At 42.1% G+C, this 127,918-nt stretch overlaps 3 protein-coding genes across 3 annotated transcripts; all 3 read left to right on the top strand.

Annotated features, from left to right (window-relative positions):
• Positions 1–26,405: 26,405 nt before the first annotated feature.
• Positions 26,406–48,603, top strand: LOC117509985 (protein shortage in chiasmata 1 ortholog). The gene is given in 26 exon segments (XM_034169593.1): positions 26,406–26,419; positions 26,860–27,050; positions 27,213–27,375; positions 27,569–27,674; positions 27,764–27,905; positions 27,989–28,090; positions 28,299–28,428; positions 29,328–29,422; positions 30,006–30,230; positions 30,406–30,918; positions 31,626–31,847; positions 32,374–32,568; positions 34,196–34,288; positions 34,386–34,567; positions 34,761–34,833; positions 37,649–37,712; positions 37,799–37,974; positions 38,054–38,150; positions 41,168–41,279; positions 43,400–43,521; positions 43,608–43,695; positions 45,937–46,068; positions 46,263–46,412; positions 47,627–48,307; positions 48,309–48,387; positions 48,477–48,603. Coding segments are annotated over 26 exon segments (4,233 nt in total). The 3' UTR covers positions 48,563–48,603.
• Positions 48,604–52,107: 3,504 nt separating this feature from the next.
• On the top strand, positions 52,108–76,239 carry LOC117509986 (protein shortage in chiasmata 1 ortholog-like). Its single transcript, XM_034169594.1, has 26 exons — positions 52,108–52,194; positions 52,543–52,634; positions 54,246–54,436; positions 54,599–54,761; positions 54,952–55,057; positions 55,147–55,288; positions 55,372–55,473; positions 55,682–55,811; positions 56,704–56,798; positions 57,382–57,606; positions 57,940–58,300; positions 58,998–59,218; positions 59,740–59,934; positions 61,559–61,651; positions 61,748–61,927; positions 62,116–62,190; positions 64,999–65,062; positions 65,149–65,324; positions 65,403–65,499; positions 68,517–68,628; positions 70,751–70,872; positions 70,959–71,046; positions 73,286–73,417; positions 73,613–73,762; positions 74,976–75,735; positions 75,825–76,239. Exons 1-26 carry the CDS (start codon positions 52,108–52,110, stop codon positions 75,908–75,910), a joined length of 4,245 nt encoding a protein of 1,414 aa, XP_034025485.1. The 3' UTR covers positions 75,911–76,239.
• Positions 76,240–90,377: 14,138 nt separating this feature from the next.
• tal2 (T-cell acute lymphocytic leukemia 2) lies at positions 90,378–90,729 on the top strand. The gene has a single exon (XM_034170929.1). The coding sequence runs from the start codon at positions 90,382–90,384 to the stop codon at positions 90,718–90,720; it is 339 nt and encodes a 112-aa protein (XP_034026820.1). The 5' UTR covers positions 90,378–90,381; the 3' UTR covers positions 90,721–90,729.
• The last annotated feature ends 37,189 nt before the right edge of the window (positions 90,730–127,918 follow it).

Here is a 127,918-nt window from a genome sequence, read left to right on the forward strand (position 1 = left end):
GTTATACATCAGTAATCGTTGCATGAGTGATTCCTTTCCTATATATACTATACTTTATACTACAATACAACCACCACCAACTTACATGTAGAGTACAGCATAGGTGTAGGAAGGTATTTTGAATTGGGGGGGGGGGGGTGAGTAAGAAGTGCATGCTCTAGGCATGTCCCTTTTAGGAAAGGGGGTTTGGGGGCATCCTCCCCCAGAAAATTTATAAATTGAAGTACTAAATAATACAATTTACTGCAATCTGGGGCAACAAAGGCATTTTTACTGGACTTCACATTTCACTTTTTATCAAGGATGGTTTCCAATATAACCTTGAGTCCCACATTTCATATTTATTTATCAAGGTTCTCCCTAGTTGCCTCACTGGGAGAGCTCTGCTGGCCTTCTATGAATAAGACAAGCTGCCTGCCTGAAATGTTCAGCATACATAATATAGGCCTACTACAATAATCAGACCACTAGATAAAAATGTCCTTGTGTTTGATGCTTAGTACGACTAATGACCAATTTGTCTTATGAAATTAGTAAGTACTTGCAAGAACTGCTGTAATAAATGTCACAACACATCTACAACTAGGAGCATTGGATTCCGTGGCCCTGAAAATGGTAATTTAGCTGTCAAAATGAAAGCTCTCGGTTATTTAGAAGCTGAGATATTGACAAAAACCTTTTTCACGGCAGCCATATTGTAAAATCCAAGATGGCGACCATATAGGACTTGGGGCAAATGGAAACATTGTTTTTCTGATTGCTTATACTATAAGGTTTCCAAAAATGTATAGTTTTCATACACTCCACAAAAATCCAACGAAAGTTAAAATCCAAACATAGTGAACCTGACTATTACTTTAAATTGAGAGTCATTCTCTAAGTTGATTAGCAACACAAATTCAATCAATCAATCAACTTTTTTCTTATATAGCGCCAAATCACAACAAACAGTTGCCCCAAGGCGCTCCATATTGTAAGGCAAGGCCATACAATAATTATGAAAAACCCCAACGGTCAAAACGACCCCCTATGAGCAAGCACTTGGCCACAGTGGGAAGGAAAAACTCCCTTTTAACAGGAAGAAACCTCCAGCAGAACCAGGCTCAGGGAGGGGCAGTCTTCTGCTGAGACTGGTTGGGGCTGAGGGAAAAAAACAGGAAAAAGACATGCCGTGAAGGGGGGCAGAGATCGATCACTAATGATTAAATGCAGAGTGATGCATACGGAGCAAAAGAGAAAGAAACAAATTGGTAATAAAAGAAATCCTTGATGTTACTTGTAGCTTGTAGTGAGATAGACAACTGTCTCCATCTTGTGGCCTTTTTGTGTATTGCAGTTTCAAAAGTTCAACCTTTGTATCCAGTCATCCAGTCATTTCTTGCTTTATATGATGAATTGTATCACACAAGTAATGATATATTATTTATAGTATAGCCTACAGTATTTCTATAACAAATGTTTTTATATAATTTCTATTTCTAAATTTAAGTAACAAGGCTGAATGAAATGACGGTTTATTATGTCTAAAAAGTAATGTGACCTACTGTCAATAGATCGTACTTTTGATAAGCCTATGATAACTGTATTTCGGGAGAACTTTTCATAATGCTTCTTATAGTGTTAAAATGTATGTGTCTCCTGGTGCACAATGATCGGTTAAGGGACCAAAAAAAAAAAAAAAAAAAACACACTGTCACAGCAGGCTTAATTTTTTTCCCCTTCGATACCTGGTGGTGGCCTGGTCTTGGTTAAAAATGCCCGGCCTGAAAAATTTCCCCAGTCCAGCCCTGGCTGTACACCAGTAACAACTTTGGGATTTAAACATTGCTCAAATGGTGATTTTCCTATTTCACTGAGCTCATGACCCTCTGACCACACCATCACCACACCACTGTATATATACATTAAGTATATACTGCCTGAGTTTGTTGTTGCCAGAGAAACAGAGGAACTCTTCAACTTGCAAGAAGTACTTACACTCCATAAGTATTTAGACAGTAATGTTGCAGCCTTGATGATGGGCAAGCGAGCAGCTAGAGAAAGAGACCAAGCGGTTGTACTGAGTGTACAGAGTTGTAATAAAGTTGTTCTTTTCTGAAGACGCATCCTTTTTCTCCTGGAGACTCACACACACGTTGCAGCTTAGGCCATAAATTGGACAGATCTACAACAGCTGTTTATAGGCAGACAAATGTAGATGCTTCACTTGCTAAAATGTTACATGATATTAATCTGACAGATTTATGGAGAATTCTGAATCCATCAGTTTGAGATTTTACATTTTACCCATTCACCTCTTGCTTGCCTCTACTGGTGGTTGGCTCTCACTGCGGTATTGTATCACTTCCTGTTCCGGAGCACAGCGGTGTTTTTCTGTATCTGTTAGCTGTTTAATCTGCGCAGTTAGATTGATCTAGTTATCTAGATTACGATTTGTTTCCCAGTGTAATCTTTACGTGCCTTAACTAAAGCACTCCTTCTGCTGAATCACCTCTAAATTATTTACACATTATTCACTTTGCGTGTTTTTAGGAATCCGCTAGCTTAGCGTAGCTACTAGCTCTTAGCCGATTTAGCATGGCGGCTTCTCCTGTCTCTCCCGCACTTTTCTGCTCTGGGTGTGAAATGTTTAGTTATTCCTCGGCCTCCTTTAGCAGTAATGGTACTTGTAATAAGTGTAGCTTATTCGTAGCTTTGGAGGCCAGGCTGGGCGAATTGGAGACTCGGCTCCGCACCGTGGAAAATTCTACAGCTAGCAAGGCCCCTGTAGTCGGTGCGGACCAAGGTAGCTTAGCCGCCGTTAGTTCCCCCCTGGCAAATCCCGAGCAGCCGGGAAAGCAGGCCGACTGGGTGACTGTGAGGAGGAAGCGTAGCCCTAAACAGAAGCCCCGTGTACACCGCCAACCCGTTCACATCTCTAACCGTTTTTTCCCACTCGACGACACACCCGCCGAGGATCAAACTCTGGTTATTGGCGACTCTGTTTTGAGAAATGTGAAGTTAGCGACACCAGCAACCATAGTCAATTGTCTTCCGGGGGCCAGAGCAGGCGACATTGAAGGAAATTTGAAACTGCTGGCTAAGGCTAAGCGTAAATTTGGTAAGATTGTAATTCACGTCGGCAGTAATGACACCCGGTTACGGCAATCGGAGGTCACTAAAATTAACATTAAATCGGTGTGTAACTTTGCAAAAACAATGTCGGACTCTGTAGTTTTCTCTGGGCCCCTCCCCAATCGGACCGGGAGTGACATGTTTAGCCGCATGTTCTCCTTGAATTGCTGGCTGTCTGAGTGGTGTCCAAAAAATGAGGTGGGCTTCATAGATAATTGGCAAAGCTTCTGGGGAAAACCTGGTCTTGTTAGGAGAGACGGCATCCATCCCACTTTGGATGGAGCAGCTCTCATTTCTAGAAATCTGGCCAATTTTCTTAAATCCTCCAAACCGTGACTATCCAGGGTTGGGACCAGGAAGCAGAGTTGTAGTCTTACACACCTCTCTGCAGCTTCTCTCCCCCTGCCATCCCCTCATTACCCATCCCCGTAGAGACGGTGCCTGCTCCCAGACTACCAATAACCAGCAAAAATCTATTTAAGCATAAAAATTCAAAAAGAAAAATAATATAGCACCTTCAACTGCACCACAGACTAAAACAGTTAAATGTGGTCTATTAAACATTAGGTCTCTCTCTTCTAAGTCCCTGTTGGTAAATGATATAATAATTGATCAACATATTGATTTATTCTGCCTAACAGAAACCTGGTTACAGCAGGATGAATATGTTAGTTTAAATGAGTCAACACCCCCGAGTCACACTAACTGTCAGAATGCTCGTAGCACGGGCCGGGGTGGAGGATTAGCATCAATCTTCCATTCCAGCTTATTAATTAATCCAAAACCCAGACAGAGCTTTAATTCATTTGAAAGCTTGTCTCTTAGTCTTGTCCATCCAAATTGGAAGTCCCAAAAACCAGTTTATTTGTTATTATCTATCGTCCACCTGGTCGTTACTGTGAGTTTCTCTGTGAATTTTCAGACCTTTTGTCTGACTTAGTGCTTAGCTCAGATAAGATAATTATAGTGGGCGATTTTAACATCCACACAGATGCTGAGAATGACAGCCTCAACACTGCATTTAATCTATTATTAGACTCTATTGGCTTTGCTCAAAAAGTAAATGAGTCCACCCACCACTTTAATCATATCTTAGATCTTGTTCTGACTTATGGTATGGAAATAGAAGACTTAACAGTATTCCCTGAAAACTCCCTTCTGTCTGATCATTTCTTAATAACATTTACATTTACTCTGATGGACTACCCAGCAGTGGGGAATAAGTTTCATTACACTAGAAGTCTTTCAGAAAGCGCTGTAACTAGGTTTAAGGATATGATTCCTTCTTTATGTTCTCTAATGCCATATACCAACACAGTGCAGAGTAGCTACCTAAACTCTGTAAGGGAGATAGAGTATCTCGTCAATAGTTTTACATCCTCATTGAAGACAACTTTGGATGCTGTAGCTCCTCTGAAAAAGAGAGCTTTAAATCAGAAGTGTCTGACCTCCGTGGTATAACTCACAAACTCGTAGCTTAAAGCAGATAACCCGTAAGTTGGAGAGGAAATGGCGTCTCACTAATTTAGAAGATCTTCACTTAGCCTGGAAAAAGAGTCTGTTGCTCTATAAAAAAGCCCTCCGTAAAGCTAGGACATCTTTCTACTCATCACTAATTGAAGAAAATAAGAACAACCCCAGGTTTCTTTTCAGCACTGTAGCCAGGCTGACAAAGAGTCAGAGCTCTATTGAGCTGAGTATTCCATTAACTTTAACTAGTAATGACTTCATGACTTTCTTTGCTAACAAAATTTTAACTATTAGAGAAAAAATTACTCATAACCATCCCAAAGACGTATCGTTATCTTTGGCTGCTTTCAGTGATGCCGGTATTTGGTTAGACTCTTTCTCTCCGATTGTTCTGTCTGAGTTATTCTCATTAGTTACTTCATCCAAACCATCAACATGTTTATTAGACCCCATTCCTACCAGGCTGCTCAAGGAAGCCCTACCATTATTTAATGCTTCAATCTTAAATATGATCAATCTATCTTTGTTAGTTGGCTATGTACCACAGGCTTTTAAGGTGGCAGTAATTAAACCATTACTTAAAAAGCCATCACTTGACCCAGCTATCTTAGCTAATTATAGGCCAATCTCCAACCTTCCTTTTCTCTCAAAAATTCTTGAAAGGGTAGTTGTAAAACAGCTAACTGATCATCTGCAGAGGAATGGTCTATTTGAAGAGTTTCAGTCAGGTTTTAGAATTCATCATAGTACAGAAACAGCATTAGTGAAGGTTACAAATGATCTTCTTATGGCCTCGGACAGTGGACTCATCTCTGTGCTTGTTCTGTTAGACCTCAGTGCTGCTTTTGATACTGTTGACCATAAAATTTTATTACAGAGATTAGAGCATGCCATAGGTATTAAAGGCACTGCGCTGCGGTGGTTTGAATCATATTTGTCTAATAGATTACAATTTGTTCATGTAAATGGGGAATCTTCTTCACAGACTAAAGTTAATTATGGAGTTCCACAAGGTTCTGTGCTAGGACCAATTTTATTTACTTTATACATGCTTCCCTTAGGCAGTATTATTAGACGGTATTGCTTAAATTTTCATTGTTACGCAGATGATACCCAGCTTATCTATCCATGAAGCCAGAGGACACACACCAATTAGCTAAACTGCAGGATTGTCTTACAGACATAAAGACATGGATGACCTCTAATTTCCTGCTTTTAAACTCAGATAAAACTGAAGTTATTGTACTTGGCCCCACAAATCTTAGAAACATGGTGTCTAACCAGATCCTTACTCTGGATGGCATTACCCTGACCTCTAGTAATACTGTGAGAAATCTTGGAGTCATTTTTGATCAGGATATGTCATTCAAAGCGCATATTAAACAAATATGTAGGACTGCTTTTTTGCATTTACGCAATATCTCTAAAATCAGAAAGGTCTTGTCTCAGAGTGATGCTGAGAAACTAATTCATGCATTTATTTCCTCTAGGCTGGACTATTGTAATTCATTATTATCAGGTTGTCCTAAAAGTTCCCTAAAAAGCCTTCAGTTAATTCAAAATGCTGCAGCTAGAGTACTGACGGGGACTAGAAGGAGAGAGCATATCTCACCCATATTGGCCTCTCTTCATTGGCTTCCTGTTAATTCTAGAATAGAATTTAAAATTCTTCTTCTTACTTATAAGGTTTTGAATAATCAGGTCCCATCTTATCTTAGGGACCTCGTAGTACCATATCACCCCAATAGAGCGCTTCGCTCTCAGACTGCAGGCTTACTTGTAGTTCCTAGGGTTTGTAAGAGTAGAATGGGAGGCAGAGCCTTCAGCTTTCAGGCTCCTCTCCTGTGGAACCAGCTCCCAATTCAGATCAGGGAGACAGACACCCTCTCTACTTTTAAGATTAGGCTTAAAACTTTCCTTTTTGCTAAAGCTTATAGTTAGGGCTGGATCAGGTGACCCTGAACCATCCCTTAATTATGCTGCTATAGATGTAGACTGCTGGGGGGTTCCCATGATGCACTGTTTCTTTCTCTTTTTGCTCTGTATGCACCACTCTGCATTTAATCATTAGTGATCGATCTCTGCTCCCCTCCACAGCATGTCTTTTTCTTGGTTCTCTCCCTCAGCCCCAACCAGTCCCAGCAGAAGACTGCCCCTCCCTGAGCCTGGTTCTGCTGGAGGTTTCTTCCTGTTAAAAGGGAGTTTTTCCTTCCCACTGTAGCCAAGTGCTTGCTCACAGGGGGTCGTTTTGACCGTTGGGGTTTTACATAATTATTGTATGGCCTTGCCTTACAATATAAAGCGCCTTGGGGCAACTGTTTGTTGTGATTTGGCGCTATATAAAAAAATTGATTGATTGATTGATTGATTTTACTCTAACCCACACAATTCGTACTCGTCAATAGATTTTTTTCTCATACCTCCGCAAATCATAGGACAAATGACTGCGTGTAATATAGGATCTATCCATATTAGTGATCATGTCCCAGTCTATTTAGAACTGATTATGAATAAAACCACAGTAGACAAACGATGGTGGTGATTCCCATCATACCTACTTAATGATAAAGAATTTAAAAAGAAAATGGAGGCGGAGATAACGCTATTCTTTGAAATGAATGATAATAGTGAAACAAATTCTAAATTTCTTTGGGAAGCTGCAAAGGCCTGTATTAGAGGATGCACCATTTCATATGCGTCACACTGGAGGAAATCATTGTTACTGAAGCTAAATGAACTGGAGGCAGATTTAAAAAGGCCAGAACAGCTCACAAATCTAATCCAGCTAGAACAAACCTTATTAAGATACAAACTATCAAAGCAGCACTAAATTCACTTTTGAACAAGAAGGCCTCCAGATCAGTCTTTTATCAAAGGCAACGTCTGTACAAATATGGGAACAAATCTTATTAAACCAGAAACAAAATTGTAATACAATAGCAGGAATTAGAGACTCAGGAGGGCAGAGACACGTTGACTGGAAAAGCATTATTTCAGTGTTTGTATCATTCTACAAATCTGACAATAGCAGCACTAAAGATGCACTTGAAGTGAGAAGTGAAGGACAGAGCAGCTGCCCTGGTTGGATATGATTTAGAGCTGTGACCCCTACAATGTGTCTTTGCAGCTAAACCAGTTAATACAAGTTAATATAGTTAATACATAATGCTAAAATAACTGGAATACATGACTTCTGGATTTCCAAAGAAGTGCCCACATTGGATGGTTGCCATAAGGAAGTGCTGTGAATACTACCTTTGGAAAAACTGATTTACACCCTTCATGATAACATCAGGGGCTTTGTTAACACATGGCAACCACTTCTGGAGAAAGTGGATCCAGATGGACTGAACTTGCAATATGCAATATGGGCATCAGAATGCCAGCCTGGTTGTGTGTGTGTGTGAATTATGTATATACGTATATATATATATATATACTTACAATATACTAATATGATATGAATATGAATGTATGAATGATATGAATGTATTTGCAATCTTTAAAATTGCAAATAGTTGTTATTAATGCAGCCTTCCATTTTACATTTTCTTACAACATATATGGCTGGTGGCACTTTAAAAGTTCAGTTCAGGTCAGGGCACATAACCTGACCTGAAGTAAACTGAATTTTAAAAGATCATGTCAGGGCAGATCAGGTTATGTGCTCTGTCCTGAACTTTTAAAATTCAGGTCAGCGCACATAACCTGATCTGCCCTGAGCTGAATTTTAAAAGTTATCCACCACACCTTTTCTCTCCCACAAGTGCAGCCTTGGCACCGGACTCCACCACCCTCCCCAACACCCAGTCCATGCAAGCTTTGAAAACAGGAGGACTTAGAACACATCCTTGACAAACACCAAAATTGACTGGGAACCTGTCGAGGTACTGCCTCCATCATGCACAGCATCCACATTACCTGTATATAGGCTGGTTATGATGTCGGGCAACTTACTGGAATCCCACAAATTCTCAGGATGTCCCACAAAGTATGTGTATTAGCCAAATCAGGTACTTTGTCAAGAAAGGCTGAAAAGAAGCACTGCCAATATTTATGCTTGCCTTTAAGGAGCATCAGTGTGCATGTAGTTGATGATTTACTGATTGGGCATGAGACCAGATCACCCTGGACACTACCCATCAAGTAGATTAGAATTGGATCCTCTCAAGAATGGCCTTAGCAAGTACACTGCCTAGCACGGTGAGGAGTCCAATGCCCCTGCAGTTGTTGCAAGCCAGGCGATCACTCTTCCCTTTCCATAGAAGGAAAATAAGTCCTTTCTTCTGGTCTGTTGGCATCATTAGACAACCACTGCTTATAATGTCGAGAGAACAACAGCATCTCCTCCCACCCGATCTGTCTTACACAGCTACTCAAAGTCGCTGGTCCAACTGAATGGTTCAGCCAACTGAGCGGTTCACAGTCATTTGTTATGCCCACGCTGTCAGTTGCCATGACTGCAGTGGAACGAGGTGTAGGCTTGGAAGAAGGCAGCATTTCCATTCCTTTAGCAAGCCGAGGGTCACTACAACACAGGCGGTATATCACCTGTTTCCAGAGTCCTCATAGCCTACCCTTAGAACCGTTAGCCTACTCTGTACATCTTGGAATAGCCACCAAGCCGTGCAGTTCAACTTGTCTGGTTACTGTTTGGAATGCCTCCTGGGATAAAACTCATCCTGTTAACAGTAAAGACACCAGTGTAATCCACGGTGGCTTAGTGGTTAGCACTGTTGCTTCACAGCAAGAAGGTCATGGATCGATTCCCACCTGTGGCCTTTCTGTGGGGAGTTTGCATGCTCTCCTCATGTTTGAGTGGGTTCCCCCAGGTGCTCCGGCTTCCGCCCACATCCAAAGACATGCAGGTTAGGTGAATAAGAAACTTTATAATTGTCCAGGTCTTCCTCTATTGATCTCAATGGGACTAACCTGGTTAAAAAAAGGTTAAATATTTAAAAAAAAATCCCTGGTAGCTTTCAGGGTTGCAAAAGCATTCTAAGTCTGAACTAGAGCACGGCGCTCATACAGCGCAAACCTACGCCAACACTAGTTTCCAATTCTATGAAAATTTTACCTTGGAAACAATTTTCAAGGTCAAAGTCCTGTTATAAGTGACTTTTCATAAGCTAAATTACATGTGATCAAATGTCTGGAGTGTGTATTTAGTTCATGCACTTGAATCAAAGTTTTTTGTGGTGTTGTCAGGTTTGTTTGTTTTTTCTTCAACGTTTTGGTTTCTGTATTCTTTTTCAGATAATTTTCATATAACATTTGTTATCTCTGCTGTGCACAATTTGTCATTGCTTTTTGGCAGTTGGTTTGTGACTGAAAACTGGAAGACAGACAAATAACCTTAAAATTGGAACCTCCATCCAATTTTGGTGATGTAGGTAAATCCATAACAGAAAAATGAGAGTGACTGAGGCACTTTTGATTGTGATATAATACAAAATGTACACCAAATGGGCTTTTCCATATTAAATTCCACAATCCCGATCATATCCAGATCAAGCTTTGTCAGGCGATAGTGAGTGCCAGTCTGCACCTGACTTTCAAATATGAGCATGATTGGGGCACATTTATTTAAGATATAATGTAAAATATACATTAAATGGGGTTTTCAATGTTAAATTTAAATGGCCACAAAATCTGTAATGGGATCAGATCCAGATCAGACTTTGTCATAAAGGATACTATCCTACATAATGCTCTCAAATATGAAATAAATTTGATTTTTTTTTTTTTTTTTTTTTGACAATTAGGAATTTTTGAAAATTCGTTCAATGTTTTCAATGTTAAATATAGGGATTTTTCCAGTTTTCCGGGTCTGATCTTGAAATCCAGCCAGGTTAAGACTGGGACACTGAACAGATGGCAGGCTGCCAGACTTCAGCTAAACTAAACTTCTGTAGGTACAGCTTAGACCCCAGCAGTGGTGGACAGTTCTGCTAATCTGCTAACTGCTAATTATTGAAACTAACATTTTCATTAGCGGATTAGCTTTCCAGGTAACTTAGAAAACCATCACTGTATCACTTAACTTCCAATAAATTTAGTTCCAATAACTTTTAGACTGCTAACATATTTTTGCAGGTATAGAGCTCTATCCTCTGCAGACAGAGAAGAGCTGACTACCAGAGAGAAAGGAAGAGGAAGGAAAGAAAAAAAGAGATCATTTCTCTTCACACTATACAAACCTGTGGGTCATTTCACTGGAGTCTTGCACAGGCGGACAGTTTTGACTTATGGTTATAATTTTAAACAAACTAATTGTGGACAAGTTATTGAAATTAACATCATGTCTGTTGTTTTACAAAGTGAAAATATCAGCTATATGTTTTAGTTTTCAAGTAATGCACTAATTTTGAAGTAGTGCACTAATTTTGAAGGTTTTAGTGCTTAGACACACATGTCGCATTGCATTATGGGTACATTAGTTTCCTGACACCAGTGGTTGGCTGGTCAGTATAACACACAGTTACCAGTAGATGACAGTGTTCATGGCAGTGTGAGCAGCCACATATTTGCTAAAAGTGATGAAGGACTTAAAGAATTTTCTGTTTTCAAATTGCCTTTTTTTTTTACAATTGAAAAAAATGACATATTTACAGATTTATTTGTAAAACCCACCACACGTTTCAGTAACTGTGTGTTATACCCATACCAGCCAACCACTGACATCAGGAAACTAATAACCATAACTGTAACCATAAGTCAAAGCTGTCTGCCTGTGCAACACTCCAGTGAAATGACCAGCAGGTCTGTATGGTGTGAAGAGAAATTATCTTTTTTCTCTCTCTCTTTCCTTTCTGTCTGATCACCAGGTCTCTTTTGCTGAGAGAAGGCTGATGTGAGAGAGAAGCGCTGACTCCTCATTGTTGTGTCAGTATCTGCCATGTACTGAAGTCATTACTGAAAGTTATCGGTTTAGCTTTTATCTGTAACTTCCGCTAAACTTTTTAGGGATTTATTGGTTTAGCTTTATAAAAGTTCACTTTTCAGTTAGCAAATTAACGGTTGTCAAAGCTAACTTTTTGGTTAGCTGTGCCCACCACTGAACCCCGGTGATACTAATACTGTAAAATTCCTGTGTGTAAAGGATTGCTCCAGAGGCAGTTCATCTTTTATGGCTTTTACTCGTTGTAACTCGACACACTAAACAGCACAGCACACTCGCACACAATGATGAAGCACCTCGCGTGTTTCACCGTAACTTTCCCTCGATTACCGTACATGACACAGTACATGCACAGGCACATCTGTTACCATACATGACATCTCCCCCTTCAAAATGGATTATTCCCCTTAAAACAAACAACCCGTTGCTTACTTGTATTTGGAACAAATCCCTTACATTTACTGTAAATCATTTAAAATCGATATTAACCCATTTATATACCTTCTGTTACAAATTCAACTCAGCAAGAACTTGGATCAGCATTCACAACAATAATGCCATTTCAATACAAATTTTTTCTTTTTTTTCTCACATTCCACATTCTCTCTTTTTTTCCACACATTTCACATTCTACTTTTTCTCTTTTTTTTTTTTTTTTAAACCCCCCCCCCAAAGGCCATAGGTTCGGTCTACAGATCAAGCCTGTTGACTGGTTTGCACACCCGTCCAGATCTGGTCACAGTCTGACCGGGCATGAGGCTTGCAGGTGGAGCCACACACTGACTGGTGGAAACTGTCTCTGTCATGTCAGAGTGTGTGTCTGTCTCTGTATTCTCGCTGGTTGCTGGTCGGGAAGACTGGGAAACCGACTCAGGTTGAAGGTGGCGGCGATTCCGCCGAAGCTCAGCTCCCTGCTGTGTCTTGATGATGACTGATCTCGGAGTGGTGCTTTCTCCCGAAACCACTACTGACCGTGACCATGATTTCTCATGGTCCAACTTGGACCTCACCACATCGCCTGGCTGCAGGACAGGTAAGGGTCGGGCTCCATGGCGGCGATTGTAGTAGTAGGCCTGCTTGGCCTTCTCTCGGTCATCCTTCTCCTTCACTGCTGCTCTGCTCGGCCACTGTGGTTGAAGATTCTTCTCCAGGATAGGGAGCATTGTCCTGATTGTTCTCCCCATTAACAGCTCTGCAGGGCTGTAGCCGGTTGAGGAGCATGGATTGGACCTGTAGATCATCACGGCCAGCACTGGATCCGCTTATTTGAGGATCTTCTTGGCTGTTTGCACGGCCCTCTCTGCATGCCCATTGCCCTGTGGGTGATGTGAGCTGGACGTGCAGTGTCTGAAGTCAAATTGCTTCACAAACTCCTGAAACTCAGCACTAGAAAACGGCGGCCCATTATCAGTCACTACTTTGTCTGGGATGCCAAACCTGGCAAAGACTGCCTTCAACTTAAGTATTGCATGTGTACTGGTTGTGGATGGCAGGTGCAGTATTTATATGAATCTAGAGTAATAGTCTGAGACAACCAGGTAGTTCTGGTGATCATACTCACATAAATCCATTGCGATTCTCTTCCACGGACGACCTGGAAGTGGTGTAGAGATGAGTGGCTCTTTTTGTTGTGTTCTCTTCTGTTCAAAGCACACCTGGCAAGATGACACTAGGCCGCTTATCTCTGTAGCGAGACCGGGCCACCACTCTGATGAGTAGGCTCTTTCCCTACATTTAGTCAGTCCTTGGTGCCCCTCGTGAATTTTCTGGAGAATCTCTTTTCTCATCAGCTGCGGGACCACGATCCTGCTTCCCCTGAGGACCAGGCCATCGTGCTCTGACAGTTCTGCTTTGACCTGCATGTACTGTCTTATACCCACAGGCACCTTGCAGCTGTGTTCCGGCCATCCTGCCCGTATGAACTTGATGAGTGACTGCAGTTCAGCATCATCTGCAGTTGCCATCTTGATCTCATCCATCTTGTTCTGACTAGCAGGGATTGCCCCCACTATACTAGCAACATAGATTGCCACATCACTCTGAGTGTCCAGCTCAGTACATGTGGACAGTGGGCTACGTGAGAGAGTGTCTGCGACGATCAGAGTTTTCCCAGGAGCATACTCTGCCACGGGGCTGAATCTCATCAGCCTCATTAGAAGACGCTGACACCGCAAAGGTACATTGTCCAGGCTGCAGCTGTTTATGAGCTGTAGACAGGTTGGGGATGTACCTTCCGAGGTAATTCACCATGCCCAGGATCCTCTTCAGTTCTGGCACGTTCGTTGGTGGTGGCAGCTGTTGTATAGCCTCAATTTTGTCTGGGTCGGGCCGAATTCCATCCTTGTCAATGAGATGCCCGAGGAAGCGCAACTGGTGCTGTCTGATGGAACACTTGTCATGGTTGAGCTTCAACCCAGCTATCTCGATGCGCTGCATGACCTTCTCCAGACGCTGGTCGTGTTCACTCACTGTGACCCCGTAGACGAGCACATCGTCCATGAAGATCTCCACTCCTTCAAGCCCTCCCCATTGTCTCCATCATCTTCCTCTGAAAAATCTCAGGAGCGCTGGTTATCCCGAACGGCAGCCTCTTAAAGTGGAATCTGCCGAACGGGGTGATAAAGGTCGTGAGCTTGCAACTGTCTGGGTGTAGTGGGATTTGGAAGAACCCACTGGCTGCATCGAGCGTCGAGAAGACAGTGGCAACACTCAGCTATAATTTCGTCTGTGGTAGGTAAGATGTACTGTTCTCTCTTAACTGCTTCGTTCAGTCTTTTGAGGTCTACACAGATACGCGCTTTACCTGTGCTTTTCTTTAAGACTGGCACCATGGATGCACACCAGTCGGTAGGCTGCGTTACCCTCTCGATGATGCCGTTCCTCTCCATCCGCTCAAGTTCCTCTTTGACTTTCTGGAGCATGGGAATTGGCACGCGCCTGGCTGCGTGAACGGCGTACAGTTGAGCATTGTCTTTCAGCTGTATTCTTACAGGTTCAGTCTTAAGAGTACCATGCTCACCAAATGCCTGCAGGTGTCCCGTGTTGCACACCGCTTCCTCCACTCTCTTCACCAGGTTCATCTTCACAGACAGTGACCTGCTGAGGAGGTTGCTGACTGTGCAGCCACGAACGATGTATGCTGTGAGTGGGTGTCTCTTTCCTTTGTAAGCCACAGTGCTCTGGAACTGTCCTATGCACTGCAACTCACCTCCTGGGCTATCCAATTGGATGTCTGCAGGCTCAAGTGGTGTTTTGAGTCTGAGTGAGTGGTAGGTTTCCTCACAGATGATGTTCACGGCGGCCCCCGTGTCGATCTTGAACTCAGCTGGAGTGGAGCCTACGCGCATTTTGACTGTCCATTGCTCTGATGATCCCACAACTGCTTTGCTCACTGCCCCAAGGAAATACGACGGTTGCTGCTGCTGCTGCTGCTCTGTGACCTCAATTACAGCCCTCCTTCTCTTGCACACTCTGCTCCAATGCCCCACTTTGTTACACGAGTTGCATGTGGATTCCCGCGCAGGGCAGTTCTCGTCTCCGCTATGATGCATTTTCGCGCACTTTCCACATTTGCCATCTCCGTTATGTCCGCTATTCCCTCTTTTTTGCTTTCTTCGGAATTTCACGTTTTTGTTGAATTTGTTATTCACTTCATGCACGAGTCCAGTTTCTGCACCTTGCATGCTAACATGTGAGGCGACCTCCTCAGACTGTCTAACGGTTTCGACCGCCACTGCTAGGGTCAGTTGTTGCTTTAGCTGAAGCTGTTTTGAGACATCCTTGTCCAGTATTCCAATGACAATTCAGTCGCGAATGTTCTCTTCCCTGCTCGCGCCGAAATCACAGTGTTCTGCCAGTTCATACAAAGCTTTAATAAAAGTTTCTGCTTTTTCACCAGGTCTTTGAACGCGTTGGTGGAAATAGGCCCGCTCGTGAATTACATTCCTGTGCGGCACAAAGTACTCGTCAAACTTAGCCAGCACACAATCGAAGTCCTCGTCATCTTCATTTTCCCCAAACGTGAACGAACGAAACACGTTCTCAGCCTGGCTTCCCATAGCATAGATCAGGCTGCTCACCTGCACGGCGCCATCTTCATTGCTAAGTTTGGTAGCAGTTCTGAATCTCACAAAACGTTGCTTCCAGTCGGGCCACTCGGCAGGTTTGTCAAATGAGAAGTTTACCGGGGGGTTGAATTTCGCCATGACTCTCTGGTTTGCACTTCTGACACCATGTAAAGGATTGCTCCAGAGGCAGTTCGTCTTTTATGGCTTTTACTCGGTGTAACTCGACACACTAAACAGCACAGCACACTCGCACACAATGATGAAGCACCTCGCATGTTTCACTGTAACTTTCCCTCGATTACCGTACATGACACTGTGAAGATTCAGTCTTTACATTTATTGTTTATTACAGTTTGGGGTAAAAGGTGGATTTGATAATATTACACAAATCTGTGGAAGTTGCAAGAGAACGCTGTATACCCACAGTACCAGATGCAAGAGCTACTTTTCCCCTTCTTCCATCATCCTGATAAATGGGTGATCACTATCATATGTTATAGTTGTTGCTTCTTGAGATAGTTACGAAACACATTTGTTAATACTGTACGTGTACTGCATGTGACTCCCATTACTGCCGTGTGAACTAGCACACAAATGTATAACCTACATATCCTGTCTGTCTGTTATATAATAGCTATGTTGTCTGCATTCTGTCTGTATTGGTTGAGAAGTACCAATGCCTTGAGCCAAATTCCTTGAACGTGTTATCCTGCAGCACTGATTGTGATTCCTCAAAACCTGAAAGCGATGCTGCAGTGATCTCCCAACAAATGTTGAAACTCAATGTAAAACACATTTCTTACAAGTGTGATTGAACTGTTTTTCCCAATATTTACAATCTGAGAGTGAAATCAGTACAGCAGCGAAGCAATTTTTTTTGTCACACAGCAACACCGCCCCCATGTGGTGAACTACACAGATATTTTTTTTTCCTAATTTGTAACCAATAAATAGATAAAGTCAGCAACATTCGTGATTGTTTTTTTCTTTGTCAGTTTTATGCATAATTTTTCCACATGATTTAATTGCCCAACAGAGCATGCTGTTTTACCAGGTGTGAGTTTCGATCCCATGATGCTGCCTAAAGTTATGATTAGGGAAAGGAACTATCAATGGCAAACCATCAGAGTGGCATGAAGGGAAGAAACACTGTGAACTGTTTTTTTTTTTTTTTTTTTTTGTAAAGATTCATGTCTGGATGGTGTCAGATCTGACACTTTCCGAGGGTCCAGACTTTAAACTTGGTTTGAAATGAAAATGTAGGATGGTGATAAGACATCAATAAGATGTGTATCAACCTGTGTTTTGATGCACAAACACGTTGCAAACACTTATCAGACACTTCAACCCTGACAGAAAAAAGAAAACTCACTGCCCGAAGTGCATGGCAGCGTACCTGACAGAGCACACCCATATGGAAAAGATATACATAAATTTTATAAAGTTTGTATCTGTTCTATCTGGAACTTGTAAGTAATGCATGTGACAGTCAAACCAGATATAAGATCCTTAGTAAATTTGTACAATATGTGACTGATATAAACTGGGAACTTAAAAGAACAATATATGACAGTAATTCCACAGACAGAATCCTTAGTAGATATGCGTAATATCAAACTGAGACTTATAAGCACAACACGTCAAATATAACGTTTATTACTGGAACTGATGTAACTTCTTGTAAGTTTTTTTCTATTTCTTTTCCATATGGGACACCATGGTGCATTTCTATTTAGCTCCAGACTGAAGAGATCTTATACCTTTTAAAGTGCTGTACGCAGCAGTGCTTGTTGCTGCCATTCACTCAGAAATTTGCATGAGGTAAACCTCCCACCTTCCCTGCATGCATTCATACACAGCTGCAACAGCTGTTAATGCCACCTGTTTCCTCGCCAGAAAACCTCCCACTTCTGTGTGTCCCCTTTTAACAGTGGGGCAGGAAGCACTTGGTGCACTTGTGTCTTAAAGATGATGCTAAGTACAACTGCAAATGGTTGAAGTTATATTATGCGCACAACAGAGTCATAGACTGTATATATACTGGGCAGAGCCTGTGTGAAACCCACTGGTTTTCTATGGAGACCCAGAATGTCTGAAATGACCCCCTTTTCTGGGCATTGCCATGTTGAAAGCCCCACCCACACTGATTTACAATGAACTCATTAATGCATAAAGGGGTGGAGCGTGGGTGGCTCCGTGTGTGATGAAAAAAAAGCCTGAACACGCCCCTTTGTCTGAGTTCAAACCAGCAGCTAACAGCTAACCTCTTTCTTGGAGACTGGATGGCGGTTCTCATAACAGTTTACTTTGGTGTGGACAGTAAAAGTTATCTGACGCATATTTCCTCAGTAATTGTGCATTAAGTGGACTAAGTTGGTTCCACTCCTCCAGCCAATGCAAAGGAGTCGGTATCGGGTTATTTAGTCACGTGACTTTTAGTCAGGATTCTGACATTTTGCTGACTGGCTGAGACACGCTGGTCTCTGATTGGCTGCAGCCTTTGTTTACAACCTAGCACTGGTACCACAGTCTCTGGAGGAGTGGAACCAACTTACATTTTCGGCGGTTACGCCACAGCCAATCACAGAGCGTGGCGTGATAGCCAATAATGGCCAACGTATCAGATGGACCAATCACAGCCATGTTTTCAAAAACACGCTACCAGTCTCTTTGTATAAGAGACTGTGGTACCAGTGCTATAAGTGGACCTACTGACAGCTGCTAAAAGTGCTAACACCATTAGCATACTATATTAAATAAGATAAGAGTTTCACTCAGCGCCAATATTGCAGCAGGGACAGCTTCACCATACAACAAGCCATATTATTCAAGGTTTTTGTAATAAAATACTCCAAACAGACACAGATGCACGTTGCTCCGTTTCGGTGGGAGACTATGAGAGGAGGAGTCCATTTGCCCTATTGAGATATCCCATAATCCCTTGCACCAGAGAGCTGCTCTGGTCTAAACAACATAGAGAATCCATATGACGACAATTGTAAATGAACATTACGAGGTCTGTCAATAAAGTATAGGTCCTTTTTATTTTTTTCAAAAACTATATGGATTTCATTCATATGTTTTTACGTCAGACATGCTTGAACCCTCGTGCGCATGCGTAAGTTTTTCCACGCCTGTCGGTGACGTCATTCGCCTGTGAGCACTCCTTGTGGGAGGAGTCGTCCAGCCACTCGTCGGAATTCCTTTGTCTGAGACGTTGCTGAGAGACTGGCGCTTTGTTTGATCAAAATTTTTTCTAGACCTGTGAGACACATCGAAGTGGACACGGTTCGAAAAATTAAGCTGGCTCTATTGACCCAGGACGTCGTGAGAGAACAGAGAAGTTTCAGAAGAAGTCGGTTTCAGCATTTTATCCGGATATTCCACTGTTAAAGGAGATTTTTTTTAATGAAAGATGTGCGGACGGATTGCAGCGTCGGCTCGCAGCCGCTGCGACGCTCTGCCACAGGAAAAACACCTCTGTTGGAAGCCTTAAGGACAAGTTGGAACATGTCCAGCTGTTAAACAATTTCTCATATACTCACTCCACTGAAAGCCATCAAAAGCCGCCTGGATTTTACAAATGGTTATCAACACAGAGGTGTTTTTCCTGTGCCGCCGCACCGCGCCGGCTGCGTCCCGACGCGCGGACCCGTCCGCACGTCTTTCATTAAAAAAAATCTCCTTTAACAGTGGAATATAGTTTTTGAAAAAAATAAAAAGGACCTATACTTTATTGACAGCCCTCGTATACTACCAAAATGTACATTTTATGCTTTTCATCACGTTAATAAGAGGCTGCATGCATGAGACCCTGAAAACTTGCTAAAACAAATATTCCAAATAGTCATGTCTGCTACGTTTAATCTGCGTTGTTATTTCTACCTGGTTCTTTTATTTAAGATTCTGCCCCTTACCAAAAACCAAACCATTGCATTCCTCATTTTGAGTTTATTCAAGGTCCCATTAGAAACCAGGCCTGGGACCCTCACAGACAGTGTCCATCTTGTGAAAAGGCCCCTAAAATGAGTCATACAACACTTTTATACCTTGTGGGTGTTAACATGGGTGTGGTTTAGTCTCACATTTCTAATGTTACTGGCTCTCACCAACAGGGGGAGATCCCCTTGTGTCTGAAACTTGGACACATGATAAAGTAAAACTTAACTTATATTTCTCAGAACTTCCAAACAAATAACACAAATAGTTGCTAGCTAACATAAAATAAAGAATTAGCACAGATATTATCTAACAGCGTGGAATTTAATAAACGCAAACTGAATTTCAGGCATCCGATATATATTACTCTGGAACAAACAGAACAAATTGTGTTGTAAAGGACAATAAGCAGGACGTTAAAGAGCAAACTTCACTTTCCCCCAGAATGACATGAACAGGAAGCGATCGCAGCTCACAGCAGCTCCCACTGAAAATAACGGAGAAACAACCTGAGCTTCTAGCATGTTTACATAAATCAAACACAATAACAACATCTATAAACCCAAATAATATATTCACAAGACTTTTAGGCACAATATACAAATGTTTTTTTGTTGTGATGTTAATGCTGTTGTCTGTGTTTAGCGGTTAAAGTACAACCTGATTAGATTATCTCAGTGCAGTTCTCAATGTTAATGACGTCTTGCAGCACAGCAACTTCTCCAAAGTTTTGAGGGATTTTGCAGGATTTGACAATCGCTGTCACTCAAAGCAACCATGCCCTTAATTATACAGAAATTTATTCACTAAAACATCTTAAACTAAGAAGTAAAAAAAAAAAAAAAAATCGCCCTCCTGTATAGTTGTCATGGAGACGGAAACTATCTATAGAAACCAAAACCACTTTTTTTGTACCAGGCTGAAAACGTTTATTTCTGCTCTAAGGTGCGCCGTTTAAAGTGAGCTTCTATGGGAATTTGCTCTATTTTGAGCCAGCCTCAACGGCCAGCCAAGGAACATCAAGAAAAATGGCTTCGAAATATTTTTGTCCATTCGGCTGCTCCCGTTTTGTGTTTGGGGTCGCCACAGCGGATACAGCCAGATCTGCATCGGTAGTTGGCACAAGTTTTACACTGGATGCCCTCCTGACGCAGCTCCAGTTTTACCTGGATAAACACACACAGCCGCTGGTGTTCCAAAGAGGTCTCCCATCCAAGTACTAACCAGGTCCTGCACTGCTTAGCTTCTGAGATCTAAAAGGATCAGGCTGACACAGAGCAGACTGGCTGCAAGAAAAACAGTTTCCAAAAAATAGGGTCAAAATGTGAGCTCCAGTGTTGCCGTCTGGTCATGGCTAAGAAGTAAGCTTAATTCACCCACTTTGTTTGGTTGAGGTTTTGCGCTGCTTAAACAGTGGAAAGGAGTTAGACACACCCCAAAAGCATTTCTGCCACCTGTTGTAGACCATGTACTATTAATTGGTCTGTGTCACTGTTTTTGCCTGGAAGGGAGGTCTGCAGAGTGTGATTTCCTTAATATTGGCATATAATTTGCATATTGTGTGAGTTGTCTGGCTTCCTGATCCCAGAAGTAGAATAAAAGGTAGAAGACCATTCACATAATGCTGCATCTGTGTCCAATTCATTTTTCTTATTAGTTTTTTCTTCCCATTTTTCAAGAGTTTATTCATTCTCTCTTCCCTTTGGTCCTGGAAGGACAGTATGCATTTATCCCTTGATTTCTTAACTGATATTCGATTTGACTGCAACACAAAACAGCATTTCAAAATGTATTTGTGTTAGAAAGCACATTGGGGTTCACCTTTTTTAAGGGTTCTCTGTGGGATTTACCCATATAACAGCGATAAGACAACACTTTGTAGCAGGACATATTCCAAACTCTGAGTGGTGCAGTATATGTGTGCCGTCTGATTCACCCTCCGGAGCAGAAGGTGGCAGTAATGTGCCATTAAGGCGGACGCTACCAGTCGTAAAACAAGAGGAATATGACTAAGCAAAGCTAAGCTAACAAAAATATCATTATGTAAGACGTACTTCTCCCTGTTCAAATGTTTTTTTTTTCTATATTGTCTTTACATTTCATTATTTAAAATAAGAAGCAATCATTTTTATACATTAAGTAAAAAATTTTAACTGGCAAATTTAAGATAGCAGCATGTTTGAAAGTAGCTTATCATGCTAATATTGGTGTGAGTTATAGCTGTAAATGTTGGGGTTATTCATTTAAGAATTCATTCTGGTAAAGTTGCTGATAGCCTACTAAAGATAAATGTAATCTGGAACCTAATCCCAGCACCAAAATTTAAAGTATTTTAATGTCAATTTGAACATGAAGGCAAGAGAAATGAAAAAATCTTGCATTTTGTGATGCATCAAACATCAATGTACGCTGGAGAAATTTACAAATTAACACGATGGTTCTGATTTCTCTTTAAAATACTATTAATAAACCAAAAAATTCTGTGCACCCACAGAAGACATGTAAATGTCTGGTCACAGGTGACCAATGAGAGTTTTAAGTTCGATATAAATTTCAGTATTTAACATTTCCATGCTGTTATGTTTCTTTGTGTCCTGATAAGTTAACCCGATCACACGTAATCTATTACTGTCCATGTCTGGTGATAATTTACACTTATTTTAAATTTAGTTGACTTAATGATCTGTTTAGTCTATGGCATTAGAGACTCAATGGTATTTAGTGATATTTATTAAAGATAATGAACTTTTAAGCAAACAAGAGCAATGTTGGTAATAACTTTTTTTTTTATCTCTGTTCATCATAGGGCAGAAACTACCAACAGTGACCCCATGAAAAAAATTTCAGCAGTCAGATATAAAGCTTTGGACTATGTCTTTGAGGTGAGATAGTGTTGTATGAGTTGAAAATGTAACAATACTACTGTGTTGGCCTGTTTTTGACTTTTTGCCTTTCTGTTTTTATTTTAGACCACCACCAGTCTCAAAGTAATGAGGAATTTATTGGCACTGCCAGCACCTTACCTCACTAGTGATGGTGACCTTTACCCCCATAGTGGATACCTGCCTGAGGTCACCTATAGGACTCCATGGAACAGAGGTACACACGAAGAGTAATAGAGCTCAACAAGGCTAACACAGTGTTTTGACAACAAAATTTGACAGTGAAGCACTACTGTATGTGCTTATGTATTTCTGTCACTCACTCCCATGCATTTATAAGCTTTCACATGTGACTGAGATCAAATAAGACACTACACTGGCACTCGGAAGACCTCTGGCAACACACCTCTGGCAACCTTTGCCAAGGAGGTAATATTTTCACTGTGCCTGGTTGTCTATTGGTTGGTGTGTTTATTAGTACAATTCAAAAATTACTGAATAGATTTTCTTGAAGCTTGGTGGAAGGGTGGGCTTTGGACCAGGAAAAAATTGTTAGCCGTTGAAGTGGATCAACCCCTTTAAAAAAGAGAAGTTTCAAGAAAATCAGTAATTTTTGTGTAATCCTGCTAACCAACCAACCAACCAACCAACAGACAATCAGACAAAGCATAACCTACTTGGTGTAGGTAACAAAAGAAAGTAGAAGTATACAAACAGGGCATCTATTACACTCAAGTCACTTATCTTCAACTGCTTGCTCCAATTAAGGGTCACGGGGGACTGGAGCCTATCGCAGCAGTAATAGCGCGTGAGGCTCGGTACACCCTGGACAGGACGCCAGTCTGTCACAGGGCCAAACATAGACAAGCAAACATAGGTATGACATAAAGTATGCTGTTATAGTTGAGTTAAATAAAGAGTGAGTGGCCACTCTTGCTTTCCTAGTGCATTTTGGATTGAATCTTAGCTCTTTAACTGGGATGGTAATCCCTGACACAAGAACCCATTATAACTTTAATATTGACTAAACTAGTAGACAACAAGACATTTATTTTGTCCAGGAGATAGCCAGAGCTTTTAGATTTGAGCTCTGATTAGTTGTGGCATACTCCCTAAATATTATTTGTTTGTTTTAAATGTTAGTTTCTCTACTTGCGTAATGATTTATAATAATAATTTATAATTTATTAATTTATATAGCACCAAACCACTAACTAATCGCCTCAAGGTGCTTCACAAACATCATTTAAAAGCCCTCACAGTATGTGGGTACCCACGATGGTCCCTGGACAAAGTGCAGAAGTCCCAGAAAACAAAGAGACCAGATAGACAGGAGACAGAGACAAGAAGGAGAGGAGTGTCTCTCCCTTATTTAGCAGGAGTAGGGGAAAAACTACAGAGGATCTTCAGACAGCACAAAATCCCAGTTTACTTTAAACCGGTTAACACCTTGAGACAGAAATTAGTTCACCCTAAGGACAGGATCCCTAGTTACAAACAGAACAATGTAGTGTATTCTATCAGATGTCAGGATAACTGTAATGAACACTACATAGGTGAGACTAAGCAACTTTTACATAAAAGGCTATACCAGCACTGCAGAGAGGTCGCTAGTGGACCTCAGTCTGCAGTTCATCTCCACCTGAAAGACACTAACCACACGTTTGAGGACAAGGAAGTTAAAATCTTAGCCAGAGAGAAGAAATGGTTTGAGAGAGGTGTCAAGGAAGCATTCTTTGTAAAACAGTTGAAACCCAGCCTTAACCGGGGAGGGGGTCTCAGACACGCTTTGTCCCCTGTTTACAATGGGGTACTCAAGTCAAAGCAGTTTCAGTCTTTTGTTCATGGTAATACGATACGATACGATACACTTTATTGTCCCCTCAGGGAAATTTGTCTTGGACTCATGCTAGGTGCCTTACAAGAAAAGAGAAAACAAACGATACAGATAAAAACACAACCACATGAGTGAGTCATTCACGTCATTCACGTCATCAGGAGAGTCGTCAAGGGAGCCATCAGGTAAGGCTTCCGTCCCATCATTAGGAGGGACAGCTGCCCTGTCATTAGGAGGGTGCTAACTAGAGCACTATAGGTGCTAATTAGAGCTATTGTTTAGTCACTAGCCTGTAGCAGTCGGCCTCTCGGTAGGAGGGGTCTGCTTAGGTTAAAAACTCCAGCTTTTGTTGGCTTCTGTTTTATTCTTCTCTACAAGAGTCAAGACAGAAGTCAGACTACCAGAGCAAGAATTTTAGCTGAGGAAGTTTCTGCGATTTGAAGCGAAACGTCCTCACGTCAAGCAACCCAGTGCAGTCGAAGATTCAAGCTTATCTACTATCATTTAAAAGCAGAATAAAATGAAATAAGATTAAAACACAATTAAAAAAAATTAAACATAAATAAGTAAAAGAAGTAAAATAGATCAAAGGAATAAAAAGACACACATTCATGTAAAATACTAATGATAAAACAGGGAGAACAAGTCTGTTTTCAGCCTGGCTTTAAAAGTCTCCACAGAGTCCGACTGTTGTATCTGCGCAGGCAGATCATTCCACAGAGCTGGGGCGTGATGATAGAAAGCTCTGTAACCTGCTGACTTTTTCTTCACCCTAGGGACACACAACCCTGTGAATGCAGAGCCATAGCCGGCACATAGGGCTCAACCAGGCCAGCCAGATAGGGGGGCGCCAGTCCGTGAACAAATTTATAGGCCAATAGTAATACATTAAAATCCGATCTCAAAGAGACCAGAAGCCAGTGAAGGGATGCCAGAACTGGCGTAATATGGTCAAACCTTCTGCTTCGTGTCAGAAGTCTGGCAGCAGTTGAAGACCCCTGATGCTGGACTGTGGTATACCAGAAAACAAAGCATTACAGTAGTCCAATCTAGAAGAAACAAAACCATGAATCAGAGTCTCAGCATCAGCCATAGACAAGATGGGACAAATCTTTGCTATATTTCTTAGATGGAAGAAAGCAGTCCTCATAATGTCCCTAATGTGGAGGTCAAAGGACAACGTAGGATCAAAAATTACCCCAAGGTTCCTCACTTTGTCAGTATGATGTATAACACATGAACCTAGGCTAAGTGCTAGCTGATCAAATTGATCCATCATTTCAGTCTTATCAGAGTTCAAAAGTAGAAAGTTGCTAGACATCCAACTTCTCACTGCTGCGAGACAGTCCTCTAAAGATTTTATGTGGATAGGATTTCCAGCAGCTATCGGCATATACAACAGTGTCCTCAGCATAGCAATGAAAAGCAACCCCAAAACGCCGCAAAATGTTCCCAAGGGGTGCCATATACAGGGAAAAAAAGCAGGGGACCCAGAACAGATCCCTGCAGAACCCCGAACTTCATGCCCCTAAAATCAGAGGTAGTGTCATTGCACAAAACGCAGTGGGAATGACCAGACAGATAAGACGTCAACCACGCAAGAGCAGTTCCAGTAATCCCAAAACAGTTTTCTAGCCTATGAAGTAGAATATGATGATCAATGGTGTCAAACGCAGCACTGAGATCCAGCAACACCAATATTGTAGTAGTATCCGAGTCCATTGCTCGCAGAAGATCATTAACTACTTTAATAAGTGCTGTTTCTGTGGAGTGATGTTTTCTAAAAGCAGACTGCTGTGGCTCAGAAAGATCATTCTCAGTAAGATAGTCCACGAGCTACCGTGAAACCACCTTTTCCAGAATTTTAGAGCAGAATGATAGATTTGATATCAGCCTATAATTTTTCAATACACCAGGATCAAGATTAGATTTCTTGAGTAGTGGTTTAACCACTGCGGATTTAAAACAATTTGGAACAGATCCAGAGTTTAGTGAAAGGTTAACAATTTCCAGCACAGTCGGCCCAAGAGTGGGCCACAGGTCCTTAAACAATTTTGTTTGTACAGGATCAAATAAACAAGTTGTGCTTTTAGTAGACATCACGAGTTTCATCAGCACACCTAGTGAAATACTATTAAATTCCGTGAATCTAGATAGCACCTCAGTGGTAGCCCCCACCTCAATAGCTGGATACAATGACTGGACCAAAGTATGCTGAGATGTGCTCACTTGTTCTGCAAAAAAGATTACATTTATTTTTTGTTTCAGTGTCAGTGTGCATACATACAGTACATGGTGGTTGCTGTAAGATATACACATTATTTTTTTCTACAACCATAAAAAACAATTGTTTTTTCTTTAGGTAAACATAAACCCTTTAGCTCACACATAACTTTAACTGTGATGTGACTGTTGACCAAATTAAAGATTTGTTCATGTTGCTGTCTTATCCATTTGACAGGAAATGTGATCTCTTCTTGCAACCTTCTTGTCAGTAGTTCTGTCCTTGATGACCTCAAAGTAACAAAACAACTGTTTACTTCACTAGAAAGGTGCCACCACTTTTTAAAAAGGCATTGCAACTGTTTCATTGTGTAGCATTTCCCTACAACTGCAATAAAATGGCTCATTCTTTTTTACGTATTCTAGCTTTCACATCACTCTGAATCAGCTCAGAGGGGACCTCGATGTGATCCCCAGTTCTAATCCGAACTCACCAAATTATCTCAACCAGGATGAGTATTATTATCTGTTAAAAGAGTCAGAGAACAGAGATCCCTGTCAGGAAACATTTTTCAAGTTGACACCGGAAGAGATGCGCCCCCAAAATGAGAAAAAGGGTAACAGTTAATCAGTCTTTTTCTAATTTTATTTAATTGTTGGTCACATCTCATTTTAGCATCCCTACATGCAATTGTTTGGAAGAATGACAATGGATATTTCTCTGATTATACTGAGAAAAGAAGTCTTGTTTTGTAAAAATCTACTTCATTCTTTCAAAGACCTCCTCCTCCCAGAAGAGATTATGGTCGTTGATCACCTTCCACAGTTTAGGACACACTTGCCCACACTGAAGGCTAAACTGTCCAGGCTGAGGACACTTCCTGTGGCTGACCCTCTACAGAACTCTTTGGGAAACTTTGTCTCCAAGGACAGCATATTCAGGTGAAAATGTGTATATCCACAGCTATTGTATGGGGAAGCAATTGAAAAAAAGTAATATGGAAAAATCTTCCTGTGTCATAATGGGGTCAATAGTGTTGGCTGCAGGGTGGAAACGGCACATTACCACACAGGTTTGAGTGAGCCATGCACTTTTTTCCATAACATCACACACTGTTGGATTAAACTGTTTCAGGCACTGTGCATCTTACAAAAAACCTCCCAGCGTGTGCAGTGGTGAAATTCAGGCCTGTGCAGACATTAACGAGGAGTATGTTAAAGAGCCACTCCTGAGCGAAGAGGTAATGAAGACGTAAGAGCAAAGTGCTAAATGGTCTAGTTACGTACATGTAGTATAACGTTCTTTAACCCCTGGTGGTTTTCTCTGCAGTCTCTTCTGTTACCTGTTGTAATGGACACTCTGAAAGAAAACCGAGAAATTTACACCACCTTTTCAAGTATTTGTTCTCATCTGAATGTTGCTTCTGAACTATTAGATGAGCAAATTTCAGTAATAGAAGTACTACAGAAAGGTGGGGGTATTACAGTGTTTTTATGAGACTCAGATCAGAGAATTGTACATCACAGAAAAGCAAAATCTTGTAATTTCTTTCAGTTACTCTTTCAGTGTCGGCATATATTTCCAAATATGACAGACCAAAGGAGATCAACCAAGAATTCCTAATAAATGGAGCACAAATAGACTTTGATTTTTCAGGTAACACAACACAATATAATTAAATTATCACTATCTGTCACTGAGAAATTGAAAATACTGTATAATGTATATCTAAATTTTATTTATGCACTTCTTAATTTTCAAATCAAAAATGCCTGGATCTTGACATGTAGATGGGAGTCAACCTGTGCAGACATTTTGCTGAGGGCTCTCTGGATGTAGTGTTTTAACTTAATCTTTCTTAAAGAACACATGTTGCTTCCAACTGAGATGGAGCTGGACCTGACTTTGAGCTCGACTCCTGAGAACAGTCCAACGCATTGGTGTGTGTCCACCCGCGAACTTCCTGAGGAACAACTAACACCACTCGGAAAACTGTGAGTGACAATTATCAAACAGAACATTAATTATTTAATGCACAAGAAAGTTTAAATTCTATACACCAAACTACTCTCCCACAGGGGGTGAGGGTGTGTGTGTGTGTGGGGGGGGGGTTGAGATGTGTATAGCACTTGCCACACAACTTGCCACTACTCACCACAAACTCGTCACACAACACCACATGGTTGCTGGCATTTGCCAGGGTTTGGTGAATGTTTTGGTCAAGTTCAAAACACTCTCCACTCAACTATACTTGTCACGCTATAAAGCGCTATATAAATGCAGTCCATTTACCATTTAAAAATCTTTGATAAAAGTTGGGCCTGGAATTGGAACTCTTAAATATTGTAGGATATCTTAAAAAGGTCGTTTTAAACTTTCTGTTTGTGAGATAATGCATGAAATTGAAACTGGCTTTCACCAAACATGGTGAAAAGGTTGGACATGTCCAGTAATAGTTACATTTGTGGGTTAAGCTGATTTGTGTGCACCACAGAGACACCATCTAAGTTTACATTTGTGGAACATAAACTAAAAAGAAATGAGAGAAATTTTACAGCAAGGAAATGTTTTTCAATAATCAATGATTTCTATGGCAACACAAGGCTTTAACCGTCATCTGGAATTAGCCACATCAGTTACACACTGAGCGTCACACAGTTCGCATTCTGATCGTTTCTTTCTCTCTCTCAATGGTTAATCCACTTTGTAAGATGTTGTAGAACAAATGATCTTATACGAAGAAGCTGTCATTTTTTCTAAATATTTTTTGTATTGTGATATGTGTGACCCACTTTCAATTTTGCACTAGAGGAGACCTCTTCTGTGCAGTTACAAAAGGATTTACGGTATGCTGTTCATTTATTTATTTAAATTTTTAATTATTATCTTGCAGGTCTTTGATGTCAGAGAAAGTTCAAAAGGAGATGGAGCTGGCTCTTTGGATGGCAGAGAAGCATCCATCATTTATACTGCATTTTATCTTGGCTGGTAAATTCAGGTTTTCATCTTGGCAGTGGAAACAACTTAGTCATTCATTAATAGGATTTGTCATAAAGTGAGGTGAAAGCTTCAACATCTTCACATACTGATGGTTAAAAGATCTGAAAAGTGTAAATGAAAGATCCATCACTTTTTGGATTATTTTCTGAATTTTCCACCTGTCATTCATCACATAATTGACTGATGTTGTGACTCATACACTCAGCAAGGTGTCATACTGTAAATTGTAAAATAACAATCATTGATATAAACATAACGCACAATAAATCTGAAGAGAAAAATCAGTCAGAATTTCTATTAAATATTAGTGTACTGTGCGTTTTTCACAAATTACTGTATGGGATGCTGAGGTTTGTGTATTACAATAGTCATGGATATTTTGCATAGATATTTTTTGGAAGAAATAAGTCTTACTTGTTAATTAGTATTTTCAGCTTTTTATTGCAAATATTGTCAGTTCTGTCTCTTTGATCTGTTTTTGTATTCACCATAGAATTTGTATGTCATGTGCACTTAGTCTGCACATGAAGTTTAGTATTATGAATGTCACCTTTTGTTTTTGTTTCTCCAGAGCCTCAAATATGTGAACCAGTATTTGACTTCCAGCTTCTGTCAGATGCTTTGAAACTGATGAAGGTGGAGAAACAAAGCTTTGCCAACACTGATGATAACCTGCAGTTGCAGATGGATGTTGGTATCATCTGTGAGTTTACAGAGAGCATCAATTTTGAGTGTCCCTCCACTAAAGAGGACAATGCGGAAGACTTCTGTAAAATATCACTCCACTATAATCACTGTGAGTATGGTTGAGGCTACTTTTCATTTATTCATTTCCCTTGCAAGATAATAACAGATGCATTTGCTTAAAGGGTGACATTTTCTTGCAAAAGTAATAATAATTAAGTTTGAGGTTGTTACAGCAGACATCTTACTTGCGTGTCCCTCTTTTTTTTCTTCTGCTTATTTCTCAGCCAGTGGTCTGGAGGAGAAATCCATGATGAGTCACACACACAGACTTCAGCTACCTCATCTGGAAAATTCTGGCTCTTCTACTTCTCATGCTGAAGTTGCGCCATGCAATACCCCTCTGCGAGAAATAGCTAATATTTCTCACGATGTCTTCCTGCCAGACAATGTTACCATTAACAACCACCTAGACAAAAAATCTGTGCTTTCTGAACCTGTTATCACCACCACTAAAGCTGAAGCGACAGAAAAGTTCTCAGAAGTTACAGCTGCATCACCTCATTTTAAGAACACCTTGAGGCACATGAGTCGAGATGACCTTCAATTACAACAGCCTGTTTCCATTTCTAATCAGAGTTCCCCCTCAATAATGAAAGTCAGTGACAGATACAGAGACCTCCAGGTTTTCAGTATTCTTCCAGAGAGGGACTTGGACCCTCTGTCATCCTTCATGATGTTGAGATCCCAGCATACAGCGCCTGTCACTGGAACACCCCAAGGCTCTGACACTAATGCAGGTAGACTGTGAAGCTGAATTTCATAAACACTTGTGTTACACCTTTTCATTGTCTTTCTGGAATATATTAGGAATTTGTACATAAGTACATGCTGCAAAAATGGTTCACTTTGATAGAAGTAGATGTAAGACGTATATAGGCTCTAAGACTTGTTGGTGCCTGTGCTTATCTCTTGAGTCCGTTGTATGAAGCGTATGAGCATCTATGATTGCACCTGGACAGGATATGCCAGTTCAACTCAGGCTAGTTCCCCTTCCAAAGCCGGTACCAGTTTATAGCTGGTTGGATAAAGACAATGGAGATTAAGTGTTGTGTCCAAGGACACACAAAGGTAGTTTATATCTCCTACCCGCTACTGGCTCACTTTCACAGCCAGTTTTTCTTGGGCTAAGTCAGATGGTGTATGCATGAGTATTTCCATCTGTCAGCTGTGATGCAGCATGCGTCCTTGAGCATGATCCAGTTTGCACTTCTCTCAATGTTGAGGACCCCAGAGACTGGAAAAGGCCAAGTGGATTTCCACGTTTCACCTGGCTGCAGCAGACACATGATTACTTGCAAGTGGTGGGATGGACTTGTGGTCTGCCTCATTGCTGCCAATCAGGACACAGGGCAGTTCTGTTATGTGGTGGAGAGAGGACACCAGCACATACCTCCACCCTTAACCGGAATTTATTACGTCCACTGTATGTCTCTTGTGTTTACAGCACCAAAGATGAAAGAACAAACACCAGTACAGTCTGAGCTGCAGTCTCCTCTGGAGCAGAGGATGCACAGACCAGATAAGAACCCAGCCTGTATGAGCGCATCTGTCTCAAGAAGTGCATCCAGGGAGCAGACAGCAGATGGTCACTTCATCAGTCTTCCTGTCAATCAGAACACCCCTCAGGACTTACAGGGGAGCAGAGTTGTACAGGTCCAAGCTTCAGGTATCACACATTCACAGCAAAATCAACATTCCACACTGCATGAAAAGGGGTGTCTAAAAACACTAAGTCTGAGGGACTTTCAACTTGGTACACAGCAAATTATTTGGTTCTTACAAAGATAAAAAGAAAAACTTTAGATTTAGAAGTGTTAGATGATTTATCTTGTTTTAAGGGTTAATTTCATATTTTAAGTGTTCGACATGCTTATTTCTAGATTTAACAGTCTTAATTTAAGACACTTGTCAAGTGTCCATGCAGCAAGATGATTTCCCTCAGATAAATGTTTTTATCGTGTTTTTAACAGCTCTTTGTTGCAGTGCAACCACAACAAAAAACACACAAGGTAACCTGCATAGAGTCTATTTCAGCCATCCAAAAGAGACAGTTCTTTAAGAGTACTTACTGATAGTCCTGTTAACTTCACTTTTTCTACCACAAACCACATAAAAGCCTGGTTGTCTTTGATGGCGTAAAGTGCAGATTATGCAGTACACATGGTATTGGAACTCATCCGTCTCCTTTGCAGATAGCCAGCAGCATGCCTTCTGTGAGCTGCTGACCTTTGCTCAGCCGCATCTGTGCTCTGCCAGACAACTGGGACTTAACTTCTCAGGTTTGGATGACTTCAGCTGCCTGGCTCTGGACCAAACCCACTTCCTCCTCAAACAGCAGGAGAAGGCAGTCTACAGGACACAAACACAGAGCACAGAGCTCCTCAGAGGTGAGACATACCTGAAATGCATTTATAGCAGTTTGGTCTGGCACATGTTAAACTGTGTGTATATCTTAAAAAAAGGCATAATATTTTAGAATATTGTAGGATTTAGGGGTGTTTATGAGCAGAAATGGAATATAGAATTCATGGCAGCTTGTTCATTCATGTATAATTACCAGAAATAAGAATTGATGTGGTTTCATAAACTTAAAATGAGCCCTTCGTATCTACATGGGAACAGGCCCCCTAGTGGAGGCCGCCACATTGCACTGCCATTTTGAAAAAGAAACCCAAAAGAGCTATACTTACTCCACCTTTCCCATTCTGCAGCATGGCTGGAAGACTGATGACAAAAGAAGAGTAATTGGTCATTATTCCTCCTTCCACTCTTTATTGCTTGCTAGTGCAGGCCAACAAGATTGAGAACCTTATTTTTGTGAAACGGATCATTATACACATTGTTTATCACAAGAGCAGAAAAGGGTGCATGAATCCCCATCACCAAAGATGTGAAGGGAAACAAAATTGTGACTGGTAACAGCATAATATCATCCCCAACCCTGCCACTAGATGCGTATCATCATACACACTGTAGCTTTAAGATTGAGACATATCGATTGAGACATATCGTTCATATCGTTTCCCTCCAGTGACTTATGTCATTTTAACATAAATAAATTAATAAACCTAATGTGAAGCATATTTGTCAATCAAATTGGTTCTTTGCAATGTGCATTCAAAATACATTTTGGGGTGGGGGTGTCTATAGGTTAAAGAAGTGGGCTTCATCCTTGGTTCAGACAGGAAGATTGTTAATGTGCCCTTGAGCAATGTCCTTAATCCTCAACTTGTTCCTGGTGTGTATTTGGGATTTTTCCTTGGCAGCACCTTGATGTTGGTGTATGAGTGTGAGCGTGAGAAGATGTCATGAATGTAATTAGAATAATTTAATTACACTCTAAAGTCGACAGATAGACCGTTTAAAATTCACACATTCCAAATATAATTGAAAATGGTCCATACTAGGTGTAGATCAGGTAGCTGAGTGGATAAGGAGCTGGTCTGCCAATGTATACACTTGGGTTTGAATCTCACTCATGCTACCTGTCTGTGACAAGACACTTAATCTACATTGTCTCAGTCTAACCAGCTGTAAATGGGTACCTGCTTTATCTGGGGAAGTAACTGGCAACTCGTCCATGGGGAGTCATTGACTGTCATCCACTTGACGCCATGGAATCTGCAGGTAAACACTGGCACCAATGAGCCTTGAGGCCTATATAGGATTTACTTCTCATACTTGGTCAATTTGTGGCCCATTGTACTGGTGCTTAGCTGTAGTTCCTATAGTGTGATGACTCCACCTGCAAGTGATGTTAGTCCATGGTAGGTTATTTTCTAGCTGAGGCTGGTACTTGTTTACAACCGGGTGGACTGGGACGATACAGATGAAATGTCTTCTCCAAAGACACAGACAGTTGTCTTCAAGTGCACATAGCTACAATTGAATCCCCATCTACAAGTTGGTAGCTCAGCTCGCTATTCCACTTATCCACTTGTTCTGCAACCATATATGATAGTACAAATATATAAGATCAAACTAAATTCAGTTGTCTTTCATCAATCTATGCAGATCAGGAACTCCTGTTCAACCAGGTGACTATGATTCATTTGCTGGTGACAGTCAAAGAGCTTCTGCTCAGGTGTTCCCTCATTACTGCTGTGGGTCAGTAGATATGTGACCAATCATAATACTTTTCCAATTATATGACAATACGGCACCATATTCCCATATTTACAAGTTTGTCTTCTCTTTCCACTAGAGTTCCTGACAAAGGCAGCAGAGACGTGCACCAAGCAGACTCTGCAGCAGCTGATGAAGAGGCTGCAGATCATCCTCTACCTCAGTCACAGGAACCAGGAGCCCAACTTCAAACTGCTGGAGCTGCAGCAGCAGCTGGCCTCATGGTTACACAACATCAAAGCACCAAACACAACAGGAAAAGTCAGTGTAAACAACAAGAGCACAACTACACTCATACTGCACAGTGAAATGTAGTAGACTCATTTTATTCTCCAGATTGATCATTATTGTCATGATTGCACCATTTCGGCCAATATTTCTATGTTAATCTAATAATGTGTTTTACTATTGTTGCCACTGTTATTGTGTTAATGCAATATGTTTTACTATATAGATTCTTGTCATATTAACAGTTGAATGTGATGATGCCAGATCCATAATCATTGAAGCACTGAGTCAAGTGACTGGTGAGCACTTTAAGCAACCCCGTTTCATTTGTATGATGTTTTAGGTTAATCGTTTTTACAGGTAATGTTGGCTGGAATTTACATAAAATACATCCTGCTGTGAATTTTGGTAGTTCCATTGTCAGACATGCTGGTGTATGAATGTTTACAAATCCACATGGAACAATGCTCTTTGTTATTGCTACACAGTGAATCAAACACAATGGTTTTAAGAAGAGGAGTCACAGCAAATTTGGAAATTTGAAAAGAGCCAATTAGTTGCATGCTTTTTTAGCACATAATGTCTAAAAAACAAGGTAAAAGACAGTCTAGCAATCAAGATGGTGTGTCCACATCATCCTGGCTTAAGGAGATGATGGGTGGATAGTTGATGTAGAAGCAACAAAAACAAGTTGCCTTATATAGTGGCCCAAATTAGCATAAGAGCTTCTGGAGTGGTAGGAAACAACTGAGACGGAATTACTTTTCACAATTAATGATTTGACAAAGTGAATCAAAAGCATAAACTTATTAGAGTATAAATGAAACCTCAGTTTTGGAAAAAAGTGTTCACACATACATCGGTGTCATAACGTAAAAAAATCTACAATTAAAATGCACCCAGGAGGTGGGGGTACTCTCTGGAGCAAAGGGGAATGAAAATCAGTAGAAACCAGCAAGACTGAGTACATGTGTAGAAATGAGAGGGAGCACTGTAGAATTTTGTGGTTGCAACGAGCAGAGGAGGTGAAGGTTGATAGTTATAGTGTAATAGAGAGGAGAAGAAGAGTGCAGGCAGGGTGAAGTGGCTGGGGAAGAGTGGCAGGACTGATTTGTGATTGAAGGGTATCTGCAAGAGTGGGAGGACAGTTTACGAGACGCGGTGAGACTGGAGTGCCTTAATTGAAAGAGTGGCGACATGACAAGGCTGAAAAAAAATGGTCACGTGACTCATGCTGACATCTTGGTTCCAAAATAGCGTTCACTGTTGATCTGTCTGCATGTAAATCCAGCTATTGTATTTATTGCTGAAAATGCAGAGTTGTTGTGCATTTGGAGGCACAAATAGACACAGCAAGGGCTTCAAGATGTACAGATTCCCTTCAGATCCGAACATAAGAAACATTTGGGAAAATGAAGTCAGCTCTGTAGGATGGAAGCCAACATCGTCAAAGTTTTGAGAGGTAAATTTATTGTTCAGTCCCATGTACAGTAAAGCTCAACTAAACCATCATCGTATAAACCGGATATTTGCAGTCACCGGACAAAATAAAGTCCCAATGTTTTTGTATTGTTTTCCAAGTAATAAACACCGTATATTACAGATTTTGTATAACGGATTTTTCACTCACATCGGATAAAATGTCCCATCCGATTGCAATGTATTTCCATTAAAAACCCTGAGCAGTCTGGACGTGCACAGTAACAGAGGTAAAAAATTAAAGTTCAGCTCTCTGACACTTGCCGATTTGAGGAAAGTGGGACCAGAGTCATTTCCCTGATTAAAAGCCTGACCATTTAGTTTTTTTCAAACCGTCCTCAGACTCGGAGCCGCAGCCTGACGTGCACCTGTTAAATCAGACACAAAAGGCTGTGATTTGACACTTTTATGCTTCGTCTGCCATCATATTATAACAGTTTTTGCAGTGTGTGCTCTGATTACAAATGGATCAGAAGAGTTCACATATTTACAGCACAAAGTCGGTAAAAGATTAAACTGTACAGCTTACCTTTGATTTGGAGGTGATGATTTTAGAAAGAAAAGCTTGTTGGGGGTCAAATTAGTCCATAATAAAGCATAATCCAGAGACAGAGAACTTTAAAACTGTCACTCACGTCATTGCATGACATGGAATTACAGAGCTACAGAAGTACAAATCCGACTTTAAATTAATTAAATAAACCATCATGAATTGTAAATTTATGTAAATTTGATAGCTTAAGTATTTTTATATTAATTTTGATAGTACCTGTACCTGGATGTGTTGCTGTATGTGGTTACATGATTTTAAAAAAATGTTGAAAACATAAAAGGTTCATTCAGTAGTTCAGCACAGTTGGAACCAAAATAGCGCCATGTTCTGAGTTGATGCCACTCTCTCAATTAAGCCACTCTAGGTGAGACCAGATGTGTCGTTGTCAGGACGGGTGGCTGCCCGGCACCCGGAGCAGCTGGACCCCCAAAACATACTCCCAGACTTGGCTTAGTTGTAAGAGTAAACATGGTCTTTATTCCAGGCTGTGGTACGGTACACACGTGGCCAGTCAGCAGAGCGGAGGTACAATTGGGATCAGGTAAAAACGCAGTCATATTCAGGCAGGGATCAATGGCACGAGCAGACACAGACATAAGAGATGAGGCAAGAGGAGAATGGAGCAAAGCATGGTACACGGCAAGGCAAAAATCAAGGCTGAAAACAAGAGGCTGGAATGTGTACAAAGATGACAAACTGGCAGGGGAGTGATGGCTGGGAGGTGTTTAAAGAAGGCAGGTGTTAACTAGGGGCACATGAGGAACAATCTAGAAAGAGGGATGTGGCTGGTGGACAAAAGTTATACATGGGGCAAGATAGTGAGAAAGGGAGTGCACAAAGTGGAGTGATGTATGATATAAAGATGTTTGAAGAGTTGCCATGAGTGTCAGTGTATGACAACACAAAGCAGACAGAATCAAAGTGCGAGACAGAGCTCAGAGCTGGAGATGGATGAAGATGATGTGATTTTTTTTCCTTTCAAGTGATGAGGGTAGAATTAGCTTGATATTCATTTTTAAAATATAAATCTATTGTTCCATGTTCCTAAAGACCGTAACTGTATTCTTTTACCATTGATACAGCTGTAACTGCAGTTTCTCCTGAAGATGCTAAAACTAAAGTGAACGGTGCCTGTATGATTAACAGGTGTGTTTGTAATGTAACATAGTCCTCATGAATCATACTGAGTGTTGTTATATCATGACACTACACTAAGAAGTGTGTTTTTACAGAATACACGACAGCATGTGTGTGGTGGTCTATGATCAGCATATCGGAGCAGACTTCCCCTGGCAGTCTTTCTCACTGGTGGTGGAATACGATCATCCAGGCCAGTCTCCGTGGGTCACAGTCTGCCGAGAGAGGAGCATCAGTCACCTCACCTTCCACACTGTCCTCCAACACACTGGTCAGCTGTCATCAAATACACAGTCACAGACCTGTGGAGGAAATGTGTGGGATAATGTGTCCCTTTTTTGTCCTCAAAGAGAAAGACTCTTGCTTGGGGGACAATGTGCCGTACATCTTGTGTGTGACGGAGGGGCTTCTCAACTGTCCTTTGCTGCTACAGACGTTGGAGTCAGTGTAAGTGTTCATGTGCGCACAGGATTGCATGTTGACATGTTGCATATTGGCATGATGGCATCGTAAATGTAATATCGTCACTGTGCTGAGTGCAAATTGTTTCCAGCTTAGCAAAACATGAATTAGACTGACAAAATATAACTCAGATACAATCCTACATGTAAAACCTGTCCTCCTGGGTGTTTCCTATCCAGGATTCAACACGGTTTGGTGGATCCAGTCACTAGCCCATGCTTCCTGAACTGACCTGACCTACACAGGCTCTGAGCACCATTAGTGCTGTTTCTGTCCAGGAAGCCCTCCCTCCCTGTTTTTGAGTTGCCCGTCCTTCGCAGTTTACTTCCCCAGCCAGGGCTGGTACCCACTTACAGCTGGGTGGACTGAGACCATACAGATGTAGTGTCTTGTTCAAGGACACAATCAAGTAGTGTGACCTGGAATTGAACCCAGGTCTACTTATTGGCAGTCCAACTCTTATCCCCATAAGCTATCAGTGGGATAGGTCTACATATATGCCAATATGTAGACCTGGGTTCAGTTCCCACTTGTGCTACCTGTTTGTGTCCTTGGACAAGACACTTAATCTGCATTGTTTCAATCTGCCCAGCTGTAAAATGGACATTGGATTTTGCTGGAGTAGTAACCCGTGATGGACTCAGGTCCATTCAAGGGTCACAGGGGCCATGGAGCCTATCCCAGCAGTCATAGGGCTTGAGGCAGGGTACACCTTGGACAGGACCACATATAGCCTGACAAACACATTCACACATGCACACACACCTCCAGTCAATTTAGAGTCACCAATTCACTTAACTTACATGTCTTTGGAAATGGGAGGAAGTCGGAGCACCCAGAGGGAACCCACGCAGACACAGGGAGAACATGGAAACTCCACACAGAAAGGGCGGGAAGTGATTCCACAACCTTCTTGCTATGAGGTATCAGTGCTAAACACTAATCCACTGTGCTGCCAGCCAAAACAAACCGACTCATGTTCATCCCTGATGTTGACTATTATACTCTATCACACTTTTATACTCTATTAAGATAGAGCCCTACTTTTTGAAAATGGCAGCTGATTTTGTAGCACAACCTCTTACAATCCTTTTTAATCGCTCAGTCCAAAACAATGAAATTCCATCAGTTTGGAAGTCAGCTTTTAATACTTCTTTATTAAAAGGAGGTGATCCAGCAGTTTTAACTAACTACAGGCCTATATCAAATTTGCACGTTTTGTCAGAAATCCTTGAAACTCTTGTTTGTGATCAGTTAAAAGAGTTCAAATGAGCTTCTCTCAAAACTACAATCAGGCTTCAAGAAAAAGCATAGCACCATTACTGTTGCCACAAAAGTGATTAATGATGTATACTTGTTGCTCTTGATAGAAAGCAGTACTGCACTTAGCTTTGTATTAATTTGTCAAAAGCTTTTCACTCTGTGGACCATGTTGTTTTAAAGCATAGGCTTCTTTGTTTCAGACTGTCAGATTATGTAATTTACTGGTTCGCAAATTATTTGAGTGACAGGACACTGTATTTAGTGTGATGGTCTGTGTTCTGAATGTATGAATGTCCACAAGGGGGCGCCGCAGGGTTCAATATTGGCCCCCTCTTGTTCCTTATATACATTAATGACTTAGACCAAAATGTGTCAGATGCTAATATGCATTTTTATGCTGATGACCAAATTATTTACTGTTTTGGAATCACCCCTGCTAAAGCTGTTGAATCTCTACAGAAAGTTTTTAATGTGGTCCAGCACACACTTCTGCAGCTAAAACTGGTGCTCAATGCTGACAAGACCCAACTAATGTTTGCAAAACACAAAGAATGTGCCTCAAGCTAAAGGAAATGTCATTGAGGTGGTTGACACGTACAAATACCTCTGTGTCTTGCTTGATGACTTCCTCACCTTCAAGCCACATATCGACAGTCTTGTGAAGAAATGCAAACTCAAATTGGGCTTTTCTTTCTAAATAAATTTAGTTTTTGCTTTGCGGTGAAAAAGCGGCTTGTCACAGCATCATTTTTATCAATTATATTATGGAGATTGATGCTGTTTATCATGCTTCTCTGAGGTTTGTTACTAACTGTAAACCCATGACACATCATTGTGACGTGTATTCTCAAGCAAAAAAACAAACAAATGTCTACTGATAAACAGATCTGTTGTGTTGTGCATGCATGGCCTCGGTTAACATTTATGTTACACACATATGTAGCTGAGTGTAGATTGCAAAAGAGTGTATTTGTTAAATGAATACACTTACCAATCTCAAATGGATGTCTTCTATTTTCAAATACCTCAGTGTCGTAATAATAGTGTCTCAGTGATGCCCATGTTGCTAAAATCCATAATTGATGCACACATATCCAAATGTCGAATTATTTCACGTACATTTTTCCACGATAATTCTCCTTCTTTTATTCTCTGATCACATATTGGTGGATAGGTTCTTTTTGATTTTCTGAGTGCTCATTGGTCAGTACTACTCAGAATCCCAGACTGACACATGCTTGAGCCACTTAGGCACAGAGAGACTCAGATGATGCAGTAGCACTTGTGCTTCTCTGACTTCTCAGAGTGGCAGTGAGTGACATATCATCTCATGAAAAAATGGAAACAAGAGCTAAGATTGTGTAGTTTCAGGATGTCTTGGAACGGAGTGCTTGTCTCTTTCTGTTGCTAAGATATTAATAGACACATCACAAAAAAATAGTTTTGTTCTTCAGCTCTCCACGCAAAATCTTCATTTATATATTCTTGTCTACATCATGCTACCAGTCGCTGTCATGTGCACAATTATTCTTAGTTAATCACCTGCAAAGTGTTCAGCAGCCCAACATGCACAATTTAGCAGGCGTTATTTGGGATCTTAGTAGATCAGGCCCATCATGCTCATTTACAACCATGAATGTGAAACATTCAGACACACACAAAAATCATACCAGGGTTACATTTAAATGATGAACACAATGTGGTGAGAATCGTGTGTGTGTGTGTGTGAGATGTTGCAGGTTTAATATAAGTGTGCTGGAGAGGAGTCACTCTCCATCACTGCAGATACTCGGCGGGACCCATCACTATGTGGTGATCACAGTGGACGAGAGTACCGCCATCATGGTTCAGGTTCGATGCTGCATCCTGCAAAACACTCACAGCCCTCAAATACTTGATGCTACAATTCCTTCCCAAATGAAATAAGACTGCACTTAGTGGGCATTGCCCATATTTGTAACTGAATTCTTCGGGTTTCAAACCAAAGTAGACTTCTTCAAGGTGGTGCTCATGTGTGAGAAAAATGTATTTGGATATTTGTATGTAATTAAAATAGGAATGTGGAAGAGTGCAGTATTGACGCTTCAGTAGCTGCGATTAGAGAAAGTTTGTAAGAAATTTGACTCGACTATATGAGTGGTTGTTTATCTGTGCGTTACTATGTCTTTTATTAATGAGCAAAAAATAAATGAAGAGATTCCATTTTTCACTTGTTATTTTTTGTTGAGAATGAGCTCAGTACTGACATTTAGTGAGTCACAGTAATTAATGTGTCATGTATCCAGTTTTTTGTCAGTTTGCTTGTTTGTTTTTTGCTGGATTTCATCAGTGTTTTATCTCCTTCTACTGGGCAGATTCGGTACTGCATGAACATGCTAAAAAAACCGACATGGATGGATTCAATAAAGCATATAGCTTTGATAAAGTGTACGAGGTCTGTCCATAAAGTATCGTACCTTTTTATTTTTTTTTTAACTATATGGATTTGATTCATATGTTTTCACGTCAGACAAGCTTGAACCCTTGTGCGCATGCGTGAGTTTTTCCATGTCTGTCGGTGACATCATTCGCCTGTGAGCACGCCTTGTGGAAGGAGTGGTCCCGCCCCGTCGTCGGATTTTCATTGTCTGGAAATGGTGGAATGATTTGGGGTTTTTTCCATCAGAATTTTTTCAGAAGCTGTTAGAGACTGGCAACTAGAAACTATTCGAAAAATGTATCTGGCTTTTGGTGAAAATTTTACGGGCTTCACAGAGAATAAGGTCTGGTAGTACAGCTTTAAGGACCCCTTTAAGGACGCTCAGCGCGCCGCGCTCCGAGCTGCGATGACACGGCAGTACGAGAGGAACCGCAGATTCAGACATTTGGTGTATGTGCTTGGCTGAGGAGCCAATGGTGCGAAGCCACCATCTGTGGGATTATGACTGAACGCCTCTAAGTCAGAATCCTGCCTAGATGAAGCGATACTGAAGCGCCATGGATTTTCGGTTGGCCCCTGATAGCTGGGCCTGGGGGGGCCCGGTGAGCAGAGCCGCTCGTGACTGGACTGGGGCGCGGCCGGATATGCGGCCGCCCCTCTCCTCCCACGCAACTCATGTTTGTGGAGAACCTGGTGCTAAATCACTTGCAGACGACCTGAGCAATGATCCTTCCGCAGGTTGACCTACGGAAACCTTTTTACGACTTTTACTTCCTCTAGATAGTCACGACGTGACTTGTGGAGAGCTGGACATGTCCAGCTCTCCACAATTTCACTGATACTTACTGGACTGGTAAGCATTGAAAGCTGAGATAGACATGTCCAAACTTGTCCTCTGACACGCCGAAACGGAGGTGTTCCTTTGTCTCGCTTCCAAAGCGAATCGGTCTTTACGCGCGAAGCCTCCGCGCAGCTTTCCATGACAAAATCTCTTGTTAAAAGTGAAATCTGCCGGAAAATGGCTGATGTCCAGCTCTTGTGATAACCAGAGAAAGAGCACACGACAGTCTCGTATCCACAGAGCCATCAGCTCAGAAATGGTCCGGTGGCTTGTGCCGTGTCGTCGCAGCTCGGAGCGCGGCGCGCTGAGCGTCCTTAAAGGGGTCCTTAAAGCTGTACTACCAGACCTTATTCTCTGTGAAGCCTGTAAAATTTTCACCAAAAGCCAGATACATTTTTCGAATAGTTTCCAGCTGCCAGTCTCTAACAGCTTCTGAAAAAATTCTGATGGAAAAAAACCTCAAATCATTCCGCCATTTCCAGACAATGAAAATCTGATGACGGGGCGGGACCACTCCTTCCACAAGGCGTGCTCACAGCCGAATGACGTCACCGACAGGCGTGGAAAAACTCACGCATGCGCACAAGGGTTCAAGCTTGTCTGACGTGAAAACATATGAATCAAATCCATATAGTTTAAAAAAAAATAAAAAGGTACGATACTTTATGGACAGACCTCGTATATATACACGTGTGTGTGTGTGCTGTGCAGGAGCAGGGTGAACTGTGTCAGCAGCGTTCCTGTGAGGCAGTCGTGATGCGGCTGACGGCTCTCTCTCTGCAGTACAGCTGCTGCTGGCTCATCCTGCACTGGTCGGACAGCCAGGGAGGAGGGTTAGTGTCCGCACATGTGCACACAAACACACACAGTCACTATGTGCACACAGACTCACTAACTCTGGATTCTGTGTATGTGCCAGATTTTCCAGTGAAGCCTATAACAACTTGGTGTTGATTTATTCATCTCTGGTGCTGTTTGGAATGAGATCTCCAGATCTAGACATAAAGGTAGAACATTTTCTTGCCTTTTTCTTTTTCTGTTAAGCTTCCTCAGCATTTAATCAATTCAGCAAAGTGGAAAAAAGCTACAAGTCAGTTACTGCAAGAGGAGTATCATACGCTGCCATTTGTGGTACTGTTTTATCATTAGTGCCTTGTTCCAGGACACCTTAAGAGGATCAGTGTTATTAACCTGGATACATACGCCTGTCATAATGACTGATTATACATTTTGATGATACATTATCCCAGAAATAATTGAGATAAATGATATTATAGTTTTGTGTTATGATTTATTCCATAACAGCCAAAGGCAACAGGTAAAGGACACAAAATGAGAAGGGCAGCAGTAAAATATAACAGGTTTATTGAATGAATACTGAGCATGAGAGGAGAGACTAGAGGAAGGAGTGACACTGGAAACTGCTGATGCCCTGTGAGGGTTGCCAAGACCAGGTGGGGCATCAGAGAGGTAGCTGTGGCAGCAGGTTGGTACTGACAAAAAAAAAAACACAAACAGGTCTTAGAATCAAGTCACACAGTCAAGAATAGAAGCTACTGAGGCACAGAGATCAAGACTAGAAAAAAATACAGCCACAAAGTACCACATGGAATTCAGAATAATCTGGTGAAGCTTGGGAGAAATCCTGGGTATATAATTAGCCTGGTAGAAGAGCTGGCACAGGTGTCCACGATCAGCAGTCAGCAGTGCCACTGGCAGGAACACAGAGAGGAACACAACAACCATCCATCCCTCCATCCATTTTCTATACCCGCTTATGCCAATCAAGGGTCACGGGAGGCTGGAGCCTAACCCATCAGTGGAACACCACATTTTGATTTGATTTTATGTCCCTGATATAGTGATAATATAATAGTATAATTATGTAAGTACACACTTTGAAATTGCAATGAACCTTATTTGTTGTCTTTCTGATGCCTGATTGTTTTCTCTCTGTTTGAGGCGCGGCTCCATCCAGAAGTAGGAGTGGGCGTCTTCTTCTACAAGCCTCCTGTCCTGGACACCAGCATCGACTCCCAAAATTTCCTTTATATTGTATTGTCAATGGCGTTGGTAGGATGGCTCAAGCAGAGGGTCACCTCTTTGAGTCTGGTCTGCTTGACGATTCTTCCTCAAATCATCAGATGGAGTTTTTCCTTACCACTGTCACCTGTGTGTTTGCTCTAGGGTACTCTTGTGGGGTGCTCTTGGTTAGGTTTAGACCTTACTTGTGTGAAGCGCCTTAAGGCAGCTTTGTTGTGATTTCGTGCTATATAAATGAAATTAAATGGAAAACCTTTAATTCTTATGGATTTTCAAACATTGTTATTTGGAAAAAATATTAAAATATCCTAAATGAATAAAGACACACCTACACAACATAACAGCAAATAAAATAGACTATTAGGCTCTATTTGCATACCACACTGGAGCTTTGGAGTATGGCTTTGGATCCAAGGCTATTTAGACTTTTTCTTCAAGAATTTCAGGTTGTAATTCCAGTCTTTTGCAAAAAAAAAAAAAAAAAACACCTCTTACTCTATTACATGTTATCTTTGCTTTACCTGGTTCACTGCTGTGTGTGTATACTGAGGGGCTGCCAGAGCCCCGCCCACAGTGAAATGCTGACACAGGCGGCAGATGAGAGAACTAAAGCAGCGTGGCTACCGACAGCAAAACGTGGCTTAGCGTATTTTTTCTATTTATTTGGCCTAGTGGAGCAGAACTGAGAAGCATTATTTATATATATATATACTCCGCGTTGCATAATGCAGTTTTTCCTTTTACACCCTCAGAAGCCTATATAACATGTTCAGAGTTGTCATAGCTGTCTTGGTGGCTTCACTAGTCTCCTTCTTTTTACAGTCACTCAGTTTTTATGAAACTCTGTCCACTCCAGACCGATTTAGCACACAGTACCCCACTGTTTGTATTTGTTAATGGCTGAAGCACATGAAGTCCAAGGCATACTGCTGACTTGGAAATGTTCATGTATCCACCCCACCATATCAAAAGAAAACTGTCTGTAAAAGTGATGATTTGTATGAACACTAATCCCTACATTTAGGTTGTCCAGTTACTTCTGTTCTCTTGACAAAGTAGTTACTGTGAAAGGCCTGTACCTGTATGAAAGTGAGCATGTTACCAGTTGCACAGCAGCTACTAATCAGTCTCAAACAAAAGATAAAGATTGATGGGGCAGCCAAAATATCCAAACACACTGGTTCTGCTCTTCTTGTGTCTGTCAGGTGCTGATTGTGACAGAAGTGTTGGAAATAGCCAAGTGGATCAGCCAGATTTGCTTCCACACCCTGATGACCACTGACCGGGACCCTGTCAGATACCTGGACAGAGACTGGCTGACTGTGCTGCCCTCAGAGGTAATGGCCACATGACAACTCATAGGCTGCTGCTGCAGAAAGGATTCATGAATCATCAAATGTAGCTGAAGGGTTTGTTTTTTTTTCATGACACAGCAGGAGTAACTTTAGCAACAACTTGATGTCACATCTGGATCGTGACTGCAGACTGAAGACTAATTTAATGCTTAAGTCAGATTTCTTTGTCTCCGAAGGAGGAAATATGCCTGTCGCAGTTCCCATGTATCAATCCTCTGGTTGGCCAGCTAATGTTGCAAAGAGCACCGTCCCTGGAGTGGCTCCTGAGGGCCTCGCTGTCCCAGCTGAAGGAGCTGCTCGGTGAAGTGCCACATAAAGTTCTCAAGGTGATCCAAGATGTTGAGTTTGCCATTTTGAAAGAGTAACATCTGACGTTTGTAGCTGACAACACACCAGATGTGAACTCTTTGAGGGTTGTGGGATCAGTCGATTTCTAATTGACATGTAAGTTTGAGATGTTGACAGTTTGCAGCCACTGACCTTACAATACACTGAGTGCTTCACTGCCTTTTGATGATTGCTTCATTTGTGAGAAACCCTTTTTTGAAGAATCTGTTTGGGAAGGAATCCACTGCAGTGAATGTGGCAGCTATCATGGGAGTTAAAAATGCACGTATGCTCATAATAGTATCAAAATAACATTGCAGATTATATAGCAATGCCTGATGAAATACAGCCAGTGATGAGTATTTCAATAATGTACCAGTTTATCATGATTTGGTACAAAGTTTGCACCGGATGCCCTTCCTCAAATAGTTCCAATTGCACAAGCTGAATGTGGCATCGATGGTCTTGATGCGGGGACCTTCTCATTGTCAGGCAAGTGTATTAACCACGTGCAAGAGAACTGGGATATTCCGTCATTCTGCTGTGGTCTTTTTTTCATTGTGGCAGGATTTTAATTCTTTCATTTCCCTCACCCACTTATTCCAATTAAGGGTCACAGGGTGAGAGGTGGGGTACACCCCAGACAGTCTGCCAGTCTATCACAGGGCTGACACACACAGACAGACAGACACGTTCACACTCTCACTCACTTCACCGGTGAATTTAGTGTCACCAGTTCTACATGTGTTTGGAACTGGGAGGATGCCGGAGGATCTGAAGGAACCCACGTGAACACGGGGAGAACATGCAAACTCCACAGAGAAGGGACCGGAGGGGAAGTGATCCCAAGGCCTTCTTGCTGCGACTCAACAGTGCTAACCACTAAGCCACCGTGCCTCCCCAGGATACACTGAATATTAAAAAATCCATCCATCCATTTTCCATTCCTGCTTACTCCATATTCAAAAATAAATCATTTTAAAAATTTCAAGCATTACTAATAATAGTTCAGTTTCTGTGTTTAACCAATGAGCATGTGATCATGACCATTTACAGTGATTGTTTATCGTGTGAATGACCGTACACTTAACTTCTGAAGGACATGTATATTTTATGTAAAGCACTTTGAATTACTATTAAACGTGATATAAGTTTAAATAAATGAACCACCTGAGTGTCTTTGTAACAGCATCACTCCCCTTCCTGGTTTTAGCTGTTCAGTGACATCACTTCCCTCTACATGCTGAACGCAGAATCCAGCCATCAGGAGCCTGAGGCCGTGTTCACTGGGACACTCAGTCCGACCAGTTCACCAAACAGCACCTGGACCCTAACTGCTGAGGACACACAGTCCAGTCCCCTTTCAGAACCTTTCTGTACTGATCAGACTGGTGCTCTCCTGCTCGGAACCAGAAGCTTTTGTGACCAGGACACAGCCTCAAACATATGCAACGTCAGTTCTGATTTTAAACAAGACCTGAGTTCTTCATTTGGCAGCCCAGAGATCCACTTGCAGCAGACCTGGACTTGTGGTGATCCATGGAAAGAGGAGGCTGGAGACAGAGTGAGGTTTTCTGTCTGGAGCAGCACAGCTGGAACAGTGGGGAGAGTCGTGGAGAGAACAAGCAGCAAATGGCCACAGAGGGCGCCGTCAAACAGCACAGACGCCAGCTTCCTCCAGGCCACCAGTCTCAGCACATTCACCAAGGACTCCACAGTGGACCACATGACCAAACTGCAGCAGCGAGTGGACTCACACTCTCAAGACTTCACCGACTCTTCATCTTACAGAGACCCGCACCGCCTCACCTACAACCCGAGCCCTGCTCCAGATGTTCTGCTGTGGTGTCGAGCTCAGCACGACCTCTCCAGCTGTGGAGACACGACAAGCATTTTAACCCAACTATGGCCCCAAATGCTGGGTCGGACGAGAGAGGAAGAGGAACGGCGAGCTCGCAGGCTTTGTTGGCACAGGTGAATGAAGGTCCAGATTTTGCTGCATTACTTGTAAAAATTCACATTGAATTAACAATTTGATAAATTTTCTTGTGTTCATTTTGCAGTGCTGACACCTCTGAAGAGAGGGAGACTGAGCTACGAGAGGGTTCCAGGGAGAAGTGACGGACAGACGAGGCTTAAATTTTTTTAAGCACAAGTGTTTTGTTCTGTTCTGTGTCATGAAGGTCGTAGATTCATGAAAATAGAAGTCGTGTTTAATGATTTTCTTTATTTACAGCATAAAATGTTAATAGAGCTTCTAAGACAGCCAGGGTTTGTACTCTTATGAAATAACTTTTCAGAGAAACATTTAAAAGCAGCACTGCTCGTCCAAACAAGCAGCGAATAGATTAATTATCGTTCATGATGTGTTGAAGTGTTACATTTGTTAATTTGGCCTTTTTCCTTTGTATTAATCAGTATTTATGATGTGTCATACATTTATGTTGTTTTACTATCAATCCATGTTAGACACTTTATATTTACAAATGGCACTCAGGAAGTCAACAAGCTGATTATGTTTTGGGGCAGTTCTACAACCCCTGGCAAAAATTATGGAATCACGGCCTCAGAGGATGTTCATTCAGTGTTTAATTTTGTAGAAAAAAAGCAGATCACAGACATGACACAAAACTAAAGTAATTTCAAATGGCAACTTTCTGGCTTTAAGAAACACTATAAGAAATCAGGAAAAAAATTATGGCAGTCAGTAACGGTTACTTTTGTAGACCATGCAGAGGGAAAAAATATGGACTCACTCAATTCTGAGGAATAAATTATGGAATCACCCTGCAAATTTTCATCCCCAAAACTAACACCTGCATCAAATCAGATCTGCTCGTTAGTCTGCATATAAAAGGAGTGATCACACCTTGGAGAGCTGTTGCACCAAGTGGACTGACATGAATCATGACTCCAACATGAGAGATGTCAATTGAAACAAAGGAGAGGATTATCAAACTCTTAAAAGAGGGTAAATCATCACGCAATGTTGCAAAAGATGTTTGTTGTTCACAGTCAGCTGTGTCTAAACTCTGGACCAAATACAACAACATGGGAAGGTTGTTAAAGGCAAACATACTGGTAGACCAAGGAAGACATCAAAGCGTCAAGACAGAAAACTTAAAGCAGTATGTCTCAAAAATTGAAAATGCACAACAAAACAAATGAGGAACGAATGGGAAGAAACTGGAGTCAACGTCTGTGACTGAACTGTAAGAAAACCGCCTAAAGGAAATGGGATTTACATACAGAAAAGCTAAACGAAAGCCATCATTAACACCTAACAGAAAAAAACAAGGTTACAATGGGCTAAGGAAAAGCAATCGTGGACTGTGGATGACTGGATGAAAGTCATATTCAGTGATGAATCTCGAATCTGCATTGGGCAAGGTGATGATGCTGGAACTTTTGATTGGTGCCGTTCCAATGAGATTTATAAAGATGACTGCCTGAAGAAAACGTACATTTCCACAGTCCTTGATGATATGGGCTGCATGTCAGGTAAAGGCACTGGGGAGATGGCTGTCATTACATCATCAATAAATGCACAAGTTTATGTTGATATTTTCGACACTTTTCTTATCCCATCAATTGAAAGGATGTTTGGGGATGATGAAATCATTTTCAAGATGATAATGCATCTTGCCATAGAGCAAAAACTGTGAAAACATTCCTTGCAAAAAGACACATAGGGTCAATGTCATGGCCTGCAAATAGTCCGGATCTTAATCCAATTGAAAAAATTTGGTGGAAGTTGAAGAAAATGGTCCAGACAAGGATCCAACCTGCAAAGCTTGATCTGGCACCAGCAATCCGAGAAAGTTGGAGCCTAGATTGATGAAGAGTACTGTTTGTCACTCATTAAGTCCATGCCTCAGAGACTGCAAGCTGTAATAAAGCCAGAGGTGGTGCAACAAAATACTAGTGTTGGAGCATTCTTTGTTTTTCATGATTCCATAATTTTTTTCCTCAGAATTGAGTGAGTCCATATTGTTTTCCCTCTGCTTGGTCTAAAAAGTAACCATTACTGACTGCCACAATTTTTTTTCTTGATTTCTTATAGTGTTTCTTAAGCCAGAAAGTTGCCATTTGAAATGACTTTAGTTTTGTGTCATGTCTGTGATCTTCTTTTTTTCTACAAAATTAAACAACGACATGAACATCCTCCGAGGCCGGTGATTCCAGAATTTTTGCCAGGGGTTGTAGTCCGGATCTTAACCCAATTGAAAATCTTTGTGGATTTGGAAGTTGAAGAAAATGGTCCATGACAAGCACCGCTGTACTGATAGTCTGATGGCCTGAGGGACAAAAGACTTCCTGAATCTGTCCATGTGGCAGGACTGGGACAGCAGTCTGCCGCTGAATGAGCTCCTCTGCTTGATGATGGCGCTGTGCAGAGGGTGCTCAACATTGTCCATGATGGCCAGCAGTTTACTGAGGGTCCTTCTCTCTGCCTCTGATGTTAGTGTCTCCAGCTCTGTTCCCAGCACTAAACCAGCTTTCCTCACCAGCCTGTCCAGTCGCCCGGCGTCCCTCCTCTTCATGCTGCTCCCCCAGCAGACCACCACAGAGAAGAGGACACTGGCTACCACAGACTGGTAGAACATTCGCAGGAGTTTATGACAGATCCTGAAGGACCCTAACCTCCTCAGGAAGTACAGTTTGCTCTGTCCCTTCCTGTAGAGGGTGTCAGTATTGGCTGACCAATCCAACCTATCGTCCATAAGTGTCCCCAGATATTTGTAAGTCTGGACCACCTCCACATCGACCCCCTCAATGGAGACTGGCTGCAGAGTGGGCCTGGACCTTCTGAAGTCCACTACCATCTCCTTTGTTTTGGCAATGTTCAGCTGCAGGTGGTTTGATTTGCACCACTCCACAAAGTCCTGTATCAGGTCCCTGTACTCTCTTTTCTGTCCCTCTCGCACACATCCCACAATAGCAGTGTCGTCTGAAAACTTCTGCATGTGGCACGGCTCCGAGTTGTAATTGAAGTCTGATGTGTACAGAGTGAACAGAACTGGAGAGAGCACGGTTACTTGTGGTGCTCCAGTGCTGCTGATCACTGTGTCCGTTACTGAATCTAACGTATTGTGGTCTTCCAGTTAGATAATCAGTGATCCAGGTGACCAGATGAGTGTCCCACCTCCATCTCCATGAGCTTGTCTCTCAGTAGCATGGGCTGGATGGTGTTGAAGGCACTGGAGAAGTCAAAAAACATGACCCTCACAGCGCTGTTACCCCTGTCCAGATGAGAGTGGGCCCTGTGAAGGAGGTAGAGATGGCGTCCTTCACTCCCACCTTCTCCCTGAATGCAAACTGCAGTGGGTCCTCAGCATGTCTGACCTGAGGTCTGAGGACGCTCAGCAGCAGTCGCTCCATGGTCTTCATCACGTGGGATGTCAGAGCGACTGGCCTGTAGTCATTCAGCTCCTTCGGGTGTGCCTTCTTAGGAACTGGAATGACACAGGATGTCTTCCACGTGACTGGGGCCTTTCAAGACGCAGGCTCAGGTTGAAAACATGCTGGAGGGGCTCCCCAGTTGGTTGGCGCAGGCCTTAAGCATTCTGGACACACTTTATCCGGGCCTGCTGCCTTCCTGGGGTGGAGTCTCCCTTAGCTCTCTTCCTGACCTGGTCTGGCGTGAAGGAGGGAGGACGGTGAGAGTGGGTGCTTGTCCGGCTGACTCTGACGATGATGATGATGGTGGTGAGGATGGTGAGGGTGAGGATGAGGGATGATCTAGTGTGGGTTTTGGTGCTGACGGTGATGATGATGATGGTGAGGGTGAGGGCTGATCTGCTGGGGGTTTTGATGGTGATGAAGTGATAACTGCTGCGGGAGGGGTTGATGGGGGGTTTGCAGAGGTAGAACAATCAAACCTGTTAAAAAAGCGTTAAACTGGTTTGCTCTGTCCACACCCCCATCTACTGGGCTGCGGCTGCTGTTTTTGCAGCCTCTGATGGTTTTCATTGCATCCCAGACCTCCTTCATGTTGTCTTGCAGCTTTCTCTCCACCTTCTTCCTGTAGGACTCCTTGGCCTCTTTAAGGCGAGCCTTTAGTTCCCGCTGTACACGCCTAAGCTCTGTCCCATCTCCATCTTTAAACTCCCTCTTCTTTTGGTTTAGAAGATTTTGACATCGCTGGTGATCCAGGGCTTGTTGTTTGGAAAGCAACGTACAGTTTTTATGGGAACAGCAACGTCCCTACAGAAGTTCAGGTAGCCTGTGATGCAGTGTGTCACCCCATCAATGTCCTCACCATGTGTGTCCTGCATTTGCATGTTACTGCTGCAAATAAGTATTTCAACACCTGCCAATCAGCAGAAATTCTAGCCCTCAAAGAACTGTTAGTCCACCTCTAAAAAGTCCACCTCCACTCCACTTATTATTCCAAATTATAAGCACCTATTTGAGGTTGTTAGCTGCATAAAGACACCTGTCCACCCCACACAATCAGTAAGACTCCAACTACTAACATGGCTAAGACTAAAAAGACACCAGAGACAAAATTGTAGACCTCCACAAGGCTGGAAAAGGCTACGGGGCAATTGCCAAGCAGCTTGATGAAAAAGATCAGCTGTTGGAGCAATTAATAGAAAATGGAAGAAATCAAATCAATTTTATTTATATAGCGTCAAATCACAACAAAAATAAACTAAACATGACTGTCAACCTCGGACTGGGGCTCCATGCAAGATCCCACCTAGTGGCGTATCAATGATCCTAAGAAAGGTGAGGAATCAGCCCAGAACTGCACGGGAGGAGCTGGTCAATGACCTGAAGAGGCTGGCACCACTGTTTCCAAGGTTACTGTGGGTAATCAGTGTTGCCACAGTTACTTTGAAAAAGTAATCCAATTACTGATTACTCCTTGAAAAAGTAACTTAGTTACTTTACTGATTACTCAATTGTAAAAGTAACTAAGTTAGATTACTAGTTACTTTTTTAGTTACTTTCCCCAGCTGCCAACAACAACCCACGTCAACATGACAATGATACCTGTTTTGCCAAAACTCACTTTATAGTCACCCTTTCTTGACTTCAATGAAAACAAATACTTGTTTTATAAAAAGTAAAATAAAGACCTCTTTCGTGACCTCATATTTAACTGTTGACCAGCACTGTAACAGTAACACTTGCAATTTCAAACCTACATTGTTTATAAAAAGTTTAGTGAAAGGTTAACAATTTCCAGCACAGTCGGCCCAAGAGTGGGCCACAGGTCCTTAAACAATTTTGTTTGTACAGGATCAAATAAACAAGTTGTGCTTTTAGTAGACATCACGAGTTTCATCAGCACACCTAGTGAAATACTATTAAATTCCGTGAATCTAGATAGCACCTCAGTGGTAGCCCCCACCTCAATAGCTGGATACAATGACTGGACCAAAGTATGCTGAGATGTGCTCACTTGTTCTGCAAAAAAGATTACATTTATTTTTTGTTTCAGTGTCAGTGTGCATACATACAGTACATGGTGGTTGCTGTAAGATATACACATTATTTTTTCTACAACCATAAAAAACAATTGTTTTTTCTTTAGGTAAACATAAACCCTTTAGCTCACACATAACTTTAACTGTGATGTGACTGTTGACCAAATTAAAGATTTGTTCATGTTGCTGTCTTATCCATTTGACAGGAAATGTGATCTCTTCTTGCAACCTTCTTGTCAGTAGTTCTGTCCTTGATGACCTCAAAGTAACAAAACAACTGTTTACTTCACTAGAAAGGTGCCACCACTTTTTAAAAAGGCATTGCAACTGTTTCATTGTGTAGCATTTCCCTACAACTGCAATAAAATGGCTCATTCTTTTTACGTATTCTAGCTTTCACATCACTCTGAATCAGCTCAGAGGGGACCTCGATGTGATCCCCAGTTCTAATCCGAACTCACCAAATTATCTCAACCAGGATGAGTATTATTATCTGTTAAAAGAGTCAGAGAACAGAGATCCCTGTCAGGAAACATTTTTCAAGTTGACACCGGAAGAGATGCGCCCCCAAAATGAGAAAAAGGGTAACAGTTAATCAGTCTTTTTCTAATTTTATTTAATTGTTGGTCACATCTCATTTTAGCATCCCTACATGCAATTGTTTGGAAGAATGACAATGGATATTTCTCTGATTATACTGAGAAAAGAAGTCTTGTTTTGTAAAAATCTACTTCATTCTTTCAAAGACCTCCTCCTCCCAGAAGAGATTATGGTCGTTGATCACCTTCCACAGTTTAGGACACACTTGCCCACACTGAAGGCTAAACTGTCCAGGCTGAGGACACTTCCTGTGGCTGACCCTCTACAGAACTCTTTGGGAAACTTTGTCTCCAAGGACAGCATATTCAGGTGAAAATGTGTATATCCACAGCTATTGTATGGGGAAGCAATTGAAAAAAAGTAATATGGAAAAATCTTCCTGTGTCATAATGGGGTCAATAGTGTTGGCTGCAGGGTGGAAACGCACATTACCACACAGGTTTGAGTGAGCCATGCACTTTTTTCCATAACATCACACTGTTGGATTAAACTGTTTCAGGCACTGTGCATCTTACAAAAAACCTCCCAGCGTGTGCAGTGGTGAAATTCAGGCCTGTGCAGACATTAACGAGGAGTATGTTAAAGAGCCACTCCTGAGCGAAGAGGTAATGAAGACGTAAGAGCAAAGTGCTAAATGGTCTAGTTACGTACATGTAGTATAACGTTCTTTAACCCCTGGTGGTTTTCTCTGCAGTCTCTTCTGTTACCTGTTGTAATGGACACTCTGAAAGAAAACCGAGAAATTTACACCACCTTTTCAAGTATTTGTTCTCATCTGAATGTTGCTTCTGAACTATTAGATGAGCAAATTTCAGTAATAGAAGTACTACAGAAAGGTGGGGGTATTACAGTGTTTTTATGAGACTCAGATCAGAGAATTGTACATCACAGAAAAGCAAAATCTTGTAATTTCTTTCAGTTACTCTTTCAGTGTCGGCATATATTTCCAAATATGACAGACCAAAGGAGATCAACCAAGAATTCCTAATAAATGGAGCACAAATAGACTTTGATTTTTCAGGTAACACAACACAATATAATTAAATTATCACTATCTGTCACTGAGAAATTGAAAATACTGTATAATGTATATCTAAATTTTATTTATGCACTTCTTAATTTTCAAATCAAAAATGCCTGGATCTTGACATGTAGATGGGAGTCAACCTGTGCAGACATTTTGCTGAGGGCTCTCTGGATGTAGTGTTTTAACTTAATCTTTCTTAAAGAACACATGTTGCTTCCAACTGAGATGGAGCTGGACCTGACTTTGAGCTCGACTCCTGAGAACAGTCCAACGCATTGGTGTGTGTCCACCCGCGAACTTCCTGAGGAACAACTAACACCACTCGGAAAACTGTGAGTGACAATTATCAAACAGAACATTAATTATTTAATGCACAAGAAAGTTTAAATTCTATACACCAAACTACTCTCCCACAGGGGGTGAGGGTGTGTGTGTGTGGGGGGGGGATGAGATGTATAGCACTTGCCACACAACTTGCCACTACTCACCACAAACTCGTCACACAACACCACATGGTTGCTGGCATTTGCCAGGGTTTGGTGAATGTTTTGGTCAAGTTCAAAACACTCTCCACTCAACTATACTTGTCACGCTATAAAGCGCTATATAAATGCAGTCCATTTACCATTTAAAAATCTTTGATAAAAGTTGGGCCTGGAATTGGAACTCTTAAATATTGTAGGATATCTTAAAAGGTCGTTTTAAACTTTCTGTTTGTGAGATAATGCATGAAATTGAAACTGGCTTTCACCAAACATGGTGAAAAGGTTGGACATGTCCAGTAATAGTTACATTTGTGGGTTAAGCTGATTTGTGTGCACCACAGAGACACCATCTAAGTTTACATTTGTGGAACATAAACTAAAAAGAAATGAGAGAAATTTTACAGCAAGGAAATGTTTTTCAATAATCAATGATTTCTATGGCAACACAAGGCTTTAACCGTCATCTGGAATTAGCCACATCAGTTACACACTGAGCGTCACACAGTTCGCATTCTGATCGTTTCTTTCTCTCTCTCAATGGTTAATCCACTTTGTAAGATGTTGTAGAACAAATGATCTTATACGAAGAAGCTGTCATTTTTCTAAATATTTTTTGTATTGTGATATGTGTGACCCACTTTCAATTTTGCACTAGAGGAGACCTCTTCTGTGCAGTTACAAAAGGATTTACGGTATGCTGTTCATTTATTTATTTAAATTTTTAATTATTATCTTGCAGGTCTTTGATGTCAGAGAAAGTTCAAAAGGAGATGGAGCTGGCTCTTTGGATGGCAGAGAAGCATCCATCATTTATACTGCATTTTATCTTGGCTGGTAAATTCAGGTTTTCATCTTGGCAGTGGAAACAACTTAGTCATTCATTAATAGGATTTGTCATAAAGTGAGGTGAAAGCTTCAACATCTTCACATACTGATGGTTAAAAGATCTGAAAAGTGTAAATGAAAGATCCATCACTTTTTGGATTATTTTCTGAATTTTCCACCTGTCATTCATCACATAATTGACTGATGTTGTGACTCATACACTCAGCAAGGTGTCATACTGTAAATTGTAAAATAACAATCATTGATATAAACATAACGCACAATAAATCTGAAGAGAAAAATCAGTCAGAATTTCTATTAAATATTAGTGTACTGTGCGTTTTTCACAAATTACTGTATGGGATGCTGAGGTTTGTGTATTACAATAGTCATGGATATTTTGCATAGATATTTTTTGGAAGAAATAAGTCTTACTTGTTAATTAGTATTTTCAGCTTTTTATTGCAAATATTGTCAGTTCTGTCTCTTTGATCTGTTTTTGTATTCACCATAGAATTTGTATGTCATGTGCACTTAGTCTGCACATGAAGTTTAGTATTATGAATGTCACCTTTTGTTTTTGTTTCTCCAGAGCCTCAAATATGTGAACCAGTATTTGACTTCCAGCTTCTGTCAGATGCTTTGAAACTGATGAAGGTGGAGAAACAAAGCTTTGCCAACACTGATGATAACCTGCAGTTGCAGATGGATGTTGGTATCATCTGTGAGTTTACAGAGAGCATCAATTTTGAGTGTCCCTCCACTAAAGAGGACAATGCGGAAGACTTCTGTAAAATATCACTCCACTATAATCACTGTGAGTATGGTTGAGGCTACTTTTCATTTATTCATTTCCCTTGCAAGATAATAACAGATGCATTTGCTTAAAGGGTGACATTTTCTTGCAAAAGTAATAATAATTAAGTTTGAGGTTGTTACAGCAGACATCTTACTTGCGTGTCCCTCTTTTTTTTCTTCTGCTTATTTCTCAGCCAGTGGTCTGGAGGAGAAATCCATGATGAGTCACACACACAGACTTCAGCTACCTCATCTGGAAAATTCTGGCTCTTCTACTTCTCATGCTGAAGTTGCGCCATGCAATACCCCTCTGCGAGAAATAGCTAAATTTCTCACGATGTCTTCCTGCCAGACAATGTTACCATTAACAACCACCTAGACAAAAAATCTGTGCTTTCTGAACCTGTTATCACCACCACTAAAGCTGAAGCGACAGAAAAGTTCTCAGAAGTTACAGCTGCATCACCTCATTTTAAGAACACCTTGAGGCACATGAGTCGAGATGACCTTCAATTACAACAGCCTGTTTCCATTTCTAATCAGAGTTCCCCCTCAATAATGAAAGTCAGTGACAGATACAGAGACCTCCAGGTTTTCAGTATTCTTCCAGAGAGGGACTTGGACCCTCTGTCATCCTTCATGATGTTGAGATCCCAGCATACAGCGCCTGTCACTGGAACACCCCAAGGCTCTGACACTAATGCAGGTAGACTGTGAAGCTGAATTTCATAAACACTTGTGTTACACCTTTTCATTGTCTTTCTGGATATATTAGGAATTTGTACATAAGTACATGCTGCAAAAATGGTTCACTTTGATAGAAGTAGATGTAAGACGTATATAGGCTCTAAGACTTGTTGGTGCCTGTGCTTATCTCTTGAGTCCGTTGTATGAAGCGTATGAGCATCTATGATTGCACCTGGACAGGATATGCCAGTTCAACTCAGGCTAGTTCCCCTTCCAAAGCCGGTACCAGTTTATAGCTGGTTGGATAAAGACAATGGAGATTAAGTTGTGTCCAAGGACACACAAAGGTAGTTTATATCTCCTACCCGCTACTGGCTCACTTTCACAGCCAGTTTTTCTTGGGCTAAGTCAGATGGTGTATGCATGAGTATTTCCATCTGTCAGCTGTGATGCAGCATGCGTCCTTGAGCATGATCCAGTTTGCACTTCTCTCAATGTTGAGGACCCCAGAGACTGGAAAAGGCCAAGTGGATTTCCACGTTTCACCTGGCTGCAGCAGACACATGATTACTTGCAAGTGGTGGGATGGACTTGTGGTCTGCCTCATTGCTGCCAATCAGGACACAGGGCAGTTCTGTTATGTGGTGGAGAGAGGACACCAGCACATACCTCCACCCTTAACCGGAATTTATTACGTCCACTGTATGTCTCTTGTGTTTACAGCACCAAAGATGAAAGAACAAACCCAGTACAGTCTGAGCTGCAGTCTCCTCTGGAGCAGAGGATGCACAGACCAGATAAGAACCCAGCCTGTATGAGCGCATCTGTCTCAAGAAGTGCATCCAGGGAGCAGACAGCAGATGGTCACTTCATCAGTCTTCCTGTCAATCAGAACACCCCTCAGGACTTACAGGGGAGCAGAGTTGTACAGGTCCAAGCTTCAGGTATCACACATTCACAGCAAAATCAACATTCCACACTGCATGAAAAGGGTGTCTAAAAACACTAAGTCTGAGGGACTTTCAACTTGGTACACAGCAAATTATTTGGTTCTTACAAAGATAAAAAAAAACTTTAGATTTAGAAGTGTTAGATGATTTTCTTTTTTTTAAGGGTAATTTCATATTTTAAGTGTTCGACATGCTTATTTCTAGATTTAACAGTCTTAATTTAAGACACTTGTCAAGTGTCCATGCAGCAAGATGATTTCCCTCAGATAAATGTTTTTATCGTGTTTTTAACAGCTCTTTGTTGCAGTGCAACCACAACAAAAACACACAAGGTAACCTGCATAGAGTCTATTTCAGCCATCCAAAAGAGACAGTTCTTTAAGAGTACTTACTGATAGTCCTGTTAACTTCACTTTTTCTACCACAAACCACATAAAAGCCTGGTTGTCTTTGATGGCGTAAAGTGCAGATTATGCAGTACACATGGTATTGGAACTCATCCGTCTCCTTTGCAGATAGCCAGCAGCATGCCTTCTGTGAGCTGCTGACCTTTGCTCAGCCGCATCTGTGCTCTGCCAGACAACTGGGACTTAACTTCTCAGGTTTGGATGACTTCAGCTGCCTGGCTCTGGACCAAACCCACTTCCTCCTCAAACAGCAGGAGAAGGCAGTCTACAGGACACAAACACAGAGCACAGAGCTCCTCAGAGGTGAGACATACCTGAAATGCATTTATAGCAGTTTGGTCTGGCACATGTTAAACTGTGTGTATATCTTAAAAAAAGGCATAATATTTTAGAATATTGTAGGATTTAGGGGTGTTTATGAGCAGAAATGGAATATAGAATTCATGGCAGCTTGTTCATTCATGTATAATTACCAGAAATAAGAATTGATGTGGTTTCATAAACTTAAAATGAGCCCTTCGTATCTACATGGGAACAGGCCCCCTAGTGGAGGCCGCCACATTGCACTGCCATTTTGAAAAAGAAACCCAAAAGAGCTATACTTACTCCACCTTTCCCATTCTGCAGCATGGCTGGAAGACTGATGACAAAAGAAGAGTAATTGGTCATTATTCCTCCTTCCACTCTTTATTGCTTGCTAGTGCAGGCCAACAAGATTGAGAACCTTATTTTTGTGAAACGGATCATTATACACATTGTTTATCACAAGAGCAGAAAAGGGTGCATGAATCCCCATCACCAAAGATGTGAAGGGAAACAAAATTGTGACTGGTAACAGCATAATATCATCCCCAACCCTGCCACTAGATGCGTATCATCATACACACTGTAGCTTTAAGATTGAGACATATCGATTGAGACATATCGTTCATATCGTTTCCCTCCAGTGACTTATGTCATTTTAACATAAATAAATTAATAAACCTAATGTGAAGCATATTTGTCAATCAAATTGGTTCTTTGCAATGTGCATTCAAATACATTTTGGGGTGGGGGTGTCTATAGGTTAAAGAAGTGGGCTTCATCCTTGGTTCAGACAGGAAGATTGTTAATGTGCCCTTGAGCAATGTCCTTAATCCTCAACTTGTTCCTGGTGTGTATTTGGGATTTTTCCTTGGCAGCACCTTGATGTTGGTGTATGAGTGTGAGCGTGAGAAGATGTCATGAATGTAATTAGAATAATTTAATTACACTCTAAAGTCGACAGATAGACCGTTTAAAATTCACACATTCCAAATATAATTGAAAATGGTCCATACTAGGTGTAGATCAGGTAGCTGAGTGGATAAGGAGCTGGTCTGCCAATGTATACACTTGGGTTTGAATCTCACTCATGCTACCTGTCTGTGACAAGACACTTAATCTACATTGTCTCAGTCTAACCAGCTGTAAATGGGTACCTGCTTTATCTGGGGAAGTAACTGGCAACTCGTCCATGGGGAGTCATTGACTGTCATCCACTTGACGCCATGGAATCTGCAGGTAAACACTGGCACCAATGAGCCTTGAGGCCTATATAGGATTTACTTCTCATACTTGGTCAATTTGTGGCCCATTGTACTGGTGCTTAGCTGTAGTTCCTATAGTGTGATGACTCCACCTGCAAGTGATGTTAGTCCATGGTAGGTTATTTTCTAGCTGAGGCTGGTACTTGTTTACAACCGGGTGGACTGGGACGATACAGATGAAATGTCTTCTCCAAAGACACAGACAGTTGTCTTCAAGTGCACATAGCTACAATTGAATCCCCATCTACAAGTTGGTAGCTCAGCTCGCTATTCCACTTATCCACTTGTTCTGCAACCATATGATAGTACAAATATATAAGATCAAACTAAATTCAGTTGTCTTTCATCAATCTATGCAGATCAGGAACTCCTGTTCAACCAGGTGACTATGATTCATTTGCTGGTGACAGTCAAAGAGCTTCTGCTCAGGTGTTCCCTCATTACTGCTGTGGGTCGTAGATATGTGACCAATCATAATACTTTTCCAATTATATGACAATACGGCACCATATTCCCATATTTACAAGTTTGTCTTCTCTTTCCACTAGAGTTCCTGACAAAGGCAGCAGAGACGTGCACCAAGCAGACTCTGCAGCAGCTGATGAAGAGGCTGCAGATCATCCTCTACCTCAGTCACAGGAACCAGGAGCCCAACTTCAAACTGCTGGAGCTGCAGCAGCAGCTGGCCTCATGGTTACACAACATCAAAGCACCAAACAACAGGAAAAGTCAGTGTAAACAACAAGAGCACAACTACACTCATACTGCACAGTGAAATGTAGTAGACTCATTTTATTCCAGATTGATCATTATTGTCATGATTGCACCATTTCGGCCAATATTTCTATGTTAATCTAATAATGTGTTTTACTATTGTTGCCACTGTTATTGTGTTAATGCAATATGTTTACTATATAGATTCTTGTCATATTAACAGTTGAATGTGATGATGCCAGATCCATAATCATTGAAGCACTGAGTCAAGTGACTGGTGAGCACTTTAAGCAACCCCGTTTCATTTGTATGATGTTTTAGGTTAATCGTTTTTACAGGTAATGTTGGCTGGAATTTACATAAATACATCCTGCTGTGAATTTTGGTAGTTCCATTGTCAGACATGCTGGTGTATGAATGTTTACAAATCCACATGGAACAATGCTCTTGTTATTGCTACACACGTGAATCAAACACAATGGTTTTAGAAGAGGAGTCACAGCAAATTTGGAAATTTGAAAAGAGCCAATTAGTTGCATGCTTTTTTAGCACATAATGTCTAAAAAACAAGGTAAAAGACAGTCTAGCAATCAAGATGTGTGTCCACATCATCCTGGCTTAAGGAGATGATGGGGTGGATAGTTGATGTAGAAGCAACAAAAACAAGTTGCCTTATATAGTGGCCCAAATTAGCATAAGAGCTTCTGGAGTGGTAGGAAAACAACTGAGACCGGAATTACTTTCACAATTAATGATTTGACAAAGTGAATCAAAAGCATAAACTTATTAGAGTATAAATGAAACCTCAGTTTTGGAAAAAAGTGTTCACACATACATCGGTGTCATAACGTAAAAAAATCTACAATTAAAATGCACCCAGGAGGTGGGGGTACTCTCTGGAGCAAAGGGGAATGAAAATCAGTAGAAACCAGCAAGACTGAGTACATGTGTAGAAATGAGAGGGAGCACTGTAGAATTTTGTGGTTGCAACGAGCAGAGGAGGTGAAGGTTTGATAGTTATAGTGTAATAGAGAGGAGAAGAAGAGTGCAGGCAGGGTGAAGTGGCTGGGGAAGAGTGGCAGGACTGATTTGTGATTGAAGGGTATCTGCAAGAGTGGGAGGACAGTTTACGAGACGCGGTGAGACTGAGTGCCTTAATTGAAAGAGTGGCGACATGACAAGGCTGAAAAAAAATGGTCACGTGACTCATGCTGACATCTTGGTTCCAAAATAGCGTTCACTGTTGATCTGTCTGCATGTAAATCCAGCTATTGTATTTATTGCTCGAAAATGCGAGTTGTGTGCATTTGGAGGCACAAATAGACACAGCAAGGGCTTCAAGATGTACAGATTCCCTTCAGATCCGAACATAAGAAACATTGGGAAAATGAAGTCTAGCTCTGTAGGATGGAAGCCAACATCGTCAACGTTTTGGAGGTAAATTTATTGTTCAGTCCCATGTACAGTTAAAGCTCAACTAAACCATCATCGTATAAACCGGATATTTGCAGTCACCGGACAAAATAAAGTCCCAAGTTTTTTGTATTGTTTTTCCAAGTAATAACACCGTATATTACAGATTTTGTATAACGGATTTTTCACTCACATCGGATAAAATGTCCATCCGATTGCAATGTATTTCCATTAAAAACCCTGAGCAGTCTGGAACGTGCACAGTAACAGGGTAAAAAATTAAAGTTCAGCTCTCTGACACTTGCCGATTGAGGGGAAAGTGGGACCAGAGTCATTTCCCTGATTAAAAGCCTGACCATTTAGTTTTTTTCAAACCGTCCTCAGACTCGGAGCCGCAGACTGACGTGCACCTGTTAAATCAGACACAAAAGGCTGTGATTTGACACTTTTATGCTTCGTCTGCCATCATATTATAACAGTTTTTGCAGTGTGTGCTCTGATTACAAATGGATCAGAAGAGTTCACATATTACAGCACAAAGTCGTAAAAGATTAAACTGTACAGCTTACCTTTGATTTGGAGGTGATGATTTAGAAAGAAAAGCTTGTTGGGGGTCAATTAGTCCATAATAAAGCATAATCCAGAGACAGAGAACTTTAAAACTGTCACTCACGTCATTGCATGACATGGAATTACAGAGCTACAGAAGTACAAATCCGACTTTAAATTAATTAATAAACCATCATGAATTGTAAATTATGTAAATTTGATAGCTTAAGTATTTTTATATTAATTTTGATAGTACCTTACCTGGATGTGTTGCTGTATGTGGTTACATGATTTTAAAAAAATGTTGAAAACATAAAAGGTTCATTCAGTAGTTCAGCACAGTTGGAACCAAAATAGCGCCATGTTCTGAGTTGATGCCACTCTCTTAATTAAGCCACTCTAGGTGAGACCAGATGTGTCGTTGTCAGGACGGGTGGCTGCCCGGCACCCGGAGCAGCTGGACCCCCAAAACATACTCCCAGACTTGGCTTAGTTGTAAGAGTAAACATGGTCTTTATTCCAGGCTGTGGTACGGTACACACGTGGCCAGTCAGCAGAGCGGAGGTACAATTGGGATCAGGTAAAAACGCAGTCATATTCAGGCAGGGATCAATGGCACGAGCAGACACAGACATAAGAGATGAGGCAAGAGGAGAATGGAGCAAAGCATGGTACACGGCAAGGCAAAAATCAAGGCTGAAAACAAGAGGCTGGAATGTGTGCAAAGATGACAAACTGGCAGGGGAGTGATGGCTGGGAGGTGTTTAAAGAAGGCAGGTGTTAACTAGGGGCACATGAGGAACAATCTAGAAAGAGGGATGTGGCTGGTGGACAAAAGTTATACATGGGGCAAGATAGTGAGAAAGGGAGTGCAACAAAGTGGAGTGATGTATGATATAAAGATGTTTGAAGAGTTGCCATGAGTGTCAGTGTATGACAACACAAAGCAGACAGAATCAAAGTGCGAGACAGAGCTCAGAGCTGGAGATGGATGAAGATGATGTGATTTTTTTTTCCTTTCAAGTGATGAGGGTAGAATTAGCTTGATATTCATTTTTAAAATATAAATCTATTGTTCCATGTTCCTAAAGACCGTAACTGTATTCTTTTACCATTGATACAGCTGTAACTGCAGTTTCTCCTGAAGATGCTAAAACTAAAGTGAACGGTGCCTGTATGATTAACAGGTGTGTTTGTAATGTAACATAGTCCTCATGAATCATACTGAGTGTTGTTATATCATGACACTACACTAAGAAGTGTGTTTTTACAGAATACACGACAGCATGTGTGTGGTGGTCTATGATCAGCATATCGGAGCAGACTTCCCCTGGCAGTCTTTCTCACTGGTGGTGGAATACGATCATCCAGGCCAGTCTCCGTGGGTCACAGTCTGCCGAGAGAGGAGCATCAGTCACCTCACCTTCCACACTGTCCTCCAACACACTGGTCAGCTGTCATCAAATACACAGTCACAGACCTGTGGAGGAATGTGTGGGATAATGTGTCCCTTTTTTGTCCTCAAAGAGAAAGACTCTTGCTTGGGGGACAATGTGCCGTACATCTTGTGTGTGACGGAGGGGCTTCTCAACTGTCCTTTGCTGCTACAGACGTTGGAGTCAGTGTAAGTGTTCATGTGCGCACAGGATTGCATGTTGACATGTTGCATATTGGCATGATGGCATCGTAAATGTAATATCGTCACTGTGCTGAGTGCAAATTGTTTCCAGCTTAGCAAAACATGAATTAGACTGACAAAATATAACTCAGATACAATCCTACATGTAAAACCTGTCCTCCTGGGTGTTTCCTATCCAGGATTCAACACGGTTTGGTGGATCCAGTCACTAGCCCATGCTTCCTGAACTGACCTGACCTACACAGGCTCTGAGCACCATTAGTGCTGTTTCTGTCCAGGAAGCCCTCCCTCCCTGTTTTTTGAGTTGCCCGTCCTTCGCAGTTTACTTCCCCAGCCAGGGCTGGTACCCACTTACAGCTGGGTGGACTGAGACCATACAGATGTAGTGTCTTGTTCAAGGACACAATCAAGTAGTGTGACCTGGAATTGAACCCAGGTCTACTTATTGGCAGTCCAACTCTTATCCCCATAAGCTATCAGTGGGATAGGTCTACATATATGCCAATATGTAGACCTGGGTTCAGTTCCCACTTGTGCTACCTGTTTGTGTCCTTGGACAAGACACTTAATCTGCATTGTTTCAATCTGCCCAGCTGTAAAATGGACATTGGATTTTGCTGGAGTAGTAACCCGTGATGGACTCAGGTCCATTCAAGGGTCACAGGGGCCATGGAGCCTATCCCAGCAGTCATAGGGCTTGAGGCAGGGTACACCTTGGACAGGACCACATATAGCCTGACAAACACATTCACACATGCACACACACCTCCAGTCAATTTAGAGTCACCAATTCACTTAACTTACATGTCTTTGGAAATGGGAGGAAGTCGGAGCACCCAGAGGGAACCCACGCAGACACAGGGAGAACATGGAAACTCCACACAGAAAGGGCGGGAAGTGATTCCACAACCTTCTTGCTATGAGGTATCAGTGCTAAACACTAATCCACTGTGCTGCCAGCCAAAACAAACCGACTCATGTTCATCCCTGATGTTGACTATTATACTCTATCACACTTTTATACTCTATTAAGATAGAGCCCTACTTTTTGAAAATGGCAGCTGATTTTGTAGCACAACCTCTTACAATCCTTTTTAATCGCTCAGTCCAAAACAATGAAATTCCATCAGTTTGGAAGTCAGCTTTTAATACTTCTTTATTAAAAGGAGGTGATCCAGCAGTTTTAACTAACTACAGGCCTATATCAAATTTGCACGTTTTGTCAGAAATCCTTGAAACTCTTGTTTGTGATCAGTTAAAAGAGTTCAAATGAGCTTCTCTCAAAACTACAATCAGGCTTCAAGAAAAAGCATAGCACCATTACTGTTGCCACAAAAGTGATTAATGATGTATACTTGTTGCTCTTGATAGAAAGCAGTACTGCACTTAGCTTTGTATTAATTTGTCAAAAGCTTTTCACTCTGTGGACCATGTTGTTTTAAAGCATAGGCTTCTTTGTTTCAGACTGTCAGATTATGTAATTTACTGGTTCGCAAATTATTTGAGTGACAGGACACTGTATTTAGTGTGATGGTCTGTGTTCTGAATGTATGAATGTCCACAAGGGGGCGCCGCAGGGTTCAATATTGGCCCCCTCTTGTTCCTTATATACATTAATGACTTAGACCAAATGTGTCAGATGCTAATATGCATTTTTATGCTGATGACCAAATTATTTACTGTTTTGGAATCACCCCTGCTAAAGCTGTTGAATCTCTACAGAAAGTTTTTAATGTGGTCCAGCACACACTTCTGCAGCTAAAACTGGTGCTCAATGCTGACAAGACCCAACTAATGTTTGCAAAACACAAAGAATGTGCCTCAAGCTAAAGGAAATGTCATTGAGGTGGTTGACACGTACAAATACCTCTGTGTCTTGCTTGATGACTTCCTCACCTTCAAGCCACATATCGACAGTCTTGTGAAGAAATGCAAACTCAAATTGGGCTTTTCTTTCTAAATAAATTTAGTTTTTGCTTTGCGGTGAAAAAGCGGCTTGTCACAGCATCATTTTTATCAATTATATTATGGAGATTGATGCTGTTTATCATGCTTCTCTGAGGTTTGTTACTAACTGTAAACCCATGACACATCATTGTGACGTGTATTCTCAAGCAAAAAAACAAACAAATGTCTACTGATAAACAGATCTGTTGTGTTGTGCATGCATGGCCTCGGTTAACATTTATGTTACACACATATGTAGCTGAGTGTAGATTGCAAAAGAGTGTATTTGTTAAATGAATACACTTACCAATCTCAAATGGATGTCTTCTATTTTCAAATACCTCAGTGTCGTAATAATAGTGTCTCAGTGATGCCCATGTTGCTAAAATCCATAATTGATGCACACATATCCAAATGTCGAATTATTTCACGTACATTTTTCCACGATAATTCTCCTTCTTTTATTCTCTGATCACATATTGGTGGATAGGTTCTTTTTGATTTTCTGAGTGCTCATTGGTCAGTACTACTCAGAATCCCAGACTGACACATGCTTGAGCCACTTAGGCACAGAGAGACTCAGATGATGCAGTAGCACTTGTGCTTCTCTGACTTCTCAGAGTGGCAGTGAGTGACGTATCATCTCATGAAAAAATGGAAACAAGAGCTAAGATTGTGTAGTTTCAGGATGTCTTGGAACGGAGTGCTTGTCTCTTTCTGTTGCTAAGATATTAATAGACACATCACAAAAAAATAGTTTTGTTCTTCAGCTCTCCACGCAAAATCTTCATTTATATATTCTTGTCTACATCATGCTACCAGTCGCTGTCATGTGCACAATTATTCTTAGTTAATCACCTGCAAAGTGTTCAGCAGCCCAACATGCACAATTTAGCAGGCGTTATTTGGGATCTTAGTAGATCAGGCCCATCATGCTCATTTACAACCATGAATGTGAAACATTCAGACACACACAAAAATCATACCAGGGTTACATTTAAATGATGAACACAATGTGGTGAGAATCGTGTGTGTGTGTGTGTGAGATGTTGCAGGTTTAATATAAGTGTGCTGGAGAGGAGTCACTCTCCATCACTGCAGATACTCGGCGGGACCCATCACTATGTGGTGATCACAGTGGACGAGAGTACCGCCATCATGGTTCAGGTTCGATGCTGCATCCTGCAAAACACTCACAGCCCTCAAATACTTGATGCTACAATTCCTTCCCAAATGAATAAGACTGCACTTAGTGGGCATTGCCCATATTTGTAACTGAATTCTTCGGGTTTCAAACCAAAGTAGACTTCTTCAAGGTGGTGCTCATGTGTGAGAAAAATGTATTTGGATATTTGTATGTAATTAAAATAGGAATGTGGAAGAGTGCAGTATTGACGCTTCAGTAGCTGCGATTAGAGAAAGTTTGTAAGAAATTTGACTCGACTATATGAGTGGTTGTTTATCTGTGCGTTACTATGTCTTTTATTAATGAGCAAAAAATAAATGAAGAGATTCCATTTTTCACTTGTTATTTTTTGTTGAGAATGAGCTCAGTACTGACATTTAGTGAGTCACAGTAATTAATGTGTCATGTATCCAGTTTTTTGTCAGTTTGCTTGTTTGTTTTTTGCTGGATTTCATCAGTGTTTTATCTCCTTCTACTGGGCAGATTCGGTACTGCATGAACATGCTAAAAAAAACCGACATGGATGGATTCAATAAAGCATATAGCTTTGATAAAGTGTACGAGGTCTGTCCATAAAGTATCGTACCTTTTTATTTTTTTTTTTAACTATATGGATTTGATTCATATGTTTTCACGTCAGACAAGCTTGAACCCTTGTGCGCATGCGTGAGTTTTTCCATGTCTGTCGGTGACATCATTCGCCTGTGAGCACGCCTTGTGGAAGGAGTGGTCCCGCCCCGTCGTCGGATTTTCATTGTCTGGAAATGGTGGAATGATTTGGGGTTTTTTCCATCAGAATTTTTTCAGAAGCTGTTAGAGACTGGCAACTAGAAACTATTCGAAAAATGTATCTGGCTTTTGGTGAAAATTTTACGGGCTTCACAGAGAATAAGGTCTGGTAGTACAGCTTTAAGGACCCCTTTAAGGACGCTCAGCGCGCCGCGCTCCGAGCTGCGATGACACGGCAGTACGAGAGGAACCGCAGATTCAGACATTTGGTGTATGTGCTTGGCTGAGGAGCCAATGGTGCGAAGCCACCATCTGTGGGATTATGACTGAACGCCTCTAAGTCAGAATCCTGCCTAGATGAAGCGATACTGAAGCGCCATGGATTTTCGGTTGGCCCCTGATAGCTGGGCCTGGGGGGGCCCGGTGAGCAGAGCCGCTCGTGACTGGACTGGGGCGCGGCCGGATATGCGGCCGCCCCTCTCCTCCCACGCAACTCATGTTTGTGGAGAACCTGGTGCTAAATCACTTGCAGACGACCTGAGCAATGATCCTTCCGCAGGTTGACCTACGGAAACCTTTTTACGACTTTTACTTCCTCTAGATAGTCACGACGTGACTTGTGGAGAGCTGGACATGTCCAGCTCTCCACAATTTCACTGATACTTACTGGACTGGTAAGCATTGAAAGCTGAGATAGACATGTCCAAACTTGTCCTCTGACACGCCGAAACGGAGGTGTTCCTTTGTCTCGCTTCCAAAGCGAATCGGTCTTTACCGCGCGAAGCCTCCGCGCAGCTTTCCATGACAAAATCTCTTGTTAAAAGTGAAATCTGCCGGAAAATGGCTGATGTCCAGCTCTTGTGATAACCAGAGAAAGAGCACACGACAGTCTCGTATCCACAGAGCCATCAGCTCAGAAATGGTCCGGTGGCTTGTGCCGTGTCGTCGCAGCTCGGAGCGCGGCGCGCTGAGCGTCCTTAAAGGGGTCCTTAAAGCTGTACTACCAGACCTTATTCTCTGTGAAGCCTGTAAAATTTTCACCAAAAGCCAGATACATTTTTCGAATAGTTTCCAGCTGCCAGTCTCTAACAGCTTCTGAAAAAATTCTGATGGAAAAAAACCTCAAATCATTCCGCCATTTCCAGACAATGAAAATCCGATGACGGGGCGGGACCACTCCTTCCACAAGGCGTGCTCACAGCCGAATGACGTCACCGACAGGCGTGGAAAAACTCACGCATGCGCACAAGGGTTCAAGCTTGTCTGACGTGAAAACATATGAATCAAATCCATATAGTTTAAAAAAAAATAAAAAGGTACGATACTTTATGGACAGACCTCGTATATATACACGTGTGTGTGTGTGCTGTGCAGGAGCAGGGTGAACTGTGTCAGCAGCGTTCCTGTGAGGCAGTCGTGATGCGGCTGACGGCTCTCTCTCTGCAGTACAGCTGCTGCTGGCTCATCCTGCACTGGTCGGACAGCCAGGGAGGAGGGTTAGTGTCCGCACATGTGCACACAAACACACACAGTCACTATGTGCACACAGACTCACTAACTCTGGATTCTGTGTATGTGCCAGATTTTCCAGTGAAGCCTATAACAACTTGGTGTTGATTTATTCATCTCTGGTGCTGTTTGGAATGAGATCTCCAGATCTAGACATAAAGGTAGAACATTTTCTTGCCTTTTTCTTTTTCTGTTAAGCTTCCTCAGCATTTAATCAATTCAGCAAAGTGGAAAAAAGCTACAAGTCAGTTACTGCAAGAGGAGTATCATACGCTGCCATTTGTGGTACTGTTTTATCATTAGTGCCTTGTTCCAGGACACCTTAAGAGGATCAGTGTTATTAACCTGGATACATACGCCTGTCATAATGACTGATTATACATTTTGATGATACATTATCCCAGAAATAATTGAGATAAATGATATTATAGTTTTGTGTTATGATTTATTCCATAACAGCCAAAGGCAACAGGTAAAGGACACAAAATGAGAAGGGCAGCAGTAAAATATAACAGGTTTATTGAATGAATACTGAGCATGAGAGGAGAGACTAGAGGAAGGAGTGACACTGGAAACTGCTGATGCCCTGTGAGGGTTGCCAAGACCAGGTGGGGCATCAGAGAGGTAGCTGTGGCAGCAGGTTGGTACTGACAAAAAAAAAACACAAACAGGTCTTAGAATCAAGTCACACAGTCAAGAATAGAAGCTACTGAGGCACAGAGATCAAGACTAGAAAAAAATACAGCCACAAAGTACCACATGGAATTCAGAATAATCTGGTGAAGCTTGGGAGAAATCCTGGGTATATAATTAGCCTGGTAGAAGAGCTGGCACAGGTGTCCACGATCAGCAGTCAGCAGTGCCACTGGCAGGAACACAGAGAGGAACACAACAACCATCCATCCCTCCATCCATTTTCTATACCCGCTTATGCCAATCAAGGGTCACGGGAGGCTGGAGCCTAACCCATCAGTGGAACACCACATTTTGATTTGATTTTATGTCCCTGATATAGTGATAATATAATAGTATAATTATGTAAGTACACACTTTGAAATTGCAATGAACCTTATTTGTTGTCTTTCTGATGCCTGATTGTTTTCTCTCTGTTTGAGGCGCGGCTCCATCCAGAAGTAGGAGTGGGCGTCTTCTTCTACAAGCCTCCTGTCCTGGACACCAGCATCGACTCCCAAAATTTCCTTTATATTTGTATTGTCAATGGCGTTGGTAGGATGGCTCAAGCAGAGGGTCACCTCTTTGAGTCTGGTCTGCTTGACGATTCTTCCTCAAATCATCAGATGGAGTTTTTCCTTACCACTGTCACCTGTGTGTTTGCTCTAGGGTACTCTTGTGGGGTGCTCTTGGTTAGGTTTAGACCTTACTTGTGTGAAGCGCCTTAAGGCAGCTTTGTTGTGATTTCGTGCTATATAAATGAAATTAAATGGAAAACCTTTAATTCTTATGGATTTTCAAACATTGTTATTTGGAAAAAATATTAAAATATCCTAAATGAATAAAGACACACCTACACAACATAACAGCAAATAAAATAGACTATTAGGCTCTATTTGCATACCACACTGGAGCTTTGGAGTATGGCTTTGGATCCAAGGCTATTTAGACTTTTTCTTCAAGAATTTCAGGTTGTAATTCCAGTCTTTTGCAAAAAAAAAAAAAAAACACCTCTTACTCTATTACATGTTATCTTTGCTTTACCTGGTTCACTGCTGTGTGTGTATACTGAGGGGCTGCCAGAGCCCCGCCCACAGTGAAATGCTGACACAGGCGGCAGATGAGAGAACTAAAGCAGCGTGGCTACCGACAGCAAAACGTGGCTTAGCGTATTTTTTCTATTTATTTGGCCTAGTGGAGCAGAACTGAGAAGCATTATTTATATATATATATACTCCGCGTTGCATAATGCAGTTTTTCCTTTTACACCCTCAGAAGCCTATATAACATGTTCAGAGTTGTCATAGCTGTCTTGGTGGCTTCACTAGTCTCCTTCTTTTTACAGTCACTCAGTTTTTATGAAACTCTGTCCACTCCAGACCGATTTAGCACACAGTACCCCACTGTTTGTATTTGTTAATGGCTGAAGCACATGAAGTCCAAGGCATACTGCTGACTTGGAAATGTTCATGTATCCACCCCACCATATCAAAAGAAAACTGTCTGTAAAAGTGATGATTTGTATGAACACTAATCCCTACATTTAGGTTGTCCAGTTACTTCTGTTCTCTTGACAAAGTAGTTACTGTGAAAGGCCTGTACCTGTATGAAAGTGAGCATGTTACCAGTTGCACAGCAGCTACTAATCAGTCTCAAACAAAAGATAAAGATTGATGGGGCAGCCAAAATATCCAAACACACTGGTTCTGCTCTTCTTGTGTCTGTCAGGTGCTGATTGTGACAGAAGTGTTGGAAATAGCCAAGTGGATCAGCCAGATTTGCTTCCACACCCTGATGACCACTGACCGGGACCCTGTCAGATACCTGGACAGAGACTGGCTGACTGTGCTGCCCTCAGAGGTAATGGCCACATGACAACTCATAGGCTGCTGCTGCAGAAAGGATTCATGAATCATCAAATGTAGCTGAAGGGTTTGTTTTTTTTTTCATGACACAGCAGGAGTAACTTTAGCAACAACTTGATGTCACATCTGGATCGTGACTGCAGACTGAAGACTAATTTAATGCTTAAGTCAGATTTCTTTGTCTCCGAAGGAGGAAATATGCCTGTCGCAGTTCCCATGTATCAATCCTCTGGTTGGCCAGCTAATGTTGCAAAGAGCACCGTCCCTGGAGTGGCTCCTGAGGGCCTCGCTGTCCCAGCTGAAGGAGCTGCTCGGTGAAGTGCCACATAAAGTTCTCAAGGTGATCCAAGATGTTGAGTTTGCCATTTTGAAAGAGTAACATCTGACGTTTGTAGCTGACAACACACCAGATGTGAACTCTTTGAGGGTTGTGGGATCAGTCGATTTCTAATTGACATGTAAGTTTGAGATGTTGACAGTTTGCAGCCACTGACCTTACAATACACTGAGTGCTTCACTGCCTTTTGATGATTGCTTCATTTGTGAGAAACCCTTTTTTGAAGAATCTGTTTGGGAAGGAATCCACTGCAGTGAATGTGGCAGCTATCATGGGAGTTAAAAATGCACGTATGCTCATAATAGTATCAAAATAACATTGCAGATTATATAGCAATGCCTGATGAAATACAGCCAGTGATGAGTATTTCAATAATGTACCAGTTTATCATGATTTGGTACAAAGTTTGCACCGGATGCCCTTCCTCAAATAGTTCCAATTGCACAAGCTGAATGTGGCATCGATGGTCTTGATGCGGGGACCTTCTCATTGTCAGGCAAGTGTATTAACCACGTGCAAGAGAACTGGGATATTCCGTCATTCTGCTGTGGTCTTTTTTCATTGTGGCAGGATTTTAATTCTTTCATTTCCCTCACCCACTTATTCCAATTAAGGGTCACAGGGTGAGAGGTGGGGTACACCCCAGACAGTCTGCCAGTCTATCACAGGGCTGACACACACAGACAGACAGACACGTTCACACTCTCACTCACTTCACCGGTGAATTTAGTGTCACCAGTTCTACATGTGTTTGGAACTGGGAGGATGCCGGAGGATCTGAAGGAACCCACGTGAACACGGGGAGAACATGCAAACTCCACAGAGAAGGGACCGGAGGGGAAGTGATCCCAAGGCCTTCTTGCTGCGACTCAACAGTGCTAACCACTAAGCCACCGTGCCTCCCCAGGATACACTGAATATTAAAAAATCCATCCATCCATTTTCCATTCCTGCTTACTCCATATTCAAAAATAAATCATTTTAAAAATTTCAAGCATTACTAATAATAGTTCAGTTTCTGTGTTTAACCAATGAGCATGTGATCATGACCATTTACAGTGATTGTTTATCGTGTGAATGACCGTACACTTAACTTCTGAAGGACATGTATATTTTATGTAAAGCACTTTGAATTACTATTAAACGTGATATAAGTTTAAATAAATGAACCACCTGAGTGTCTTTGTAACAGCATCACTCCCCTTCCTGGTTTTAGCTGTTCAGTGACATCACTTCCCTCTACATGCTGAACGCAGAATCCAGCCATCAGGAGCCTGAGGCCGTGTTCACTGGGACACTCAGTCCGACCAGTTCACCAAACAGCACCTGGACCCTAACTGCTGAGGACACACAGTCCAGTCCCCTTTCAGAACCTTTCTGTACTGATCAGACTGGTGCTCTCCTGCTCGGAACCAGAAGCTTTTGTGACCAGGACACAGCCTCAAACATATGCAACGTCAGTTCTGATTTTAAACAAGACCTGAGTTCTTCATTTGGCAGCCCAGAGATCCACTTGCAGCAGACCTGGACTTGTGGTGATCCATGGAAAGAGGAGGCTGGAGACAGAGTGAGGTTTTCTGTCTGGAGCAGCACAGCTGGAACAGTGGGGAGAGTCGTGGAGAGAACAAGCAGCAAATGGCCACAGAGGGCGCCGTCAAACAGCACAGACGCCAGCTTCCTCCAGGCCACCAGTCTCAGCACATTCACCAAGGACTCCACAGTGGACCACATGACCAAACTGCAGCAGCGAGTGGACTCACACTCTCAAGACTTCACCGACTCTTCATCTTACAGAGACCCGCACCGCCTCACCTACAACCCGAGCCCTGCTCCAGATGTTCTGCTGTGGTGTCGAGCTCAGCACGACCTCTCCAGCTGTGGAGACACGACAAGCATTTTACCCAACTATGGCCCCAAATGCTGGGTCGGACGAGAGAGGAAGAGGAACGGCGAGCTCGCAGGCTTTGTTGGCACAGGTGAATGAAGGTCCAGATTTTGCTGCATTACTTGTAAAAATTCACATTGAATTAACAATTTGATAAATTTTCTTGTGTTCATTTTGCAGTGCTGACACCTCTGAAGAGAGGGAGACTGAGCTACGAGAGGGTTCCAGGGAGAAGTGACGGACAGACGAGGCTTAAATTTTTTTAAGCACAAGTGTTTTGTTCTGTTCTGTGTCATGAAGGTCGTAGATTCATGAAAATAGAAGTCGTGTTTAATGATTTTCTTTATTTACAGCATAAAATGTTAATAGAGCTTCTAAGACAGCCAGGGTTTTGTACTCTTATGAAATAACTTTTCAGAGAAACATTTAAAAGCAGCACTGCTCGTCCAAACAAGCAGCGAATAGATTAAATTATCGTTCATGATGTGTTGAAGTGTTACATTTGTTAATTTGGCCTTTTTCCTTTGTATTAAATCAGTATTTATGATGTGTCATACATTTATGTTGTTTTACTATCAATCCATGTTAGACACTTTATATTTACAAATGGCACTCAGGAAGTCAACAAGCTGATTATGTTTTGGGGCAGTTCTACAACCCCTGGCAAAAATTATGGAATCACTGGCCTCAGAGGATGTTCATTCAGTTGTTTAATTTTGTAGAAAAAAAGCAGATCACAGACATGACACAAAACTAAAGTAATTTCAAATGGCAACTTTCTGGCTTTAAGAAACACTATAAGAAATCAGGAAAAAAATTATGGCAGTCAGTAACGGTTACTTTTGTAGACCATGCAGAGGGAAAAAAATATGGACTCACTCAATTCTGAGGAATAAATTATGGAATCACCCTGCAAATTTTCATCCCCAAAACTAACACCTGCATCAAATCAGATCTGCTCGTTAGTCTGCATATAAAAAGGAGTGATCACACCTTGGAGAGCTGTTGCACCAAGTGGACTGACATGAATCATGACTCCAACATGAGAGATGTCAATTGAAACAAAGGAGAGGATTATCAAACTCTTAAAAGAGGGTAAATCATCACGCAATGTTGCAAAAGATGTTTGTTGTTCACAGTCAGCTGTGTCTAAACTCTGGACCAAATACAAACAACATGGGAAGGTTGTTAAAGGCAAACATACTGGTAGACCAAGGAAGACATCAAAGCGTCAAGACAGAAAACTTAAAGCAGTATGTCTCAAAAATTGAAAATGCACAACAAAACAAATGAGGAACGAATGGGAAGAAACTGGAGTCAACGTCTGTGACTGAACTGTAAGAAACCGCCTAAAGGAAATGGGATTTACATACAGAAAAGCTAAACGAAAGCCATCATTAACACCTAAACAGAAAAAAACAAGGTTACAATGGGCTAAGGAAAAGCAATCGTGGACTGTGGATGACTGGATGAAAGTCATATTCAGTGATGAATCTCGAATCTGCATTGGGCAAGGTGATGATGCTGGAACTTTTGATTGGTGCCGTTCCAATGAGATTTATAAAGATGACTGCCTGAAGAAAACGTACATTTCCACAGTCATTGATGATATGGGGCTGCATGTCAGGTAAAGGCACTGGGGAGATGGCTGTCATTACATCATCAATAAATGCACAAGTTTATGTTGATATTTTCGACACTTTTCTTATCCCATCAATTGAAAGGATGTTTGGGGATGATGAAATCATTTTTCAAGATGATAATGCATCTTGCCATAGAGCAAAAACTGTGAAAACATTCCTTGCAAAAAGACACATAGGGTCAATGTCATGGCCTGCAAATAGTCCGGATCTTAATCCAATTGAAAAAATTTGGTGGAAGTTGAAGAAAATGGTCCATGACAAGGCTCCAACCTGCAAAGCTGATCTGGCAACAGCAATCCGAGAAAGTTGGAGCCAGATTGATGAAGAGTACTGTTTGTCACTCATTAAGTCCATGCCTCAGAGACTGCAAGCTGTTATAAAAGCCAGAGGTGGTGCAACAAAATACTAGTGTTGGAGCATTCTTTTGTTTTTCATGATTCCATAATTTTTTCCTCAGAATTGAGTGAGTCCATATTGTTTTCCCTCTGCTTGGTCTAAAAAAGTAACCATTACTGACTGCCACAATTTTTTTTCTTGATTTCTTATAGTGTTTCTTAAAGCCAGAAAGTTGCCATTTGAAATGACTTTAGTTTTGTGTCATGTCTGTGATCTTCTTTTTTTCTACAAAATTAAACAACTGAATGAACATCCTCCGAGGCCGGTGATTCCAGAATTTTTGCCAGGGGTTGTAGTCCGGATCTTAACCCAATTGAAAATCTTTGGTGGAAGTTGAAGAAAATGGTCCATGACAAGCACCGCTGTACTGATAGTCTGATGGCCTGAGGGACAAAAGACTTCCTGAATCTGTCCATGTGGCAGGACTGGGACAGCAGTCTGCCGCTGAATGAGCTCCTCTGCTTGATGATGGCGCTGTGCAGAGGGTGCTCAACATTGTCCATGATGGCCAGCAGTTTACTGAGGGTCCTTCTCTCTGCCTCTGATGTTAGTGTCTCCAGCTCTGTTCCCAGCACTAAACCAGCTTTCCTCACCAGCCTGTCCAGTCGCCCGGCGTCCCTCCTCTTCATGCTGCTCCCCCAGCAGACCACCACAGAGAAGAGGACACTGGCTACCACAGACTGGTAGAACATTCGCAGGAGTTTATGACAGATCCTGAAGGACCCTAACCTCCTCAGGAAGTACAGTTTGCTCTGTCCCTTCCTGTAGAGGGTGTCAGTATTGGCTGACCAATCCAACCTATCGTCCATAAGTGTCCCCAGATATTTGTAAGTCTGGACCACCTCCACATCGACCCCCTCAATGGAGACTGGCTGCAGAGTGGGCCTGGACCTTCTGAAGTCCACTACCATCTCCTTTGTTTTGGCAATGTTCAGCTGCAGGTGGTTTGATTTGCACCACTCCACAAAGTCCTGTATCAGGTCCCTGTACTCTCTTTTCTGTCCCTCTCGCACACATCCCACAATAGCAGTGTCGTCTGAAAACTTCTGCATGTGGCACGGCTCCGAGTTGTAATTGAAGTCTGATGTGTACAGAGTGAACAGAACTGGAGAGAGCACGGTTACTTGTGGTGCTCCAGTGCTGCTGATCACTGTGTCCGTTACTGAATCTAACGTATTGTGGTCTTCCAGTTAGATAATCAGTGATCCAGGTGACCAGATGAGTGTCCACCTCCATCTCCATGAGCTTGTCTCTCAGTAGCATGGGCTGGATGGTGTTGAAGGCACTGGAGAAGTCAAAAAACATGACCCTCACAGCGCTGTTACCCCTGTCCAGATGAGAGTGGGCCCTGTGAAGGAGGTAGAGGATGGCGTCCTTCACTCCCACCTTCTCCCTGAATGCAAACTGCAGTGGGTCCTCAGCATGTCTGACCTGAGGTCTGAGGACGCTCAGCAGCAGTCGCTCCATGGTCTTCATCACGTGGGATGTCAGAGCGACTGGCCTGTAGTCATTCAGCTCCTTCGGGTGTGCCTTCTTAGGAACTGGAATGACACAGGATGTCTTCCACGTGACTGGGGCCTTTCCAAGACGCAGGCTCAGGTTGAAAACATGCTGGAGGGGCTCCCCCAGTTGGTTGGCGCAGGCCTTAAGCATTCTGGGACACACTTTATCCGGGCCTGCTGCCTTCCTGGGGTGGAGTCTCCTTAGCTCTCTCCTGACCTGGTCTGGCGTGAAGGAGGGAGGACGGTGAGAGTGGGTGCTTGTTCCGGCTGACTCTGACGATGATGATGATGGTGGTGAGGATGGTGAGGGTGAGGATGAGGGATGATCTAGTGTGGGTTTTGGTGCTGACGGTGATGATGATGATGGTGAGGGTGAGGGCTGATCTGCTGGGGGTTTTGATGGTGATGAAGTGATAACTGCTGCGGGAGGGGTTGATGGGGGGTTTGCAGAGGTAGAACAATCAAACCTGTTAAAAAAGGCGTTAAACTGGTTTGCTCTGTCCACACCCCCATCTACTGGGCTGCGGCTGCTGTTTTTGCAGCCTCTGATGGTTTTCATTGCATCCCAGACCTCCTTCATGTTGTCTTGCAGCTTTCTCTCCACCTTCTTCCTGTAGGACTCCTTGGCCTCTTTAAGGCGAGCCTTTAGTTCCCGCTGTACACGCCTAAGCTCTGTCCCATCTCCATCTTTAAACTCCCTCTTCTTTTGGTTTAGAAGATTTTTGACATCGCTGGTGATCCAGGGCTTGTTGTTTGGAAAGCAACGTACAGTTTTTATGGGAACAGCAACGTCCCTACAGAAGTTCAGGTAGCCTGTGATGCAGTGTGTCACCCCATCAATGTCCTCACCATGTGTGTCCTGCATTTGCATGTTACTGCTGCAAATAAGTATTTCAACACCTGCCAATCAGCAGAAATTCTAGCCCTCAAAGAACTGTTAGTCCACCTCTAAAAAGTCCACCTCCACTCCACTTATTATTCCAAATTATAAGCACCTATTTGAGGTTGTTAGCTGCATAAAGACACCTGTCCACCCCACACAATCAGTAAGACTCCAACTACTAACATGGCTAAGACTAAAAAGACACCAGAGACAAAATTGTAGACCTCCACAAGGCTGGAAAAGGCTACGGGGCAATTGCCAAGCAGCTTGATGAAAAAAGATCAGCTGTTGGAGCAATTAATAGAAAATGGAAGAAATCAAATCAATTTTATTTATATAGCGTCAAATCACAACAAAAATAAACTAAACATGACTGTCAATCTCCCTCGGACTGGGGCTCCATGCAAGATCCCACCTAGTGGCGTATCAATGATCCTAAGAAAGGTGAGGAATCAGCCCAGAACTGCACGGGAGGAGCTGGTCAATGACCTGAAGAGAGCTGGCACCACTGTTTCCAAGGTTACTGTGGGTAATCAGTGTTGCCACAGTTACTTTGAAAAAGTAATCCAATTACTGATTACTCCTTGAAAAAGTAACTTAGTTACTTTACTGATTACTCAATTGTAAAAGTAACTAAGTTAGATTACTAGTTACTTTTTTAGTTACTTTCCCCAGCTGCCAACAACAACCCACGTCAACATGACAATGATACCTGTTTTGCCAAAACTCACTTTATAGTCACCCTTTCTTGACTTCAATGAAAACAAATACTTGTTTTATAAAAAGTAAAATAAAGACCTCTTTCGTGACCTCATATTTAACTGTTGACAGCACTGTAACAGTAACACTTGCAATTTCAAACCTACATTGTTTATAAATGTAACTATTAAATTCCAACATTTTTCTAACATTTCAATTCTCTAAACATTTTACTTGTCGAAATTATTATTATTTTAAGCAGTATTAGTAGTTGTAGTAAAAAACGGCTTCAAAACTGGACCTTTAATCTAGGGGTGTTGTGGGGGGGGGGCACATCCTTGCCCCACGCCCCCATTCCATCTGGATTCGCCCCTGCTTTGGCGTTTGAGCACAAAGAATGGATAACATTTATTTATACAGAAAACGTGACCAGATTCACAGGTAAGAAAGTTTTATTGCGTTTTCACATCATGTGGTCCTCAGAAAGAGAGTTTAGGTGCATTTGAGTGGAAAATAGTGTTAGTTGTTGACGCGTCGCGGAGGATCAGCTGTTTTTAACGAGACGATACGGAGCGGATCAGCTCAGAATTATAAATAAAGGAGGGAAAAAAGTATAAAAATGTCTTTGTAAAGCTCAGTGCAGGTGTGGTGTTGTCACCGTGCTTTAAGAGGTGAGGACAAGTCGAGCAGCTGCAAAAAAACCGCGGATGAAAAGCTCACAGCTCACTTAAAGTGGGCAGTTCAGTCGAACCCCGACCTCCTGCCCACAGACCAAGTTTAATGCTGCTATCAGCCCACAATGAAAAATAATAGTAACGCACAGTGACTTGGAGAAGTAACTTTAATCTGATTACTGATTTGGAAAGATTAACGCGTTAGATTACTCGTTACTAAAAAAGTGGTCAGATTAGAGTAACGCGTTACTAAGTAACGCGTTACTAAGTAACGCGTTACCGGCATCACTGTGGGTAATACACTAAGACGTCATGGGTTAAAATCATGCATGGCACGGAAGGTTCCCCTGCTTAAATCAGTATACGTCCAGGCCCGTCTTAAGTTTGCCCATGACCACTTGGATGATCCAGAGGAGTCATGGGAGAAAGTTATGTGGTCAGATGAGACCAAAATAGAACTTTTTGGTCTTAATTCCACCCGCTGTGTTTGGGGGAAGAAGAATGCTGAGTACCATCCCAAAAAGTCCATCCCGACTGTGAAGCATGGGGGTGGAAGCATCATGCTTTGGGGGTGTTTTTCTGCACATGGGACAGGACGACTGCACTGTATTAAGGAGAGGATGACCGGGGCCATGTATTGTGAGATTTTGGGGAACAACCTCCTTCCCTCAGTTAGAGCATTGAAGATGGGTCATGGATGGGTCTTCCAACATGACAATGACCCAAAGCACACAGGCAGGATAACCAAGGAGTGGCTCCGTAAGAAGCATATCAAGGTTCTGGAGTGGCCTAACCAGTCTCCAGACCTAAACCCAATAGAAAATCTGTGGAGGGAGCTCAAACTCCGTGTTTCTCAGTGACAGCGCAATAACCTGGTTGATCTAGAGAAGATCTATGTGGAGAAATGGGCCAAAATCAGTGCAGTGTGTGCAAACCTGGTGAAAAACTACAGGAAATGTTTGACCTCTGTAACTGCAAACAAAGGCTACTGTACCAAATATTAACATTGATTTTCACAGGTGTTGAAATACTTATTTGCAGAAGTACCATACAAATAAATTGTAGAAGCTGTCTTTTGATGAAAAGACGAGCCGAAACTTCTCTCATTAAGACTCTTTGAGTCTTATTAACAGACTACCAACATGTCGCCGTAAGAATATATGGACTACAAACATGGCGTCGCGCGCCAACAGAAAGGCAGGCAAAAAAGAGCACGTCACCCGAACTCTTAAAGAGACCGCTCCTATTATATGAATCACATGGCACCTAACAGAATACTCATAAGAAAGTGAATTATGCCGTCAGTGTTGAGAGCACTACAAAATTATTAAAAAAAATCATACATTGTGATTTCCGGATATTTTTTTTTTTTTTAAGATTATATCTCTCAGTGGACATGCACCTAAGATGAAAATTTCAGACCCCTCCATGATTTCTAAGTGGGAGGGTGTTCAAATACTTATTTTCCTCACTGTATGTCCCACTGTGTTTCTGTTATACCCTGACTCAGAACTAACATGATTTCACTCTCGCTCCATGGTGAAACACTCTGTGCCATCTTAGTCGTCAATATCGACTTCTTATCAGGACATTGTGTACTATAAGTGCTTCTTGTTTTACTTAAAATTATTAGATTTCCATTCTATATTCTTGCATTTTATTTAACATTCTATGCTTTAATTCCCATCTTTCGATTCAGTATTCACATTTCGTGCATGTGCGTTCTTTGAACCCTTTCAGTCTTATTTTAGAATACAGAAATTGTTGAAATTATTGGAGGCTGTGTAGAGAAAATCAGTGGTTGTATGCTGAAGCTACTTCAGCCTGAGTATTCTGAAAGAAATGTAAAGAGGGAAATCATTATTGTCAGAATAATTTTTAAATAAGAGTCAGAGAACCACACGACACAAAAAGAGTATGTTTAAAGATCTTTTGTGAATACTTGCAGCAAGGGAACAACAGTCAACATACAGTCAGAAGTTGTTCACTGAGCTCTGGACATGCACAGTCTTATATAGGAGAAGCATGAAACTGTCAGTACAACACATTTATGCAGGCATGTATGCATATATTCATTGGGTTTCATAAGATTAAACTAATGTAGGGGTCACAGTTTTCCCAACTCATATCCGGGAAGACAATCACAAGAATTTCTCGCGCATGCACGACAAGTAATTCATGTCAGCAGGTATGCAAAAAAACAAACAAAAAACATTCTGCTGCAAAGATGCTCTCACAGGGTTACATGAGGTTATAAATTTTCTTGACACTTATCAAACTTTTACATAAGGAAGCCAGTTTTCCATTAAAAACAAAGAAAAGGCTTTACAAAATATCAGAGTTTGGTTTGCTAATTTAGGCTTATTAGGCTTAAAACTTTCCTTTTCGCTAAGGCTTATAGTTAGGGCTGGATCGGGTGACCCTGGACCATCCCTTGGTTATGTTGCTTTAGACGTAGACTGTGGGGGGGGTTCCCATGATGCACTGTTTCTTTCTCTTTTTGCTCCGTATGCATCACTCTGCATTTAATCATTAGTGATCGATCTCTGCTCCCCTCCACAGCATGTCTTTTTCCTGGTTCTTTCCCACAGCCCCAACCAGTCTCAGCAGAAGACTGCCCCTCCCTGAGCCTGGTTCTGCTGGAGGTTTCTTCCTGTTAAAAGGGAGTTTTTCCTTCCCACTGTGGCCAAGTGCTTGCTCATAGGGGGTCGTTTTGACCGTTGGGGTTTTTCATAATTATTGTATGGCCTTGCCTTACAATATGGAGCGCCTTGGGGCAACTGTTTGTTGTGATTTGGCGCTATATAAGAAAAAAGTTGATTGATTGATTGATTGATAATTTGTAAATGATCAAGAATTTGTGAGGAAACTGCAGAGATGCAAGGCTGCAGTTTTTTCTTTTTTTATCGTGAGCTCGGGCAGTGTGGTGGCCAAGCAGTTTGCACACTTGTTTTTAGAACAGAAGGTTCCTGGTTCGAGGCCACCCCTGTCCATTCTCTACAGTAAAGTGGAGTTGTGTTAGGAAGGGCATCTGGTGTTAAACTTGTGCCAAATCAACATGCAGATCCATATCGGCTCTACTGTGGCCACCCCAAGTGAGAAAAAAAAAGGGAGAAGCTGAAGGAACGTAGGTTCCACAGTAAATTCTGAGAGGATCTGATTGATTAATTGTAAGATCATAAAAAACAATTAGATAAAATGATGTTATGCATCCCAGTCATAGTTTCTAAAAAAAGTTACACCTCATGATTAACAAACTATTTGCTGTTGCTTTCTTTGTCTCCAACAAACAGCATACTCGGTATTTTGGGGGGCAAAATTGTAATTGTGACTTGGGTTTTTGGGGGAGGGGGGGTCAGGCCCAGTCAAACAGATAAATTGTCTTATTTTAGCAGTTCCAATGGTAGACGTTTTTCTGTTTTGTTAATTTACTGAAGCAATCCCCTTATCAATGTCTCTCAGCATGTGGAGAGTGCTTATCTTCACGAGCCAGCAGAGTGAAGCCATCTCCCTCAGGAATGATCCCCAAACAAAGACGACCCCGGGGACATCGACTCCAAACCTCCCTGCTTCTGGACAGCCATTTCCAACGCCGCCTAGCCATCATCAATAACCCACCAGCCTTTTTTTTTAAAACCATCAGTCCTTTCTGCCAGCCAAATATAAAGGGTGAGGGGCTGGAGGGGGAGACAAAAGGTTTGTTTTTAATGGCACAGGACAAAACCAGCAGTCGCGATGGTTAAAGGAGTCCTAACATGGAAGCTCAGTGAACATTCAGCGTTACTGTGCAGTAATTACCTCCAGACTACACTTTAGATGTAGACTGAATGGGATGAGAGAGTTACTGTGGGAATTAACAGGCTGTTTAAACCAAAGCTGTAAAGGTCACACTGCTGTTATCTGTAATCACAGGCTGCAGTTTACTGCCACCGAGAACCTGCACAGCTTCCCGGATAAAAGGTCTTTAAATGTAAAACTTGACTTAAAAACAATGTAGCAAAAGATTGTTGACATTGGTCATGAGGTGCCTTTGTGGCCCTATTGAATATCTATCTATCTACAAAACAAAAACAAACAAACAAAAAAAAACAGTGTTCTGTGTGGTCAACTTAATTTAATTTGTTAATATCTATTCCTCCATTTTAGACCTGCAACACATTCCAAACAAAAAATGGGATGGTGGCAATTTACGGGTTAGTACTAAGGTTAAAAAAAAGAAAAAAAAAGTTTTAAAAGTTATTTCAGTCAGCAGGTGACTGTAATAATATTTTGGTACAAAAGCAGAATCTATAAGGCTGAGTTCTTTAACGAAGAAGGGCAGAGGATCTATGTGACAATGTGAGAAAAATGTATGTGTCTATATATATATATATATATATATATATATATATATATATATATATATATATATATATATATATATATATACGAGGTCTGTTAGAAAAGTATCCAACCTTTTTATTTTTTCAAAAACCTGATGGAATTGAATCACGTGTGCTTGCATGAGCCAACCTTGAACCTTCGTGCGTATTCGTGAATTTTTTCACGCCTGTCGATTGTGTCATTTGCTTGTAAGCAGCCTTTGTGTGAGGATGGGTGGAGTCTCTCGTCGGATTTTCTTTGCAAGGAAATGGCGGAACGACTGGAGCAACACGACTGCATCAAATTTTGCCAGAAACTGTGCGACAGCCAGGTGAAAACCATTCGGATTATTCAGACGGCTTTCGGTGACGATCCTATGGGCATCACACAGATTGGAATCATTGTGAAGCCTGATCTGGCTTAATGCATCTGTTGCATCCTCTCTGGTCGGGTGCAGAGAGGATTGCACGGTTGTACTGCAGTTTTATTTTTGGAGTTCATCTTGTTCAGTTCTTTGATTTATGAAAAGTAGAGTCCCTTTATTCAAAGAGTAAAAACATGAGTCGAAAAAAAAATGGTCACATGACTCGTGGTGCCATCTTGGGGCCAAAATAGCATTCGCTGTTAATCTATCTGCATGTAAATCCAGCTGTTTTATTTATTTATTCCCTGAAAATGCCGGGTTGTTGTGCATTTGGAGGCACAAATAGACACAACAAGGGCTTCAAAATGTTCACATTCCCTTCAGATCCGAACAGAAGAAAAATTTGGGAAAATAAAGTCAGCCGTGTGGGATAGAAGCGACTTCATCGTCAAAGTTTTAAGAGGTAAATTTATTGTTCAGTCCCATGTACAGTAAAACTCACCTAAACTGTCATCGTATGAAACAGAAAAAAGTCCCAATGTTTTTATATTGTTTTCCATGTAATAAACACCATATATAACAGATTTTGTATAATGGATAACAGATATAACAGATTTTTTTTGCTCACATCGGATAAAATGTCCCGTCCGATTGTAATGTATTTCCATTAAAAACCCTTAGCAGTCTGGACGTGCACAGTAACAGAGGTAAAAAATTAAAGTTCAGCGCTCTGACACTCGCCGATTTGAGAAAAGTGGGACCAGAGTCATTTCCCTGATTAAAAGCCAGACTGTTTATTTTTTTCACACTGTGCTCAGACTCGGACTCGCATTCTGGACATGCACCTGCTAAATGAGACACAGCAAAAGGCTGTGATTTGACACTTTTCTGCTTTTACTCTTTCCTCTCATAATAGTTTTTGCAGTGCGCACACTGATTACTTTTCAGGATCACATACGTTTGGCAGAAAAGTCTGCAAATTTACAACACTGAGTCAAAAAAGAGATAATTATGCACCTTACCTTTGAATTGGAGGTGATGAATGTAGAAAGAAAAGCTTGTTGAGAGTCAAATTAAGTTGAGTTTTACCAGCATTGCTGGTAAAACTCAATTTGTGACCATAAAATCCAGCATGAATGTCCGCAAATCATCAACAGGGTTACTCCCTAAATCAAATGAAGTTGACCAAACAAAACATGAAATATGTTGGGTTCATACTGTCTGCAATTAAATAAAAGTCAAAGTAAATGTAAGAATCAGGTTTTTTTGTTGTTGTTATTGTAGTTTGTTTGTTTGTTTTTTTGTTTGTTTTTTTGCATTGTCCACACCATCCTAACACTTTCTGATCTGGAGTTATGTATTGCACTCTGAAGCTAACTGGTCTTCTATGTAAACTTAGTTACTGGTCATTTCTATCTACAGGGCTGTTTTAGCTAGATTCTCCTGTTATTTGACCATCTTTCAGTCCCAGCAACATGGCACATAGGGGTCGAGGTCTCAAGATGCCATCTGCCATGAGTCACAGTTCTGGTGTTTTCCTGGCCTCTAGGTTACGCTATTTGTAGTGGTGTCTCCCGTATATTATTATTATTATTCCTTGTGGTTTTGCCTTTGAGGATATTCTCATCCATGTCAGATTATCTTTATGATCTCTCCTAATTCTCCTTCATGTTAGATTATCTTTGTGATGTGTTGTGTTTGGACTATTAATTCAGAGTGCTCTAATACATCCTGCTGGCACTTTGCATAATAAGCCAGCTTTTACACTGCCATTATTACAGTTCTCTGCATTGGGGTCACTAACAGTAGCATTAAACCATCCTTGTTATGGCTGTTCTGAAAGTACAGACTGAATAGGGTAGAAAGACTGTCACATTTTCAGTATCGTTTAGTTAGAACATTATCCAGAATTAAGCTGAAACTCCAGGATCTAGTTTTACTCACTGAATTTAAAAGAACTGTCTATGGGGCAGCACAGTGATTTAGTTGTTAACACCATTGTCTCACAGCAAGAAGGTCATTGGATCGATTCCCACCTGTGGCTTTTTTGTGTGTTTTCATGTTCTCCCCGCGTCTGCGTCCTCTCCGGCTGGTGATGGTCCGGCTTCCTCCCACATCCAAAGACATGCAGGTTAGGTGGATTGGAAACTTTAAACCTGGGTGTCCACATAGACAACAAACTGGACTGGACTGTAAACATAGATGCTGTCTCCAGTGGTCTCCAGTGTAATTTTCTACGCTGTTCTGAGCAGCAGGCTGAAGGAAGCTGACACAAACAGACTCAACAAGCTCATCAGGAGAGCTGGCTCTGTCCTGGTTGCTGAGCTAGAGTCTGCGGTAGTGGTGTCTTTTTTGGTGGAGGTGTCTTTTTGAGGTGGCGATTTGATGTGACGGTTATGTTAGTCTGAAACTATGCATTGTTGCCATTCTTGACCACATATCTCTTTAAAATAAATCTTTAAATTTTAATCTCAGTGAGACTAACCTGGTTAAATAAAGTACCAGGCCTTGGGGCCTGTATTGGATTTAGAAATACAACAGAAATGGCATATGAAAGCAGCATATGAAAGCTAACAAACAGTGCAGATGTGCCACTTGAGACTCCACACTGCAACACAAGACCCAATGACAGGAGTCATCTCATTAAATGCTCACTCATCAAAATGTGTACTTGACTAACTGCATTACCAGGAGCATCTTTCAACCTTGCGCTGCAACGTGACATGTCACACAAAAGATTGAACAAAAAGTTCAAGCAATCCTTGTGGGTCTGGACGGACGGCTGCAGTCTTACGGCTGAAATGCCCCGTGGTGTAAGTGTCTGCAGCAGAGCTTGGATGGAGCCAGAGTGTCGTGGCGCCTGGCCTGCAGGTGCAGCCTCTTGGACGTGCAGCAAAACCAATGAATGGCCGATTGAGAAACGGCCCCCATTGGTCCCGTTTTCTGGACTAATCCCAGCCCCTAATCGGATTATGTAAATTCCTACTCCACACAGAGACTTTTATGGAAGGCTGGGTCTTTGAAACAACACTTGAAGGGTGTAAAAGAAGAATGACAATGGGTTAAACTAGACTTTCCAAAAAAAAAAAAAAAATCTGAACAGAGTTTGAAATTGAGAGGGGGGGGATTTGAAGAAAGTGGCTCACTCAGGACGCCATGCTCTCCCCGTTTCCTCTGTAATTTATGTGCCCCCTTTGGAAAGGCTCAACAAGATTACCCTAGTCATCATAAAACCCATATTGTTCAACTGTCAATCTGGATATGGTATTTTTACCTTTTGTGGCACAATCAGGCTGAATTCTATAGCGGTGTGGGCAGTGATAGCCCCGTCTTTTCCATGGCAGTGGAGACAGTGGGCCGTCCAGAGCTAAGAACACAGAAAGGAACAAGTGTCCACGGCGGTAAGAGACGGATCAGTCAACATCTCAGTTTCTCTCCAATGGGAATATATTTGTCACCTTTAGTGTGAACCTTCAAGGATTAAATGAGCAATGAATCATAAAAGCAGCACAAATCGTGTCTTAACAAGGCTGGTGTTTGTCCGAGCTGCAGAAAGGAGCCTCACTCAGACACCTATGAATGTCATTTCTAGTGATGATTCATGGACAATACCTTAATCAGGCCACCTCGAGGTTCTGCTTGGTCACAGGATAAACACTGAAGGGAGGTGTGTATCTGGGAGTGTGTGTGTGTGTGTGTGTGTGTGTGTGTGTGTGTGTGTGTGTGTGTGTTAACAACTGCACCTCATTTAACATCAGCCTCGCACAATGCTGAGAGGCTCCACAGCAGCGCACGTCACACAATAGGGTTCACCCTGCTATAAAATGTGTGATGTGAGCGTCTTCACCCTGCACTCTCTCTCTCTCTCTCTCTCTCTCTCTGTGGCTCTCTGTCGTGCTCGCTGTGTCTGCGCCCTGTCTTTCCCTCCCCTCATACATCTCAGACAGCATGAGAAGACACAACTGAGTGGACATCCACAGTGGACGGACTACTGCAGCAGTGGACGCCGATGACCTGCGGAGGACAAAAACTCTACAACTGAGAATCCAATACATCTCACGCACACATACAGGTGAGGACAGAGTGGACAATGACCTTCTGATTATTATTTGTCATATTGTGCACCTACTGTGTCATGATGTGCACAATGTCAGCAATTTTTTTTTTTTAATGATGGCATTATGTCTTTTTCTTCCTCCAGTCACCTGAGCAGAATGACCAGGAAGGTGTTCACCAACACGAGGGAGCGTTGGCGCCAGCACAACGTCAACACCGCCTTTGCCGAACTCCGCAAGCTCATCCCCACTCATCCGCCGGAGAAGAAGCTGAGTAAGAACGAGATCCTGCGACTGGCCATGCGATATATTAATTTCTTAGTTCAGGTTCTGGAGAGCCAGAGCGGGCAGCCGAGCAGCCACTCACCCACGGCTCTGCTCACCTTCCTCAGAGGCAACATGGAGCGCCTGCACTCCCCCCCGCACCCGTGGGCCCTGACCAGTGACACGGAGGCTCCTTCTCCTGGATCCAGCTGTGACAGCTCCGAGGCCTGGTAGAGCTGGAGACAAAAATAACAAAAATAAATGATTTTTATTTATTTATTGAACACTCCAGAGTGGACTCTTCCCTGGATGTAAAAACAAATTTTGTCCTTTCTCCTGAGACTGGAGGTCAGGTGGTTGTGACCTGCGTGTCAGTGTTGTGTGATGTTTGTGGAGCTGAGGGTTTAGGTGCAGCCACACACTGATCCGTGGTGAAGTATTATTTAATTTGTATTCTGCATGGATGTGTAAAAGCTGGATGTACAATAGTCCCATCATGTCTTCATGTTAATATTCCTTGTTGCTGATTCGAGTGGAAATAATGTAGCTTTGCAACAAAAAGGTTTTTTTTTTTTTTTTTTTGCAGGAAAATGGATTTTCTTATTTCGAGCAACAGATGCATTAATCCAGATCAGGCTTCACAATGATTCTTTTTTCATAATCGCCATGGATATGTTAAAACATACAGTTTTTTTTCAGTCTTTACAGTCTTTTTTCTTCTTTTTTGCATTGAGAAAAATCAGTTCTGCAAAAGCCTTTTTTTAAAAATAAATCATCACAAATCTATCGTTTCTTGATTTGACACAGTTGATTGGTCTAAAGAACTGTGAAAAAACTGACAATCCTCTTTATATGATTCTTACAGTATATTGTCATGTTAACTGTATTCATTTAATTATTTTTGTACAATATGTCATATAGCCAAAGACTATGAACTGTCTACTGTAAAGCGTGTGCTAATTATCTTCTAATATCTCTTTTGTAAGTTATTTTGTTTGCTTGTAAATATACAGCATGTACTTAATTTATTTGAACTATTTATTTAATAAATGATTTGTTAATAAGAAACAGATTATTTTCTTTAGCAAGAGTTCAAACATATAGAGTTATTACACAAGTTACTGTTGTAGCATGAAGTAGTTTGTGCCTTAAAAGAAAAAAAATCAAAATATTTAAACTTATAAATGAACAGGAGTAGAAATGCATAATTCCTTTTGAGTGGGTTCATGTAATTTATAAGAAAATTGAGTTATTGGTATGTGATCATTTTGAGTTGTCATTCAGCTATAACAGCTGTGTGAAAATAAAGTTTGCAACTTGAAAATTGGTCAGTTTTGTTAAAAAAAACTTTCTGAATTTTTCTACACATTCTATGTAGGTCTTTCAGGAACAAAATAAAAACACAAATACTCTTAAATTAAGGACAGAAAATAAATAACATTTATAAAAAAGAAAGAAAAAGCACACTTACTCACACAGACCTATTTGAAATGTAAATTAATTGTGTGTGTGTGTGTGTGTGTGTTATTCCTCATCTGTCCAACACTTTTCATGAGAATCCTTTCACTAGCTTTTCTGTAATAAAGCAGAATATGTTTTATCAGAATACTGATTTTCTATATAAATTGTAAAATAGAAAATATTTTCATGATCTGTAAGAAAGCGGAGCTGACGAGAAGACTCGAGCTGCTGCCTTGCTCTCAGCAGTTTCCGATCAATAAGTGCGGTGACTTTTCTTCACAAGTTCTGACCTCTGCACTCCATTCATGGGCCCGAGGTCAGAGAGACCAGCACACAATGTGACAGCTTAACTTATGACCCTGGGGGTCACAGGTCACCCTGGAGTTAAACGCTGTCCAGTTGACCAATGCCCAGATGGTGGGGTTTTTTTTATGAATATTATCTATATTATAATAGCCAAGTGGGCTCTGTGTGTGTGTGTGTGTGTGTGTGTGTGTGTGTGTGTGTGTGTGTGTGTGTGTGTGTGTGTGTGTGTGTGTGTGTGTGTGTGTGTGTGTGTGTGCATGGGTTCCATAACGCAAAATCTGGGCAGAGCTGACGTTTGCCATTTGGCATGCTTATGTATTTTGGGTCAAGGATGAATGCTGCAAAAACAGAAAGTTGATAGGATTAATGGAGAAATTAGCAATTTTAGCTAACCAATAAACAATGGATGTTGTGCTGCAATGCACCACTGGAGTTTAAGGTTTTGGAGTTTTAAATGTTATTGTAGTTCATGTTAGTTTAACAGTGTTGTTAGTGTTATTGATTTATTGTGTTTTTGTAGTTCAGTTGGTTTAGTCAGTTCAGATAAGTGTTATGTTGTTGTCACCATGAGTGAGTTAAGCATTATGTTGACACCATGAGTGAAATGTGTAGTGTTTTTAATGTGTTCCGCCACGGTCTCTGATTGTCAAATTAAAAGCACCTGCATACAGCAGAATCCAGAAAAGACAAACATGCATGTGTGTGCATGTGTGCAATTTTTACCATGCACAAACAGGGGAGAGCTGACATTTGCTGTTTGTGTGAAGGGTGAATGACGCCAAAACTGAATGTTGATAGGACTAATATTTTTAGAGAAGCTACATATTTCAGCTAACAACACTGAACAATGGACACATATTTACATTCTGGACTCACACGCCATTCCAGCAAGAGGCAGTAAATCATATATATATTAAAAGCATGAGTGCAAGTAAGCCATAACAAGTAGTAAGTTCAATGTAAGTACATAATATAATTGTAAATACATTAAAAATACATGGATGACACAATAAAATGAAAACACTTATTTTCATTATGGTCCACTTAAAATTCAAATGACAAAATAGAAGTAAAAATAAAATAATAATAATATTAATAATACTGATAATAATAATAGTGTGTATATGATAACAAGAACCTAAACAATTTATAAATATATTAGAACAGTAAACTAACATTTAAAAAATTACATAATTAACAGGAAATAAAAGGGTTGAGATCTTCTAAAAACTGTTGAGGTGTAACGTCTAAGGTTCTATAAACATTCTGGAATCACACACCATTCCAACTCATTCTAGAAACTTAGCACAATTTATTGCCACCCTTAAAAAATGTCAGCTACCTATTTTATAAACATTACCCAATCTAGAGCCCATGGATCCTCACAGGCAACACGCTAGTAATTATTTTAATTCTTAAAAGGTCCCTGTCATTTTTTTTGCTGCACTCTGTACAGTATGCAAAGGAAATGACACCATAAGGATCCTCTTGCTTGCCTCTACTGGTGGTTGGCTCTCACTGCGGTATTGTATCACTTCCTGTTCCGGAGCACAGCGGTGTTTTTCTGTATCTGTTAGCTGTTTAATCTGCGCAGTTAGATTGATCTAGTTATCTAGATTACGATTTGTTTCCCAGTGTAATCTTTACGTGCCTTAACTAAAGCACTCCTTCTGCTGAATCACCTCTAAATTATTTACACATTATTCACTTTGCGTGTTTTTAGGAATCCGCTAGCTTAGCGTAGCTACTAGCTCTTAGCCGATTTAGCATGGCGGCTTCTCCTGTCTCTCCCGCACTTTTCTGCTCTGGGTGTGAAATGTTTAGTTATCCTCGGCCTCCTTTAGCAGTAACGGTACTTGTAATAAGTGTAGCTTATTCGTAGCTTTGGAGGCCAGGCTGGGCGAATTGGAGACTCGGCTCCGCACCGTGGAAAATTCTACAGCTAGCCAGGCCCCTGTAGTCGGTGCGGACCAAGGTAGCTTAGCCGCCGTTAGTTCCCCCCTGGCAGATCCCGAGCAGCCGGGAAAGCAGGCTGACTGGGTGACTGTGAGGAGGAAGCGTAGCCCTAAACAGAAGCCCCGTGTACACTGCCAACCCGTTCACATCTCTAACCGTTTTTTCCCCACTCGACGACACACCCGCCGAGGATCAAACTCTGGTTATTGGCGACTCTGTTTTGAGAAATGTGAAGTTAGCGACACCAGCAACCATAGTCAATTGTCTTCCGGGGGCCAGAGCAGGTGACATTGAAGGAAATTTGAAACTGCTGGCTAAGGCTAAGCGTAAATTTGGTAAGATTGTAATTCACGTCGGCAGTAATGACACCCGGTTACGCCAATCGGAGGTCACTAAAATTAACATAAAATCGGTGTGTAACTTTGCAAAAACAATGTCGGACTCTGTAGTTTTCTCTGGGCCCCTCCCCAATCGGACCCGGAGTGACATGTTTAGCCGCATGTTCTCCTTGAATTGCTGGCTGTCTGAGTGGTGTCCAAAAAATGAGGTGGGCTTCATAGATAATTGGCAAAGCTTCTGGGGAAAACCTGGTCTTGTTAGGAGAGACGGCATCCATCCCACTTTGGATGGAGCAGCTCTCATTTCTAGAAATCTGGCCAATTTTCTTAAATCCTCCAAACCGTGACTATCCAGGGTTGGACCAGGAAGCAGAGTTGTAGTCTTACACACCTCTCTGCAGCTTCTCTCCCCCTGCCATCCCCTCATTACCCCATCCCCGTAGAGACGGTGCCTGCTCCCAGACTACCAATAACCAGCAAAAATCTATTTAAGCATAAAAATTCAAAAAGAAAAAATAACATAGCACCTTCAACTGCACCACAGACTAAAACAGTTAAATGTGGTCTATTAAACATTAGGTCTCTCTCTTCTAAGTCCCTGTTGGTAAATGATATAATAATTGATCAACATATTGATTTATTCTGCCTAACAGAAACCTGGTTACAGCAGGATGAATATGTTAATTTAAATGAGTCACACTAACTGTCAGAATGCTCGTAGCACGGGCCGGGGCGGAGGATTAGCAGCAATCTTCCATTCCAGCTTATTAATTAATCAAAAACCCAGACAGAGCTTTAATTCATTTGAAAGCTTGTCTCTTAGTCTTGTCCATCCAAATTGGAAGTCCCAAAAACCAGTTTTATTTGTTATTATCTATCGTCCACCTGGTCGTTACTGTTGTGAAAGTGTAGGAACACGGACCCACAACAGGGGGCGCAATGAACGGACAATGGAGAAGGTAAATAACAAGGTTTACTATTGTGAAACGAGCACAATAAATACAACAATCACAATTTGGGGTCGAATCCGCTGGTGTCGTGTGGGCAGGCTCGAAGGTAGGAGACGTCCGTCTCAGTCGAACCGGAACCACCCAGATCTCCTCTGCCACCGAACCCTGGAAATACTGGAACCGCCAAGTCCCGAATTCCCAGGTGGCCACTGCCTCCGCTCGTCGGATCCGGTACTGCTGGCGGGAGAGAGCAACAACACACAGGTGTGGATGCGACCGCACCCAGTAACAGAGAGGGGAGAAGCCGCCTCCACCTCTTGTCAAAGTACAGCAGGAAGGTGAGTACTTATCCAAGCAATGAAGCTATCAGTAGTCAACAGTCCTGAAAAGGTTTAACAGGTTTAGCTGGTTGTTCAGAATATAAATGCAGAGAATATTACCTCAGTCTTAGGCGATATCTCGGCACTGAGGTGGAGACGCCGTCCTCCTGATATACCTCTGTGCTGAGTGGAACAGCTGTGTCTGGTGATGGGTGACAGCTGTCACCCAGGCTACTCCCATAAGGCGGCAGCGCCCTCTGGTGCCTGGAGCCCGCACTCCAGGCAGGGCGCCCTCTGGTGGTGGTGGGCCAGCAGTACCTCCTCTTCAGCGGCCCACACAACAGTTACTGTGAGTTTCTCTGTGAATTTTCAGACCTTTTGTCTGACTTAGTGCTTAGCTCAGATAAGATAATTATAGTGGGCGATTTTAACATCCACACAGATGCTGAGAATGACAGCCTCAACACTGCATTTAATCTATTATTAGACTCTATTGGCTTTGCTCAAAAGTAAATGAGTCCACCCACCACTTTAATCATATCTTAGATCTTGTTCTGACTTATGGTATGGAAATAGAAGACTTAACAGTATTCCCTGAAAACTCCCTTCTGTCTGATCATTTCTTAATAACATTTACATTTACTCTGATGGACTACCCAGCAGTGGGGAATAAGTTTCATTACACTAGAAGTCTTTCAGAAAGCGCTGTAACTAGGTTTAAGAATATGATTCCTTCTTTATGTTCTCTAATGCCATATACCAACACAGTGCAGAGTAGCTACCTAAACTCTGTAAGGGAGATAGAGTATCTCGTCAATAGTTTTACATCCTCATTGAAGACAACTTTGGATGCTGTAGCTCCTCTGAAAAAAAGAGCTTTAAATCAGAAGTGTCTGACTTCATGGTATAACTCACAAACTCGTAGCTTAAAGCAGATAACCCGTAAGTTGGAGAGGAAATGGCGTCTCACTAATTTAGAAGATCTTCACTTAGCCTGGAAAAAGAGTCTGTTGCTCTATAAAAAAGCCCTCCGTAAAGCTAGGACATCTTTCTACTCATCACTAATTGAAGAAAATAAGAACAACCCCAGGTTTCTTTTCAGCACTGTAGCCAGGCTGACAAAGAGTCAGAGCTCTATTGAGCTGAGTATTCCATTAACTTTAACTAGTAATGACTTCATGACTTTCTTTGCTAACAAAATTTTAACTATTAGAGAAAAAATTACTCATAAGCATCCCAAAGACGTATCGTTATCTTTGGCTGCTTTCAGTGATGCCGGTATTTGGTTAGACGCTTTCTCTCCGATTGTTCTGTCTGAGTTATTTTCATTAGTTACTTCATCCAAACCATCAACATGTTTATTAGACCCTATTCCTACCAGGCTGCTCAAGGAAGCCCTACCATTATTTAATGCTTCAATCTTAAATATGATCAATCTATCTTTGTTAGTTGGCTATGTACCACAGGCTTTTAAGGTGGCAGTAATTAAACCATTACTTAAAAAGCCATCACTTGACCCAGCTATCTTAGCTAATTATAGGCCAATCTCCAACCTTCCTTTTCTCTCAAAAATTCTTGAAAGGGTAGTTGTAAAACAGCTAACTGATCATCTGCAGAGGAATGGTCTATTTGAAGAGTTTCAGTCAGGTTTTAGAATTCATCATAGTACAGAAACAGCATTAGTGAAGGTTACAAATGATCTTCTTATGGCCTCGGACAGTGGACTCATCTCTGTGCTTGTTCTGTTAGACCTCAGTGCTGCTTTTGATACTGTTGACCATAAAATTTTATTACAGAGATTAGAGCATGCCATAGGTATTAAAGGCACTGCGCTGCGGTGGTTTGAATCATATTTGTCTAATAGATTACAATTTGTTCATGTAAATGGGGAATCTTCTTCACAGACTAAAGTTAATTATGGAGTTCCACAAGGTTCTGTGCTAGGACCAATTTTATTCACTTTATACATGCTTCCCTTAGGCAGTATTATTAGACGGTATTGCTTAAATTTCATTGTTACGCAGATGATACCCAGCTTTATCTATCCATGAAGCCAGAGGACACACACCAATTAGCTAAACTGCAGGATTGTCTTACAGACATAAAGACATGGATGACCTCTAATTTCCTGCTTTTAAACTCAGATAAAACTGAAGTTATTGTACTTGGCCCCACAAATCTTAGAAACATGGTGTCTAACCAGATCCTTACTCTGGATGGCATTACCCTGACCTCTAGTAATACTGTGAGAAATCTTGGAGTCATTTTTGATCAGGATATGTCATTCAAAGCGCATATTAAACAAATATGTAGGACTGCTTTTTTGCATTTACGCAATATCTCTAAAATCAGAAAGGTCTTGTCTCAGAGTGATGCTGAAAAACTAATTCATGCATTTATTCCTCTAGGCTGGACTATTGTAATTCATTATTATCAGTTGTCCTAAAAGTTCCCTAAAAAGCCTTCAGTTAATTCAAAATGCTGCAGCTAGAGTACTGACGGGGACTAGAAGGAGAGAGCATATCTCACCCATATTGGCCTCTCTTCATTGGCTTCCTGTTAATTCTAGAATAGAATTTAAAATTCTTCTTCTTACTTATAAGGTTTTGAATAATCAGGTCCCATCTTATCTTAGGGACCTCGTAGTACCATATCACCCAATAGAGCGCTTCGCTCTCAGACTGCAGGCTTACTTGTAGTTCCTAGGGTTTGTAAGAGTAGAATGGGAGGCAGAGCCTTCAGCTTTCAGGCTCCTCTCCTGTGGAACCAGCTCCCAATTCAGATCAGGGAGACAGACACCCTCTCTACTTTTAAGATTAGGCTTAAAACTTTCCTTTTTGCTAAAGCTTATAGTTAGGGCTGGATCAGGTGACCCTGAACCATCCCTTAGTTATGCTGCTATAGACGTAGACTGCTGGGGGGTTCCCATGATGCACTGTTTCTTTCTCTTTTTGCTCTGTATGCACCACTCTGCATTTAATCATTAGTGATCGATCTCTGCTCCCCTCCACAGCATGTCTTTTTCCTGGTTCTCTCCCTCAGCCCCAACCAGTCCCAGCAGAAGACTGCCCCTCCCTGAGCCTGGTTCTGCTGGAGGTTTCTTCCTGTTAAAAGGGAGTTTTTCCTTCCCACTGTAGCCAAGTGCTTGCTCACAGGGGGTCGTTTTGACCGTTGGGGTTTTACATAATTATTGTATGGCCTTGCCTTACAATATAAAGCGCCTTGGGGCAACTGTTTGTTGTGATTTGGCGCTATATAAATAAAATTGATTGAATTGAATTGAAAACAAAGGGTGCATATCCTACACGTGCACATAATACTGCACTGTGAGAGTTCAATAGTTATTTCAAGATACTGTTTCGGAGGACTGATGGTAAAGAGTCCAGTAAGACAGACATTGTTAATCTGGCCCTCGTGAGTGTTGACATATCCTGAAAAATATGTTGTTGTTTTGTTTTTTGTGCAGTTACGATGTAATTTTACAGTGACATCCTCACATCACTCATACCACCTAATGACAAATGTTTAAGAGACAGATATACACTCAACAAAAATATAAACGCAACACTTTTGGTTTTGCTCCCATTTTGTATGAGATGAACTCAAAGATCTAAAACTTTTTCCACATACACAATATCACCATTTCCCTCAAATATTGTTCACAAACCAGTCTAAATTTGTGATAGTGAGAACTTCTCCTTTGCTGAGATAATCCATCCCACCTCACAGGTGTGCCATATCAAGATGCTGATTAGACACCATGATTAGTGCACAGGTGTGCCTTAGACTGTCCACAATAAAAGGCCACTCTGAAAGGTGCAGTTTTATCACACAGCACAATGCCACAGATGTCGCAAGATTTGAGGGAGCCTGCAATTGGCATGCTGACAGTAGGAATGTCAACCAGAGCTGTTGCTCGTGTATTGAATGTTCATTTCTCTACCATAAGCCGTCTCCAAAGGCGTTTCAGAGAAATTGGCAGTACATGCAACCAGCCTCACAACCGCAGACCACGTGTAACCACACCAGCCCAGGACCTCCACATCCAGCATGTTCACCTCCAAGATCGTCTGAGACCAGCCACTCGGACAGCTGCTGAAACAATCGGTTTGCATAACCAAAGAATTTCTGCACAAACTGTCAGAAACCGTCTCAGGGAAGCTCATCTGCATGCTCGTCATCCTCTTTGGGGTCTCGACCTGACTCCAGTTCGTCGTCGTAACCGACTTGAGTGGGCAAATGCTCACATTCGCTGGTGTTTGGCACGTTGGAGAGGTGTTCTCTTCACGGATGAATCCTGGTTCACACTGTCCAGGGCAGATGGCAGACAGCGTGTGTGGCGTCGTGTGGGTGAGCGGTTTTCTGATGTCAATGTTGTGGATCGAGTGGCCCATGGTGGTGGTGGGGTTATGGTATGGGCAGGCGTCTGTTATGGACGAAGAACACAGGTGCATTTTATTGATGGCATTTTGAATGCACAGAGATACCGTGACAAGATCCTGAGGCCCATTGTTGTGTCATACATCCAAGAACATCACCTCATGTTGCAGCAGGATAATGCACGGACCCATGTTGCAAGTATCTGTACACAATTCTTGGAAGCTGAAAATGTCCCAGTTCTTGCATGGCCGGCATACTCACCGGACATGTCACCCATTGAGCATGTTTGGGATGCTCTGGACTGGCGTATACGACAGCGTGTACCAGTTCCTGCCAATATCCAGCAACTTCGCACAGCCATTGAAGAGGAGTGGACCAACATTCCACAGGCCACAATTGACAACCTGATCAACTCTATGCGAAGGAGATGTGTTGCACTGCATGAGGCAAATGGTGGCCACACCAGATACTGACTGGTATCCCCCCCCAATAAAACAAAACTGCACCTTTCAGAGTGGCCTTTTATTGTGGTCAGTCTAAGGCACACCTGTGCACGAATCATGGTGTCTAATCAGCATCTTGATATGGCACACCTGTGAGGTGGGATGGATTATCTCAGCAAAGGAGAAGTGCTCACTATCACAGATTTAGACTGGTTTGTGAACAATATTTGAGGGAAATGGTGATATTGTGTATGTGGAAAAAGTTTTAGATCTTTGAGTTCATCTCATACAAAATGGGAGCAAAACCAAAAGTGTTGCGTTTATATTTGTATTACCTCGCTAGTACTAGTGACTGTGAACGTGTCCTGAAAAAAAATTGTTTATTTATTTATTTTTGATCATTGTGACATAACTTTATTCCATTTTAATGACACCAACTGTACCATGTAACAACAAATGATTTGATGATGACTATAAGCTTTTGGGTCGCTGCTGCAACCTGACTGGTTGCAGAGATGCCCTGAAAATTTTGGGGTTTTTAGAACAACTATTATGTAATTTTGTGACATTTTAGTGACATTGTATATTCCAGGTAATGACAAATGATTAGCTGATTGATAAAAACTTTGGTTCACCTCTCCAGCCCTAGGGGTTACAGAGATATCCCAAAAAAAAGAAGCTTTCTTTTTTCTTGTTGTTGACGACTATATATTTTTGACAACTTTGATCTTGATCTTTGAAAATGACACACACACACACACTCTCTACTCTACAGCTCTACTGCTCTATGGCCTGTTGGGTAAAAAAAAAAAGAAGCCGTATCATCAACATAATGGGTTGCAATTATCATTCATTACCTCTGCCAAGGAAGTTATGGGTTCAGTGCTGTTTGTATGTCTGTTAGCAGGATTACGCAAAAGGTACTAAACTAATTTTATTGAACCTTGGTGAAATGGCGGGACCAAAGCAGAAACATTAACATTCGGAGTGGAATCAAATAAGGGGTGCAACCAGGAATTAATTTTTATTTTCCTTCACATTGTGAGATAGGGCATTAATTGGGAAAAAACATTCTCATGAATTTCTCAAGAGATAATGTTGATATTAGCACTTGATTTTGACAGAATGTTTTTCATGAAGATCTGTGCGTGATCCTTTTAAAAATAGACAAAATTTTGAAATATGTCCTGTTTTGCAAGTGAACAAAAAAGTCTTGGATCCACCTCTTTATCTGGGTCTGGTCCAAATGTTAATGTTTTCTTCCTTGGCACATACTCCACCCTTTCAACAAGTTTGAACTAAATCAGTTTGGTAGTTTCTGCATAATCCTACTAAATTTGATCCCTAACAGTCACAGAGGAATGGGTGGTGTTGGTGAAGGTATAAAATGATAAACACATCTATCCTATTGAAATTATGAAACAAAACGTGAGCGCATCAGCATTTTGACTTTTATTGACATGTTTGCTGCGATGTCACCATCAGCGCATGCCCATGTCAGACATGTTGGATCCTAATCGCCTATTGTGACTGTGGAAAGCTCTGCTACAAACTGAGCTGAAGAGTCAACATCAAGTTGGTTTAGACGCATTCAGCCCGACGACAAAAACATCTAATGGTGTGTAAACGTGGCAGAGGGCAGCTGGACACACTCACTGAAGTCCTGTGAAAAACAGGTGACTCTTTGTATCCCTCGTGGAAAAAAAAAAAGAAAAGAAAGAAAAACCCACAACATAAATCATATTGTATGTAGAGAATGGTCATTAACGCCCAGCTTCCTATCTTGTCCACAGCCAGTGTTTGAGAGGTATTTACCGCTTTTGCAATTTCATGCTGAATTGTTTAATTTCACGGTGAATTGAAACCCGAAACCTGAAACAGTCTGGTTATTAATAACTAGACTGAATGGTGGGATAGCAATAAGAAGTGAAGAATAAAATGATGACTTCTGATTTGAATGCGTGGTCATTTTATTCAGTCAATAGTTGGGACTTGATAAGATCCGTAAGAGTTTTGGCTCAGTTGAGCTACAAAAGACACCGTTGTCTGTTATTTTGCTGATAGACTGCATTTATAGAAAAATCACCCCAAAGAGTGTTACTCAGACCTCAGCTTCCAGGAGGATTATGAAACTGTGCAAATAACAAATAACAACAAATCTGTAAGCTTCTCATTCCCTCAACCGAGTGTATCTGCCTGACTGACTATTCTCTTCCAAGTATGCGGGTAATCATCTATTGAGAGCACATTTCCTTATCAGCGTCGAGCACACTGTCTGAATCCCTTATCACAATGGGCCAGATCAGCGCACGCAGCCCCACGCTCTCCCGGCTGTGGCGCCTGTGAAAAAGAATTTCTGGAGTTGGGTGCCAAAGCGATAGGCCCTGAGCTCTTTATCCCCTTAAAGCCAATTCACACTCTGCATGTTAAAATATCTCAGCTCAACCCCTGCCCTCCCACTCCCGTCACGCACTCAAACCCCTCCTTCAGCTTTCCTCTCGCTCTCACTCTCTCCCTCTGACACCCAGAGTCACTCCCTCCGAGTGTGGAGTGCTGCCACCGACGACGACCTGCAGCCCGGGTGGGTGGGATGCAGGTGCAGCCTGGTGGGAATCTGACAGAGAGGAGGGGAGTCCCCCATTGTTGGGCTGGACAGCATCCTCTGTCTTGTGGAGCACCTTCTGATTGGCGGTGGTGGTCGTTGGAGGGGGAGCGCTGACAATCACATATTCTAATCTGATTATGCAAATAGCTACTTCAAAAAGCAATATGCTGTAACCCTTAGCCTGTGGTGGAGAGAGCAAGAAGGGAAGCAGAGGAAGCACCAAGGACAGTGTGAGGAGGACAGAAGATTTTGATACCATATAGTCAACATGTAAAACTACCAATCATCATGGAGGATGGGAATTGAAATTGTTTTTGTCAGTACTGATAACGTTATCTATTGTATCCATTGATCTGACTGCATTCCATTCCCTACTTGATTCTTGATTAATTTTCTTTGTGGAAAGGTCTACAAAGGCTTTTCAGTATCAATGCAGCTCTTTTCTTGGTTGGTAGAGATGGAGTTTGATGGCATGATGTTACATCTGAAATTATGACACATGGCCTTCCAGTGCCACCACTGATATGAGGAATTGATAACATCCCAATCATGTCATCTGGTGGATTGGAAAATTTCAACCTGGTTCTTGATTCCCATCCCCATTCATCATAGATGGTGGCCTAGGCTTTGGAAATGTGAGAACAAGCTCATTTCAAGTCACATGTAGCATCAAAACAGAGAGACAAAGACAGAAGGAAGAAGTGTCTGCTTCACCTATATCCATAAAAAAAATCCTTTACACATAGTTGTGTGGACTTATGTTCGTGTTATTGAGTTTTACAGTGTAAGAGCTGTGAATCAATCAGGAAGTAAAGGTTTCTTTCTCAGAATAATACATTGCTCTGCAGAAAGACTCACTCTCAAACCCCTTTCACTGCATAACCTGGTCAACCATCTCCCTTGCACGCTGTTTTTCTTTCATGGCTAAATTCAAACAAAATCCTTTTTCCAGGGTTGTGCTGACTTTAAATGATGTTTGAGTTTTAGAACTTAACCACTGTGAAACATTCAGAATTAACACCTTACTTATCTGATTTAGAACAATTCTGTAGAGAAAAATCTGTTTCTCTCAAGGACAACCACACTTGCTCCTAATCCATCATCAAGCCTTGCAGGTGGCAGATGCATATGTGGGATATAGGCAAAACAAAGTTTCTTTTTTGGATTGCTTAGCTGCATCAAAGTTCACCGGACATGAAAGAATTCGGCATAATTATATGTCCTTTTAATTTGGCAAGTTACAGTATGATGGGTTGTCGTGTCCACAAGGAGACTGGATACATCTAAATGTCTCTCTATTAGGGCACATGCCTAGACTTTTCTACAGCCTAGGAAAAATTTGTATACAGTATTGTGCCACTTTAGTGGAGCACTGAGGATGAAACAGTACATGTCAATACAATGTACATGGCTCGTGAAACAAACTATTTTTTACCACTCAATAGGCTGTGTGCACGCCAGAACGTGACATAACTTCTGCTGAGATGTCAGAATGGTTGTAAACATCCGGTGCGGTAGCCATAGCAAGAAAACCGGCACTTTGGTGCTCGGTACTTGTACTGCTTCTACATACCTTCATACCTTCCGTCCGTTTACGTCATGTTTTCCGTTTACATGTTCTAGGCAAACATGATATGTAAACGGACAAAGTTATCATTTCAACAACGCACAGATAGTAGGGCTAATCACCACTGCTGTGTGCCATTCTGTACTGCATCATCTAGGTGCAATTCTCTACTGAGTTTCCACAATTTTCCAAAGGACTCGGAATTGCAGAGACAGTGGGTTGTTAAGATCAGGAGAGATCATTTTATCATCACAAGTACTTCCCGAGTGTGTTTGCAACACTTTGTCACTGCTGATGTGATCGAGCCTACCACTTCTGCTAGACAACGATGACTACAACCTGGAGCTGTTCCTCTGCTTTTCCACTGGAATAACTATACTATCCCAACGCCACAACCTGGAGTATAGGAAAGAACAGAGCGTCCACCAACACATTCATGGGTTTGTCTCTTCTACGTATGTCCACACCTATGAGCTGCAGCTCTTGCAGATGTGCTGCAGGTCAGGTTTATAAAGAATGCAAGATGTCTCATTTTGGGAGGAAGAAACGTTTTAGTCGATTATAGTTTATTGTCTGTATTGCAACGTTTGTAAGAGGTGTCATTTTATTTAAAGCGGCGATTCGTTTTGAAGTTATTAATTCTGAGCGGACTCTGTCTCAACAGAGAGCCACGCAGCGTTTAAAGCTGTTACAAAACGGAGGCCGATTCTCATTTCTTGACTGCAAAGCCAGAAAGTTGCCATTTGAAATGACTTTAGTTTTGTGTCATGTCTGTGATCTGCTTTTTTTCTACAAAATTAAACAACTGAATGAACATCCTCTGAGGCCGGTGATTCCATAATTTTTGCCAGGGGTTGTAGATTGGACTACTGCAATGTTCTATTTTCTGGTTTACCACAGTCTAGAATTAGAGCTCTCCAATTGGTTCAAAATGCTGCTGCCAGACTTTTGACACAAAGCAGAAAGTTTGACCACATTACACACTTTTGCATCTCTTCACTGGCTTCCTATCCCTGTGAGATCAGATTTTAAGGTTCTGCTACTTGCTGATAAAATTGTTCATGGACTGGCACCTTCCTATTTAGTTGACCTAATTAAACCCTATGTACCAGCCCGGGCTCTGCGTTCTCAGAGTGCAGGACTACTTTGTGTCCCTAGGGTGAATAAAAAGTCTGCGGGTCACAGAGCTTTCTTTTATCGTGCCCCTGTTCTGTGGAATGATCTCCCTGCCTCAATAAAACAGTCAGATTCTGTTGAGACTTTCAAGTCCAGACCTAAGATGCATGTATTTTCACTTTTGTATGGCTAGCATACTGGCATAGAATGCTATGCTTTTTACTCTTTTAAATTCATTTTATTAGTAAACAGACCGGGCTGCGGCCTCAACTTTATCCAAATTCTGGGTCTTTTAGTGAAGCTTAGGGCTAGTGGCCAGCAATCACCTTAGTATTTCTTCTGTTTTTCTCGTTGCTTAATGCTGACAAATTATACTTCATTCATATTTCAATTTCAATTTATTTTCCTTTATATAGCGCCAAATCACAACAAAGTTGCCTCAAGGCACTTCACACAGGTAAGGTCTAACCTTACCAACCCCCAGAGCAACAGTGGTAAGGGAAAACTCCCTCTGAGGAAGAAACCTCAAGCAGACCAGACAACAGGCTACAAACATAAATTACAGAAACAATTCACAGAACAATTCACGGACAAATATACAAGAATTGCTGTTGGTGCACAGGACAGGAGGATCGCCAACACGAACACAACTCCCATCTCTGGATGGAGCTGCACCTTAAACAGAGATAAAACAGAATCAGGCATCAGAAAGACAAAAAATACTGTATAATTTGCCAGAATTAATCAACAAGAAAAACAGAAGAAATACTAAGGTGATCGCCGGCCGCTAGCCCTAAGCTTCACTAAAAGACCCAGAATTTAGGTAAAGTTGAGGCCGCGGCCCGCTCCAATTACCAATAACATGAATTAAAAGAGTAAAAAGCATAAAACAAAACTGTACCAGTATGTTAGCCATATGAAAGGGAAAATAAGTGCATCTTAGGTCTGGACTTTAAAGTCTCCACAGAATCTGACTGTTTTATTGATGCAGGGAGATCATTCCACAGAGCAGGGGCACGATAAGAGAAAGCGCTGTGACCCGCAGACTTCTTATTCACCTTAGGGACACAAAGTAGTCCTGCACCCTGAGAAAGTAAAGCCCGGGCTGGTACGTAAGGTTCAATTAGTTCAGCTAGGTAGGGAGGTGCCAGTCCATGATTAATTTTATAGGTTAGTAGCAGAACCTTAAAATCTGATCTCACTGGGACTGGAAGCCAGTGAAGAGACACCAAAATGGGTGTAATGTGGTTGAACTTTCTGCTTCGTGTCAAAAGTCTGGCTGCAGCATTTTGAACCAATTGGAGAGCCCTAATGCCAGACTGCGGTAAACCAGAAAATAGAACATTGCAGTAGTCCAATCTAGAAGAGATGAACGCATGGATCAGGGTCTCAGCATCAGCCATAGACAGGATGGGACGAATCTTCGCTATATTTCGTAGGTGGAAGAAAGCAGTCCTAGTAATATTTCTAATGTGGAGGCCAAAGGACAATGAAGGATCAAAAATTACCGCAAGGTTCCTCACTTTGTCAGTGTGATGTATGACACACGAGCCTAGGCTGAGTGTTAGCTGGTCAAATTGATGCCGATGTCTCACTGGACCAAGAACCATCATTTCAGTCTTATGAGAGTTTAAAAGTAGGAAGTTTCTAGACATCCAACTTCTCACTGCTGCAAGGCAATCTTCTAAGGATTTTATGTGAACAAGATTACCAGCAGTTATTGGCAAGTATAACTGAGTATCATCTGCATAGCAGTGAAAGGTAATCCCAAAACGCTGCAATATGTGCCCAAGGGGTGCTATATAAAGGGAGAAAAGCAGGGGGCCTAAGACAGACCCCTGTGGAACCCCAAATTTCATGTCACTAAGGTTAGAGGTAGTTACTGTACAAAACACAGTGAGAACGACTGGTCAAGTATGACATCAGCCATGCAAGGGCACTCCCAGTAATCCCAAAATGATTTTCCAGCCTATCAAGTAGAATATGATGATCCACTTTATCAAATGCAGCACTGAGATCTAACAGCAACAGAACCATAGTGGTGTCTGAATCCATTGTAAGCAGAAGATCATTCACCACTTTAGTGAGAGCCGTCTCTGTGGAATGATATTTTCTAAAAGCAGACTGCAGTGGCTCAAAGAGATTATTCTCAGTAAGTGTCGGGATTCATGGTGAGGAATGAACAGAATGCAGGACACAGAATGCAGACTCACAGAAACTGGAGTTGGAGTAATAAAAGGCTTTATCTGTAAAAACTGGCATAGATTCAGTACACAGGTGATCAGTCAAGGTGGCAGAGGTAATAGGTAGACGTAAGGCTGAGGCGTGGTCAAAGCAAACTGGGTTCAGTGGCACAGAGTAGCAATGTTGTCAGGACTGAGGCAGAATCAGAGTCAAAAAACAAGCACAGTTCAAAAAAGCACAGTAAGTCCAAGTACAAGGGCTGAGGCAAAAAACAGGGTCTAACACAAAGCAAGGTCTTACACGGTTGAGCAAAAAAAAAAAAACGAACTGGCAGAGGAGTGGAGAAAGGGAAGGCCTTAAATACACAGATGAGGTAATTAGCTTAACAAGGTGCATGTGTGGATGAAAGTTCCAGAAGGGAGGTGTGGTTGGGTGAATCCAAGAGGAGCAAAAAGATGCAAGAGAGTGAGGGAGTGATTCAGGGGGACTGTGACAAAGATGAAACAGACAAGTGCAAGAGAATAAATGAACCTAAGGACAAAACAGAGACAAAGATGAAACAGACAAGTGCAAGAGAGTAAGTGAACCTAAGGACAAAACAGAGACAAAGATGAAACAAGCACATGCAAGAGTATAAGTCAGGGGTAGGCAACCTGTTCCAGAAAGAGCCATGAGGGTACAGGTTTTCTTTGCAGCCACTGACTCCACCAGGTGATTTCACTGATTAACTGATTCCATCTGCTCAAAGTGATATTAATCAGTAAAATCACCTGGTGGAGTCAGCGGCTGCAAAGAAAACCTGCATCCTCATGGCTCTTTCTGGAACAGGTTGCCTACCCCTGGTATAAGTGAACACACGGGGGGAACAAAGAAGAAACAGACAGGTGCAAGAGTGTACATGAAGGAAATGCAATCGGTGACCAAAATTAATGACAATAAAGGAACAAACTAAACACATGGCTAAAGTCAAGAAGATAATAAACATAGCAAAGAACCTATAAATTATCATCTGAACTGTAAAACAGAAAACAAAACACAAGACAACCATATAAGCTACATGAAGAACACAAGAGGAGTGAAACAACTAAAGACTACATTATAAGAATCAGGAGACAAACCAGAATGGTTAACACAGTGGAAACAACCATAACTGGATGGAAAGTTTCTGTGTAGGCTCTCAGTTGTCCAGGTGGTTTCCATAGTAGAGAAGCTTGAATCTTCGACTGGACTGGGTTGCTTGAGGTGAGGACGTTTCGCTTCAAATCACAGAAGCTTCCTCAGCTAAAATTCTTGCTCTGGTAGTCTGACTTCTGTCTTGACTCTTGTAGAGAATAATAAACCAGAAGCCAACAAAAGCTGGAGTTTTTTAACCTAACCAGACCCCACCTACCGAGAGGCTGACTGCTATAGGCTAGTGACTAAACAATAGCTCCAATTAGCACCTATTGTGCTCTAGTTAGCACTCTCCTAATGACAGGACGGAAGCCTCCCCTGATGGCTCTCTTGACGACTCTCTCCTGATGACGTGAATGACTCATTACCATGAACAAAAGACTGAAACTGCTTTGACCTGAATACCACATTGTAAACAGGGGACAAAGTGTGTCTGAGACCCGCTCCGCGGTTAAGGCTGGGTTTCAACTGTTTTACAAAGAATGCTTCCTTGACACCTCTCTCAAACCATTTCTTCTCTCTGGCTAAGATTTTAACTTCCTTGTCCTCAAACGTGTGGTTAGTGTCTTTCAGGTGGAGATGAACTGCAGACTGAGGTCCACTAGCGACCTCTCTGCGGTGCTGGTATAGCCTCTTGTGTAAAAGTTGCTTCGTCTCACCTATGTAGTGTTCATTACAGTTTTCCTGACATCTGATATGATACACTACATTGCTCTGTTTGTAACTAGGGATCCTGTCCTTAGGGTGAACTAATTTCTGTCTCAAGGTGTTGACTGGTTTAAAGTAAACTGGGATTTTGTGCTGTCTGAAGATCCTCTGTAGTTTTTCCCCTACTCCTGCTAAATAAGGGAGAGACACTCCTCCTCTTCTTGTCTCCGTCTCCTGTCTATCTGGTCTCTTTGTTTTCTGGGACTTCTGCACTTTGTCCAGGGACCAACGTGGGTACCCACATACTGGGAGGGCTTTCCGTACAAGTTGTTGCTCTTTAGCCCTTCCCTCTGCAGTTGTGGGCACCTGTAGGGCTCTGTGTTGAAGAGTCCTGATCACCCCGAGCTTGTGTTCAAGGGGGTGGTTTGAGCCAAAGAGCAGATATTGGTCAGTGTGAGTGGGTTTTCTGTAAACTTCTGTCTGGAGCTGCCTGTTCTCTCCAATCGTAACATCACACTCCAAGAAGGCTAAATGGTTGTTTCTGGCATCCTCACATGTGAACTTGATATTGGAGTCCACCGAATTGATGTGTTCTGTAAAGTCCTCGACCTCCTGTTGTTTGATTTTAACCCATGTGTCATCGACATATCTGAACCAGTGACTGGGAGAGATGCCCGTGAACGACGTCAAGGCTGTCTTCTCCACTCGCTCCATGTACAGATTGGCCACAATGGGGGATACCGGAGACCCCATTGCACAACCATGGATCTGCCTGTAGTAATTCCCCCTAAACAGGAAATACGTGGTGTTAAGACGGATCTCCAAGAGTTGGCAGATGTGGTCTGGTGTGAGTTTGGTCCTTTCAGGTAGAGACACATCTTCCAGCAGTCTCTGCCTCACAGCTGAGATGGCCTCAGCGGTGGGGATGCAGGTGAACAACGAAGTCACACCAAATGACACCATAGTTTCATCTGTCTCCAGCTGCAGGTCCTTGATTTTGTTCACAAAATCTTGTGTGTTCTCCACATGGTGGTCTGAGTTACCCACTAGAGGAGCCAAAATCCACTTGAGGTGCTTGGCCAAATTGTATGTGATGGAATCTGTGCTACATACAATAGGCCTGAGTGGCACGTCCTGTTTGTGGATTTTGGGCAGTCCATAGATGCATGGAGTGGCGTCCCCCGGGTACAGTCTGTAGTATGTCTGCCTGTCGATAAGTCCCTCTTTCTCCAGGTTTTGGAGGCAGCTAATGATTTTTTTCTTATAGCCACTCGTGGGGTCTCTCGTCAGACGTTCGTATGTACTGGAGTCATTGAGCAAGTTGTTGATCTTGGCCTCGTAGTCCGATGTGTTCAGGACCACCGTGCATCTGCCTTTATCTGCTGGCAGGATAAGGATGCTTTGGTCCTTCTGCAGTGCTGCCAAAGCTTTCTGTTCTTTTCCTGTGATGTTGGACGGAGGAGGCTTAGCACTGTTAAGCACTCCTGTGACTCTTAGTCGGAGGTCCCCAACTTCTGACTCTGACAAACTGTTGTGTTTAATGGCTGACTCTACTGCAGTGATGTAATCTACTGTCTGCATATGTTTAGGGGTCACTGAGAAATTTAGTCCTTTGGTGAGCACATCCTTTTCTGTCTGTGTAAAAACCCTGTCGGACAGATTCTTTACCCAATTTTCCCTGTTGTCACTAATTTGTCTGGGTGTATCTTTAAAACTACTCCCACTGAAAGTACACCTTTTCTGCACTAAAAGGTTGTGAAACTTCCTGATTTGCCTCTCCTTACTTTTTACGTCCTCACGTCAAGGAACCCAGTCCAGTCGAAGGTTCAAGCTTCTCTACTATGGAAACCACCTGGACAACTGAGAGCCTACACAGAAACATTGCGACCAACTGTGGGCATGAGGCCCTGGCACTGGTACGTAAGCTGGAAAGGAGGTCAAGGACTTTACAGAACACATCAATTTGGTGGACTCCAATATCAAGTTCACGCGTGAGGATGCCAGAAACAACCATTTAGCCTTCTTGGACTGTGATGTTACGATTGGAGAGAACAGGCAGCTCCAGACAGAGGTTTACAGAAAACCCACTCACACTGACCAATATCTGCTCTTTGGCTCAAACCACCCCCTTGAACACAAGCTCGGGGTGATCAGGACTCTTCAACACAGAGCCCTACAGGTGCCAACAACTGGAGAGGGAAGGGCTAAAGAAGCAACAACTTGTACGGAAAGCCCTCACAGTATGTGGGTACCCACGTTGGTCCCTGGACAAAGTGCAGAAGTCCCAGAAAACAAAGAGACCAGATAGACAGGAGACGGAGACAAGAGAAGAGGAGTGTCTCTCCCTTATTTAGCAGGAGTAGGGGAAAAACTACAGAGGATCTTCAGACAGCACAAAATCCCAGTTTACTTTAAACCAGTCAACACCTTGAGACAGAAATTAGTTCACCCTAAGGACAGGATCCCTAGTTACAAACAGAGCAATGTAGTGTATCATATCAGATGTCAGGAAAACTGTAATGAACACTACATAGGTGAGACAAAGCAACTTTTACACAAGAGGCTACACCAGCACCGCAGAGAGGTCACCAGTGGACCTCAGTCTGCAGTTCATCTCCACCTGAAAGACACTAACCACACGTTTGAGGACAAGGAAGTTAAAATCTTAGCCAGAGAGAAGAAATGGTTTGAGAGAGGTGTCAAGGAAGCATTCTTTTTAAAACAGTTGAAACCCAGCCTTAACCACGGAGCATGTCTCAGACACACTTTGTCCCCTGTTTACAATGTGGTACTCAGGTCAAAGCAGTTTCAGTCTTTTGTTCATGGTAATGAGTCATTCACGTCATCAGGAGAGAGTGGTCAAGAGAGCCATCAGGGGAGGCTTCCGTCCTGTTATTAGGAGAGTGCTAACTAGAGCACAATAGGTGCTAATTAGAGCTATTGTTTAGTCACTAGCCTATAGCAGTCAGCCTCTCGTAGGTGGGGTCTGGTTAGGTTAAAAAACTCCAGCTTTTGTTGGCTTCTGGTTTATTCTTCTCTACAAGAGTCAAGACAGAAGTCAGACTACCAGAGCAAGAATTTTAGCTGAGGAAGCTTCTGTGATTTGAAGCGAAATGTCCTCACGTCAAGCAACCCAGTCCAGTCGAAGATTCAAGCTTCTGTACTATGGAAACCACCTGGACAACTGAGAGCCTACACAAAAACATTGCGACCAACTGTGGGCATGAGGCCCTGGCACTGGTACGTAACCTGGAAAGAACTGCTAAAAAGATAGCTAACTTTAGAAACCACTTAAGATTTAACCTAAGATGCAAACAAAACAATCTTATTCCCAAATACATGAAGCAAAAGGCACTAGAAGCAGGCCACACAGCAGAAAAGATCCAGCACAGTTACCTTAGGAGGATTTTGGGTCTTAGATTTAGAAGGCTTCATTTTAAAATATTAGACCTCCAAAATAATCTTGATAGTCTTTACAAAAGGTTAGAAACCTTAGTGGGGGAAGAGGCCCATAATAAGATCACAAAGTTCATAGTTAAAATTCAAATGGCTGAGCATTTCAAAAGTAAGGAGAGGCAAATCAGGAAGTTTCACAACCTTTTAGTGCAGAAAAGGTGTACTTTCAGTGGGAGTAGTTTTAAAGATACACCCAGACAAATTAGTCACAACAGGGAAAATTGGGTAAAGAATCTGTCTGACAGGGTTCTTACACAGACAGAAAAGGATGTGCTCACCAAAGGACTAAATTTCTCAGTGACCCTTAAACATATACCGACTGTAGATTACATCACTGCAGTAGAGTCAGCCATTAAACACAACAGTTTGTCAGAGTCAGAAGCTGGGAACCTCCGACTAAGAGTCACAGCAGCACTTAACAGTGCTAAGCCTCCTCTGTCCAACATCACAGGAGAAGAACAGAAAGCTTTGGCAGCACTGCAGAAGGACCAAAGCATCCTTATCCTGCCAGCAGATAAAGGCAGATGCATGGTGGTCCTGAACACATCGGACTACAAGGCCAAGATCAACAACTTGCTCAATGACTCCAGTGATGTTACGATTGGAGAGAACAGGCAGCTCCAGACAGAGGTTTACAGAAAACCCACTCACACTGACCAATATCTGCTCTTTGGCTCAAACCACCCCCTTGAACACAAGTGCAGGGTGATCAGGACTCTTCAACACAGAGCCCTACAGGTGCCAACAACTGCAGAGGGAAGGGCTAAAGAACAACAACTTGTACGGAAAGCCCTCACAGTATGTGGGTACCCACGTTGGTCCCTGGACAAAGTGCAGAAGTCCCAGAAAACAAAGAGACCAGATAGACAGGAGACGGAGACAAGAAGAAGAGGAATGTCTCTCCCTTATTTAGCAGGAGTAGGGGAAAAAACTACAGAGGATCTTCAGACAGCACAAAATCCCAGTTTACTTTAAACTAGTCAACACCTTGAGACAGAAATTAGTTCACCCTAAGGACAGGATCCCTAGTTACAAACAGAGCAATGTAGTGTATCATATCAGATGTCAGGAAAACTGTAATGAACACTACATAGGTGAGACGAAGCAACTTTTACACAAGAGGCTATACCAGCACCGCAGAGAGGTCACCAGTGGACCTCAGTCTGCAGTTCATCTCCACCTGAAAGACACTAACCACACGTTTGAGGACAAGGAAGTTAAAATCTTAGCCAGAGAGAAGAAATGGTTTGAGAGAGGTGTCAAGGAAGCATTCTTTGTAAAACAGTTGAAACCCAGCCTTAACCGCGGAGCGGGTCTCAGACACACTTTGTCCCCTGTTTACAATGTGGTATTCAGGTCAAAGCAGTTTCAGTCTTTTGTTCATGGTAATGAGTCATTCACGTCATCAGGAGAGAGTCGTCAAGGGAGCCATCAGGGGAGGCTTCCGTCCTGTCATTAGAAGAGTGCTAACTAGAGCACAATAGGTGCTAATTAGAGCTATTGTTTAGTCACTAGCCTATAGCAGTCAGCCTCTCGGTAGGTGGGGTCTGGTTAGGTTAAAAAACTCCAGCTTTTGTTTGCTTCTGGTTTATTCTTCTCTACAACAGCCAAGACAGAAGTCAGACTACCAGAGCAAGAATTTTAGCTGAGGAAGCTTCTGTGATTTGAAGAGAAACGTCCTCACGTCAAGCAACCCAGTCCAGTCGAAGATTCAAGCTTCTCTACTATAACTGGATGGAAACAAAGAATGAAAAAACAAAACAAAACAGAAAATCCAAAAATAAACAGAAAACAAAACCTAGAGAATATAGAACAGAAAATAAATGATGAACTCAGAATGAAACTAATAACTAGAAAACTGAGCTATGAAAATGGGAAATAAGTGAACCTACCCCACCCTGGGGCTGGACCCTGACAGTAAGATAGTCTACGAGCTGCCGTGACACCATTTTTTCCAGAATTTTAGAGCAAAATGATAGATATATCAGCCAATAGTTTTTCAATACACTAGGGTCAAGATTAGGTTTCTTAAGGAATGGTTTATTCACTGCAGATTTGAAACATTTAGGAACAGATCCAGAAGTTATGGAAAGATTAATCATTTCCAGCACAATCGGCCCAAGAGTGGGCCACAGGTCCTTAAACAGTTTTGTTGGTATCGGATCAAATAAACAGGCTGTGCTTTTTGTTGATGTTACAAGTTTCGTCAGCATGCCTAGAGAGATACTATCAAATTCTGTAAATCTATGTAATACCTCAGTAGTGGCGCCCACCTCAATAGCAGGGTGTAGCGGCTGGGTTAAGGCATGCTGGGATATGTTCAACCTAATGTCATCTATTTTCTTCTCAAAGTAATCCAGGAAATCTTGTGCTGTAAAAGGAGAGCGAGCTACAGGTGGTTGTCCATGAATAAGTGTTGCCACCATGTCGAACAAGAACTTTGAGTTATGCTTGTTTTTGTTGATCAAATCAGAGTAGTAGGTCCACTTTGTAGCCAATAATGCATGCTTATATACTTCTAATTTTGAACAACGCCATTTCCGTTCTAGACCTCTTGCTTTATCATTGAACCAAAGTGACTGTGATTTGGGGGAGTGTGGTTTCAACACAGGTGGTGCAATCATGTCGAGTGTAGTTTTGAGCACTGAGTTTAAACTGTCCACAAGTCTGTCTACTGACTGGGTATTTGTCAAAAATGAGGCTAAGACATCAGGCAGTCTAGCTTCTAGTTCAGTCTTAGTTGAGGAGTTGATGCATCGCTGCAGTGATAAATAAGGCTGTTGCTCCACTAAACACGGCAGCAAAACTGTAAACTTAATAAGTGAGTGATCAGAGACCACTGATGTAAGAGGCATGATGTCAATATTCGTGACAGCAATACCACGTGCGAGAACCAGATCCAGGGTATTTCCACTAACGTGCGTTGAATCCCAAATGCATTGCCAAAATACTAATGTATCCACAATTTCCATAAATGATTTGCAGAGGGGATCAGAAGGCTTATTTATATGAACGTTAAAGTCACCAATGATCAGAATGTTATCTGCACTAGTTGACAAGTTAGAGATGAACGCACCAAATTCATCTAAAAATTCGGAATATGGGCCAGGAGGCCCAGGGTTGGGAGGGTTACTTTAAAAATGTATTCCGATACAGTTACTAGTTACCTGTTGAAAAATGTAATCAGTAACGTAATCCAAGTACCATAATATTAAAGTAATGTAATTTGATTACTTTCAATTATTTCTGGATTACTCCAATATCAAATATGCTAATACAGACCAAAGAAACTAAATATAAATAGTCTTGACATAAGCAAAAATAAAACTGTTTCTTTTACATGGCATGCTCTGTTTTACTTCACATTATGAATTAAGAGCACCCACAGTATTGTTTTAAACACACCAAGTGTTCACCTGCTAAATTTTTAACAAAAAATGCCAAACAAATGAAGGATAATGAAAACTCAGGCGGTGTGCGGATGAATTTGTAATTAAAAGTGGCTTGCAGAACAATATACAAAACAAAAAAAGTCTACTACTTGTTCAGTAAATTTGCACCATGTTTAACATATCAGTCCACTTATTGAACTTTCAAAATAAGAACAACAGCATAATGAAAACCATTAAGTAAATACTGTCAATAAGGTGGCGTGATCACCATTTTAATTCCGGGCAAGTTAGTGATTTGCGTGCATAGAAGTTCAAGAAACAGGTGGAATATTCCGGAAAGCTGTGCATGTTGGTAAAGCCACAAACGGAGGAACAAGGGAGACAATATTTCCTTCCATAAGTAAGTGGTTTTGGTTCTTGTCACTTTGTCCGTGATATTTGGATATAAACAGCTGTATGTTTGTCCTGCTGTACCTGTGTCGCCCGATGACACGGACCATTAACTCTTCACTTATGCCTAGTTGATATTTTCCACTGCTAGACCAATGTCTACTTAAAATACTTGTGGTTAGTGATTAAAATTGTTCGACAAGACTGGGGATTTGCACCTTAAAATAATGAGATTATAATGACCCGTGCTGTGCCGCTCACAGTCACACCCACACACAGAGATGTGTACCCACACCACTGACTTCATGAATGAAACTCAGTCAATAAAGGATAATTGTGTAAAAATATAATATATATAAATGTAATGGTTTTAGGAGCTGCGCTACGCTGAACAGCAGCTGCAGCAGCTTGAACAGCGCAGATCCGTGTAACTTTTGGGAATGTGTGTGTGTCAGAGTAAGTTTAATACTTTCCTGACATAATTTAATGTAATTTAATTTTACTGGCTCAGTATCCAGGTCAAAATGGCATTTTAACACGTATTTTGCGAGCATTCTTCTGAGTGTGTCCAGTCGCGGATCTCCATTGAAAATGCATTAACATCCGGGTACTTCATCAATATTTTGCGCCGTTAGGAGACGTTATGTCGCTGTTCATGAAGGGATGTTTTCGTTTCAAAGAAAAAAAAAATTATATACAGATATCAGGGTTCTAGCTAGGATAAAATTTTAGCGTAGTGGTAATGTCGAGGGAGTGAAGCGACTGGGGGGCAGCTTTTGAGAATTTAAGCTAAAAATTGGCCATTCTAGGGGTACCCAAAAGGGAAAAGCCAGGTACAACAGCCCAAGTCCCTTCATCTTGTCCAGAAGGCTGGGGAAGTTTGTTGAGTGGGCAATCTCATTCTGGGGTAGCAGTACATCTTAAATCCTCCAAACCGTGACTATTCAGGGTTGGGACCAGGAAGCAGAGTTGTAGTCTTACACACCTCTCTGCAGCTTCTCTCCCCCTGCCATCCCCTCATTACCCCATCCCCGTAGAGACGGTGCCTGCTCCCAGACCACCAATAACCAGCAAAAATCTATTTAAGCATAAAAATTCAAAAAGAAAAAATAATATAGTACCTTCAACTGCACCACAGACTAAAACAGTTAAATGTGGTCTATTAAACATTAGGTCTCTCTCTTCTAAGTCCCTGTTGGTAAATGATATAATAATTGATCAACATATTGATTTATTCTGCCTTACAGAAACCTGGTTACAGCAGGATGAATATGTTAGTTTAAATGAGTCAACACCCCCGAGTCACACTAACTGTCAGAATGCTTGTAGCACGGGCCGGGGCGGAGGATTAGCAGCAATCTTCCATTCCAGCTTATTAATTAATCAAAAACCCAGACAGAGCTTTAATTCATTTGAAAGCTTGACTCTTAGTCTTGTCCATCCAAATTGGAAGTCCCAAAAACCAGTTTTATTTGTTATTATCTATCGTCCACCTGGTTGTTACTGTGAGTTTCTCTGTGAATTTTCAGACCTTTTGTCTGACTTAGTGCTTAGCTCAGATAAGATAATTATAGTGGGCGATTTTAACATCCACACAGATGCTGAGAATGACAGCCTCAACACTGCATTTAATCTATTATTAGACTCTATTGGCTTTGCTCAAAAAGTAAATGAGTCCACCCACCACTTTAATCATATCTTAGATCTTGTTCTGACTTATGGTATGGAAATAGAAGACTTAACAGTATTCCCTGAAAACTCCCTTCTGTCTGATCATTTCTTAATAACATTTACTCTGATGGACTACCCAGCAGTGGGGAATAAGTTTCATTACACTAGAAGTCTTTCAGAAAGCGCTGTAACTAGGTTTAAGGATATGATTCCTTCTTTATGTTCTTGTTATGTGTCGGACGCAGCTCGGAGAACCGACCAGCGTTTGAAGGACCCAGTATGAAATAAGGAGAGCACGGTACAAAGGCTAACTGAATTTAATACATAACAGTGATGTGATACAAAACAACAAAAGAGTATGCGGTCTGGCGTGGTGGTGATACGGTGCGCTCCCAGCAGCGCTAACGGTCCGGAGCCAGAAGCCGTTCGGACCCAAGGACCCCGCCGACACCCCCCAGGTGGCCGCAACAAACCGAGTCTGTGAAAGAAGGAACCATTATGTGAGTCCACACTCTACACACAGAGAGACCACTCAAAGGTGTACATAAACAGCAAACACTTCCTGGCTTAATTACTAATCAGCTTCCCAACCTGCAGGCATGGAACATCCAGTTCACAAAACTCCACTGCAGTGGAAGCCGATACATGACTAACGTACAGCTCAATATAATAAGGTGTGAGGGACACCACATTTACTGACTGTATAAACGTTAGTCACAAAATCTAACGTACCTCAGGAAGTGTGCTGACGAGCGTGAGACCTCACCCCCTCCTCTTTCACAGACCGTGCATCAAACCCTGGACGTTCTCTGCATCCACTGATGATGAGATGGCTCCCGAGACGACGATCTCACCCGTCTGGTCACAAGGTCGAGTCTCTGGCAAATACACACTGTATACTCCAGTCTTAAATGCCACCATGTTCCAATCCATATAGATGCACCACAGCTGTGAGTCCTGACGAGCCGCAGGTGATCAGGGTGAGGTCCTGATAACCTCAGCAACACAGCCACTCAGTCCCAAATGCAAGCCACCTGGAAGGAAAAACAAAAGACAGAAACAAAAAGGCAGCCAGGCCCCCCAGCCATACAACAGTACCCCACCCTCACGGGAAGCCTCCCGGCGACCACACAAACCTGGCCCAGGAGAAACACCCCCCTCCAGGGACCATGGCTGGAAACCGCATCTGCATTCGTCTTCCAACAGAATGGTTGATGTCCTCTCCTCTGGCTGCATCCTTGCCTTTGTTTCAGTCAGTCACTTAGCACAGGTGTGGCCAGGAGTTCTTAAACCTGTGCGGTCAGCCTTTATCCAACCATGTGCGGTCATTAGTCATAAAACAAAAAAGACAAACACAAACAACCAAACCACCCCCCCCCCCTCCCCAGGGGACCGTCCTATCAAACCCCGGGAAGAGGAGAAAAGAAAAACCCCAAACTTAAGCTTACAAATAAAAGCGCTAAAACACCCCCCCCCCCCCAAACGACATGTAGGGACCAACACCCCCCAGAGGACTTCCCGCCAGCTCCAGGAGTAATAACCACAGCCGAGGTCCCTCTGGGATCCAACGTCACCCACGGGGACTCCCAGCGCCTCCCAGAGGAACACTCGTCAACCCCAGGAGACGCCTCCCCTCATGACCAACGGACCGAGCCCCGGCCGTCTATGGCTAGATGGACCCACAGCCCTTTCCCCCCCAGAGGACACCACAGTCAAACCCTGAGGGCGGAAACTGGGGGGAAAAACAAGAAGAGAAAAAAAAAAAAGAAAACATACAAACAAAACAACCCCAACCCCACCCCTTTGGCGCAGTGGAAACTGGAAGCACGTCCAGTGTCACCAACCGTGACTATACCCCAGAAGCCAACCGGAAGGAGTGGAACAGCGGTTATGGCAAACAGCACAAACCGGCGCCATTCCTCCGACTTCTACACCAGCCACTAGCTGTGGGTATATCCCACTGCCCCAAACCTCAGCCACGCCGATGGCAGACGGCCAAAGGCGTGCTGAAGCCGGAGGTGGAACAGGGAATCAAAAAACACCCCCCCCCCCAGGTGCAGAGGTTACCCGGGAAACGCCCAGTATAACCAAACTGCACCACTCCAGCAACGCCGACACTACGGCTCACCCGGCTGGAGCCAGAGGAGAAGAGAGGGAAGAAAAATAAAATACCCCAAACCCCCCCCCCCCCTCCCGGGTACAGAGGCTACCTGGGAAATACCCAGCACAACCAAACTGCACCCCTCCAGCAACGCCGACACTACGGCCCACCCGGCTGGAGTCAGAGGAGAAGAGAGGGCACAACAAAAACAAAAAGAAAAAAAAAAAACCCACGTACCACCCCATCACCCCCCAGGGGACCGTCCCATCAAACCCTGGGGAGGTGCAACAAAAAGAAACAAAAAGAAAGACTAACAGACCAACATACAGTTGTTCGGGTCCTTTTTTCTTCTTAGACAGGCTGCAGGGTCACAACCCCAGACACAAACAGTGGAAAAGAAAAAAATAAATCCCACACAAAAACCAACTCAAAAAACACCCACACGAAATGAACTAACACAAAACAAATCAGTGACGTATACCGTTAAGCTCAAACAAATCGAACACACCTGTTCTAACTTAAGAGCTTAACGGTAATGTGACTAAGTCACCAAAAGAGGGAGCCAAAGTGCTAACAATGAAAAAACCCCCTTTGGTGACAAAAAACAAACGAGCTGCATCTCCGTGCGCAGCTGTGTGCAACACACAACCAAAATGTGCTCAACTAAATAACGCCGGAGCTGATACAACAGACGCAGTAGTTATCTTTATCCGGGGAAACGGGGCTACAACTGTAACACAGGAAGCTCAGCGACCCGTGCCACAGAGCTCCGCCGTGCGCGTGCACCCATCACAGACACACTCTTGCAGCTCCCGTTTAAACCTCTTATCCGGTCGGAGCGTGACGCGAAGCCGTCGCCAGTCACACTCCACCACGACCCACGGATAAGGCACAAACACAGGAACACGGCTGCAAGAGAGCACAAATCAGTATTCAGCAATGGGTCTCAAACACGCACCATCCGGGCGGAGAGCACCCGCAACTGATCCGGATAACTACTGAACGTCTGCTGCCGCCCTCCCGGCGCGTTACCGTCTCTGCTACCGCTGGGTCCGTGATGTTTGGCCAGAGACTACTGTTATGTGTCGGACGCAGCTCGGAGAACCGACCAGCGTTTGAAGGACCCAGTATGAAATAAGCAGAGCACGGTACAAAGGCTAACTGAATTTAATACATAACAGTGATGTGATACAAAACAACAAAAGAGTATGCGGTCTGGCGTGGTGGTGATACGGTGCGCTCCCAGCAGTGCTAACGGTCCGGAGCCAGAAGCCGTTCGGACCCAAGGACCCCGCCGACACCCCCCAGGTGGCCGCAACAAACCGAGTCTGTGAAAGAAGGAACCATTATGTGAGTCCACACTCTACACACAGAGAGACCACTCAAAGGTGTACATAAACAGCAAACACTTCCTGGCTTAATTACTAATCAGCTTCCCAACCTGCAGGCATGGAACATCCAGTTCACAAAACTCCACTGCAGTGGAAGCCGATACATGACTAACGTACAGCTCAATATAATAAGGTGTGAGGGACACCACATTTACTGACTGTATAAACGTTAGTCACAAAATCTAACGTACCTCAGGAAGTGTGCTGACGAGCGTGAGACCTCACCCCCTCCTCTTTCACAGACCGTGCATCAAACCCTGGACGTTCTCTGCATCCACTGATGATGAGATGGCTCCCGAGACGACGATCTCACCCGTCTGGTCACAAGGTCGAGTCTCTGGCAAATACACACTGTATACTCCAGTCTTAAATGCCACCATGTTCCAATCCATATAGATGCACGACAGCTGTGAGTCCTGACGAGCCGCAGGTGATCAGGGTGAGGTCCTGATAACCTCAGCAACACAGCCACTCAGTCCCAAATGCAAGCCACCTGGAAGGAAAAACAAAAGACAGAAACAAAAAGGCAGCCAGGCCCCCCAGCCATACAACAGTTCTCTAATGCCATATACCAACACAGTGCAGAGTAGCTACCTAAACTCTGTAAGTGAGATAGAGTATCTCGTCAATAGTTTTACATCCTCATTGAAGACAACTTTGGATGCTGTAGCTCCTCTAAAAAAGAGAGCTTTAAATCAGAAGTGCCTGACTCCATGGTATAACTCACAAACTCGTAGCTTAAAGCAGATAACCCGTAAGTTGGAGAGGAAATGGCGTCTCACTAATTTAGAAGATCTTCTCTTAGCCTGGAAAAAGAGTCTGTTGCTCTATAAAAAGCTAGGACATCTTTCTACTCATCACTAATTGAAGAAAATAAGAACCCCAGGTTTCTTTTCAGCACTGTAGCCAGGCTGACAAAGAGTCAGAGCTCTATTGAGCTGAGTATTCCATTAACTTTAACTAGTAATGACTTCATGACTTTCTTTGCTAACAAAATTTTAACTATTAGAGAAAAAATTACTCATAACCATCCCAAAGACGTATCGTTATCTTTGGCTGCTTTCAGTGATGCCGGTATTTGGTTAGACTCTTTCTCTCCGATTGTTCTGTCTGAGTTATTTTCATTAGTTACTTCATCCAAACCATCAACATGTTTATTAGACCCCATTCCTACCAGGCTGCTCAAGGAAGCCCTACCATTATTTAATGCTTCGATCTTAAATATGATCAATCTATCTTTGTTAGTTGGCTATGTACCACAGGCTTTTAAGGTGGCAGTAATTAAACCATTACTTAAAAAGCCATCACTTGACCCAGCTATCTTAGCTAATTATAGGCCAATCTCCAACCTTCCTTTTCTCTCAAAAATTCTTGAAAGGGTAGTTGTAAAACAGCTAACTGATCATCTGCAGAGGAATGGTCTATTTGAAGAGTTTCAGTCAGGTTTTAGAATTCATCATAGTACAGAAACAGCATTAGTGAAGGTTACAAATGATCTTCTTATTTCCTCGGACAGTGGACTCATCTCTGTGCTTGTTCTGTTAGACCTCAGTGCTGCTTTTGATACTGTTGACCATAAAATTTTATTACAGAGATTAGAGCATGCCATAGGTATTAAGGCACTGCGCTGCGGTGGTTTGAATCATATTTGTCTAATAGATTACAATTTGTTCATGTAAATGGGGAATCTTCTTCACAGACTAAAGTTAATTATGGAGTTCCACAAGGTTCTGTGCTAGGACCAATTTTATTCACTTTATACATGCTTCCCTTAGGCAGTATTATTAGATGGTATTGCTTAAATTTTCATTGTTACGCAGATGATACCCAGCTTTATCTATCCATGAAGCCAGAGGACACACACCAATTAGCTAAACTGCAGGATTGTCTTACAGACATAAAGACATGGATGACCTCTAATTTCCTGCTTTTAAACTCAGATAAAACTGAAGTTATTGTACTTGGCCCCACAAATCTTAGAAACATGGTGTCTAACCAGATCCTTACAGTGGATGGCATTACCCTGACCTCTAGTAATACTGTGAGAAATCTTGGAGTCATTTTTGATCAGGATATGTCATTCAAAGCGCATATTAAACAAATATGTAGGACTGCTTTTTTGCATTTACGCAATATCTCTAAAATCAGAAAGGTCTTGTCTCAGAGTGATGCTGAAAAACTAATTCATGCATTTATTTCCTCTAGGCTGGACTATTGTAATTCATTATTATCAGGTTGTCCTAAAAGTTCCCTAAAAAGCCTTCAGTTAATTCAAAATGCTGCAGCTAGAGTACTGACGGGGACTAGAAAGAGAGAGCATATCTCACCCATATTGGCCTCTCTTCATTGGCTTCCTGTTAATTCTAGAATAGAATTTAAAATTCTTCTTCTTACTTATAAGGTTTTGAATAATCAGGTCCCATCTTATCTTAGGGACCTCGTAGTACCATATCACCCCAATAGAGCGCTTCGCTCTCAGACTGCAGGCTTACTTGTAGTTCCTAGGGTTTGTAAGAGTAGAATGGGAGGCAGAGCCTTCAGCTTTCAGGCTCCTCTCCTGTGGAACCAGCTCCCAATTCAGATCAGGGAGACAGACACCCTCTCTACTTTTAAGATTAGGCTTAAAACTTTCCTTTTGCTAAAGCTTATAGTTAGGGCTGGATCAGGTGACCCTGAACCATCCCTTAGTTATGCTGCTATAGACGTAGACTGCTGGGGGGTTCCCATGATGCACTGTTTCTTTCTCTTTTTGCTCTGTATGCACCACTCTGCATTTAATCATTAGTGATTGATCTCTGCTCCCCTCCACAGCATGTCTTTTTCCTGGTTCTCTCCCTCAGCCCCAACCAGTCCCAGCAGAAGACTGCCCCTCCCTGAGCCTGGTTCTGCTGGAGGTTTCTTCCTGTTAAAAGGGAGTTTTTCCTTCCCACTGTAGCCAAGTGCTTGCTCACAGGGGGTCGTTTTGACCGTTGGGGTTTTACATAATTATTGTATAGCCTTGCCTTACAATATAAAGCGCCTCGGGGCAACTGTTTGTTGTGATTTGGCGCTATATAAAAAAATTGATTGATTGATTGAGTACATGGCCCTCAGTGAGGCAGTCAGAGTCAAGACTTAAAACCTATTTTTATTCTCTTTCTTATGAGTAGTTTTTATTTTGTTATGTTTTATTCTTTTACTTCTGTTTTTAAATGAGGTATTTGAATTTTTTATTTATTTATTTATTTTAATTTTTTTATGTTGAACTGTTCTGTGTGAGGCGCCTTGAGATGGCTTTTGTTGTAATTTGGCGCTTTATAAGCTGATTAAATTGAAATCGAACAACATTTTATTGAGTCTTAAAGTAAATAAATATGAAATTGGTCCTTGGATTGGATTGGATCCTTAAACTCTGGACATAATAAACTCTACATGGTGGATCCTTGATCTCTGGACATAAACAGAAATAAAATCTGTTAGTTTTTGTCAAAAGCATTTCCTTTCAGACATTATTACTGGCATGAATGTATTTCCGAGCTGAGCTCTTGCAGATGTGCTGCAGGTCAGGTTTATAAAGAATGCAAGACGTCTCATTTTGGGAGGATTCATGCTTCAAACTGGAGTCGCGCTGCAGAAACGGTTGATTACAGACACTGTATTGAAAATCATAACGGTCCAAAATAAGCGTAACGGTCCAAAAGTATAGTATAACGGGCCGTGACGCAAGTTTGCGCTAGCTAGAACCCTGGATAATATCATAAAATGCATTAAAATTGTAATCCTGCAAAGTAATCCCCATTTTTACTAAATATACCTGTAATCTGAATACGTCTTTTTTTCTGTAACTGTAGCGGAATACAGTTACCTTTTTTTGTATCCTAATTACGTAACGCCGTTACATGTATTCCGTTACTCCCCAAGCCTGAGGAGGCCTATATACAGTGACAAAGTAATACGACTGAGTTTTATTCTTCTGACCATAGCAATATGTAATATCCTGAGCAGAGCGGAGAATCCGATGCTCAAACGAGTTATATTTGTGACCCCCAACAGCTACTCAGCTAAACCTAGATTTATAAATAAGAGCAACACCCCCGCCTTGCTTCACATCACGAGGGACGTGACTAAATGTATATGCTGGTGGGCAGGCTTCATTTAAGGGGAGGACAGCTGTAGGTTTAAGCCAGGTTTCACATAACCCAATCATATCTAAGTGATGATCAATAATTAAATCATTAATCAACAATGATTTTGAGCACAGTGATCTTATGTTAATGAGACCCAGTCTAAGGACCTCAGTGGGGTGGACAGTTGAACTGTTTGGGTTTAGGGGTGGTTCCAGAGTAGCATATGTTGTGTGGGCCGCTGAAGAGGAGGTACTGCTGGCCCACCACCACCAGAGGGCACCCTGCCTGGAGTGCGGGCTCCAGGCAGCAGAGGGCGCTGCCGCCTCACAGGAGCAACCGGGGTGACAGCTGACACTCATCACCTGTGACAGCTGTCACCACTCATCTGATCTGCATCGGTATATCAGCAAGACGTCATCTCCACCTCTTTGCCGAGATATCGTTCTACCTGAAAGGTAATATCCTCAGCCTGACTGCTTGATAGAAAGCCCTTTTTGTGATTTTTGTGAGTGATAACAGACTTTTTCTCCAACGAGAGGTGGAGGTAGCTTCCCTGCCGTGCAGATTGCTGGGTGCAGACGCACCCACGTTTAATTGTGTTTTTGTTCCTCGCCAGCAGTACCAGGTCCGACACGCGGAGGCAGTGGCCACCTGGGAGTTCGGGACTTGGCGGCTCCAGTATTCCCGGGGTCTGGTGGCGGAGGAAATCGTGTGGTTCCGGTTCTGCTTTGGACAGGCGTCTCCTATCTTCGAGCCTGCCCACACGACACCTTGTAATTTGACCTTTGATCTATTGTGTAATCTGTTGTGTTTGTTGTGCACGTTCGCAACAGTAAAGTGTTGTTATTTGACCTATTCCATTGTCCGTTCATTTGCGCCCCCTGTTGTGGGTCCGTGTACTTACACTTTCCCAACAGCATATATAAGATGCCTAGAAGTAGGTTTAGGTTTGAGACATTCCACGCGCGTTGTAGGTAGCAGACACAAAATCTTTGCTATTGCTGAAACAACCACTGGGCCATCCACAATTTCAACATCATCCAATATAGTAATGGGCATTAAGTTTGCAAAGCATATCCCTTTATGATTTTTATGGACACGTCTACGGAAGCAGGCCACAGTCTCAACTTGTTGAATTTCCCTCCCTGGCAGATAAACTGCACTATCACCATAGTGGATTTTCTGCTCTAATTTCCCCGCTAAGCTAATGGATTCCACACCCACATTTGTCATAAGCCTTGCAGGGTCTCTAATCACCTGCTCCGTGGCCTGCTGTAGATTCCTAATGTTACCCTCCGTGTAGAGCTCTATCTATGTTCGCAGACAAGATGGCAACAATAGATACTCTATTTGTTGTTTTTCTGATGTCTGATTCTGTTTTGTTTTTTTTCCCCTGTTTGAGGTGCGGCTACATCCAGAGATGGGAGTGGTGTCTACTTCTGCAACCCTCCTATCCTGTGAACCTGCAAAGTTTTCTG

This window comes from Thalassophryne amazonica, chromosome 5 (genome assembly GCF_902500255.1).
Source record: "Thalassophryne amazonica chromosome 5, fThaAma1.1, whole genome shotgun sequence".
NCBI classification, from domain to species: Eukaryota; Metazoa; Chordata; class Actinopteri; order Batrachoidiformes; family Batrachoididae; genus Thalassophryne; species Thalassophryne amazonica.

Excerpts from the sequence above, each read along its gene's own strand:
- LOC117509986 (XM_034169594.1), top strand. The coding sequence starts at position 52,108 with ATGATGATGATGGTGGTGAGGATGGTGAGGGTGAGGATGAGGGATGAT. Across the intron at positions 54,437-54,598 it reads CCCCCAAAATGAGAAAAAGG|ACCTCCTCCTCCCAGAAGAG; the intron begins GTAACAGTTAAT and ends ATTCTTTCAAAG. Across the intron at positions 65,325-65,402 it reads CACTGTCCTCCAACACACTG|AGAAAGACTCTTGCTTGGGG; the intron begins GTCAGCTGTCAT and ends TTGTCCTCAAAG.
- tal2 (XM_034170929.1), top strand. The coding sequence starts at position 90,382 with ATGACCAGGAAGGTGTTCACCAACACGAGGGAGCGTTGGCGCCAGCAC.